Here is a 144,179-nt window from a genome sequence, read left to right as displayed (position 1 = left end):
CACATTGCTTCCAGAATACCTTTTCTCTTCTACAAATTGAGGACATTACTAACAGAAATACCTTTTCTCCTCTACAAAATAAGGACATTTCCAACAGATATATGCTTTTCTGACAGATTTTAGAAAAATTTCACAGGAATATCAATACTTATACCAGAAAGAAAAAGGTCTCTCTTAGGTATCACTCTTTACCCTTGCAAAAATATGGTTTTCTTACCAAAATAATGTTTTTCATCTCTACAAACAGCATTTTCTAAACATAAAGGTGGTTTTCATCACCAAAAGAAATGGATTTCTCTACAAAATTAGCGTTTGTAGCCAAATAGGACACATTGTTTCCAGAATAACTCTTTTCATCTAAAAAAGAATGACATTTCCAACAGAAATATCCATTTCTGACAGATTTTAGAAGTAGGTCACATGAATATCAATACTTATCCCAGAAATGAAAAGTACACTCTTAGGTAGCACTCTTCATCCTTGCAAAACTATGGATTTCTTCCCCACCTAACGCTTTTCATCCCTACAAATAGCAATTTCTCCCTAAATTACTGGTTTTCATCCCCAAAAGAAGACACATTCTCTTTAAAATGATGCTTTGTAACAAATTATGACTCACTGATTCCAGAATATCTGTCTTCCCCTACAAAATAATGACATTAACATAAGAATTATCCATTTCAGACAAATTTCCCATGTATTTCACACTAAGATCAAGACTTACACCAGAAAAAAATGTCTTCTCTCTTAGGTATCACTCTTGAACCTTGCAAAAAATTCATTTTCTCACCAATACAAAGCTTTTCATCATTACAAGTAGCATTTTCTACCCAAAAAAGTGGTTTTCATCCCCAATAGAATTCCTTTTCTCTACATATGGTCCCTTGTAGCAACATATGAAACACTGGTATTGGAATACCTCTTTCCCCCTTCAAAATAAGGACACCTCTAACAGAAATATCGATTTCTGACAAATTTTAGAAGAATGTCACACAAATATCAGTACCTATCCCAGAAATAGAAAGTTCTCTCCTAAGAATCATTCTTTATCCTTGCAAAGACATGGTGTTCTCACCAAAATTATGCTTGTTATCCCTTTAAAAGAGCGTTGTTTCCCAGAAATACTGGTTTTCATCCCCAGAAGAAGACATTTTCTCTACAGAATGAAGCTTTGTAGCCAAATATGACACATTGCTTCCAGAATACCTTTTCTCTTCTACAAATTGAGGACATTACTAACAGAAATACCTTTTCTCCTCTACAAAATAAGGACATTTCCAACAGATATATACCTTTTCTGACAGATTTTAGAAAAATTTCACAGGAATATCAATACTTATACCAGAAAGAAAAAGGTCTCTCTTAGGTATCACTCTTTACCCTTGCAAAAATACGGTTTTCTTACCAAAATAATGTTTTTCATCTCTACAAACAGCATTTTCTAAACTTAAAGGTGGTTTTCATCACCAAAAGAAATGGATTTCTCTACAAAATTAGCGTTTGTAGCCAAATAGGACACATTGTTTCCAGAATAACTCTTTTCATCTAAAAAAGAATGACATTTCCAACAGAAATATCCATTTCTGACAGATTTTAGAAGTAGGTCACATGAATATCAATACTTATCCCAGAAATGAAAAGTACACTCTTAGGTAGCACTCTTCATCCTTGCAAAACTATGGTTTTCTTCCCCACCTAACGCTTTTCATCCCTACAAATAGCAATTTCTCCCTAAATTACTGGTTTTCATCCCCAAAAGAAGACACATTCTCTTTAAAATGATGCTCTGTAACAAATTATGACTCACTGATTCCAGAATATCTGTCTTCCCCTACAAAATAATGACATTAACATAAGAATTATCCATATCAGACAAATTTCCCATGTATTTCACACTAATATCAAGACTTACACCAGAAAAAAATGTCTTCTCTCTTAGGTATCACTCTTGAATCTTGCAAAAAATTCATTTTCTCACCAATACAAAGCTTTTCATCATTACAAGTAGCATTTTCTACCCAAAAAAGTGGTTTTCATCCCCAGTAGAAATCCTTTTCTCTACAAATGGTCCCTTGTAGCAACATATGAAACACTGGTATTGGAATACCTCTTTCCCCCTTCAAAATAAGGACACCTCTAACAGAAATATCGATTTCTGACAAATTTTAGAAGAATGTCACACAAATATCAGTACCTATCCCAGAAATAAAAAGTTCTCTCCTAAGAATCATTCTTTATCCTTGCAAAAACATGGTGTTCTCACCAAAATTATGCTTGTTATCCCTTTAAAATAGCATTGTTTCCCAGAAATACTGGTTTTCATCCCCAGAAGAAGACATTTTCTCTACAAAATGAAGCTTTGTAGCCAAATATGACACATTGCTTCCAGAATACCTTTTCTCTTCTACAAATTGAGGACATTACTAACAGAAATACCTTTTCTCCTCTACGAAATAAGGACATTTCCAACAGATATATACCTTTTCTGACAGATTTGAGAAAAATTTCACAGGAATATCAATACTTATACCAGAAATAAAAAGGTCTCTCTTAGGTATCACTCTTTACCTTTGCAAAAATACGGTTTTCTTACCAAAATAATGTTTTTCATCTCTACAAACAGCATTTTCTAAACATAAAGGTGGTTTTCATCACCAAAAGAAATGGATTTCTCTACAAAATTAGCGTTTGTAGCCAAATAGGACACATTGTTTCCAGAATCACTCTTTCCATCTAAAAAAGAATGACATTTCCAAGAGAAATATCCATTTCTGACAGATTTTAGAAGTAGGTCACATGAATATCAATACTTATCCCAGAAATGAAAAGTACACTCTTAGGTAGCACTCTTCATCCTTGCAAAACTATGGTTTTCTTCCCCACCTAACGCTTTTCATCCCTACAAATAGCAATTTATCCCTAAATTACTGGTTTTCATCCCCAAAAGAAGACACATTCTCTTTAAAATGATGCTTTGTAACAAATTATGACTCACTGATTCCAGAATATCTGTCTTCCCCTACAAAATAATGACATTAACATAAGAATTATCCATTTCAGACAAATTTCCCATGTATTTCACACTAAGATCAAGACTTACACCAGAAAAAAATGTCTTCTCTCTTAGGTATCACTCTTGAATCTTGCAAAAAATTCATTTTCTCACCAATACAAAGCTTTTCATCATTACAAGTAGCATTTTCTACCCAAAAAAGTGGTTTTCATCCCCAGTAGAAATCCTTTTCTCTACAAATGGTCCCTTGTAGCAACATATGAAACACTGGTATTGGAATACCTCTTTCCCCCTTCAAAATAAGGACACCTCTAACAGAAATATCGATTTCTGACAAATTTTAGAAGAATGTCACACAAATATCAGTACCTATCCCAGAAATAAAAAGTTCTCTCCTAAGAATCATTCTTTATCCTTGCAAAAACATGGTGTTCTCACCAAAATTATGCTTGTTATCCCTTTAAAATAGCATTGTTTCCCAGAAATACTGGTTTTCATCCCCAGAAGAAGACATTTTCTCTACAAAATGAAGCTTTGTAGCCAAATATGACACATTGCTTCCAGAATTCCTTTTCTCTTCTACAAATTGAGGACATTACTAACAGAAATACCTTTTCTCCTCTACAAAATAAGGACATTTCCAACAGATATATACCTTTCTGACAGATTTTAGAAAAATTTCACAGGAATATCAATACTTATACCAGAAATAAAAAGGTCTCTCTTAGGTATCACTCTTTACCCTTGCAAAAATATGGTTTTCTTACAAAAATAATGTTTTTCATCTCTACAAACAGCATTTTCTAAACATAAAGGTGGTTTTCATCACCAAAAGAAATGGATTTCTCTACAAAATTAGCGTTTGTAGCCAAATAGGACACATTGTTTCCAGAATCACTCTTTTCATCTAAAAAAGAATGACATTTCCAACAGAAATATCCATTTCTGACAGATTTTAGAAGTAGGCCACATGAATATCAATACTTATCCCAGAAATGAAAAGTACACTCTTAGGTAGCACTCTTCATCCTTGCAAAACTATGGTTTTCTTCCCCACCTAACGCTTTTCATCCCTACAAATAGCACTTTCTCCCTAAATTACTGGTTTTCATCCCCAAAAGAAGACACATTCTCTTTAAAATGATGCTTTGTAACAAATTATGACTCACTGATTCCAGAATATCTGTCTTACCCTACAAAATAATGACATTAACATAAGAATTATCCATTTCAGACAAATTTCCCATGTATTTCACACTAAGATCAAGACTTACACCAGAAAAAAATGTCTTCTCTCTTAGGTATCACTCTCGAATCTTGCAAAAAATTCATTTTCTCACCAATACAAAGCTTTTCATCATTACAAGTAGCATTTTCTACCCAAAAAAGTGGTTTTCATCCCCAATAGAAATCCTTTTCTCTACAAATGGTCCCTTGTAGCAACATATGAAACACAGTTCTTGGAATACCTCTTTCCCTCTTCAAAATAAGGACACCTCTAACAGAAATATCGATTTCTGACAAATTTTAGAAGAATGTCACACAAATATCAGTACCTATCCCAGAAATAGAAAGTTCTCTCCTAAGAATCATTCTTTATCCTTGCAAAAACATGGTGTTCTCACCAAAATTATGCTTGTTATCCCTTTAAAAGAGCGTTGTTTCCCAGAAATACTGGTTTTCATCCCCAGAAGAAGACATTTTCTCTACAAAATGAAGCTTTGTAGCCAAATATGACACATTGCTTCCAGAATACCTTTTCTCTTCTACAAATTGAGGACATTACTAACAGAAATACCTTTTCTCCTCTACGAAATAAGGGCATTTCCAACAGATATATACCTTTTCTGACAGATTTGAGAAAAATTTCACAGGAATATCAATACTTATACCAGAAAGAAAAAGGTCTCTCTTAGGTATCACTCTTTACCTTTGCAAAAATATGGTTTTCTTACCAAAATAATGTTTTTCATCTCTACAAACAGCATTTTCTAAACATAAAGGTGGTTTTCATCACCAAAAGAAATGGATTTCTCTACAAAATTAGCGTTTGTAGCCAAATAGGACACATTGTTTCCAGAATCACTCTTTCCATCTAAAAAAGAATGACATTTCCAAGAGAAATATCCATTTCTGACAGATTTTAGAAGTAGGTCACATGAATATCAATACTTATCCCAGAAATGAAAAGTACACTCTTAGGTAGCACTCTTCATCCTTGCAAAACTATGGTTTTCTTCCCCACCTAACGCTTTTCATCCCTACAAATAGCACTTTCTCCCTAAATTACTGGTTTTCATCCCCAAAAGAAGACACATTCTCTTTAAAATGATGCTTTGTAACAAATTATGACTCACTGATTCCAGAATATCTGTCTTCCCCTACAAAATAATGACATTAACATAAGAATTATCCATTTCAGACAAATTTCCCATGTATTTCACACTAAGATCAAGACTTACACCAGAAAAAAAATGTCTTCTCTCTTAGGTATCACTCTTGAATCTTGCAAAAAATTCATTTTCTCACCAATACAAAGCTTTTCATCATTACAAGTAGCATTTTCTACCCAAAAAAGTGGTTTTCATCCCCAGTAGAAATCCTTTTCTCTACAAATGGTCCCTTGTAGCAACATATGAAACACTGGTATTGGAATACCTCTTTCCCCCTTCAAAATAAGGACACCTCTAACAGAAATATCGATTTCTGACAAATTTTAGAAGAATGTCACACAAATATCAGTACCTATCCCAGAAATAAAAAGTTCTCTCCTAAGAATCATTCTTTATCCTTGCAAAAACATGGTGTTCTCACCAAAATAATGCTTGTTATCCCTTTAAAATAGCATTGTTTCCCAGAAATACTGGTTTTCATCCCCAGAAGAAGACATTTTCTCTACAAAATGAAGCTTTGTAGCCAAATATGACACATTGCTTCCAGAATTCCTTTTCTCTTCTACAAATTGAGGACATTACTAACAGAAATACCTTTTCTCCTCTACAAAATAAGGACATTTCCAACAGATATATACCTTTCTGACAGATTTTAGAAAAATTTCACAGGAATATCAATACTTATACCAGAAATAAAAAGGTCTCTCTTAGGTATCACTCTTTACCCTTGCAAAAATACGGTTTTCTTACCAAAATAATGTTTTTCATCTCTACAAACAGCATTTTCTAAACATAAAGGTGGTTTTCATCACCAAAAGAAATGGATTTCTCTACAAAATTAGCGTTTGTAGCCAAATAGGACACATTGTTTCCAGAATCACTCTTTCCATCTAAAAAAGAATGACATTTCCAACAGAAATATCCATTTCTGACAGATTTTAGAAGTAGGTCACATGAATATCAATACTTATCCCAGAAATGAAAAGTACACTCTTAGGTAGCACTCTTCATCCTTGCAAAACTATGGTTTTCTTCCCCACCTAACGCTTTTCATCCCTACAAATAGCAATTTCTCCCTAAATTACTGGTTTTCATCCCCAAAAGAAGACACATTCTCTTTAAAATGATGCTTTGTAACAAATTATGACTCACTGATTCCAGAATATCTGTCTTCCCCTACAAAATAATGACATTAACATAAGAATTATCCATTTCAGACAAATTTCCCATGTATTTCACACTAAGATCAAGACTTACACCAGAAAAAAATGTCTTCTCTCTTAGGTATCACTCTTGAATCTTGCAAAAAATTCATTTTCTCACCAATACAAAGCTTTTCATCATTACAAGTAGCATTTTCTACCCAAAAAAGTGGTTTTCATCCCCAGTAGAAATCCTTTTCTCTACAAATGGTCCCTTGTAGCAACATATGAAACACCGGTATTGGAATACCTCTTTCCCTCTTCAACATAAGGACATTTCCAACAGAAATATCGATTTCTGACAAATTTTAGAAGAATGTCACACAGATATCTGTACCTATCCCAGAAATTAAAAATTCTCTCCTAAGAATCATTCTTTATCCTTGCAAAAACATGGATTTCTCACCAAAATAATGCTTTTTATCCCTTTAAAAGAGCGTTGTTTCCCAGAAATACTGGTTTTCATCCCCAGAAGAAGACATTTTCTCTACAAAATGAAGCTTTGTAGCCAAATATGACACATTGTTTCCAGAATACCTTTTCTCTTCTACAAATTGAGGACATTACTAACAGAAATACCTTTGCTCCTCTACAAAATAAGGACATTTCCAACAGATATATACCTTTCTGACAGATTTGAGAAAAATTTCACAGGAATATCAACACTTACACCAGAAATAAAAAAGTCTCTCTTAGGTACCACTCTTTACCCTTGCAAAAATATGGTTTTCTTACCAAAATAATGTTTTTCATCTCTACAAACAGCATTTTCTAAACATAAAGGTGGTTTTCATCACCAAAAGAAATGGATTTCTCTACAAAATTAGCGTTTGTAGCCAAATAGGACACATTGTTTCCAGAATAACTCTTTCCATCTAAAAAAGAAGGACATTTCCAACAGAAATATCCATTTCTGACAGATTTTAGAAGTAGGTCATGTGAATATCAATACTTATCCCACAAATGAAAAGTACACTCTTAGGTATCACTCTTCATCCTTGCAAAACTATGGTTTTCTTCCCAAACTAACGCTTTTCATCCCTACAAATAGCACTTTCTCCCTAAATTACTGGTTTTCACCCCAAAAGAATCACAGAATCACAGAATTACCCGGGTTGGAAGGGACCTCAAGGATCATATAGTTCCAACCCCCTTGCCTAGCAGGGCCACCAAACATACAGATTTACTAGATCAGTGTTGCCCCGGGCCCTGTCCAACCTGGTCTTGAACACCTCCAAGGACGGGGCATCCACAACCTCCCTGGGCAGCCTGTTCCAGGACCTAACCACCCTTCTAGTAAAGAACTTTCCCCTAACATCCAACCTAAATCTTCCCTCCTTCAACTTAAAACCATTTTCCCTAGTCCTGCTATTATCAGCCCTTTCGAAGAGTTTACTCCCCTCCTGGGAGTAAGTTCCCTTCAGGTACTGAAAGGCTGCAATGAGGTCACCCCGCAACCTTCTCTTCTCCAGGCTGAACAAACCCAACTCCCTCAGCCTGTCCTCATAGGGGAGGTGCTCCAGCCCCTGATCATCTTTGTGGCCCTCCTCTGGACCCTTTCCAAAATCTCCATATCTTTTTTGTACTGAGGGCTCCACACCTGGACACAGTACTCCAGATGGGGCCTCACAAGAGCAGAGTAGAGAGGGACGATCACCTCCCTATCCCTGCTGACCACCCCTCTCCTGATGGAGCCCAGGATCCCATTTGCTTTCCGGGCTGCCAGAGCGCACTGCTGGCTCATGTTAAGTTTCTCATCTATCAGGACCCCTAGGTCTTTTTCAGCCGAGCTGCTCTCAAGGACAACTCCTCCCAGCCTGTACAGGTGCCTGGGGTTCTTCTGGCCCAAGTGCAAAACCTTGCACTTTGCCGTGTTGAACCTCATTAGGTTCACCCAAGCCCAGCTTTCCAGCCTGTCAAGGTCCTTCTGAATGGCATCTGTTCCCTCCACCGTATCGACTGCACCACTCAGCTTGGTGTCATCAGCAAACTTGCTGAGGGTGCACTCCATTCCCTCATCGATGTCATTAATAAAGATGTTAAAGAGCACCGGTCCCAAGACAGACCCTTGAGGGACGCCGCTCGTTACCGGCCTCCACCTGGACATAGAGCCATTGACCACCACCCTCTGTCTGTGGCCTTTCAACCAATTGCTTATCCATCTAGTTGTCCACCCATCAAATCCACCTCCCTCCAATTTGGAGATGAGGATGTGATGGGGGACCATGTCAAAGGCGTTGCTCAGGTCCAAGTAAATGACATCGGTCGCCTTCCCTTCATCCACCAACGCCGTCACTCCATCATAGAAGGCCACAAGATTAGTTAAGCATGACCTTCCCCTGGTGAAGCCATGCTGGCTGTCTCGGATCACATGCTTGTTCTTTATGCGATCAAGCATGTTGTCCAGGAGGATCTGTTCCATAATCTTCCCAGGCACAGAGGTGAGACTCACCAGCCTGTAGTTACCCGGGTCGTCCCTGCTCCCCTTCTTGTAAATGGGAGTGACGTGACCCTTCCTCCAATCATCCGGGACCTCACCTGACAGCCACGACTTCTCAAATATGATGGAGAGTGGCTCAGCAACCACCTCAGCCAGCTCCTTCAGGACCCTGGGATGCACGCCATCTGGCCCCATAGACATATACTCATTCAGTCTAAGGAGGCACTCTTGGACTTGCTCTACCCTTACAGTGGGGAGGGATTTACCTCCTTGGTCCCCACATGGAGGTATGGGGGTGCAAGACTTAGGGACGTGAAAAAGACTAGAATCCTGGCCACCAGCGAAGACCGAGGTGAAGAACTCATTCAGCACCTCAGCTTTCTCTTCATCTGTTGAAGCCATTTCTCCTTTTAAATTTACCGGAGTAGGTACGCCCATTTTGGCCTGTCTCTTCTGGTCAATGTACCTGTAGAAGGTTTTCTTATTGTTTTTCACATCCCTCGCCAAGTTCAGTTCTGCCTGCGCCTTGGCTTTCCTGATCCCACATCTGCAAGTTCGGACGGCATCCCTGTATTCTTCCCAGGTGACACAGCCTTGTTTCCAGAGCTTGTACACCCCTTTCTTCACCCTCAGTTCTCTTAGCAGGTCCTTGCTGAGCCATGCCGGTTTTCTACCTCTCCTGCCCACTTTCTTAATCAGGGGAATGGAGACCTCTTGTGCTGCCAGGAGGGCATCCTTGAACAGTAGCCAGCTCTCCTCAATGTCCTTATCTTTGAGGGCAGCGCGCCAGGGGATGTTGGCCAGCATTCCATTGAGTAGCTTGAAGTCTGCTCTTCTAAAGTTGAGCATCCTGGTCCTGCTCTTTGCCAGGCCCACATTGCTTGAGATCACAAACTCAACCAGGGCATGGTCGCTGGAGCCCAGGCAGCCTCCAACCTTGACGCCTTTGATGATCTCCTCAGCGTTGGTGAGCAGCAGGTCCAGCAACGCTTGACCTCTGGTCGGTCTGTCCAATACCTGAACCAGAAAGCTATCATCAATGGATTCCAAGAGCCTTCTGGAGCTCTTGCAGCTCGCCGTGTGGTTTTCCCAACAGATGTCAGAATGGTTGAAGTCCCCCACCAGGACAAGAGCCCGTGAGCCAGATGCCTCACGCATCTGGAGCAAGAAAGCCTCATCAGCAGCCTCCCCTTGATCAGGTGGCCTGTAGTATACCCCTAATACCAGCTGACCTTTATTAGTCCCATCTCTAATCCTAACCCACAGGCTCTCAACCTGTTCTTGACTGTTTCTCATGGGGAGCTCCTCACAGTTTATCCAATCTCTGACATAAAGGGCAACTCCCCCACCCTTACTACCTCGCCTATCTCTCCTAAAGAGCCTATAGCCATCGATGGTAGTATCCCAATTGTGGGAGTCATCCCACCATGTTTCTGTGATAGCAACAATGTCATAATTTTCAGAGTGCATCACAGTTTCCAGTTCCTCCTGCTTGTTACTCAGGCTCCGTGCATTAGTATAAAGGCACTTCAGCCGGGCTGTCCGTCTCACCACCTTCATAAGCGATCCAGGATCCGCTAGAACAGCGGCATCCCCAGCATCCCCCTGCCCTACTCCCTCCTTTTGCACTCTGCAATCTTTGCCCACAGAGTTTGGTACAATCCCTCAAATGCACCGTTCAACCCCAGTAGCCCTTATTTTGCCCCCTTCCCCCTTCGTTCCTAGTTTAAAGACCTATCAATGAGTCCCGCTAATTCTTCAGCTAATACCCTCTTACCCCTCAGGGACAGGCTGCTTGCATCAGCAGCCATCATTCGAGGTGCAGTGTAGATTGCCCCATGGTCAAAATAGCCGAAATTCTTGTGTCTGCACCAGCTCTTAAGCCATCTGTTTAAGAGATGGGTTTTTTGGATCCTCCCTGTATCTTTTCCTAACACCATGGGCATAGAAGAAAAGATCACCTGCACCCCAGCTCCTTCAAGTATTCGCCCCATTCCCCTGAAGTCTTTCTTGATGGACCTCAGGCTTTGCTTGCCAACTTCCTCACTGCCAGCCTGAATTATTAAAAGTGGGTAGTAGTCTGAAGGATGAGTCAATCTAGAAATTTTCTTTGAAATGTCCCTGACCCGTGCCCCAGGAAGGCAGCACACTTCTCTGCGGGTAGGGTCAGGCCGGCATATAGGGCCTTCTGTTCCTTGCAGAAGGGAGTCACCTACAACAATCACCCTTCTGTCCTTACGTGTAGAAACAGTCTTGAGGCTTCGGGGTGACCGCTTCACCTGAGGCAACCTCATGGGTGCACCTGTTTCCACATTCTCACTAGTCCCCCCCTCAAGTTCCAGGGCTTCAAACCGGTTTTGCAGAGGCACCTGGGGAGCCGGGGATGGTCGTGATGGAGGATGCCCCTTCCGTCGAGCAGGTACCCGTTTCCACTTCTCCTCCCTTCTCAAATTACTGCTGGGGGGAAGAGAGGACAGGGGGCCGGCTGCAGTGTTGCCAGCTGGCTGGTTACCCTTTACCACCTGTTTGTGAGGTGGCAGGGGCTGACATGCTCCATTAGGAGCCTCGACTGTGTGCTGAGAACTTGAGGCTGAGAGGGACTGACACCACCAGTCAATCTCCCTCTCACACTCTTTTATAGTCCTCAGCCTCTCCACTTCCTCCTTCATGTCAACTACGAGGCTGAGCAAGTAGTTCACCTGGTCGCAGTGAACACAATCACTGCCTCCCTCACCCAGCACTGCAAGGGCCAGGCTCTGGCACTCAGTACAGCCAGAGACCTGCACACCAGCATCTTGGGATGGGGGCTCAGTCTGAGTTTCCTCAGACATTTTGGCAGCAGCCTTCCTATAAGGCATGTGCAGGACGTCAGTCTGGGTCTCTGCAGTCTTCTTGGTTGCTGCCTCCTGTTTCTGTGAGATCGGGACCCTTAGCTTGGCCTCCTCAGTATTTCTGGCAGCAGCCTTTCTCCGGGGAGTACCCATGTCCGAGCAGAATACTTACCAGAGCTGAAACAGGAAGTCAAGAGGTGAACGAGCCCCGCCTCCTCCTGACCGTTTCTGGTGGGCAGCGACTCCTTGTGCCCGTTTAAATCTCCCTCCGTAGGCAGGGAACGCCCACACGCTGCGTCAGCGGCTGCGTCAGCTGCTCCCTGAGAGCTGCCGGGCTTCTCCTCTACCCGGGGGTTCCCTGCTTGAAGGAACCGCCCGAGACCACGCAGCTTGAAGGAACTGCCTTGACCACTCAGTCAGCCGCTGCTGATCGGTCCGGGACGGCTCCACGTCAGGCGACTTCGGCGATCAGAAAGGATTCTGCCGAGCAATGTGCCCGTTTAAATCTCCCTCCGTAGGCAGGGAACGCCCAAACGCTGCGTCAGCTGCTCCCTGAGAGCTGCCGGGCTTCTCCTCTGCCCGGGGGTTCCCTGCTTGAAGGAACCGCCCGAGACCACGCAGCTTGAAGGAACTGCCTTGACCACGCAGTCAGCCGCTGCTGATCGGTCCGGGACGGCTCCACGTCAGGCGACTTCGGCGATCAGAAAGGATTCTGCCGAGCAATGTGCCCGTTTAAATCTCCCTCCGTAGGCAGGGAACCCCCACACGCTGCGTCAGCGTGACAGCACTAGTGAAACACTGGTATTGGAATATTATAAGTAGCATTTTCTACCCAAAAAATTGGTTTTCATCCCCAATAGAAATCCTTTTCTCTACAAATGGTCCCTTGTAGCAACATATGAAATACTGGTATTGGAATACCTCTTTCCCTCTTCAAAATAAGGACATTTCCAACAGAAATATGGATTTCTGACAGATTTTAGAAGAATGTCACACAAATATCAGTACCTATCCCAGAAAAAAAAAGTTCTCTCCTAAGAATCATTCTTTATCCTTGCAAAAACATGGTTTTCTCACCAAAATTATGCTTGTTATCCCTTTAAAATAGCGTTGTTTCCCAGAAATACTGGTTTTCATCCCCACAAGAAGACATTTTCTCTACAAAATGAAGCTTTGTAGCCAAATATGACACACTGCTTCCAAAATACCTTTTCTCTTCTACAAATTGAGGACATTACTAACAGAAATACCTTTTCTCCTCTACAAAATAAGGACATTTCTAACAGATATATCCTTTTCTGACAGATTTTAGAAAAATTTCACAGGAATATCAATACTTATACCAGAAACAAAAAGGTCTCTCTTAGGTATCACTCTTTACCCTTGCAAAAATATGGTTTTCTTACCAAAATAATGTTTTTCATCTCTACAAACAGCATTTTCTAAACGTAAAGGTGGTTTTCATCACCAAAAGAAATGGATTTCTCTACAAAATTAGCGTTTGTAGCCAAATAGGACACATTGTTTCCAGAATAACTCTTTCCATCTAAAAAAGAATGACATTTCCAACAGAAATATCCATTTCTGACATATTTTAGAAGTAGGTCACATGAATATCAATACTTATCCCAGAAATGAAAAGTACACTCTTAGGTATCACTCTTCATCCTTGCAAAACTATGGTTTTCTTCCCAAACTAATGCTCTTCATCCCTATAAATAGCAATTTCTCCCTAAATTACTGGTTTTCATCCCCAAAAGAAGACACATTCTCTTTAAAATGATGCTTTGTAACAAATTATGACTCACTGATTCCAGGATATCTGTCTTCCCCTACAAAATAATGACATTAACATAAGAATTATCCATTTCAGACAAATTTCCCATGTATTTCACACTAAGATCAAGACTTACACCAGAAAAAAATGTCTTCTCTCTTAGGTATCACTCTTGAATCTTGCAAAAAATTCATTTTCTCACCAATACAAAGCTTTTCATCATTACAAGTAGCATTTTCTACCCAAAAAATTGGTTTTCATCACCAATAGAAATCCTTTTCTCTACAAATGGTCCCTTGTAGCAACATATGAAACACTGGTATTGGAATACCTCTTTCCCTCTTCAAAATAAGGACACCTCTAACAGAAATATCGATTTCTGACAAATTTTAGAAGAATGTCACACAAATATCAGTACCTATTCCAGAAATAAAAAGTTCTCTCCTAAGAATCATTCTTTATCCTTGAAAAACATGGTTTTCTCACCAAAATTATGCTTGTTATCCCTTTAAAAGAGCGTTGTTTCCCAGAAATACTGGTTTTCATTCCCACAAGAAGACATTTTCTCTTCAATACGAAGCTTTGTAGCCAAATATGACACATTGTTTCCAGAATACCTTTTCTCTTCTACAAATTGAGGACATTACTAACAGAAATACCTTTGCTCCTCTACAAAATAAGGACATTTCCAACAGATATATACCTTTCTGACAGATCTGAGAAAAATTTCACAGGAATATCAATACTTACACCAGAAATAAAAAGGTCTCTCTTAGGTACCACTCTTTACCCTTGCAAAAATATGGTTTTCTTACCAAAATAATGTTTTTCATCTCTACAAACAGCATTTTCTAGACGTAAAGGTGGTTTTCATAACCAAAAGAAATGGATTTCTCTACAAAATTAGCGTTTGTAGCCAAATAGGACACATTGTTTCCAGAATCACTCTTTCCATCTAAAAAAGAATGACATTTCCAACAGAAATATCCATTTCTGACATATTTTAGAAGTAGGTCACATGAATATCAATACTTATCCCAGAAATGAAAAGTACACTCTTAGGTAGCACTCTTCATCCTTGCAAAACTATGGTTTTCTTCCCCACCTAACGCTTTTCATCCCTACAAATAGCACTTTCTCCCTAAATTACTGGTTTTCATCCCCAAAAGAAGACACATTCTCTTTAAAATGATGCTTTGTAACAAATTATGACTCACTGATTCCAGAATATCTGTCTTCCCCTACAAAATAATGACATTAACATAAGAATTATCCATTTCAGACAAATTTCCCATGTATTTCACACTAAGATCAAGACTTACACCAGAAAAAAATGTCTTCTCTCTTAGGTATCACTCTTGAACCTTGCAAAAAATTCATTTTCTCACCAATACAAAGCTTTTCGTCATTACAAGTAGCATTTTCTACCCAAAAAAGTGGTTTTCATCCCCAGTAGAAATCCTTTTCTCTACAAATGGTCCCTTGTAGCAACATATGAAACACTGTTATTGGAATACCTCTTTCCCTCTTCAACATAAGGACATTTCCAACAGAAATATCGATTTCTGACAAATTTTAGAAGAATGTCACACAAATATCAGTACCTATCCCAGAAATGGAAAGTTCTCTCCTAAGAATCATTCTTTATCCTTGCAAAAACATGGATTTCTCACCAAAATAATGCTTTTTATCCCTTTAAAAGAGCGTTGTTTCCCAGAAATACTGGTTTTCATCCCCAGAAGAAGACATTTTCTCTACAAAATGAAGCTTTTTAGCCAAATATGACACATTGTTTCCAGAATACCTTTTCTCTTCTACAAATTGAGGACATTACTAACAGAAATACCTTTGCTCCTCTACAAAATAAGGACATTTCCAACAGATATATACCTTTCTGACAGATTTCAGAAAAATTTCACAGGAATATCAATACTTATACCAGAAATAAAAAGGTCTCTCTTAGGTACCACTCTTTACCCTTGCAAAAATATGGTTTTCTTACCAAAATAATGTTTTTCATCTCTACAAACAGCATTTTCTAAACGTAAAGGTGGTTTTCATCACCAAAAGAAATGGATTTCTCTACAAAATTAGCGTTTGTAGCCAAATAGGACACATTGTTTCCAGAATAACTCTTTCCATCTAAAAAAGAATGACATTTCCAACAGAAATATCCATTTCTGACAGATTTTAGAAGTAGGTCATGTGAATATCAATACTTATCCCACAAATGAAAAGTACACTCTTAGGTATCACTCTTCATCCTTGCAAAACTATGGTTTTCTTCCCAAACTAACGCTTTTCATCCCTACAAATAGCACTTTCTCCCTAAATTACTGGTTTTCACCCCAAAAGAATCACAGAATCACAGAATTACCTGGGTTGGAAGGGACCTCAAGGATCATATAGTTCCAACCCCCTTGCCTAGCAGGGCCACCAAACATACAGATTTACTAGATCAGTGTTGCCCCGGGCCCTGTCCAACCTGGTCTTGAACACCTCCAAGGACGGGGCATCCACAACCTCCCTGGGCAGCCTGTTCCAGGACCTAACCACCCTTCTAGTAAAGAACTTTCCCCTAACATCCAACCTAAATCTTCCCTCCTTCAACTTAAAACCATTTTCCCTAGTCCTGCTATTATCAGCCCTTTCGAAGAGTTTACTCCCCTCCTGGGAGTAAGTTCCCTTCAGGTACTGAAAGGCTGCAATGAGGTCACCCCGCAACCTTCTCTTCTCCAGGCTGAACAAACCCAACTCCCTCAGCCTGTCCTCATAGGGGAGGTGCTCCAGCCCCTGATCATCTTTGTGGCCCTCCTCTGGACCCTTTCCAAAATCTCCATATCTTTTTTGTACTGAGGGCTCCACACCTGGACACAGTACTCCAGATGGGGCCTCACAAGAGCAGAGTAGAGAGGGACGATCACCTCCCTATCCCTGCTGACCACCCCTCTCCTGATGGAGCCCAGGATCCCATTTGCTTTCCGGGCTGCCAGAGCGCACTGCTGGCTCATGTTAAGTTTCTCATCTATCAGGACCCCTAGGTCTTTTTCAGCCGAGCTGCTCTCAAGGACAACTCCTCCCAGCCTGTACAGGTGCCTGGGGTTCTTCTGGCCCAAGTGCAAAACCTTGCACTTTGCCGTGTTGAACCTCATTAGGTTCACCCAAGCCCAGCTTTCCAGCCTGTCAAGGTCCTTCTGAATGGCATCTGTTCCCTCCACCGTATCGACTGCACCACTCAGCTTGGTGTCATCAGCAAACTTGCTGAGGGTGCACTCCATTCCCTCATCGATGTCATTAATAAAGATGTTAAAGAGCACCGGTCCCAAGACAGACCCTTGAGGGACGCCGCTCGTTACCGGCCTCCACCTGGACATAGAGCCATTGACCACCACCCTCTGTCTGTGGCCTTTCAACCAATTGCTTATCCATCTAGTTGTCCACCCATCAAATCCACCTCCCTCCAATTTGGAGATGAGGATGTGATGGGGGACCATGTCAAAGGCGTTGCTCAGGTCCAAGTAAATGACATCGGTCGCCTTCCCTTCATCCACCAACGCCGTCACTCCATCATAGAAGGCCACAAGATTAGTTAAGCATGACCTTCCCCTGGTGAAGCCATGCTGGCTGTCTCGGATCACATGCTTGTTCTTTATGCGATCAAGCATGTTGTCCAGGAGGATCTGTTCCATAATCTTCCCAGGCACAGAGGTGAGACTCACCAGCCTGTAGTTACCCGGGTCGTCCCTGCTCCCCTTCTTGTAAATGGGAGTGACGTGACCCTTCCTCCAATCATCCGGGACCTCACCTGACAGCCACGACTTCTCAAATATGATGGAGAGTGGCTCAGCAACCACCTCAGCCAGCTCCTTCAGGACCCTGGGATGCACGCCATCTGGCCCCATAGACATATACTCATTCAGTCTAAGGAGGCACTCTTGGACTTGCTCTACCCTTACAGTGGGGAGGGATTTACCTCCTTGGTCCCCACATGGAGGTATGGGGGTGCAAGACTTAGGGACGTGAAAAAGACTAGAATCCTGGCCACCAGCGAAGACCGAGGTGAAGAACTCATTCAGCACCTCAGCTTTCTCTTCATCTGTTGAAGCCATTTCTCCTTTTAAATTTACCGGAGTAGGTACGCCCATTTTGGCCTGTCTCTTCTGGTCAATGTACCTGTAGAAGGTTTTCTTATTGTTTTTCACATCCCTCGCCAAGTTCAGTTCTGCCTGCGCCTTGGCTTTCCTGATCCCACATCTGCAAGTTCGGACGGCATCCCTGTATTCTTCCCGGGTGACACAGCCTTGTTTCCAGAGCTTGTACACCCCTTTCTTCACCCTCAGTTCTCTTAGCAGGTCCTTGCTGAGCCATGCCGGTTTTCTACCTCTCCTGCCCACTTTCTTAATCAGGGGAATGGAGACCTCTTGTGCTGCCAGGAGGGCATCCTTGAACAGTAGCCAGCTCTCCTCAATGTCCTTATCTTTGAGGGCAGCGCGCCAGGGGATGTTGGCCAGCATTCCATTGAGTAGCTTGAAGTCTGCTCTTCTAAAGTTGAGCATCCTGGTCCTGCTCTTTGCCAGGCCCACATTGTTTGAGATCACAAACTCAACCAGGGCATGGTCGCTGGAGCCCAGGCAGCCTCCAACCTTGACGCCTTTGATGATCTCCTCAGCGTTGGTGAGCAGCAGGTCCAGCAACGCTTGACCTCTGGTCGGTCTGTCCAATACCTGAACCAGAAAGCTATCATCAATGGATTCCAAGAGCCTTCTGGAGCTCTTGCAGCTCGCCGTGTGGTTTTCCCAACAGATGTCAGAATGGTTGAAGTCCCCCACCAGGACAAGAGCCCGTGAGCCAGACGCCTCACGCATCTGGAGCAAGAAAGCCTCATCAGCAGCCTCCCCTTGATCAGGTGGCCTGTAGTATACCCCTAATACCAGCTGACCTTTATTAGTCCCATCTCTAATCCTAACCCACAGGCTCTCAACCTGTTCTTGACTGTTTCTCATGGGGAGCTCCTCACAGTTTATCCAATCTCTGACATAAAGGGCAACTCCCCCACCCTTACTACCTCGCCTATCTCTCCTAAAGAGCCTATAGCCATCGATGGTAGTATCCCAATTGTGGGAGTCATCCCACCATGTTTCTGTGATAGCAACAATGTCATAATTTTCAGAGTGCATCACAGTTTCCAGTTCCTCCTGCTTGTTACTCAGGCTCCGTGCATTAGTATAAAGGCACTTCAGCCGGGCTGTCCGTCTCACCACCTTCATAAGCGATCCAGGATCCGCTAGAACAGCGGCATCCCCAGCATCCCCCTGCCCTACTCCCTCCTTTTGCACTCTGCAATCTTTGCCCACAGAGTTTGGTACAATCCCTCAAAATGCACCGTTCAACCCCAGTAGCCCTTATTTTGCCCCCTTCCCCCTTCGTTCCTAGTTTAAAGACCTATCAATGAGTCCCGCTAATTCTTCAGCTAATACCCTCTTACCCCTCAGGGACAGGCTGCTTGCATCAGCAGCCATCATTCGAGGTGCAGTGTAGATTGCCCCATGGTCAAAATAGCCGAAATTCTTGTGTCTGCACCAGCTCTTAAGCCATCTGTTTAAGAGATGGGTTTTTTGGATCCTCCCTGTATCTTTTCCTAACACCACGGGCATAGAAGAAAAGATCACCTGCACCCCAGCTCCTTCAAGTATTCGCCCCATTCCCCTGAAGTCTTTCTTGATGGACCTCAGGCTTTGCTTGCCAACTTCCTCACTGCCAGCCTGAATTATTAAAAGTGGGTAGTAGTCTGAAGGATGAGTCAATCTAGAAATTTTCTTTGAAATGTCCCTGACCCGTGCCCCAGGAAGGCAGCACACTTCTCTGCGGGTAGGGTCAGGCCGGCATATAGGGCCTTCTGTTCCTTGCAGAAGGGAGTCACCTACAACAATCACCCTTCTGTCCTTACGTGTAGAAGCAGTCTTGAGGCTTCGGGGTGACCGCTTCACCTGAGGCAACCTCATGGGTGCACCTGTTTCCACACTCTCACTAGTCCCCCCCTCAAGTTCCAGGGCTTCAAACCGGTTTTGCAGAGGCACCTGGGGAGCCGGGGATGGTCGTGATGGAGGATGCCCCTTCCATCGAGCAGGTACCCGTTTCCACTTCTCCTCCCTTCTCAAATTACTGCTGGGGGGAAGAGAGGACAGGGGGCCGGCTGCAGTGTTGCCAGCTGGCTGGTTACCCTTTACCACCTGTTTGTGAGGTGGCAGGGGCTGACATGCTCCATTAGGAGCCTCGACTGTGTGCTGAGAACTTGAGGCTGAGAGGGACTGACACCACCAGTCAATCTCCCTCTCACACTCTTTTATAGTCCTCAGCCTCTCCACTTCCTCCTTCATGTCAACTATGAGGCTGAGCAAGTAGTTCACCTGGTCGCAGTGAACACAATCACTGCCTCCCTCACCCAGCACTGCAAGGGCCAGGCTCTGGCACTCAGTACAGCCAGAGACCTGCACACCAGCATCTTGGGATGGGGGCTCAGTCTGAGTTTCCTCAGACATTTTGGCAGCAGCCTTCCTATAAGGCATGTGCAGGACGTCAGTCTGGGTCTCTGCAGTCTTCTTGGTTGCTGCCTCCTGTTTCTGTGAGATCGGGACCCTTAGCTTGGCCTCCTCAGTATTTCTGGCAGCAGCCTTTCTCCGGGGAGTACCCATGTCCGAGCAGAATACTTACCAGAGCTGAAACAGGAAGTCAAGAGGTGAACGAGCCCCGCCTCCTCCTGACCGTTTCTGGTGGGCAGCGACTCCTTGTGCCCGTTTAAATCTCCCTCCGTAGGCAGGGAACGCCCACACGCTGCGTCAGCGGCTGCGTCAGCTGCTCCCTGAGAGCTGCCGGGCTTCTCCTCTACCCGGGGGTTCCCTGCTTGAAGGAACCGCCCGAGACCACGCAGCTTGAAGGAACTGCCTTGACCACTCAGTCAGCCGCTGCTGATCGGTCCGGGACGGCTCCACGTCAGGCGACTTCGGCGATCAGAAAGGATTCTGCCGAGCAATGTGCCCGTTTAAATCTCCCTCCGTAGGCAGGAAACGCCCACACGCTGCGTCAGCGGCTGCGTCAGCTGCTCCCTGAGAGCTGCCGGGCTTCTCCTCTGCCCGGGGGTTCCCTGCTTGAAGGAACCGCCCGAGACCACGCAGCTTGAAGGAACTGCCTTGACCACGCAGTCAGCCGCTGCTGATCGGTCCGGGACGGCTCCACGTCAGGCGACTTCGGCGATCAGAAAGGATTCTGCCGAGCAATGTGCCCGTTTAAATCTCCCTCCGTAGGCAGGGAACGCCCACACGCTGCGTCAGCGTGACAGCACTAGTGAAACACTGGTATTGGAATATTATAAGTAGCATTTTCTACCCAAAAAATTGTTTTCCTCCCCAATAGAAATCCTTTTCTCTACAAATGGTCCCTTGTAGCAACATATGAAACACTGGTATTGGAATACCTCTTTCCCTCTTCAAAATAAGGACATTTCCAACAGAAATATGGATTTCTGACAGATTTTAGAAGAATGTCACACAAATATCAGTACCTATCCCAGAAAAAAAAAGTTCTCTCCTAAGAATCATTCTTTATCCTTGCAAAAACATGGTTTTCTCACCAAAATTATGCTTGTTATCCCTTTAAAATAGCGTTGTTTCCCAGAAATACTGGTTTTCATCCCCCCAAGAAGACATTTTCTCTACAAAATGAAGCTTTGTAGCCAAATATGACACATTGCTTCCAGAATTCCTTTTCTCTTCTACAAATTGAGGACATTACTAACAGAAATACCTTTTCTCCTCTACAAAATAAGGACATTTCCAACAGATATATACCTTTCTGACAGATCTGAGAAAAATTTCACAGGAATATCAATACTTACACCAGAAATAAAAAGGTCTCTCTTAGGTACCACTCTTTACCCTTGCAAAAATATGGTTTTCTTACCAAAATAATGTTTTTCATCTCTACAAACAGCATTTTCTAGACGTAAAGGTGGTTTTCATCACCAAAAGAAATGGATTTCTCTACAAAATTAGCATTTGTAGCCAAATAGGACACATTGTTTCCAGAATCACTCTTTCCATCTAAAAAAGAATGACATTTCCAACAGAAATATCCATTTCTGACAGATTTTAGAAGTAGGTCACATGAATATCAATACTTATCCCAGAAATGAAAAGTACACTCTTAGGTATCACTCTTCATCCTTGCAAAACTATGGTTTTCTTCCCCACCTAACGCTTTTCATCCCTACAAATAGCAATTTCTCCCTAAATTACTGGTTTTCATCCCCAAAAGAAGACACATTCTCTTTAAAATGATGCTTTGTAACAAATTATGACTCACTGATTCCAGAATATCTGTCTTCCCCTACAAAATAATGACATTAACATAAGAATTATCCATTTCAGACAAATTTCCCATGTATTTCACACTAAGATCAAGACTTACACCAGAAAAAAATGTCTTCTCTCTTAGGTATCACTCTTGAATCTTGCAAAAAATTCATTTTCTCACCAATACAAAGCTTTTCATCATTACAAGTAGCATTTTCTACCCAAAAAATTGGTTTTCATCACCAATAGAAATCCTTTTCTCTACAAATGGTCCCTTGTAGCAACATATGAAACACTGCTATTGGAATACCTCTTTCCCTCTTCAAAATAAGGACACCTCTAACAGAAATATCGATTTCTGACAAATTTTAGAAGAATGTCACACAAATATCAGTACCTATCCCAGAAATAAAAAGTTCTCTCCTAAGAATCATTCTTTATCCTTGTAAAACATGGTTTTCTCACCAAAATTATGCTTGTTATCCCTTTAAAAGAGCGTTGTTTCCCAGAAATACTGGTTTTCATCCCCAGAAGAAGACATTTTCTCTACAAAATGAAGCTTTGTAGCCAAATATGACACACTGCTTCCAGAATTCCTCTTCTCTTCTACAAATTGAGGACATTACTAACAGAAATACCTTTTCTCCTCTACAAAATAAGGACATTTCCAACAGATACATCCTTTTCTTACAGATCTGAGAAAAATTTCACAGGAATATCAATACTTATACCAGAAAGAAAAAGGTCTCTCTTAGGTATCACTCTTTACCCTTGCAAAAATATGGTTTTCTTACAAAAATAATGTTTTTCATCTCTAGAAACAGCATTTTCTAAACATAAAGGTGGTTTTCATCACCAAAAGAAATGGATTTCTCTACAAAATTAGCGTTTGTAGCCAAATAGGACACATTGTTTCCAGAGTCACTCTTTCCATCTAAAAAAGAAGGACATTTCCAACAGAAATATCCATTTCTGACAGATTTTAGAAGTAGGTCACATGAATATCAATACTTATCCCAGAAATGAAAAGTACACTCTTAGGTATCACTCTTCATCCTTGCAAAACTATGGTTTTCATCCCAAACTAATGCTCTTCATCCCTATAAATAGCAATTTCTCCCTAAATTACTGGTTTTCATCCCCAAATGAAGACACATTCTCTTTAAAATGATGCTTTGTAACAAATTATGACTCACTGATTCCAGGATATCTGTCTTCCCCTACAAAATAATGACATTAACATAAGAATTATCCATTTCAGACAAATTTCCGATGTATTTCACACTAATATCAAGACTTACACCAGAAAAAAATGTCTTCTCTCTTAGGTATCACTCTTGAATCTTGCAAAAAATTCATTTTCTCACCAATACAAAGATTTTCATCATTACAAGTAGCATTTTCTATCCAAAAAATTGGTTTTCATCACCAATAGAAATCCTTTTCTCTACAAATGGTCCCTTGTAGCAACATATGAAACACTGTTATTGGAATACCTCCTTCCCTCTTCAACATAAGGACATTTCCAACAGAAATAGCGATTTCTGACAAATTTTAGAAGAATGTCACACAAATATCAGTACCTATCCCAGAAATAAAAAGTTCTCTCCTAAGAATCATTCTTTATCCTTGCAAAAACATGGTTTTCTCACCAAAATTATGCTTGTTATCCCTTTAAAAGAGCGTTGTTTCCCAGAAATACTGGTTTTCATCCCCAGAAGAAGACATTTTCTCTACAAAATGAAGCTTTGTAGCCAAATATGACACATTGTTTCCAGAATACCTTTTCTCTTCTACAAATTGAGGACATTACTAACAGAAATACCTTTTCTCCTCTACAAAATAAGGACATTTCCAACAGATACATCCTTTTCTGACAGATTTTAGAAAAATTTCACAGGAATATCAATACTTATACCAGAAAGAAAAAGGTCTCTCTTAGGTATCACTCTTTACCCTTGCAAAAATATGGTTTTCTTACCAAAATAATGTTTTTCATCTCTACAAACAGCATTTTCTAAACATAAAGGTGGTTTTCATCACCAAAAGAAATGGATTTCTCTACAAAATTAGCGTTTGTAGCCAAATAGGACACATTGTTTCCAGAATCACTCTTTCCATCTAAAAAAGGATGCCATTTCCAACAGAAATATCCATTTCTGACAGATTTTAGAAGTAGGTCACATGAATATCAATACTTATCCCAGAAATGAAAAGTACACTCTTAGGTATCACTCTTCATCCTTGCAAAACTATGGTTTTCTTCCCCACCTAACGCTTTTCATCCCTACAAATAGCACTTTCTCCCTAAATTACTGGTTTTCATCCCCAAAAGAAGACACATTCTCTTTAAAATGATGCTTTGTAACAAATTATGACTCACTGATTCCAGAATATCTGTCTTCCCCTACAAAATAATGACATTAACATAAGAATTATCCATTTCAGACAAATTTCCGATGTATTTCACACTAATATCAAGACTTACACCAGAAAAAAATGTGTTCTCTCTTAGGTATCACTCTTAAATCTTGCAAAAAATTCATTTTCTCACCAATACAAAGCTTTGCAGCATTACAAGTAGCATTTTCTACCCAAAAAATTGGTTTTCATCACCAATAGAAATCCTTTTCTCTACAAATGGTCCCTTGTAGCAACATATGAAACACTGGTATTGGAATACCTCTTTCCCTCTTCAAAATAAGGACACCTCTAACAGAAATATCGATTTCTGACAAATTTTAGAAGAATGTCACACAAATATCAGTACCTATCCCAGAAATAAAAAGTTCTCTCCTAATAATCATTCTTTATCCTTGCAAAAACATGGTTTTCTCACCAAAATTATGCTTGTTATCCCTTTAAAAGAGCGTTGTTTCCCAGAAATACTGGTTTTCATCCCCAGAAGAAGACATTTTCTCTACAAAATGAAGCTTTGTAGCCAAATATGACACATTGTTTCCAGAATTCCTTTTCTCTTCTACAAATTGAGGACATTACTAACAGAAATACCTTTTCTCCTCTACAAAATAAGGACATTTCCAACAGATACATCCTTTTCTTACAGATTTTAGAAAAATTTCGCAGGAATATCAATACTTATACCAGAAAGAAAAAGGTCTCCCTTAGGTATCACTCTTTACCCTTGCAAAAATATGGTTTTCTTACCAAAATAATGTTTTTCATCTCTACAAACAGCATTTTCTAAACATAAAGGTGGTTTTCATCACCAAAAGAAATGGATTTCTCTACAAAATTATCATTTGTAGCCAAATAGGACACAGTGTTTCCAGAATAACTCTTTCCATCTAAAAAAGAAGGACATTTCCAACAGAAAATTCTTACAGATTTTAGAAGTAGGTCACATGAATATCAATACTTATCGCAGAAATGAAAAGTACACTCTTAGGTATCACTCTTCATCCTTGCAAAACTATGGTTTTTTTCCCCACCTAACGCTTTTCATCCCTACAAATAGCAATTTCTCCCTAAATTACTGGTTTTCATCCCCAAAAGAAGACACATTCTCTTTAAAATGATGCTTTGTAACAAATTATGACTCACTGATTCCAGGATATCTGTCTTCACCTACAAAATAATGACATTAACATAAGAATTATCCATTTCAGACAAATTTCCCATGTATTTCACACTAATATCAAGACTTACACCAGAAAAATTGTCTTCTCACTTAGGTATCACTCTTGAATCTTGCAAAAAATTCATTTTCTCACCAATACAAAGCTTTTCATCATTACAAGTAGCATTTTCTACCCAAAAAATTGGTTTTCATCCCCAATAGAAATCCTATTCTCTACAAATGGTCCCTTGTAGCAACATATGAAACACTGTTATTGGAATCCCTCTTTCCCTCTTCAAAATAAGGACACCTCTAACAGAAATATCGATTTCTGACAAATTTTAGAAGAATGTCACACAAATATCAGTACCTATCCCAGAAATAAAAAGTTCTCTCCTAAGAATCATTCTTTATCCTTGTAAAACATGGTTTTCTCACCAAAATTATGCTTGTTATCCCTTTAAAAGAGCGTTGTTTCCCAGAAATACTGGTTTTCATCCCCAGAAGAAGACATTTTCTCTACAAAATGAAGCTTTGTAGCCAAATATGACACACTGCTTCCAGAATTCCTCTTCTCTTCTACAAATTGAGGACATTACTAACAGAAATACCTTTTCTCCTCTACAAAATAAGGACATTTCCAACAGATACATCCTTTTCTTACAGATCTGAGTAAAATTTCACAGGAATATCAATACTTATACCAGAAAGAAAAAGGTCTCTCTTAGGTATCACTCTTTACCCTTGCAAAAATATGGTTTTCTTACAAAAATAATGTTTTTCATCTCTAGAAACAGCATTTTCTAAACATAAAGGTGGTTTTCATCACCAAAAGAAATGGATTTCTCTACAAAATTAGCGTTTGTAGCCAAATAGGACACATTGTTTCCAGAGTCACTCTTTCCATCTAAAAAAGAAGGACATTTCCAACAGAAATATCCATTTCTGACAGATTTTAGAAGTAGGTCACATGAATATCAATACTTATCCCAGAAATGAAAAGTACACTCTTAGGTATCACTCGTCATCCTTGCAAAACTATGGTTTTCATCCCAAACTAATGCTCTTCATCCCTATAAATAGCAATTTCTCCCTAAATTACTGGTTTTCATCCCCAAAAGAAGACACATTCTCTTTAAAATGATGCTTTGTAACAAATTATGACTCACTGATTCCAGGATATCTGTCTTCCCCTACAAAATAATGACATTAACATAAGAATTATCCATTTCAGACAAATTTCCGATGTATTTCACACTAATATCAAGACTTACACCAGAAAAAAATGTGTTCTCTCTTAGGTATCACTCTTAAATCTTGCAAAAAATTCATTTTCTCACCAATACAAAGCTTTGCAGCATTACAAGTAGCATTTTCTACCCAAAAAATTGGTTTTCATCACCAATAGAAATCCTTTTCTCTACAAATGGTCCCTTGTAGCAACATATGAAACACTGGTATTGGAATACCTCTTTCCCTCTTCAAAATAAGGACACCTCTAACAGAAATATCGATTTCTGACAAATTTTAGAAGAATGTCACACAAATATCAGTACCTATCCCAGAAATAAAAAGTTCTCTCCTAAGAATCATTCTTTATCCTTGCAAAAACATGGTGTTCTCACCAAAATTATGCTTGTTATCCCTTTAAAAGAGCGTTGTTTCCCAGAAATACTGGTTTTCATCCCCAGAAGAAGACATTTTCTCTACAAAATGAAGCTTTGTAGCCAAATATGACACATTGTTTCCAGAATTCCTTTTCTCTTCTACAAATTGAGGACATTACTAACAGAAATACCTTTTCTCCTCTACAAAATAAGGACATTTCCAACAGATACATCCTTTTCTTACAGATTTTAGAAAAATTTCGCAGGAATATCAATACTTATACCAGAAAGAAAAAGGTCTCCCTTAGGTATCACTCTTTACCCTTGCAAAAATATGGTTTTCTTACCAAAATAATGTTTTTCATCTCTACAAACAGCATTTTCTAAACATAAAGGTGGTTTTCATCACCAAAAGAAATGGATTTCTCTACAAAATTATCATTTGTAGCCAAATAGGACACAGTGTTTCCAGAATAACTCTTTCCATCTAAAAAAGAAGGACATTTCCAACAGAAAATTCTTACAGATTTTAGAAGTAGGTCACATGAATATCAATACTTATCGCAGAAATGAAAAGTACACTCTTAGGTATCACTCTTCATCCTTGCAAAACTATGGTTTTTTTCCCCACCTAACGCTTTTCATCCCTACAAATAGCAATTTCTCCCTAAATTACTGGTTTTCATCCCCAAAAGAAGACACATTCTCTTTAAAATGATGCTTTGTAACAAATTATGACTCACTGATTCCAGGATATCTGTCTTCACCTACAAAATAATGACATTAACATAAGAATTATCCATTTCAGACAAATTTCCCATGTATTTCACACTAATATCAAGACTTACACCAGAAAAATTGTCTTCTCACTTAGGTATCACTCTTGAATCTTGCAAAAAATTCATTTTCTCACCAATACAAAGCTTTTCATCATTACAAGTAGCATTTTCTACCCAAAAAATTGGTTTTCATCCCCAATAGAAATCCTATTCTCTACAAATGGTCCCTTGTAGCAACATATGAAACACTGTTATTGGAATCCCTCTTTCCCTCTTCAAAATAAGGACACCTCTAACAGAAATATCGATTTCTGACAAATTTTAGAAGAATGTCACACAAATATCAGTACCTATCCCAGAAATAAAAAGTTCTCTCCTAAGAATCATTCTTTATCCTTGTAAAACATGGTTTTCTCACCAAAATTATGCTTGTTATCCCTTTAAAAGAGCGTTGTTTCCCAGAAATACTGGTTTTCATCCCCAGAAGAAGACATTTTCTCTACAAAATGAAGCTTTGTAGCCAAATATGACACACTGCTTCCAGAATTCCTCTTCTCTTCTACAAATTGAGGACATTACTAACAGAAATACCTTTTCTCCTCTACAAAATAAGGACATTTCCAACAGATACATCCTTTTCTTACAGATCTGAGTAAAATTTCACAGGAATATCAATACTTATACCAGAAAGAAAAAGGTCTCTCTTAGGTATCACTCTTTACCCTTGCAAAAATATGGTTTTCTTACAAAAATAATGTTTTTCATCTCTAGAAACAGCATTTTCTAAACATAAAGGTGGTTTTCATCACCAAAAGAAATGGATTTCTCTACAAAATTAGCGTTTGTAGCCAAATAGGACACATTGTTTCCAGAGTCACTCTTTCCATCTAAAAAAGAAGGACATTTCCAACAGAAATATCCATTTCTGACAGATTTTAGAAGTAGGTCACATGAATATCAATACTTATCCCAGAAATGAAAAGTACACTCTTAGGTATCACTCGTCATCCTTGCAAAACTATGGTTTTCATCCCAAACTAATGCTCTTCATCCCTATAAATAGCAATTTCTCCCTAAATTACTGGTTTTCATCCCCAAAAGAAGACACATTCTCTTTAAAATGATGCTTTGTAACAAATTATGACTCACTGATTCCAGGATATCTGTCTTCCCCTACAAAATAATGACATTAACATAAGAATTATCCATTTCAGACAAATTTCCGATGTATTTCACACTAATATCAAGACTTACACCAGAAAAAAATGTCTTCTCTCTTAGGTATCACTCTTGAATCTTGCAAAAAATTCATTTTCTCACCAATACAAAGATTTTCATCATTACAAGTAGCATTTTCTATCCAAAAAATTGGTTTTCATCACCAATAGAAATCCTTTTCACTACAAATGGTTCCTTGTAGCAACATATGAAACACTGTTATTGGAATACCTCCTTCCCTCTTCAACATAAGGACATTTCCAACAGAAATAGCGATTTCTGACAAATTTTAGAAGAATGTCACACAAATATCAGTACCTATCCCAGAAATAAAAAGTTCTCTCCTAAGAATCATTCTTTATCCTTGCAAAAACATGGTGTTCTCACCAAAATTATGATTGTTATCCCTTTAAAATAGCGTTGTTTCCCAGAAATACAGGTTTTCATCCCCAGAAGAAGACATTTTCCCTACAAAATGAAGCTTTGTATCCAAATATGACACATTGTTTCCAGAATACCTTTTCTCTTCTACAAATTGAGGACATTACTAACAGAAATACCTTTTCTCCTCTACAAAATAAGGACATTTCTAACAGATATATACCTTTCTGACAGATTTGAGAAAAATTTCACAGGAATATCAATACTTACACCAGAAATAAAAAGGTCTCTCTTACGTAACACTCTTTACCCTTGCAAAAATATGGTTTTCTTACAAAAATAATGTTTTTCATCTCTACAAACAGCATTTTCTAAACATAAAGGTGGTTTTCATCACCAAAAGAAATGGATTTCTCTACAAAATTAGCGTTTGTAGCCAAATAGGACTTGTTTCCAGAATAACTCTTTGCATCTAAAAAAGAAGGACATTTCCAACAGAAATATCCATTTCTGACAAATTTTAGAAGTAGGTCACGTGAATATCAATACTTATCCCAGAAATGAAAAGTACACTCTTAGGTATCACTCTTCATCCTTGCAAAACTATGGTTTTCTTCCCCACCTAACGCTTTTCATCCCTACAAATAGCACTTTCTCCCTAAATTACTGGTTTTCATCCCCAAAAGAAGACACATTCTCTTTAAAATGATGCTTTGTAACAAATTATGACTCACTGATTCCAGAATATCTGTCTTCCCCTACAAAATAATGACATTAACATAAGAATTATCCATTTCAGACAAATTTCCCATGTATTTCACACTAATATCAAGACTTACACCAGAAAAAAATGTCTTCTCTCTTAGGTATCACTCTTGAATCTTGCAAAAAATTCATTTTCTCACCAATACAAAGCTTTTCATCATTACAAGTAGCATTTTCTACCCAAAAAAGTGGTTTTCATCCCCAGTAGAAATCCTTTTCTCTACAAATGGTCCCTTGTAGCAACATATGAAACACTGGTATTGGAATCCCTCTTTCCCTCTTCAAAATAAGGACACCTCTAACAGAAATATCGATTTCTGACAAATTTTAGAAGAATGTCACACAAATATCAGTACCTATCCCAGAAATAGAAAGTTCTCTCCTAAGAATCATTCTTTATCCTTGCAAAAACATGGTTTTCTCACCAAAATTATGCTTGTTATCCCTTTAAAAGAGCGTTGTTTCCCAGAAATACTGGTTTTCATCTCCAGAAGAATACATTTTCTTTACAAAATGAAGCTTTTTAGCCAAATATGACACATTGCTTCCAGAATACCTGTTCTCTTCTACAAATTGAGGACATTACTAACAGAAATACCTTTTCTCCTCTACAAAATAAGGACATTTCCAACAGATATATACCTTTCTGACAGATCTGAGAAAAATTTCACAGGAATATCAATACTTATACCAGAAAGAAAAAGGTCTCTCTTAGGTATCACTCTTTACCCTTGCAAAAATATGGTTTTCTTACCAAAATAATGTTTTTCATCTCTACAAACAGCATTTTCTAAACATAAAGGTGGTTTTCATAACCAAAAGAAATGGATTTCTCTACAAAATTAGCGTTTGTAGCCAAATAGGACACATTGTTTCCAGAATAACTCTTTTCATCTAAAAAAGAATGACATTTCCAACAGAAATATCCATTTCTGACAGAATTTAGAAGTAGGTCACATGAATATCAATACTTATCCCAGAAATGAAAAGTACACTCTTAGGTAGCACTCTTCATCCTTGCAAAACTATGGTTTTCTTCCCCACCTAATGCTTTTCATCCCTACAAATAGCACTTTCTCCCTAAATTACTGGTTTTCATCCCCAAAAGAAGACACATTCTCTTTAAAATGATGCTTTGTAACAAATTATGACTCACTGATTCCAGAATATCTGTCTTCCCCTACAAAATAATGACATTAACATAAGAATTATCCATTTCAGACAAATTTCCCATGTATTTCACACTAATATCAAGACTTACACCAGAAAAAAATGTCTTCTCTCTTAGGTATCACTCTTGAATCTTGCAAAAAATTCATTTTCTCACCAATACAAAGCTTTTCATCATTACAAGTAGCATTTTCTACCCAAAAAAGTGGTTTTCATCCCCAGTAGAAATCCTTTTCTCTACAAATGGTCCCTTGTAGCAACATATGAAACACTGGTATTGGAATCCCTCTTTCCCTCTTCAAAATAAGGACACCTCTAACAGAAATATCGATTTCTGACAAATTTTAGAAGAATGTCACACAGATATCAGTACCTATACAAAAAATGAAAAATTCCATCCTAAGAATCATTCTTTATCCTGGCAAAAACATGGATTTCTCACCAAAATAATGCTTTTTATCCCTTTAAAATAGCGTTGTTTGCCAGAAATACCGGTTTTCATCCCCAGAAGAAGACATTTTCTCTACAAAATGAAGCTTTGTAGCCAAATATGACACATTGTTTCCAGAATACCTTTTCTCTTCTACAAATTGAGGACATTACTAACAGAAATACCTTTTCTCCTCTACAAAATAAGGACATTTCTAACAGATATATACCTTTCTGACAGATTTGAGAAAAATTTCACAGGAATATCAATACTTATACCAGAAATAAAAAGGTCTCTCTTAGGTACCACTCTTTACCCTTGCAAAAATATGGTTTTCTTACCAAAATAATGTTTTTCATCTCTACAAACAGCATTTTCTAAACATAAAGGTGGTTTTAATCACCAAAAGAAATGGATTTCTCTACAAAATTAGCGTTTGTAGCCAAATAGGACACATTGTTTCCAGAATAACTCTTTCCATCTAAAAAAGAAGGACATTTCCAACAGAAATATCCATTTCTGACAAATTTTAGAAGTAGGTCACGTGAATATCAATACTTACCCAGAAATGTAAAGTACACTCTTAGGTATCACTCTTCATCCTTGCAAAACTATGGTTTTCTTCCCAAACTAATGCTTTTCATCCCTACAAATAGCACTTTCTCCCTAAATTACTGGTTTTCATCCCCAAAAGAAGACACATTCTCTTTAAAATGATGCTTTGTAACAAATTATGACTCACTGATTCCAGAATATCTGTCTTCCCCTACAAAATAATGACATTAACATAAGAATTATCCATTTCAGACAGATTTCCCATGTATTTCGCACTAATATCAAGACTTACACCAGAAAAAAACGTCTTCTCTCTTAGGTATCACTCTTGAATCTTGCAAAAAATTCATTTTCTTCCCAATAAAAAGCTTTTCAGCATTACAAGTAGCATTTTCTACCCAAAAAAGTGGTTTTCATCCCCAGTAGAAATCCTTTTCTCTACAAATGGTCCCTTGTAGCAACATATGAAACACTGTTATTGGAATCCCTCTTTCCCTCTTCAAAATAAGAACATTTCCAACAGAAATATCGATTTCTGACAAATTTTAGAAGAATGTCACACAGATATCAGTACCTATCCCAGAAATAAAAACTTCTCTCCTAAGAATCATTCTTTATCCTGGCAAAAACATGGATTTCTCACCAAAATAATGCTTTTTATCCCTTTAAAATAGCGTTGTTTCCCAGAAATACTGGTTTTCATCCCCAGAAGAAGACATTTTCTCTACAAAATGAAGCTTTGTAGCCAAATATGACACATTGCTTCCAGAATACCTTTTCTCTTCTACAAATTGAGGACATTACTAACAGAAATACCATTTCTCCTCTACAAAATAAGGACATTTCCAACAGATATATCCTTTTCTGACAGATTTTAGAAAAATTTCACAGGAATATCAATACTTATACCAGAAATAAAAAGGTCTCTCTTAGGTATCACTCTTTACCCTTGCAAAAATATGGTTTTCTTACCAAAATAATGTTTTTCATCTCTACAAACAGCATTTTCTAAACATAAAGGTGGTTTTCATAACCAAAAGAAATGGATTTCTCTACAAAATTAGCGTTTGTAGCCAAATAGGACACATTGTTTCCAGAATAACTCTTTTCATCTAAAAAAGAATGACATTTCCAACAGAAATATCCATTTCTGACAGATTTTAGAAGTAGGTCACATGAATATCAATACTTATCCCAGAAATGAAAAGTACACTCTTAGGTAGCACTCTTCATCCTTGCAAAACTATGGTTTTCTTCCCCACCTAATGCTTTTCATCCCTACAAATAGCACTTTCTCCCTAAATTACTGGTTTTCATCCCCAAAAGAAGACACATTCTCTTTAAAATGATGCTTTGTAACAAATTATGACTCACTGATTCCAGAATATCTGTCTTCCCCTACAAAATAATGACATTAACATAAGAATTATCCATTTCAGACAAATTTCCCATGTATTTCACACTAATATCAAGACTTACACCAGAAAAAAATGTCTTCTCTCTTAGGTATCACTCTTGAATCTTGCAAAAAATTCATTTTCTCACCAATACAAAGCTTTTCATCATTACAAGTAGCATTTTCTACCCAAAAAAGTGGTTTTCATCCCCAGTAGAAATCCTTTTCTCTACAAATGGTCCCTTGTAGCAACATATGAAACACTGGTATTGGAATCCCTCTTTCCCTCTTCAAAATAAGGACACCTCTAACAGAAATATCGATTTCTGACAAATTTTAGAAGAATGTCACACAGATATCAGTACCTATACAAAAAATGAAAAATTCCATCCTAAGAATCATTCTTTATCCTGGCAAAAACATGGATTTCTCACCAAAATAATGCTTTTTATCCCTTTAAAATAGCGTTGTTTGCCAGAAATACCGGTTTTCATCCCCAGAAGAAGACATTTTCTCTACAAAATGAAGCTTTGTAGCCAAATATGACACATTGTTTCCAGAATACCTTTTCTCTTCTACAAATTGAGGACATTACTAACAGAAATACCTTTTCTCCTCTACAAAATAAGGACATTTCTAACAGATATATACCTTTCTGACAGATTTGAGAAAAATTTCACAGGAATATCAATACTTATACCAGAAAGAAAAAGGTCTCTCTTAGGTATCACTCTTTACCCTTGCAAAAATATGGTTTTCTTACCAAAATAAAGTTTTTCATCTCTACAAACAGCATTTTCTAAACATAAAGGTGGTTTTCATCACCAAAAGAAATGGATTTCTCTACAAAATTATCGTCTGTAGCCAAATAGGACACATTGTTTCCAGAATAACTCTTTGCATCTAAAAAAGAAGGACATTTCCAACAGAAATATCCATTTCTGACAGATTTTAGAAGTAGGTCACGTGAATATCAATACTTATCCCAGAAATGTAAACTACACTCTTAGGTATCACTCTTCATCCTTGCAAAACTATGGTTTTCTTCCCCACCTAACGCTTTTCATCCCTACAAATAGCACTTTCTCCCTAAATTACTGGTTTTCATCCCCAAAAGAAGACACATTCTCTTTAAAATGATGCTTTGTAACAAATTATGACTCATTGATTCCAGAATATCTCTCTTCCCCTACAAAATATTGACATTAACATAAGAATTATCCATTTCAGACAAATTTCCGATGTATTTCACACTAATATCAAGACTTACACCAGAAAAAATCGTCTTCTCTCTTAGGTATCACTCTTGAATCTTGCAAAAAATTCATTTTCTTACCAATACAAAGCTTTTCAGCATTACAAGTAGCATTTTCTACCCAAAAAAGTGGTTTTCATCCCCAATAGAAATCCTATTCTCTACAAACGGTCACTTGTAGCAACATATGATACACTGTTATTGGAATCCCTCTTTCCCTCTTCAAAATAAGGACATTTCCAACAGAAATATCGATTTCTGACAAATTTTAGAAGAATGTCACACAGATATCAGTACCTATCCCAGAAATAAAAAGTTCTCTCCTAAGAATCATTCTTTATCCTGGCAAAAACATGGATTTCTCACCAAAATTATGCTTGTTATCCCTTTAAAATAGCGTTGTTTCCCAGAAATACTGGTTTTCATCCCCACAAGAAAACATTTTCTCTAGAAAATTATTGTTTGTAGCCAAATAGGACACATTGTTTCCAGAATAACTCTTTCCATCTAAAAAAGAAGGACATTTCCAACAGAAATATCCATTTCTGACAGATTTTAGAAGTAGGTCACATGAATATCAATACTTATCCCAGAAATGAAAAGTACACTCTTAGGTATCACTCTTCATCCTTGCAAAACTATGGTTTTCTTCCCCACCTAATGCTTTTCATCCCTACAAATAGCACTTTCTCCCTAAATTACTGGTTTTCATCCCCAAAAGAAGACACATTCTCTTTAAAATGATGCTTTGTAACAAATTATGACTCACTGATTCCAGAATATCTGTCTTCCCCTACAAAATAATGACATTAACATAAGAATTATCCATTTCAGACAAATTTCCCATGTATTTCACACTAATATCAAGACTTACACCAGAAAAAATGTCTTCTCTCTTAGGTATCACTCTTGAATCTTGCAAAAAATTCATTTTCTCACCAATACAAAGCTTTTCATCATTACAAGTAGCATTTTCTACCCAAAAAAGTGGTTTTCATCCCCAGTAGAAATCCTTTTCTCTACAAATGGTCCCTTGTAGCAACATATGAAACATTGGTATTGGAATACCTCTTTCCCTCTTCAAAATAAGAACATTTCCAACAGAAATATCGATTTCTGACAAATTTTAGAAGAATGTCACACAGATATCAGTACCTATCCAAAAAATGAAAACTTCCCTCCTAAGAATCATTCTTTATCCTGGCAAAAACATGGATTTCTCACCAAAATAATGCTTTTTATTCCTTTAAAATAGCGTTGTTTCCCAGAAATACTGGTTTTCATCCCCAGAAGAAGACATTTTCTCTACAAAATGAAGCTTTGTAGCCAAATATGACACATTGTTTCCAGAATACCTTTTCTCTTCTACAAATTGAGGACATTACTAACAGAAATACCTTTGCTCCTCTACAAAATAAGGACATTTCTAACAGATATATACCTTTCTGACAGATTTGAGAAAAATTTCACAGGAATATCAATACTTATACCAGAAAGAAAAAGGTCTCTCTTAGGTACCACTCTTTACCCTTGCAAAAATATGGTTTTCTTACCAAAATAATGTTTTTCATCTCTACAAACAGCATTTTCTAAACATAAAGGTGGTTTTCATCACCAAAAGAAATGGATTTCTCTACAAAATTAGCGTTTGTAGCCAAATAGGACACATTGTTTCCAGAATAACTCTTTGCATCTAAAAAAGAAGGACATTTCCAACAGAAATATTCATTTCTGACAAATTTTAGAAGTAGGTCACGTAAATATCAATACTTATCCCAGAAATGTAAAGTACACTCTTAGGTATCACTCTTCATCCTTGCAAAACTATGGTTTTCTTCCCAAACTAACGCTTTTCATCCCTACAAATAGCACTTTCTCCCTAAATTACTGGTTTTCATCCCCAAAAGAAGACGCATTCTCTTTAAAATGATGCTTTGTAACAAATTATGACTCACTGATTCCAGAATATCTCTCTTCCCCTACAAAATATTGACATTAACATAAGAATTATCCATTTCAGACAAATTTCCCATGTATTTCGCACTAATATCAAGACTTACACCAGAAAAAAACGTCTTCTCTCTTAGGTATCACTCTTGAATCTTGCAAAAAATTCATTTTCTTCCCAATACAAAGCTTTTCAGCATTACAAGTAGCATTTTCTACCCAAAAAAGAGGTTTTCATCCCCAATAGATATCCTATTCTCTACAAACGGTCACTTGTAGCAACATATGATACACTGTTATTGGAATCCCTCTTTCCCTCTTCAAAATAAGGACATTTCCAACAGAAATATCGATTTCTGACAAATTTTAGAAGAATGTCACACAGATATCAGTACCTATCCCAGAAATAAAAAGTTCTCTCCTAAGAATCATTCTTTATCCTGGCAAAAACATGGATTTCTCACCAAAATTATGCTTGTTATCCCTTTAAAATAGCGTTGTTTCCCAGAAATACTGGTTTTCATCCCCACAAGAAGACATTTTCTCTACAAAATTATTGTTTGTAGCCAAATAGGACACATTGTTTCCAGAATAACTCTTTCCATCTAAAAAAGAAGGACATTTCCAACAGAAATATCCATTTCTGACAAATTTTAGAAGTAGGTCACGTGAATATCAATACTTATCCCAGAAATGAAAAGTACACTCTTAGGTATCACTCTTCATCCTTGTAAAACTATGGTTTTCTTCCCAAACTAACGCTTTTCATCCCTACAAATAGCACTTTCTCCCTAAATTACTGGTTTTCATCCCCAAAAGAAGACACATTCTCTTTAAAATGATGCTTTGTAACAAATTATGACTCATTGATTCCAGAATATCTCTCTTCCCCTACAAAATAATGACATTAACATAAGAATTATCGATTTCAGACAAATTTCCCATGTATTTCACACTAATATCAAGACTTACTCCAGAAAAAAACGTCTTCTCTCTTAGGAATCATTCTTGAATCTTGCAAAAATTTTATTTTCTTACCAATACAAAGCTTTTCATCATTACAAGTAGCATTTTCTACCCAAAAAAGTGGTTTTCATCCCCAGTAGAAATTCTTTTCTCTCCAAATGGTCCCTTGTAGAAACATATGAAACACTGGTATTGGAATACCTCATTCCCTCTTCAACATAAGGACATTTCCAACAGAAATATCGATTTCTGACAAATTTTAGAAGAATGTCACACAGATATCAGTACCTATCCAAAAAATGAAAACTTCCCTCCTAAGAATCATTCTTTATCCTGGCAAAAACATGGATTTCTCACCAAAATAATGCTTTTTATCCCTTTAAAAGAGCGTTGTTTCCCAGAAATACTGGTTTTCATCTCCACAAGAAGACATTTTCTCTACAAAATTATTGTTTGTAGCCAAATAGGACACATTGTTTCCAGAATGACTCTTTACATCCAAAAAAGATTGACATTTCCAACAGAAATATACATTTCTGACAAATTTTAGAAGTAGGTCACGTGAATATCAATACTTATCCCAGAAATAAAAAGTACACTCTTAGGTATCACTCTTCATCCTTGCAAAACTATGGTTTTCTTCCCAAACTAATGCTTTTCATCCCTACAAATAGCACTTTCTCCCTAAATTACTGGTTTTCATCCCCAAAAGAATACAAATTCTCTTTAAAATGATGCTTTGTAAAAAATTATGACTCATTGATTCCAGAATATCTCTCTTCCCCTACAAAATATTGACATTAACATAAGAATTATCCATTTCAGACAAATTTCCGATGTATTTCACACTAATATCAAGACTTACACCAGAAAAAACGTCTTCTCTCTTAGGAATCACTCTTGAATCTTGCAAAAAATTCATTTTCTTACCAATACAAAGCTTTTCAGCATTACAAGTAGCATTTTCTACCCAAAAAAGTGGTTTTCATCCCTAATAGAAATACTTTTCTCTACAAATGGTCCCTTGTAGCAACATATGAAACACTGTTATTGGAATACCTCTTTCCCTCTTCAAAATAAGAACATGTCCAACAGAAATATCGATTTCTGACAAATTTTAGAAGAATGTCACACAGATATCAGTACCTATCCAGAAAATGAAAAGTTCTCTCCTAAGAATCATTCTTTATCCTTGCAAAAACATGGATTTCTCACCAAAATTATGCTTGTTATCCCTTTAAAATAGCGTTGTTTCCCAGAAATACTGGTTTTCATCCCCAGAAGAAGACATTTTCTCTACAAAATGAAGCTTTGTAGCCAAATATGACACATTGTTTCCAGAATACCTTTTCTCTTCTACAAATTGAGGACATTACTAACAGAAATACCTTTGCTCCTCTACAAAATAAGGACATTTCTAACAGATATATACCTTTCTGACAGATTTGAGAAAAATTTCACAGGAATATCAATACTTATACCAGAAAGAAAAAGGTCTCTCTTAGGTACCACTCTTTACCCTTGCAAAAATATGGTTTTCTTACCAAAATAATGTTTTTCATCTCTACAAACAGCATTTTCTAAACATAAAGGTGGTTTTCATCACCAAAAGAAATGGATTTCTCTACAAAATTAGCGTTTGTAGCCAAATAGGACACATTGTTTCCAGAATAACTCTTTCCATCTAAAAAAGAAGGACATTTCCAACAGAAATATTCATTTCTGACAAATTTTAGAAGTAGGTCACGTGAATATCAATACTTATCCCAGAAATGTAAAGTACACTCTTAGGTATCACTCTTCATCCTTGCAAAACTATGGTTTTCTTCCCAAACTAATGCTTTTCATCCCTACAAATAGCACTTTCTCCCTAAATTACTGGTTTTCATCCCCAAAAGAAGACACATTCTCTTTAAAATGATGCTTTGTAACAAATTATGACTCATTGATTCCAGAATATCTCTCTTCCCCTACAAAATATTGACATTAACATAAGAATTATCGATTTCAGACAAATTTCCCATGTATTTCACACTAATATCAAGACTTACTCCAGAAAAAAACGTCTTCTCTCTAAGGAATCATTCTTGAATCTTGCAAAAATTTTATTTTCTTACCAATACAAAGCTTTTCATCATTACAAGTAGCATTTTCTACCCAAAAAAGTGGTTTTCATCCCCAGTAGAAATCCTTTTCTCTCCAAATGGTCCCTTGTAGAAACATATGAAACACTGGTATTGGAATACCTCATTCCCTCTTCAACATAAGGACATTTCCAACAGAAATATCGATTTCTGACAAATTTTAGAAGAATGTCACACAGATATCAGTACCTATCCAAAAAATGAAAACTTCCCTCCTAAGAATCATTCTTTATCCTGGCAAAAACATGGATTTCTCAACAAAATAATGCTTTTTATCCCTTTAAAATAGCGTTGTTTCCCAGAAATACTGGTTTTCATCTCCACAAGAAGACATTTTCTCTACAAAATTATTGTTTGTAGCCAAATAGGACACATTGTTTCCAGAATAACTCTTTACATCTGAAAAAGAATGACATTTCCAACAGAAATATACATTTCTGACAAATTTTAGAAGTAGGTCACGTGAATATCAATACTTATCCCAGAAATAAAAAGTACACTCTTAGGTATCACTCTTCATCCTTGCAAAACTATGGTTTTCTTCCCAAACTAATGCTTTTCATCCCTACAAATAGCACTTTCTCCCTAAATTACTGGTTTTCATCCCCAAAAGAATACAAATTCTCTTTAAAATGATGCTTTGTAAAAAATTATGACTCATTGATTCCAGAATATCTCTCTTCCCCTACAAAATATTGACATTAACATAAGAATTATCCATTTCAGACAAATTTCCGATGTATTTCACACTAATATCAAGACTTACACCAGAAAAAACGTCTTCTCTCTTAGGAATCACTCTTGAATCTTGCAAAAAATTCATTTTCTTACCAATACAAAGCTTTTCAGCATTACAAGTAGCATTTTCTACCCAAAAAAGTGGTTTTCATCCCTAATAGAAATACTTTTCTCTACAAATGGTCCCTTGTAGCAACATATGAAACACTGTTATTGGAATACCTCTTTCCCTCTTCAAAATAAGAACATGTCCAACAGAAATATCGATTTCTGACAAATTTTAGAAGAATGTCACACAGATATCAGTACCTATCCAGAAAATGAAAAGTTCTCTCCTAAGAATCATTCTTTATCCTTGCAAAAACATGGATTTCTCACCAAAATTATGCTTGTTATCCCTTTAAAATAGCGTTGTTTCCCAGAAATACTGGTTTTCATCCCCAGAAGAAGACATTTTCTCTACAATATGAAGCTTTGTAGCCAAATATGACACATTGTTTCCAGAATACCTTTTCTCTTCTACAAATTGAGGACATTACTAACAGAAATACCTTTGCTCCTCTACAAAATAAGGACATTTCCAACAGATATATACCTTTCTGACAGATTTGAGAAAAATTTCACAGGAATATCAATACTTATACCAGAAAGAAAAAGGTCTCTCTTAGGTACCACTCTTTACCCTTGCAAAAATATGGTTTTCTTACCAAAATAATGTTTTTCATCTCTACAAACAGCATTTTCTAAACATAAAGGTGGTTTTCATCACCAAAAGAAATGGATTTCTCTACAAAATTAGCGTTTGTAGCCAAATAGGACACATTGTTTCCAGAATAACTCTTTCCATCTAAAAAAGAAGGACATTTCCAACAGAAATATCCATTTCTGACAAATTTTAGAAGTAGGTCACGTGAATATCAATACTTATCCCAGAAATGAAAAGTACACTCTTAGGTATCACTCTTCATCCTTGCAAAACTATGGTTTTCTTCCCAAACTAACGCTTTTCATCCCTACAAATAGCACTTTCTCCCTAAATTACTGGTTTTCATCCCCAAAAGAAGACACATTGTCTTTAAAATGATGCTTTGTAACAAATTATGACTCATTGATTCCAGAATATCTCTCTTCCCCTACAAAATAATGACATTAACATAAGAATTATTCATTTCAGACAAATTTCCGATGTATTTCACACTAATATCAAGACTTACACCAGAAAAAAATGTGTTCTCTCTTAGGTATCACTCTTGAATCTTGCAAAAAATTCATTTTCTTACCAATACAAAGATTTTCATCATTACAAGTAGCATTTTCTACCCAAAAAAGTGGTTTTCATCCCCAATAGAAATCCTATTCTCTACAAATGGTCACTTGAATCAACATATGAAACACTGTTATTGGTATACCTCTTTCCCTCTTCAACATAAGGACATTTCCAACAGAAATATCGATTTCTGACAAATTTTAGAAGAATGTCACACAGATATCAGTACCTATCCCAGAAATAAAAAGTTCTCTCCTAAGAATCATTCTTTATCCTGGCAAAAACATGGATTTCTCACCAAAATAATGCTTTTTATCCCTTTAAAAGAGCGTTGTTTCCCAGAAATACTGGTTTTCATCCCCAGAAGAAGACATTTTCTCTACAAAATGAAGCTTTGTAGCCAAATATGACACATTGTTTCCAGAATACCTTTTCTCTTCTACAAATTGAGGACATTACTAACAGAAATACCTTTGCTCCTCTACAAAATAAGGACATTTCTAACAGATATATACCTTTCTGACAGATTTGAGAAAAATTTCACAGGAATATCAATACTTATACCAGAAAGAAAAAGGTCTCTCTTAGGTACCACTCTTTACCCTTGCAAAAATATGGTTTTCTTACCAAAATAATGTTTTTCATCTCTACAAACAGCATTTTCTAAACATAAAGGTGGTTTTCATCACCAAAAGAAATGGATTTCTCTACAAAATTAGCGTTTGTAGCCAAATAGGACACATTGTTTCCAGAATAACTCTTTGAATCTAAAAAAGAAGGACATTTCCAACAGAAATATTCATTTCTGACAAATTTTAGAAGTAGGTCACGTGAATATCAATACTTATCCCAGAAATGAAAAGTACACTCTTAGGTATCACTCTTCATCCTTGCAAAACTATGGTTTTCTTCCCAAACTAATGCTTTTCATCCCTACAAATAGCACTTTCTCCCTAAATTACTGGTTTTCATCCCCAAAAGAAGACACATTCTCTTTAAAATGATGCTTTGTAACAAATTATGACTCACTGATTCCAGAATATCTCTCTTCCCCTACAAAATATTGACATTAACATAAGAATTATCCATTTCAGACAAATTTCCCATGTATTTCGCACTAATATCAAGACTTACACCAGAAAAAAACGTCTTCTCTCTTAGGTATCACTCTTGAATCTTGCAAAAAATTCATTTTCTTCCCAATACAAAGCTTTTCAGCATTACAAGTAGCATTTTCTACCCAAAAAAGTGGTTTTCATCCCCAATATTAATCCTTTTCTCTACAAATGGTCCCTTGTAGCCACATATGAAACACTGTTATTGGAATCCCTCTTTCCCTCTTCAAAATAAGAACATTTCCAACAGAAATATCGATTTCTGACAAATTTTAGAAGAATGTCACACAGATATCAGTACCTATCCCAGGAATAAAAACTTCTCTCCTAAGAATCATTCTTTATCCTGGCAAAAACATGGATTTCTCACCAAAATAATGCTTTTTATCCCTTTAAAATAGCGTTGTTTCCCAGAAATACTGGTTTTCATCTCCAGAAGAATACATTTTCTCTACAAAATGAAGCTTTTTAGCCAAATATGACACATTGTTTCCAGAATACCTTTTCTCTTCTACAAATTGAGGACATTACTAACAGAAATACCTTTTCTCCTCTACAAAATAAGGACATTTCCAACAGATATATCCTTTTCTGACAGATTTTAGAAAAATTTCACAGGAATATCAATACTTATACCAGAAAGAAAAAGGTCTCTCTTAGGTACCACTCTTTACCCTTGCAAAAATATGGTTTTCTTACCAAAATAATGTTTTTCATCTCTACAAACAGCATTTTCTAAACATAAAGGTGGTTTTCATCACCAAAAGAAATGGATTTCTCTACAAAATTAGCGTTTGTAGCCAAATAGGACACATTGTTTCCAGAATAACTCTTTGCATCTAAAAAAGAAGGACATTTCCAACAGAAATATACATTTCTGACAAATTTTAGAAGTAGGTCACGTGAATATCAATACTTATCCCAGAAATGTAAACTACACTCTTAGGTATCACTCTTCATCCTTGCAAAACTATGGTTTTCTTCCCAAACTAACGCTTTTCATCCTTACAAATAGCAATTTCTCCCTAAATTACTGGTTTTCATCCCCAAAATAAGACGCATTCTCTTTAAAATGATGCTTTGTAACAAATTATGACTCATTGATTCCAGAATATCTCTCTTCCCCTACAAAATATTGACATTAACATAAGAATTATCCATTTCAGACAAATTTCCGATGTATTTCACACTAATATCAAGACTTACACCAGAAAAAATCGTCTTCTCTCTTAGGTATCACTCTTGAATCTTGCAAAAAATTCATTTTCTTACCAATACAAAGCTTTTCAGCATTACAAGTAGCATTTTCTACCCAAAAAAGTGGTTTTCATCCCCAATAGAAATCCTATTCTCTACAAACGGTCACTTGTAGCAACATATGATACACTGTTATTGGAATCCCTCTTTCCCTCTTCAAAATAAGGACATTTCCAACAGAAATATCGATTTCTGACAAATTTTAGAAGAATGTCACACAGATATCAGTACCTATCCCAGAAATAAAAAGTTCTCTCCTAAGAATCATTCTTTATCCTTGCAAAAACATGGATTTCTCACCAAAATTATGCTTGTTATCCCTTTAAAATAGCGTTGTTTCCCAGAAATACTGGTTTTCATCCCCACAAGAAGACATTTTCTCTACAAAATTATTGTTTGTAGCCAAATAGGACACATTGTTTCCAGAATAACTCTTTCCATCTAAAAAAGAAGGACATTTCCAACAGAAATATCCATTTCTGACAAATTTTAGAAGTAGGTCACGTGAATATCAATACTTATCCCAGAAATGAAAAGTACACTCTTAGGTATCACTCTTCATCCTTGTAAAACTATGGTTTTCTTCCCAAACTAACGCTTTTCATCCCTACAAATAGCACTTTCTCCCTAAATTACTGGTTTTCATCCCCAAAAGAAGACATATTCTCTTTAAAATGATGCTTTGTAACAAATTATGACTCATTGATTCCAGAATATCTCTCTTCCCCTACAAAATAATGACATTAACATAAGAATTATCAATTTCAGACAAATTTCCCATGTATTTCACACTAATATCAAGACTTACTCCAGAAAAAAACGTCTTCTCTCTTAGGAATCATTCTTGAATCTTGCAAAAATTTTATTTTCTTACCAATACAAAGCTTTTCATCATTACAAGTAGCATTTTCTACCCAAAAAACTGGTTTTCATCCCCAGTAGAAATCCTTTTCTCTCCAAATGGTCCCTTGTAGAAACATATGAAACACTGGTATTGGAATACCTCATTCCCTCTTCAACATAAGGACATTTCCAACAGAAATATCGATTTCTGACAAATTTTAGAAGAATGTCACACAGATAACAGTACCTATCTAAAAAATGAAAACTTCCCTCCTAAGAATCATTCTTTATCCTGGCAAAAACATGGATTTCTCACCAAAATAATGCTTTTTATCCCTTTAAAATAGCGTTGTTTACCAGAAACACTGGTTTTCATCCCCAGAAGAAGAAATTTTCTCTACAAAATTATTGTTTGTAGCCAAATAGGAAACATTGTTTCCAGAATAACTCTATTCATCTAAAAAAGAATGACATTTCCAACAGAAATATCCATTTCTGACAAATTTTAGAAGTAGGTCACGTGAATATCAATCCTTATCCCAGAAATAAAAAGTACACTCTTAGGTATCACTCTTCATCCTTGCAAAACTATGGTTTTCTTCCCAAACTAATGCTTTTCATCCCTACAAATAGCACTTTCTCCCTAAATTACTGGTTTTCATCCCCAAAAGAATACAAATTCTCTTTAAAATGATGCTTTGTAAAAAATTATGACTCATTGATTCCAGAATATCTCTCTTCCCCTACAAAATATTGACATTAACATAAGAATTATCCATTTCAGACAAATTTCCGATGTATTTCACACTAATATCAAGACTTACACCAGAAAAAACGTCTTCTCTCTTAGGAATCACTCTTGAATCTTGCAAAAAATTCATTTTCTTACCAATACAAAGCTTTTCAGCATTACAAGTAGCATTTTCTACCCAAAAAAGTGGTTTTCATCCCTAATAGAAATACTTTTCTCTACAAATGGTCCCTTGTAGCAACATATGAAACACTGTTATTGGAATACCTCTTTCCCTCTTCAAAATAAGAACATGTCCAACAGAAATATCGATTTCTGACAAATTTTAGAAGAATGTCACACAGATATCAGTACCTATCCAGAAAATGAAAAGTTCTCTCCTAAGAATCATTCTTTATCCTTGCAAAAACATGGATTTCTCACCAAAATTATGCTTGTTATCCCTTTAAAATAGCGTTGTTTCCCAGAAATACTGGTTTTCATCCCCAGAAGAAGACATTTTCTCTACAATATGAAGCTTTGTAGCCAAATATGACACATTGTTTCCAGAATACCTTTTCTCTTCTACAAATTGAGGACATTACTAACAGAAATACCTTTGCTCCTCTACAAAATAAGGACATTTCCAACAGATATATACCTTTCTGACAGATTTGAGAAAAATTTCACAGGAATATCAATACTTATACCAGAAAGAAAAAGGTCTCTCTTAGGTACCACTCTTTACCCTTGCAAAAATATGGTTTTCTTACCAAAATAATGTTTTTCATCTCTACAAACAGCATTTTCTAAACATAAAGGTGGTTTTCATCACCAAAAGAAATGGATTTCTCTACAAAATTAGCGTTTGTAGCCAAATAGGACACATTGTTTCCAGAATAACTCTTTCCATCTAAAAAAGAAGGACATTTCCAACAGAAATATCCATTTCTGACAAATTTTAGAAGTAGGTCACGTGAATATCAATACTTATCCCAGAAATGAAAAGTACACTCTTAGGTATCACTCTTCATCCTTGCAAAACTATGGTTTTCTTCCCAAACTAACGCTTTTCATCCCTACAAATAGCACTTTCTCCCTAAATTACTGGTTTTCATCCCCAAAAGAAGACACATTGTCTTTAAAATGATGCTTTGTAACAAATTATGACTCATTGATTCCAGAATATCTCTCTTCCCCTACAAAATAATGACATTAACATAAGAATTATTCATTTCAGACAAATTTCCGATGTATTTCACACTAATATCAAGACTTACACCAGAAAAAAATGTGTTCTCTCTTAGGTATCACTCTTGAATCTTGCAAAAAATTCATTTTCTTACCAATACAAAGATTTTCATCATTACAAGTAGCATTTTCTACCCAAAAAAGTGGTTTTCATCCCCAATAGAAATCCTATTCTCTACAAATGGTCACTTGAATCAACATATGAAACACTGTTATTGGTATACCTCTTTCCCTCTTCAACATAAGGACATTTCCAACAGAAATATCGATTTCTGACAAATTTTAGAAGAATGTCACACAGATATCAGTACCTATCCCAGAAATAAAAAGTTCTCTCCTAAGAATCATTCTTTATCCTGGCAAAAACATGGATTTCTCACCAAAATAATGCTTTTTATCCCTTTAAAAGAGCGTTGTTTCCCAGAAATACTGGTTTTCATCCCCAGAAGAAGACATTTTCTCTACAAAATGAAGCTTTGTAGCCAAATATGACACATTGTTTCCAGAATACCTTTTCTCTTCTACAAATTGAGGACATTACTAACAGAAATACCTTTGCTCCTCTACAAAATAAGGACATTTCTAACAGATATATACCTTTCTGACAGATTTGAGAAAAATTTCACAGGAATATCAATACTTATACCAGAAAGAAAAAGGTCTCTCTTAGGTACCACTCTTTACCCTTGCAAAAATATGGTTTTCTTACCAAAATAATGTTTTTCATCTCTACAAACAGCATTTTCTAAACATAAAGGTGGTTTTCATCACCAAAAGAAATGGATTTCTCTACAAAATTAGCGTTTGTAGCCAAATAGGACACATTGTTTCCAGAATAACTCTTTGAATCTAAAAAAGAAGGACATTTCCAACAGAAATATTCATTTCTGACAAATTTTAGAAGTAGGTCACGTGAATATCAATACTTATCCCAGAAATGTAAAGTACACTCTTAGGTATCACTCTTCATCCTTGCAAAACTATGGTTTTCTTCCCAAACTAACGCTTTTCATCCCTACAAATAGCACTTTCTCCCTAAATTACTGGTTTTCATCCCCAAAATAAGACGCATTCTCTTTAAAATGATGCTTTGTAACAAATTATGACTCACTGATTCCAGAATATCTCTCTTCCCCTACAAAATATTGACATTAACATAAGAATTATCCATTTCAGACAAATTTCCCATGTATTTCGCACTAATATCAAGACTTACACCAGAAAAAAACGTCTTCTCTCTTAGGTATCACTCTTGAATCTTGCAAAAAATTCATTTTCTTCCCAATACAAAGCTTTTCAGCATTACAAGTAGCATTTTCTACCCAAAAAAGTGGTTTTCATCCCCAATATTAATCCTTTTCTCTACAAATGGTCCCTTGTAGCCACATATGAAACACTGTTATTGGAATCCCTCTTTCCCTCTTCAAAATAAGAACATTTCCAACAGAAATATCGATTTCTGACAAATTTTAGAAGAATGTCACACAGATATCAGTACCTATCCCAGGAATAAAAACTTCTCTCCTAAGAATCATTCTTTATCCTGGCAAAAACATGGATTTCTCACCAAAATAATGCTTTTTATCCCTTTAAAATAGCGTTGTTTCCCAGAAATACTGGTTTTCATCTCCAGAAGAATACATTTTCTCTACAAAATGAAGCTTTTTAGCCAAATATGACACATTGTTTCCAGAATACCTTTTCTCTTCTACAAATTGAGGACATTACTAACAGAAATACCTTTTCTCCTCTACAAAATAAGGACATTTCCAACAGATATATCCTTTTCTGACAGATTTTAGAAAAATTTCACAGGAATATCAATACTTATACCAGAAAGAAAAAGGTCTCTTTTAGGTACCACTCTTTACCCTTGCAAAAATATGGTTTTCTTACCAAAATAATGTTTTTCATCTCTACAAACAGCATTTTCTAAACATAAAGGTGGTTTTCATCACCAAAAGAAATGGATTTCTCTACAAAATTAGCGTTTGTAGCCAAATAGGACACATTGTTTCCAGAATAACTCTTTGCATCTAAAAAAGAAGGACATTTCCAACAGAAATATACATTTCTGACAAATTTTAGAAGTAGGTCACGTGAATATCAATACTTATCCCAGAAATGTAAACTACACTCTTAGGTATCACTCTTCATCCTTGCAAAACTATGGTTTTCTTCCCAAACTAACGCTTTTCATCCCTACAAATAGCAATTTCTCCCTAAATTACTGGTTTTCATCCCCAAAATAAGACGCATTCTCTTTAAAATGATGCTTTGTAACAAATTATGACTCATTGATTCCAGAATATCTCTCTTCCCCTACAAAATATTGACATTAACATAAGAATTATCCATTTCAGACAAATTTCCGATGTATTTCACACTAATATCAAGACTTACACCAGAAAAAATCGTCTTCTCTCTTAGGTATCACTCTTGAATCTTGCAAAAAATTCATTTTCTTACCAATACAAAGCTTTTCAGCATTACAAGTAGCATTTTCTACCCAAAAAAGTGGTTTTCATCCCCAATAGAAATCCTATTCTCTACAAACGGTCACTTGTAGCAACATATGATACACTGTTATTGGAATCCCTCTTTCCCTCTTCAAAATAAGGACATTTCCAACAGAAATATCGATTTCTGACAAATTTTAGAAGAATGTCACACAGATATCAGTACCTATCCCAGAAATAAAAAGTTCTCTCCTAAGAATCATTCTTTATCCTTGCAAAAACATGGATTTCTCACCAAAATTATGCTTGTTATCCCTTTAAAATAGCGTTGTTTCCCAGAAATACTGGTTTTCATCCCCACAAGAAGACATTTTCTCTACAAAATTATTGTTTGTAGCCAAATAGGACACATTGTTTCCAGAATAACTCTTTCCATCTAAAAAAGAAGGACATTTCCAACAGAAATATCCATTTCTGACAAATTTTAGAAGTAGGTCACGTGAATATCAATACTTATCCCAGAAATGAAAAGTACACTCTTAGGTATCACTCTTCATCCTTGTAAAACTATGGTTTTCTTCCCAAACTAACGCTTTTCATCCCTACAAATAGCACTTTCTCCCTAAATTACTGGTTTTCATCCCCAAAAGAAGACATATTCTCTTTAAAATGATGCTTTGTAACAAATTATGACTCATTGATTCCAGAATATCTCTCTTCCCCTACAAAATAATGACATTAACATAAGAATTATCGATTTCAGACAAATTTCCCATGTATTTCACACTAATATCAAGACTTACTCCAGAAAAAAACGTCTTCTCTCTTAGGAATCATTCTTGAATCTTGCAAAAATTTTATTTTCTTACCAATACAAAGCTTTTCATCATTACAAGTAGCATTTTCTACCCAAAAAAGTGGTTTTCATCCCCAGTAGAAATCCTTTTCTCTCCAAATGGTCCCTTGTAGAAACATATGAAACACTGGTATTGGAATACCTCATTCCCTCTTCAACATAAGGACATTTCCAACAGAAATATCGATTTCTGACAAATTTTAGAAGAATGTCACACAGATAACAGTACCTATCCAAAAAATGAAAACTTCCCTCCTAAGAATCATTCTTTATCCTGGCAAAAACATGGATTTCTCACCAAAATAATGCTTTTTATCCCTTTAAAATAGCGTTGTTTACCAGAAACACTGGTTTTCATCCCCAGAAGAAGAAATTTTCTCTACAAAATTATTGTTTGTAGCCAAATAGGAAACATTGTTTCCAGAATAACTCTATTCATCTAAAAAAGAATGACATTTCCAACAGAAATATCCATTTCTGACAAATTTTAGAAGTAGGTCACGTGAATATCAATCCTTATCCCAGAAATAAAAAGTACATTCTCAGGTATCACTCTTCATCCTTGCAAAACTATGGTTTTCTTCCCAAACTAATGCTTTTCATCCCTACAAATAGCACTTTCTCCCTAAATTACTGGTTTTCATCCCCAAAAGAATACAAATTCTCTTTAAAATGATGCTTTGTAAAAAATTATGACTCATTGATTCCAGAATATCTCTCTTCCCCTACAAAATATTGACATTAACATAAGAATTATCCATTTCAGACAAATTTCCGATGTATTTCACACTAATATCAAGACTTACACCAGAAAAAACGTCTTCTCTCTTAGGAATCACTCTTGAATCTTGCAAAAAATTCATTTTCTTACCAATACAAAGCTTTTCAGCATTACAAGTAGCATTTTCTACCCAAAAAAGTGGTTTTCATCCCTAATAGAAATACTTTTCTCTACAAATGGTCCCTTGTAGCAACATATGAAACACTGTTATTGGAATACCTCTTTCCCTCTTCAAAATAAGAACATGTCCAACAGAAATATCGATTTCTGACAAATTTTAGAAGAATGTCACACAGATATCAGTACCTATCCAGAAAATGAAAAGTTCTCTCCTAAGAATCATTCTTTATCCTTGCAAAAACATGGATTTCTCACCAAAATAATGCTTTTTATCCCTTTAAAATAGCGTTGTTTGCCAGAAATACCGGTTTTCATCCCCAGAAGAAGACATTTTCTCTAAAAAATGAAGCTTTGTAGCCAAATTTGACACATTGTTTCCAGAATACCTTTTCTCTTCTACAAATTGAGGACATTACTAACAGAAATACCTTTGCTCCTCTACAAAATAAGGACATTTCCAACAGATATATACCTTTCTGACAGATTTGAGAAAAATTTCACAGGAATATCAATACTTACACCAGAAATAAAAAGGTCTCTCTTAGGTACCACTCTTTACCCTTGCAAAACTATGGTTTTCTTACCAAAATAATGTTTTTCATCTCTACAAACAGCATTTTCTAAACATAAAGGTGGTTTTCATCACCAAAAGAAATGGATTTCTCTACAAAATTAGCGTTTGTAGCCAAATAGGACACATTGTTTCCAGAATAACTCTTTTCATCTAGAAAAGAAGGACATTTCCAACAGAAATATCCATTTCTGACAAATTTTAGAAGTAGGTCACGTGAATATCAATACTTATCCCAGAAATGAAAAGTACACACTTTGTATCACTCTTCATCCTTGCAAAACTATGGTTTTCATCCCAAACTAACGCTTTTCATCCCTACAAATAGCATTTTCTCCCTAAATTACTTGTTTTCATCCCCAAAAGAAGACACATTCTCTTTAAAATGATGCTTTGTAACAAATTATGACTCATTGATTCCAGAATATCTCTCTTCCCCTACAAAATAATGACATTAACATAAGAATTATCCATTTCAGACAAATTTCCCATGTATTTCACACTAATATCAAGACTTACACCAGAAAAAAATGTCTTCTCTCTTAGGTATCACTCTTGAATCTTGCAAAAAATTAATTTTCTTACCAATACAAAGCTTTTCATCATTACAAGTAGCATTTTCTACCCAAAAAAAGTGGTTTTCATCCCCAATAGAAATCCTTTTCTCTACAAAGGTCCCTTGTAGGAACATACGAAACACAGGTATTGGAATACCTCTTTCCCTCTTCAACATAAGGACATTTCCAACAGAAATATCGATTTCTGACAAATTTTAGAAGAATGTCACACAAATATCAGTACCTATCCCAGAAATAAAAAGTTCGCTCCTAAGAATCATTCTTTATCCTTGCAAAAACATGGATTTCTCACCAAAATAATGCTTTTTATCCCTTTAAAATAGCGTTGTTTCCCAGAAATACTGGTTTTCATCCCCAGAAGAAGACATTTTCTCTACAAAATGAAGCTTTGTATCCAAATATGACACACTGTTTCCAGAATACCTTTTCTCTTCTACAAATTGAGGACATTACTAACAGAAATACCTTTGCTCCTCTAAAAAATAAGGACATTTCCAGCAGATATATCCTTTTCTGACAGATTTTAGAAAAATTTCACAGGAATATCAATACTTATACCAGAAATAAAAAGGTCTCTCTTAGGTATCACTCTTTACCCTTGCAAAAATATGGTTTTCTTACCAAAATAATGTTTTTCATCTCTACAAACAGCATTTTCTAAACATAAAGGTGGTTTTCATCACCAAAAGAAATGGATTTCTCTACAAAATTAGCGTTTGTAGCCAAATAAGACACATTGTTTCCAGAATAACTCTTTCCATCTAAAAAAGAAGGACATTTCCAACAGAAATATCCATTTCTGACAAATTTTAGAAGTAGGTCACGTGAATATCAATACTTATCCCAGAAATGAAAAGTACACTCTTAGGTATCTCTCTTCATCCTTGCAAAACTATGGTTTTCATCCCAAACTAACGCTTTTCATCCCTACAAATAGCACTTTCTCCCTAAATTACTGGTTTTCATCCCCAAAAGAAGACACATTCTCTTTAAAATGATGCTTTGTAACAGATTATGACTCACTGATTCCAGAATATCTGTCTTCCCCTACAAAATAATGACATTAACATAAGAATTATCCATTTCAGACAAATTTCCCATGTATTTCGCACTAATATAAAGACTTACACCAGAAGAAAATGTCTTCTCTCTTAGGTATCACTCTTGAATCTTGCAAAAAATTCATTTTCTTACCAATACAAAGCTTTTCATCATTACAAGTAGCATTTTCTACACAAAAAAGTGGTTTTCATCCCCAATAGAAATCCTTTTCTCTACAAATGGTCCCTTCTAGCAACATATGAAACACTGTTATTGGAATACCTCTTTCCCTCTTCAACATAAGGACATTTCCAACAGAAATATCGATTTCTGACAAATTTTAGAAGAATGTCACACAGATATCAGTACCTATCCAGAAAATGAAAAGTTCTCTCCTAAGAATCATTCTTTATCCTTGCAAAAACATGGATTTCTCAACAAAATAATGCTTTTTATCCCTTTAAAATAGCGTTGTTTCCCAGAAATACAGGTTTTCATCCCCAGAAGAAGACATTTCCTCTACAAAATGAAGCTTTGTAGCCAAATATGACACATTGTTTCCAGAATACCTTTTCTCTTCTACAAATTGAGGACATTACTAACAGAAATACCTTTGCTCCTCTACAAAATAAGGACATTTCCAACAGATATATACCTTTCTGACAGATTTGAGAAAAATTTCACAGGAATATCAATACTTATACCAGAAAGAAAAAGGTCTCTCTTAGGTACCACTCTTTACCCTTGCAAAAATATGGTTTTCTTACCAAAATAATGTTTTTCATCTCTACAAACAGCATTTTCTAAACATAAAGGTGGTTTTCACCACCAAAAGAAATGGATTTCTCTACAAAATTAGCGTTTGTAGCCAAATAGGACACATTGTTTCCAGAATAACTCTTTTCATCTAGAAAAGAAGGACATTTCCAACAGAAATATCCATTTCTGACAAATTTTAGAAGTAGGTCACGTGAATATCAATACTTATCCCAGAAATGAAAAGTACACTCTTAGGTATCACTCTTCATCCTTGCAAAACTATGGTTTTCTTCCCCACCTAACGCTTTTCATCCCTACAAATAGCACTTTCTCCCTAAATTACTTGTTTTCATCCCCAAAAGAAGACACATTCTCTTTAAAATGATGCTTTGTAACAAATTATGACTCATTGATTCCAGAATATCGCTCTTCCCCTACAAAATAATGACATTAACATAAGAATTATCCATTTCAGACAAATTTCCGATGTATTTCACACTAATATCAAGACTTACACCAGAAAAAAATGTGTTCTCTCTTAGGTATCACTCTTGAATCTTGCAAAAAATTCATTTTCTTCCCAATACAAAGCTTTTCATCATTACAAGTAGCATTTTCTACCCAAAAAAGTGGTTTTCATCCCCAATAGAAATCCTTTTCTCTACAAATGGTCACTTGAAGCAACATATGAAACACTGTTATTGGAATACCTCTTTCCCTCTTCAACATAAGGACATTTCCAACAGAAATATCGATTTCTGACAAATTTTAGAAGAATGTCACACAAATATCAGTACCTATCCCAGAAATAAAAAGTTCTCTCCTAAGAATCATTCTTTATCCTTGCAAAAACGTGGATTTCTCACCAAAATAATGCTTTTTATCCCTTTAAAATAGCGTTGTTTCCCAGAAATACTGGTTTTCATCCCCAGAAGAAGACATTTTCTCTACAAAATGAAGCTTTTTTGCCTAATATGACACATTGTTTCCAGAATAGCTTTTCTCTTCTACAAATTGAGGACATTACTAACAGAAATACCTTTGCTCCTCTACAAAATAAGGACATTTCCAACAGATATATACCTTTCTGACAGATTTGAGAAAAATTTCACAGGAATATCAATACTTACACCAGAAATAAAAAGGTCTCTCTTAGGTACCACTCTTTACCCTTGCAAAACTATGGTTTTCTTACCAAAATAATGTTTTTCATCTCTACAAACAGCATTTTCTAAACATAAAGGTGGTTTTCATCACCAAAAGAAATGGATTTCTCTACAAAATTAGCGTTTGTAGCCAAATAGGACACATTGTTTCCAGAATAACTCTTTTCATCTAGAAAAGAAGGACATTTCCAACAGAAATATCCATTTCTGACAAATTTTAGAAGTAGGTCACGTGAATATCAATACTTATCCCAGAAATGAAAAGTACACTCTTAGGTATCACTCTTCATCCTTGCAAAACTATGGTTTTCATCCCAAACTAACGCTTTTCATCCCTACAAATAGCACTTTCTCCCTAAATAACTGGTTTTCATCCCCAAAAGAAGACACATTCTCTTTAAAATGATGCTTTGTAACATATTATGACTCACTGATTCCAGAATATCTGTCTTCCCCTACAAAATAATGACATTAACATAAGAATTATCCATTTCAGACAAATTTCCCATGTATTTCGCACTAATATAAAGACTTACACCAGAAGAAAATGTCTTCTCTCTTAGGTATCACTCTTGAATCTTGCAAAAAATTCATTTTCTTCCCAAGACAAAGCTTTTCATCATTACAAGTAGCATTTTCTACCCAAAAAAAGTGGTTTTCATCCCCAATAGAAATCCTTTTCTCTACAAATGGTCCCTTGTAGCAACATATGAAACACTGTTATTGGAATACCTCTTTCCCTCTTCAAAATAAGGACATTTCCAACAGAAATATCGATTTCTGACAAATTTTAGAAGAATGTCACACAAATATCAGTACCTATCCAGAAAATGAAAAGTTCTCTCCTAAGAATCATTCTTTATCCTTGCAAAAACATGGATTTCTCAACAAAATAATGCTTTTTATCCCTTTAAAATAGCGTTGTTTCCCAGAAATACTCGTTTTCATCCCCAGAAGAAGACATTTTCTCTACAAAATGAAGCTTTGTAGCCAAATATGACACATTGTTTCCAGAATACCTTTTCTCTTCTACAAATTGAGGACATTACTAACAGAAATACCTTTGCTCCTCTACAAAATAAGGACATTTCCAACAGATATATACCTTTCTGACAGATTTCAGAAAAATTTCACAGGAATATCAATACTTACACCAGAAATAAAAAGGTCTCTCTTAGGTACCACTCTTTACCCTTGCAAAACTATGGTTTTCTTACCAAAATAATGTTTTTCATCTCTACAAACAGCATTTTCTAAACATAAAGGTGGTTTTCATCACCAAAAGAAATGGATTTCTCTACAAAATTAGCGTTTGTAGCCAAATAGGACACATTGTTTCCAGAATAACTCTTTTCATCTAGAAAAGAAGGACATTTCCAACAGAAATATCCATTTCTGACAAATTTTAGAAGTAGGTCACGTGAATATCAATACTTATCCCAGAAATGAAAAGTACACACTTTGTATCACTCTTCATCCTTGCAAAACTATGGTTTTCATCCCAAACTAACGCTTTTCATCCCTACAAATAGCATTTTCTCCCTAAATTACTTGTTTTCATCCCCAAAAGAAGACACATTCTCTTTAAAATGATGCTTTGTAACAAATTATGACTCATTGATTCCAGAATATCTGTCTTCCCCTACAAAATAATGACATTAACATAAGAATTATCCATTTCAGACAAATTTCCGATGTATTTCACACTAATATCAAGACTTACACCAGAAAAAAATGTCTTCTCTCTTAGGTATCACTCTTGAATCTTGCAAAAAATTAATTTTCTTACCAATACAAAGCTTTTCATCATTACAAGTAGCATTTTCTACCCAAAAAAAGTGGTTTTCATCCCCAATAGAAATCCTTTTCTCTACAAATGGTCCCTTGTAGGAACATACGAAACACTGGTATTGGAATACCTCTTTCCCTCTTCAACATAAGGACATTTCCAACAGAAATATCGATTTCTGACAAATTTTAGAAGAATGTGACACAAATATCAGTACCTATCCCAGAAATAAAAAGTTCTCTCCTAAGAATCATTCTTTATCCTTGCAAAAACATGGATTTCTCACCAAAATAATGCTTTTTATCCCTTTAAAATAGCGTTGTTTCCCAGAAATACTGGTTTTCATCCCCAGAAGAAGACATTTTCTCTACAAAATGAAGCTTTGTATCCAAATATGACACATTGTTTCCAGAATACCTTTTCTCTTCTAGAAATTGAGGACATTACTAACAGAAATACCTTTGCTCCTCTACAAAATAAGGACATTTCCAACAGATATATACCTTTCTGACAGATTTGAGAAAAATTTCACAGGAATATCAATACTTACACCAGAAATAAAAAGGTCTCTCTTAGGTACCACTCTTTACCCTTGCAAAAATATGGTTTTCTAACCAAAATAATGTTTTTCATCTCTACAAACAGCATTTTCTAAACATAAAGGTGGTTTTCATCACCAAAAGAAATGGATTTCTCTACAAAATTAGCGTTTGTAGCCAAATAGGACACATTGTTTCCAGAATAACTCTTTTCATCTAAAAAAGAATGACATTTCCAACAGAAATATCCATTTCTGACAAATTTTAGAAGTAGGTCACGTGAATATTAATACTTATCCCAGAAATGAAAAGTACACTCTTAGGTATCACTCTTCATCCTTGCAAAACTATGGTTTTCTTACCAAAATAATGTTTTTCATCTCTACAAACAGCATTTTCTAAACATAAATGTGGTTTTCATCACCAAAAGAAATGGATTTCTCTACAAAATTAGCGTTTGTAGCCAAATAGGACACATTGTTTCCAGAATAACTCTTTTCATCTGGAAAAGAAGGACATTTCCAACAGAAATATCCATTTCTGACAAATTTTAGAAGTAGGTCACGTGAATATCAATACTTATCCCAGAAATGAAAAGTACACTCTTTGTATCACTCTTCATCCTTGCAAAACTATGGTTTTCATCCCAAACTAACGCTTTTCATCCCTACAAATAGCATTTTCTCCCTAAATTACTTGTTTTCATCCCCAAAAGAAGACACATTCTCTTTAAAATGATGCTTTGTAACAAATTATGACTCATTGATTCCAGAATATCTCTCTTCCCCTACAAAATAATGACATTAACATAAGAATTATCCATTTCAGACAAATTTCCGATGTATTTCACACTAATATCAAGACTTACACCAGAAAAAAATGTCTTCTCTCTTAGGTATCACTCTTGAATCTTGCAAAAAATTCATTTTCTTCCCAATACAAAGCTTTTCATCATTACAAGTAGCATTTTCTACCCAAAAAAAGTGGTTTTCATCCCCAATAGAAATCCTTTTCTCTACAAAGGTCCCTTGTAGGAACATACGAAACACTGTTATTGGAATACCTCTTTCCCTCTTCAACATAAGGACATTTCCAACAGAAATATCGATTTCTGACAAATTTTAGAAGAATGTCACACAAATATCAGTACCTATCCCAGAAATAAAAAGTTCTCTCCTAAGAATCATTCTTTATCCTTGCAAAAACATGGATTTCTCACCAAAATAATGCTTTTTATCCCTTTAAAATAGCGTTGTTTCCCAGAAATACTGGTTTTCATCCCCAGAAGAAGACATTTTCTCTACAAAATGAAGCTTTGTATCCAAATATGACACATTGTTTCCAGAATACCTTTTCTCTTCTAGAAATTGAGGACATTACTAACAGAAATACCTTTGCTCCTCTACAAAATAAGGACATTTCCAACAGATATATACCTTTCTGACAGATTTGAGAAAAATTTCACAGGAATATCAATACTTACACCAGAAATAAAAAGGTCTCTCTTAGGTACCACTCTTTACCCTTGCAAAAATATGGTTTTCTTACCAAAATAATGTTTTTCATCTCTACAAACAGCATTTTCTAAACATAAAGGTGGTTTTCATCACCAAAACAAATGGATTTCTCTACAAAATTAGCGTTTGTAGCCAAATAGGACACATTGTTTCCAGAATAACTCTTTTCATCTAAAAAAGAATGACATTTCCAACAGAAATATCCATTTCTGACAAATTTTAGAAGTAGGTCACGTGAATATTAATACTTATCCCAGAAATGAAAAGTACACTCTTAGGTATCACTCTTCATCCTTGTAAAACTATGGTTTTCTTCCCAAACTAACGCTTTTCATCCCTACAAATAGCACTTTCTCCCTAAATTACTGGTTTTCATCCCCAAAAGAAGACACATTCTCTTTAAAATGATGCTTTGTAACAAATTATGACTCATTGATTCCAGAATATCTCTCTTCCCCTACAAAATAATGACATTAACATAAGAATTATCCATTTCAGACAAATTTCCCATGTATTTCACACTAATATCAAGAATTACACCAGAAAAAAAATGTGTTCTCTCTTAGGTATCACTCTTGAATCTTGCAAAAAATTCATTTTCTTACCAAGACAAAGCTTTTCATCATTACAAGTAGCATTTTCTACCCAAAAAAGTGGTTTTCATCCCGAATAGAAATCCTTTTCTCTACAAATGGTCCCTTGTAGCAACATATGAAACACTGTTATTGGAATACCTCTTTCCCTCTTCAACATAAGGACATTTCCAACAGAAATAGCGATTTCTGACAAATTTTAGAAGAATGTCACACAAATATCAGTACCTATCCCAGAAATAAAAAGTTCTCTCCTAAGAATCATTCTTTATCCTTGCAAAAACATGGATTTCTCAACAAAATAATGCTTTTTATCCCTTTTAAAATAGCGTTGTTTCCCAGAAATACTGGTTTTCATCCCCAGAAGAAGACATTTTCTCTACAAAATGAAGCTTTGTAGCCAAATATGACACATTGTTTCCAGAATACCTATTCTCTTCTACAAATTGAGGACATTACTAACAGAAATACTGTTGCTCCTCTACAAAATAAGGACATTTCCAACAGATATATACCTTTCTGACAGATTTGAGAAAAATTTCACAGGAATATCAATACTTACACCAGAAATAAAAAGGTCTCTCTTAGGTACCACTCTTTACCCTTGCAAAAATATGGTTTTCTTACCAAAATAATGTTTTTCATCTCTACAAACAGCATTTTCTAAACATAAAGGTGGTTTTCATCACCAAAAGAAATGGATTTCTCTACAAAATTAGCGTTTGTAGCCAAATAGGACACATTGTTTCCAGAATAACTCTTTTCATCTAAAAAAGAATGATATTTTCAACAGAAATATCCATTTCTGACAAATTTTAGAAGTAGGTCACGTGAATATCAATACTTATCCCAGAAATGAAAAGTACACTCTTAGGTATCACTCTTCATCCTTGCAAAACTATGGTTTTCTTCCCCACCTAACGCTTTTCATCCCTACAAATAGCACTTTCTCCCTAAATTACTGGTTTTCATCCCCAAAAGAAGACACATTCTCTTTAAAATGATGCTTTGTAACAAATTATGACTCATTGATTCCAGAATATCTGTCTTCCCCTACAAAATAATGACATTAACATAAGAATTATCCATTTCAGACAAATTTCCCATGTATTTCGCACTAATATCAAGAATTACACCAGAAAAATTGTCTTCTCTCTTAGGTATCACTCTTGAATCTTGCAAAAAATTCATTTTCTTCCCAATACAAAGATTTTCATCATTACAAGTAGCATTTTCTACCCAAAAAAGTGGTTTTCATCCCCAATAGAAATCCTTTTCTCTACAAAGGTCCCTTGTAGCAACATATGAAACACTGTTATTGGAATACCTCTTTCCCTCTTCAACATAAGGACATTTCCAACAGAAATATCGATTTCTGACAAATTTTAGAAGAATGTCACACAGATATCAGTACCTATCCCAGAAATAAAAAGTTCTCTCCTAAGAATCATTCTTTATCCTTGCAAAAACATGGATTTCTCACCAAAATAATGCTTTTTATCCCTTTAAAATAGCGTTGTTTCCCAGAAATACTGGTTTTCATCCCCAGAAGAAGACATTTTCTCTACAAAATGAAGCTTTGTAGCCAAATATGACACATTGTTTCCAGAATACCTTTTCTCTTCTACAAATTGAGGACATTACTAACAGAAATACCTTTGCTCCTCTACAAAATAAGGACATTTCCAACAGATATATACCTTTCTGACAGATTTGAGAAAAATTTCACAGGAATATCAATACTTACACCAGAAATATAAAGGTCTCTCTTAGGTACCACTCTTTACCCTTGCAAAAATATTGTTTTCTTACCAAAATAATGTTTTTCATCTCTACAAACAGCATTTTCTAAACATAAAGGTGGTTTTCATCACCAAAAGAAATGGATTTCTCTACAAAATTAGCGTTTGTAGCCAAATAGGACACATTGTTTCCAGAATAACTCTTTCCATCTAAAAAAGAAGGACATTTCCAACAGAAATATCCATTTCTGACAAATTTTAGAAGTAGGTCACGTGAATATCAATACTTATCCCAGAAATGAAAAGTACACTCTTAGGTATCACTCTTCATCCTTGCAAAACTATGGTTTTCTTCCCCACCTAACGCTTTTCATCCCTACAAATAGCACTTTCTCCCTAAATTACTGGTTTTCATCCCCAAAAGAAGACACATTCTCTTTAAAATGATGCTTTGTAACAAATTCTGACTCATTGATTTCAGAATATCTCTCTTCCCCTACAAAATAATGACATTAACATAAGAATTATCCATTTCAGACAAATTTCCCATGTATTTCACACTAATATCAAGACTTACACCAGAAAAAAAGGTCTTCTCTCTTAGGTATCACTCTTGAATCTTGCAAAAAATTCATTTTCTTCCCAATACAAAGATTTTCATCATTACAAGTAGCATTTTCTACCCAAAAAAGTGGTTTTCATCCCCAATAGAAATCCTTTTCTCTACAAATGGTCACTTGTAGCAACATATGAAACACTGGTATTGGAATACCTCTTTCCCTCTTCAACATAAGGACATTTCCAACAGAAATATCGATTTCTGACAAATTTTAGAAGAATGTCACACAAATATCAGTACCTATCCCAGAAATAAAAAGTTCTCTCCTAAGAATCATTCTTTATCCTGGCAAAAACATGGATTTCTCACCAAAATAATGCTTTTTATCCCTTTAAAATAGCGTTGTTTCCCAGAAATACTGGTTTTCATCCCCAGAAGAAGACATTTTCTCTACAAAATGAAGCTTTGTAGCCAAATATGACACATTGTTTCAAGAATACCTTTTCTCTTCTACAAATTGAGGACATTACTAACAGAAATACCTTTGCTCCTCTACAAAATAAGGACATTTCCAACAGATATATACCTTTCTGACAGATTTGAGAAAAATTTCACAGGAATATCAATACTTACACCAGAAATATAAAGGTCTCTCTTAGGTACCACTCTTTACCCTTGCAAAAATATGGTTTTCTTACCAAAATAATGTTTTTCATCTCTACAAACAGCATTTTCTAAACATAAAGGTGGTTTTCATCACCAAAAGAAATGGATTTCTCTACAAAATTAGCGTTTGTAGCCAAATAGGACACATTGTTTCCAGAATAACTCTTTTCATCTAAAAAAGAATGACATTTCCAATAGAAATATCCATTTCTGACAAATTTTAGAAGTAGGTCACGTGAAGATCAATACTTATCCCAGAAATGAAAAGTACACTCTTAGGTATCACTCTTCATCCTTGCAAAACTATGGTTTTCTTCCCCACCTAACGCTTTTCATCCCTACAAATAGCACTTTCTCCCTAAATTACTGGTTTTCATCCCCAAAAGAAGACACATTCTCTTTAAAATGATGCTTTGTAACAAATTATGACTCACTGATTCCAGAATATCTCTCTTCCCCTACAAAATATTGACATTAACATAAGAATTATCCATTTCAGACAAATTTCCCATGTATTTCACACTAATATCAAGACTTACACCAGAAAAATTGTCTTCTCTCTTAGTTATCACTCTTGAATCTTGCAAAAAATTCATTTTCTCACCAATACAAAGCTTTTCATCATTACAAGTAGCATTTTCTACCCAAAAAAGTGGTTTTCATCCCCAATAGAAATCCTTTTCTCTACAAAGGTCCCTTGTAGGAACATATGAAACACTGTTATTGGAATACCTCTTTCCCTCTTCAACATAAGGACATTTCCAACAGAAATAGCGATTTCTGACAAATTTTAGAAGAATGTCACACAAATATCAGTACCTATCCCAGAAATAAAAAGTTCTCTCCTAAGAATCATTCTTTATCCTTGCGAAAACATGGATTTCTCACCAAAATAATGCTTTTTATCCCTTTAAAATAGCGTTGTTTCCCAGAAATACTGGTTTTCATCCCCAGAAGAAGACATTTTCTCTACAAAATGAAGCTTTGTAGCCAAATATGACACATTGTTTCAAGAATACCTTTTCTCTTCTAGAAATTGAGGACATTACTAACAGAAATACCTTTGCTCCTCTACAAAATAAGGACATTTCCAACAGATATATACCTTTCTGACAGATTTGAGAAAAATTTCACAGGAATATCAATACTTACACCAGAAATATAAAGGTCTCTCTTAGGTACCACTCTTTACCCTTGCAAAAATATGGTTTTCTTACCAAAATAATGTTTTTCATCTCTACAAACAGCATTTTCTAAACATAAAGGTGGTTTTCATCACCAAAAGAAATGGATTTCTCTACAAAATTAGCGTTTGTAGCCAAATAGGACACATTGTTTCCAGAATAACTCTTTTCATCTAAAAAAGAATGACATTTCCAATAGAAATATCCATTTCTGACAAATTTTAGAAGTAGGTCACGTGAAGATCAATACTTATCCCAGAAATGAAAAGTACACTCTTCGGTATCACTCTTCATCCTTGCAAAACTATGGTTTTCTTCCCCACCTAACGCTTTTCATCCCTACAAATAGCACTTTCTCCCTAAATTACTGGTTTTCATCCCCAAAAGAAGACACATTCTCTTTAAAATGATGCTTTGTAACAAATTATGACTCACTGATTCCAGAATATCTCTCTTCCCCTACAAAATATTGACATTAACATAAGAATTATCCATTTCAGACAAATTTCCCATGTATTTCACACTAATATCAAGACTTACACCAGAAAAATTGTCTTCTCTCTTAGGTATCACTCTTGAATCTTGCAAAAAATTCATTTTCTCACCAATACAAAGCTTTTCATCATTACAAGTAGCATTTTCTACCCAAAAAAGTGGTTTTCATCCCCAATAGAAATCCTTTTCTCTACAAAGGTCCCTTGTAGGAACATATGAAACACTGTTATTGGAATACCTCTTTCCCTCTTCAACATAAGGACATTTCCAACAGAAATAGCGATTTCTGACAAATTTTAGAAGAATGTCACACAAATATCAGTACCTATCCCAGAAATAAAAAGTTCTCTCCTAAGAATCATTCTTTATCCTTGCAAAAACATGGATTTCTCACCAAAATAATGCTTTTTATCCCTTTAAAATAGCGTTGTTTCCCAGAAATACTGGTTTTCATCCCCAGAAGAAGACATTTTCTCTACAAAATGAAGCTTTGTAGCCAAATAGGACACATTGTTTCCAGAATAACTCTTTTCATCTAAAAAAGAATGACATTTCCAATAGAAATATCCGTTTCTGACAAATTTTAGAAGTAGGTCACGTGAAGATCAATACTTATCCCAGAAATGAAAAGTACACTCTTCGGTATCACTCTTCATCCTTGCAAAACTATGGTTTTCTTCCCCACCTAACGCTTTTCATCCCTACAAATAGCACTTTCTCCCTAAATTACTGGTTTTCATCCCCAAAATAAGACACATTCTCTTTAAAATGATGCTTTGTAACAAATTATGACTCACTGATTCCAGAATATCTCTCTTCCCCTACAAAATATTGACATTAACATAAGAATTATCCATTTCAGACAAATTTCCGATGTATTTCACACTAATATCAAGACTTACACCAGAAAAATTGTCTTCTCTCTTAGGTATCACTCTTGAATCTTGCAAAAAATTCATTTTCTCACCAATACAAAGCTTTTCATCATTACAAGTAGCATTTTCTACCCAAAAAAGTGGTTTTCATCCCCAATAGAAATCCTTTTCTCTACAAAGGTCCCTTGTAGGAACATATGAAACACTGTTATTGGAATACCTCTTTCCCTCTTCAACATAAGGACATTTCCAACAGAAATATCGATTTCTGACAAGTTTTAGAAGAATGTCACACAAATATCAGTACCTATCCCAGAAATAAAAAGTTCTCTCCTAAGAATCATTCTTTATCCTTGCAAAAACATGGATTTCTCACCAAAATAATGCTTTTTATCCCTTTAAAATAGCGTTGTTTCCCAGAAATACTGGTTTTCATCCCCAGAAGAAGACATTTTCTCTACAAAATGAAGCTTTGTAGCCAAATATGACACATTGTTTCCAGAATACCTTTTCTCTTCTACAAATTGAGGACATTACTAACAGAAATACCTTTGCTCCTCTACAAAATAAAAACATTTCCAACAGATATATACCTTTCTGACAGATTTGAGAAAAATTTCACAGGAATATCAATACTTACACCAGAAATATAAAGGTCTCTCTTAGGTACCACTCTTTACCCTTGCAAAAATATGGTTTTCTTACCAAAATAATGTTTTTCATCTCTACAAACAGCATTTTCTAAACATAAAGGTGGTTTTCATCACCAAAAGAAATGGATTTCTCTACAAAATTAGCGTTTGTAGCCAAATAGGACACATTGTTTCCAGAATAACTCTTTCCATCTAAAAAAGAAGGACATTTCCAACAGAAATATCCATTTCTGACAAATTTTAGAAGTAGGTCACGTGAATATCAATACTTATCCCAGAAATGAAAAGTACACTCTTAGGTATCACTCTTCATCCTTGCAAAAATATGGTTTTCTTACCAAAATAATGTTTTTCATCTCTACAAACAGCATTTTCTAAACATAAAGGTGGTTTTCATCACCAAAAGAAATGGATTTCTCTACAAAATTAGCGTTTGTAGCCAAATAGGACACATTGTTTCCAGAATAACTCTTTCCATCTAAAAAAGAAGGACATTTCCAACAGAAATATCCATTTCTGACAAATTTTAGAAGTAGGTCACGTGAATATCAATACTTATCCCAGAAATGAAAAGTACACTCTTAGGTATCACTCTTCATCCTTTGAAAAATATGGTTTTCTTACCAAAATAATGTTTTTCATCTCTACAAACAGCATTTTCTAAACATAAAGGTGGTTTTCATCACCAAAAGAAATGGATTTCTCTACAAAATTAGCGTTTGTAGCCAAATAGGACACATTGTTTCCAGAATAACTCTTTCCATCTAAAAAAGAAGGACATTTCCAACAGAAATATCCATTTCTGACAAATTTTAGAAGTAGGTCACGTGAATATCAATACTTATCCCAGAAATGAAAAGTACACTCTTAGGTATCACTCTTCATCCTTGCAAAACTATGGTTTTCTTCCCCACCTAACGCTTTTCATCCCTACAAATAGCACTTTCTCCCTAAATTACTGGTTTTCATCCCCAAAAGAAGACACATTCTCTTTAAAATGATGCTTTGTAACAAATTATGACTCATTGATTCCAGAATATCTCTCTTCCCCTACAAAATAATGACATTAACATAAGAATTATCCATTTCAGACAAATTTCCCATGTATTTCACACTAATATCAAGACTTACACCAGAAAAAAATGTCTTCTCTCTTAGGTATCACTCTTGAATCTTGCAAAAAATTCATTTTCTTCCCAATACAAAGATTTTCATCATTACAAGTAGCATTTTCTACCCAAAAAAGTGTTTTTCATCCCCCATAGGAATCCTTTTCTCTACAAAGGTCCCTTGTAGGAACATACGAAACACTGTTATTGGAATACCTCTTTCCCTCTTCAACATAAGGACATTTCCAACAGAAATATCGATTTCTGACAAATTTTAGAAGAATGTCACACAAATATCAGTACCTATCCCAGAAATAAAAAGTTCTCTCCTAAGAATCATTCTTTATCCTTGCAAAAACATGGATTTCTCACCAAAATAATGCTTTTTATCCCTTTAAAATAGCGTTGTTTCCCAGAAATACTGGTTTTCATCCCCAGAAGAAGACATTTTCTCTACAAAATGAAGCTTTGTAGCCAAATATGACACATTGTTTCCAGAATACCTTTTCTCTTCTACAAATTGAGGACATTACTAACAGAAATACCTTTGCTCCTCTACAAAATAAGGACATTTCCAACACATATATACCTTTCTGACAGATTTGAGAAAAATTTCACAGGAATATCAACACTTACACCAGAAATAAAAAGGTCTCTCTTAGGTACCACTCTTTACCCTTGCAAAAATATGGTTTTCTTACCAAAATAATGTTTTTCATCTCTACAAACAGCATTTTCTAAACATAAAGGTGGTTTTCATCACCAAAAGAAATGGATTTCTCTACAAAATTAGCGTTTGTAGCCAAATAGGACACATTGTTTCCAGAATAACTCTTTCCATCTAAAAAAGAAGGACATTTCCAACAGAAATATCCATTTCTGACAAATTTTAGAAGTAGGTCACGTGAATATCAATACTTATCCCAGAAATGAAAAGTACACTCTTAGGTAGCACTCTTCATCCTTGCAAAACTATGGTTTTCTTCCCCACCTAATGCTTTTCATCCCTACAAATAGCACTTTCTCCCTAAATTACTGGTTTTCATCCCCAAAAGAAGACACATCCTCTTTAAAATGATGCTTTGTAACAAATTATGACTCATTGATTCCAGAATATCTGTCTTCCCCTACAAAATAATGACATTAACATAAGAATTATCCATTTCAGACAAATTTCCCATGTATTTCACACTAATATCAAGACTTACACCAGAAAAAAATGTCTTCTCTCTTAGGTATCACTCTTGAATCTTGCAAAAAATTCATTTTCTTCCCAATACAAACATTTTCATCATTACAAGTAGCATTTTCTACCCAAAAAAGTGGTTTTCATCCCCAATAGAAATCCTTTTCTCTACAAAGGTCCCTTGTAGGAACATATGAAACACTGTTATTGGAATACCTCTTTCCCTCTTCAACATAAGGACATTTCCAACAGAAATATCGATTTCTGACAAATTTTAGAAGAATGTCACACAAATATCAGTACCTATCCCAGAAATAAAAAGTTCTCTCCTAAGAATCATTCTTTATCCTTGCAAAAACATGGATTTCTCACCAAAATAATGCTTTTTATCCCTTTAAAATAGCGTTGTTTCCCAGAAATACTGGTTTTCATCCCCAGAAGAAGACATTTTCTCTACAAAATGAAGCTTTGTAGCCAAATATGACACATTGTTTCCAGACTACCTTTTCTCTTCTACAAATTGAGGACATTACTAACAGAAATACCTTTGCTCCTCTACAAAATAAGGACATTTCCAACAGATATATACCTTTCTGACAGATTTGAGAAAAATTTCACAGGAATATCAATACTTACACCAGAAATAAAAAGGTCTCTCTTAGGTACCACTCTTTACCCTTGCAAAAATATGGTTTTCTTACCAAAATAATGTTTTTCATCTCTACAAACAGCATTTTCTAAACATAAAGGTGGTTTTCATCACCAAAAGAAATGGATTTCTCTACAAAATTAGCGTTTGTAGCCAAAAAGGACACATTGTTTCCAGAATAACTCTTTCCATCTAAAAATGAAGGACATTTCCAACAGAAATATACATTTCTGACAAATTTTAGAAGTAGGTCACGTGAATATCAATACTTATCCCAGAAATGAAAAGTACACTCTTAGGTATCACTCTTCATCCTTGCAAAACTATGGTTTTCTTCCCCACCTAACGCTTTTCATCCCTACAAATAGCACTTTCTCCCTAAATTACTGGTTTTCATCCCCAAAAGAAGACACATTCTCTTTAAAATGATGCTTTGTAACAAATTATGACTCACTGATTCCAGAATATCTCTCTTCCCCTACAAAATAATGACATTAACATAAGAATTATCCATTTCAGACAAATTTCCCATGTATTTCACACTAATATCAAGACTTACACCAGAAAAAAATGTCTTCTCTCTTAGGTATCACTCTTGAATCTTGCAAAAAATTCATTTTCTTACCAATACAAAGCTTTTCATCATTACAAGTAGCATTTTCTACCCAAAAAAGTGGTTTTCATCCCCCATAGGAATCCTTTTCTATACAAAGGTCCCTTGTAGGAACATACGAAACACTGTTATTGGAATACCTCTTTCCCTCTTCAACATAAGGACATTTCCAACAGAAATATCGATTTCTGACAAATTTTAGAAGAATGTCACACAAATATCAGTACCTATCCCAGAAATAAAAAGTTCTCTCCTAAGAATCATTCTTTATCCTTGCAAAAACATGGATTTCTCACCAAAATAATGCTTTTTATCCCTTTAAAATAGCGTTGTTTCCCAGAAATACTGGTTTTCATCCCCAGAAGAAGACATTTTCTCTACAAAATGAAGCTTTGTAGCCAAATATGACACATTGTTTCCAGACTACCTTTTCTCTTCTACAAATTGAGGACATTACTAACAGAAATACCTTTGCTCCTCTACAAAATAAGGACATTTCCAACAGATATATACCTTTCTGACAGATTTGAGAAAAATTTCACAGGAATATCAACACTTACACCAGAAATAAAAAGGTCTCTCTTAGGTACCACTCTTTACCCTTGCAAAAATATGGTTTTCTTACCAAAATAATGTTTTTCATCTCTACAAACAGCATTTTCTAAACATAAAGGTGGTTTTCATCACCAAAAGAAATGGATTTCTCTACAAAATTAGCGTTTGTAGCCAAATAGGACACATTGTTTCCAGAATAACTCTTTCCATCTAAAAAAGAAGGACATTTCCAACAGAAATATCCATTTCTGACAAATTTTAGAAGTAGGTCACGTGAATATCAATACTTATCCCAGAAATGAAAAGTACACTCTTAGGTATCACTCTTCATCCTTGCAAAACTATGGTTTTCTTCCCCACCTAACGCTTTTCATCCCTACAAATAGCACTTTCTCCCTAAATTACTGGTTTTCATCCCCAAAAGAAGACACATTCTCTTTAAAATGATGCTTTGTAACAAATTATGACTCATTGATTCCAGAATATCTCTCTTCCCCTACAAAATAATGACATTAACATAAGAATTATCCATTTCAGACAAATTTCCCATGTATTTCACACTAATATCAAGACTTACACCAGAAAAAAATGTCTTCTCTCTTAGGTATCACTCTTGAATCTTGCAAAAAATTCATTTTCTTCCCAATACAAAGATTTTCATCATTACAAGTAGCATTTTCTACCCAAAAAAGTGGTTTTCATCCCCCATAGGAATCCTTTTCTCTACAAAGGTCCCTTGTAGGAACATACGAAACACTGTTATTGGAATACCTCTTTCCCTCTTCAACATAAGGACATTTCCAACAGAAATATCGATTTCTGACAAATTTTAGAAGAATGTCACACAAATATCAGTACCTATCCCAGAAATAAAAAGTTCTCTCCTAAGAATCATTCTTTATCCTTGCAAAAACATGGATTTCTCACCAAAATAATGCTTTTTATCCCTTTAAAATAGCGTTGTTTCCCAGAAATACTGGTTTTCATCCCCAGAAGAAGACATTTTCTCTACAAAATGAAGCTTTGTAGCCAAATATGACACATTGTTTCCAGAATACCTTTTCTCTTCTACAAATTGAGGACATTACTAACAGAAATACCTTTGCTCCTCTACAAAATAAGGACATTTCCAACAGATATATACCTTTCTGACAGATTTGAGAAAAATTTCACAGGAATATCAACACTTACACCAGAAATAAAAAGGTCTCTCTTAGGTACCACTCTTTACCCTTGCAAAAATATGGTTTTCTTACCAAAATAATGTTTTTCATCTCTACAAACAGCATTTTCTAAACATAAAGGTGGTTTTCATCACCAAAAGAAATGGATTTCTCTACAAAATTAGCGTTTGTAGCCAAAAAGGACACATTGTTTCCAGAATAACTCTTTCCATCTAAAAATGAAGGACATTTCCAACAGAAATATCCATTTCTGACAAATTTTAGAAGTAGGTCACGTGAATATCAATACTTATCCCAGAAATGAAAAGTACACTCTTAGGTATCACTCTTCATCCTTGCAAAACTATGGTTTTCTTCCCCACCTAACGCTTTTCATCCCTACAAATAGCACTTTCTCCCTAAATTACTGGTTTTCATCCCCAAAAGAAGACACATTCTCTTTAAAATGATGCTTTGTAACAAATTATGACTCACTGATTCCAGAATATCTCTCTTCCCCTACAAAATAATGACATTAACATAAGAATTATCCATTTCAGACAAATTTCCCATGTATTTCACACTAATATCAAGACTTACACCAGAAAAATTGTCTTCTCTCTTAGGTATCACTCTTGAATCTTGCAAAAAATTCATTTTCTTACCAATACAAAGCTTTTCATCATTACAAGTAGCATTTTCTACCCAAAAAAGTGGTTTTCATCCCCCATAGGAATCCTTTTCTATACAAAGGTCCCTTGTAGGAACATACGAAACACTGTTATTGGAATACCTCTTTCCCTCTTCAACATAAGGACATTTCCAACAGAAATATCGATTTCTGACAAATTTTAGAAGAATGTCACACAAATATCAGTACCTATCCCAGAAATAAAAAGTTCTCTCCTAAGAATCATTCTTTATCCTTGCAAAAACATGGATTTCTCACCAAAATAATGCTTTTTATCCCTTTAAAATAGCGTTGTTTCCCAGAAATACTGGTTTTCATCCCCAGAAGAAGACATTTTCTCTACAAAATGAAGCTTTGTAGCCAAATATGACACATTGTTTCCAGACTACCTTTTCTCTTCTACAAATTGAGGACATTACTAACAGAAATACCTTTGCTCCTCTACAAAATAAGGACATTTCCAACAGATATATACCTTTCTGACAGATTTGAGAAAAATTTCACAGGAATATCAACACTTACACCAGAAATAAAAAGGTCTCTCTTAGGTACCACTCTTTACCCTTGCAAAAATATGGTTTTCTTACCAAAATAATGTTTTTCATCTCTACAAACAGCATTTTCTAAACATAAAGGTGGTTTTCATCACCAAAAGAAATGGATTTCTCTACAAAATTAGCGTTTGTAGCCAAATAGGACACATTGTTTCCAGAATAACTCTTTCCATCTAAAAAAGAAGGACATTTCCAACAGAAATATCCATTTCTGACAAATTTTAGAAGTAGGTCACGTGAATATCAATACTTATCCCAGAAATGAAAAGTACACTCTTAGGTAGCACTCTTCATCCTTGCAAAACTATGGTTTTCTTCCCCACCTAACGCTTTTCATCCCTACAAATAGCACTTTCTCCCTAAATTACTGGTTTTCATCCCCAAAAGAAGACACATTCTCTTTAAAATGATGCTTTGTAACAAATTATGACTCATTGATTCCAGAATATCTCTCTTCCCCTACAAAATAATGACATTAACATAAGAATTATCCATTTCAGACAAATTTCCCATGTATTTCACACTAATATCAAGACTTACACCAGAAAAATTGTCTTCTCTCTTAGGTATCACTCTTGAATCTTGCAAAAAATTCATTTTCTTACCAATACAAAGCTTTTCATCATTACAAGTAGCATTTTCTACCCAAAAAAGTGGTTTTCATCCCCCATAGGAATCCTTTTCTATACAAAGGTCCCTTGTAGGAACATACGAAACACTGTTATTGGAATACCTCTTTCCCTCTTCAACATAAGGACATTTCCAACAGAAATATCGATTTCTGACAAATTTTAGAAGAATGTCACACAAATATCAGTACCTATCCCAGAAATAAAAAGTTCTCTCCTAAGAATCATTCTTTATCCTTGCAAAAACATGGATTTCTCACCAAAATAATGCTTTTTATCCCTTTAAAATAGCGTTGTTTCCCAGAAATACTGGTTTTCATCCCCAGAAGAAGACATTTTCTCTACAAAATGAAGCTTTGTAGCCAACTATGACACATTGTTTCCAGACTACCTTTTCTCTTCTACAAATTGAGGACATTACTAACAGAAATACCTTTGCTCCTCTACAAAATAAGGACATTTCCAACAGATATATACCTTTCTGACAGATTTGAGAAAAATTTCACAGGAATATCAACACTTACACCAGAAATAAAAAGGTCTCTCTTAGGTACCACTCTTTACCCTTGCAAAAATATGGTTTTCTTACCAAAATAATGTTTTTCATCTCTACAAACAGCATTTTCTAAACATAAAGGTGGTTTTCATCACCAAAAGAAATGGATTTCTCTACAAAATTAGCGTTTGTAGCCAAATAGGACACATTGTTTCCAGAATAACTCTTTCCATCTAAAAAAGAAGGACATTTCCAACAGAAATATCCATTTCTGACAAATTTTAGAAGTAGGTCACGTGAATATCAATACTTATCCCAGAAATGAAAAGTACACTCTTAGGTAGCACTCTTCATCCTTGCAAAACTATGGTTTTCTTCCCCACCTAACGCTTTTCATCCCTACAAATAGCACTTTCTCCCTAAATTACTGGTTTTCATCCCCAAAAGAAGACACATTCTCTTTAAAATGATGCTTTGTAACAAATTATGACTCATTGATTCCAGAATATCTCTCTTCCCCTACAAAATAATGACATTAACATAAGAATTATCCATTTCAGACAAATTTCCCATGTATTTCACACTAATATCAAGACTTACACCAGAAAAAAATGTCTTCTCTCTTAGGTATCACTCTTGAATCTTGCAAAAAATTCATTTTCTTCCCAATACAAAGATTTTCATCATTACAAGTAGCATTTTCTACCCAAAAAAGTGGTTTTCATCCCCAATAGAAATCCTTTTCTCTACAAAGGTCCCTTGTAGGAACATATGAAACACTGTTATTGGAATACCTCTTTCCCTCTTCAACATAAGGACATTTCCAACAGAAATATCGATTTCTGACAAATTTTAGAAGAATGTCACACAAATATCAGTACCTATCCCAGAAATAAAAAGTTCTCTCCTAAGAATCATTCTTTATCCTTGCAAAAACATGGATTTCTCACCAAAATAATGCTTTTTATCCCTTTAAAATAGCGTTGTTTCCCAGAAATACTGGTTTTCATCCCCAGAAGAAGACATTTTCTCTACAAAATGAAGCTTTGTAGCCAAATATGACACATTGTTTCCAGAATACCTTTTCTCTTCTACAAATTGAGGACATTACTAACAGAAATACCTTTGCTCCTCTACAAAATAAGGACATTTCCAACAGATATATACCTTTCTGACAGATTTGAGAAAAATTTCACAGGAATATCAACACTTACACCAGAAATAAAAAGGTCGCTCTTAGGTACCACTCTTTACCCTTGCAAAAATATGGTTTTCTTACCAAAATAATGTTTTTCATCTCTACAAACAGCATTTTCTAAACATAAAGGTGGTTTTCATCACCAAAAGAAATGGATTTCTCTACAAAATTAGCGTTTGTAGCCAAATAGGACACATTGTTTCCAGAATAACTCTTTCCATCTAAAAAAGAAGGACATTTCCAACAGAAATATCCATTTCTGACAAATTTTAGAAGTAGGTCACGTGAATATCAATACTTATCCCAGAAATGAAAAGTACACTCTTAGGTAGCACTCTTCATCCTTGCAAAACTATGGTTTTCTTCCCCACCTAATGCTTTTCATCCCTACAAATAGCACTTTCTCCCTAAATTACTGGTTTTCATCCCCAAAAGAAGACACATCCTCTTTAAAATGATGCTTTGTAACAAATTATGACTCATTGATTCCAGAATATCTCTCTTCCCCTACAAAATAATGACATTAACATAAGAATTATCCATTTCAGACAAATTTCCCATGTATTTCACACTAATATCAAGACTTACACCAGAAAAAAATGTCTTCTCTCTTAGGTATCACTCTTGAATCTTGCAAAAAATTCATTTTCTTCCCAATACAAAGATTTTCATCATTACAAGTAGCATTTTCTACCCAAAAAAGTGGTTTTCATCCCCAATAGAAATCCTTTTCTCTACAAAGGTCCCTTGTAGGAACATATGAAACACTGTTATTGGAATACCTCTTCCCCTCTTCAACATAAGGACATTTCCAACAGAAATATCGATTTCTGACAAATTTTAGAAGAATGTCACACAAATATCAGTACCTATCCCAGAAATAAAAAGTTCTCTCCTAAGAATCATTCTTTATCCTTGCAAAAACATGGATTTCTCACCAAAATAATGCTTTTTATCCCTTTAAAATAGCGTTGTTTCCCAGAAATACTGGTTTTCATCCCCAGAAGAAGACATTTTCTCTACAAAATGAAGCTTTGTAGCCAAATATGACACATTGTTTCCAGAATACCTTTTCTCTTCTACAAATTGAGGACATTACTAACAGAAATACCTTTGCTCCTCTACAAAATAAGGACATTTCCAACAGATATATACCTTTCTGACAGATTTGAGAAAAATTTCACAGGAATATCAACACTTACACCAGAAATAAAAAGGTTGCTCTTAGGTACCACTCTTTACCCTTGCAAAAATATGGTTTTCTTACCAAAATAATGTTTTTCATCTCTACAAACAGCATTTTCTAAACATAAAGGTGGTTTTCATCACCAAAAGAAATGGATTTCTCTACAAAATTAGCGTTTGTAGCCAAATAGGACACATTGTTTCCAGAATAACTCTTTCCATCTAAAAAAGAAGGACATTTCCAACAGAAATATCCATTTCTGACAAATTTTAGAAGTAGGTCACGTGAATATCAATACTTATCCCAGAAATGAAAAGTACACTCTTAGGTAGCACTCTTTATCCTTGCAAAACTATGGTTTTCTTCCCCACCTAATGCTTTTCATCCCTACAAATAGCACTTTCTCCCTAAATTACTGGTTTTCATCCCCAAAAGAAGACACATCCTCTTTAAAATGATGCTTTGTAACAAATTATGACTCATTGATTCCAGAATATCTCTCTTCCCCTACAAAATAATGACATTAACATAAGAATTATCCATTTCAGACAAATTTCCCATGTATTTCACACTAATATCAAGACTTACACCAGAAAAAAATGTCTTCTCTCTTAGGTATCACTCTTGAATCTTGCAAAAAATTCATTTTCTTCCCAATACAAAGATTTTCATCATTACAAGTAGCATTTTCTACCCAAAAAAGTGGTTTTCATCCCCAATAGAAATCCTTTTCTCTACAAAGGTCCCTTGTAGGAACATATGAAACACTGTTATTGGAATACCTCTTCCCCTCTTCAACATAAGGACATTTCCAACAGAAATATCGATTTCTGACAAATTTTAGAAGAATGTTACACAAATATCAGTACCTATCCCAGAAATAAAAAGTTCTCTTTTAAGAATCATTCTTTATCCTTGCAAAAACATGGATTTCTCACCAAAATAATGCTTTTTATCCCTTTAAAATAGCCTTGTTTCCCAGAAATACTGGTTTTCATCCCCAGAAGAAGACATTTTCTCTACAAAATGAAGCTTTGTAGCCAAATATGACACATTGTTTCCAGAATACCTTTTCTCTTCTACAAATTGAGGACATTACTAACAGAAATACCTTTGCTCCTCTACAAAATAAGGACATTTCCAACAGATATATACCTTTCTGACAGATTTGAGAAAAATTTCACAGGAATATCAACACTTACACCAGAAATAAAAAGGTCTCTCTTAGGTACCACTCTTTACCCTTGCAAAAATATGGTTTTCTTACCAAAATAATGTTTTTCATCTCTACAAACAGCATTTTCTAAACATAAAGGTGGTTTTCATCACCAAAAGAAATGGATTTCTCTACAAAATTAGCGTTTGTAGCCAAATAGGACACATTGTTTCCAGAATAACTCTTTCCATCTAAAAAAGAAGGACATTTCCAACAGAAATATCCATTTCTGACAAATTTTAGAAGTAGGTCACGTGAATATCAATACTTATCCCAGAAATGTAAAGTACACTCTTAGGTATCACTCTTCATCCTTGCAAAACTATGGTTTTCTTCCCCACCTAACGCTTTTCATCCCTACAAATAGCACTTTCTCCCTAAATTACTGGTTTTCATCCCCAAAAGAAGACACATTCTCTTTAAAATGATGCTTTGTAACAAATTATGACTCACTGATTCCAGAATATCTCTCTTCCCCTACAAAATAATGACATTAACATAAGAATTATCCATTTCAGACAAATTTCCCATGTATTTCACACTAATATCAAGACTTACACCAGAATAAAATGTCTTCTCTCTTAGGTATCACTCTTGAATCTTGCAAAAAATTCATTTTCTTACCAATACAAAGCTTTTCATCATTACAAGTAGCATTTTCTACCCAAAAAAGTGGTTTTCATCCCCCATAGGAATCCTTTTCTATACAAAGGTCCCTTGTAGGAACATACGAAACACTGTTATTGGAATACCTCTTTCCCTCTTCAACATAAGGACATTTCCAACAGAAATATCGATTTCTGACAAATTTTAGAAGAATGTCACACAAATATCAGTACCTATCCCAGAAATAAAAAGTTCTCTCCTAAGAATCATTCTTTATCCTTGCAAAAACATGGATTTCTCACCAAAATAATGCTTTTTATCCCTTTAAAATAGCGTTGTTTCCCAGAAATACTCGTTTTCATCCCCAGAAGAAGACATTTTCTCTACAAAATGAAGCTTTGTAGCCAAATATGACACATTGTTTCCAGAATACCTTTTCTCTTCTACAAATTGAGGACATTACTAACAGAAATACCTTTGCTCCTCTACAAAATAAGGACATTTCCAACAGATATATACCTTTCTGACAGATTTGAGAAAAATTTCACAGGAATATCAACACTTACACCAGAAATAAAAAGGTCGCTCTTAGGTACCACTCTTTACCCTTGCAAAAATATGGTTTTCTTACCAAAATAATGTTTTTCATCTCTACAAACAGCATTTTCTAAACATAAAGGTGGTTTTCATCACCAAAAGAAATGGATTTCTCTACAAAATTAGCGTTTGTAGCCAAATAGGACACATTGTTTCCAGAATAACTCTTTCCATCTAAAAAAGAAGGACATTTCCAACAGAAATATCCATTTCTGACAAATTTTAGAAGTAGGTCACGTGAATATCAATACTTATCCCAGAAATGAAAAGTACACTCTTAGGTATCACTCTTCATCCTTGCAAAACTATGGTTTTCTTCCCCACCTAACGCTTTTCATCCCTACAAATAGCACTTTCTCCCTAAATTACTGGTTTTCATCCCCAAAAGAAGACACATTCTCTTTAAAATGATGCTTTGTAACAAATTATGACTCATTGATTCCAGAATATCTCTCTTCCCCTACAAAATAATGACATTAACATAAGAATTATCCATTTCAGACAAATTTCCCATGTATTTCACACTAATATCAAGACTTACACCAGAAAAAAATGTCTTCTCTCTTAGGTATCACTCTTGAATCTTGCAAAAAATTCATTTTCTTCCCAAGACAAAGCTTTTCATCATTACAAGTAGCATTTTCTACCCAAAAAAGTGGTTTTCATCCCCAATAGAAATCCTTTTCTCTACAAAGGTCCCTTGTAGGAACATACGAAACACTGTTATTGGAATACCTCTTTCCCTCTTCAACATAAGGACATTTCCAACAGAAATATCGATTTCTGACAAATTTTAGAAGAATGTCACACAAATATCAGTACCTATCCCAGAAATAAAAAGTTCTCTCCTAAGAATCATTCTTTATCCTTGCAAAAACATGGATTTCTCACCAAAATAATGCTTTTTATCCCTTTAAAATAGCGTTGTTTCCCAGAAATACTGGTTTTCATCCCCAGAAGAAGACATTTTCTCTACAAAATGAAGCTTTGTAGCCAAATATGACACATTGTTTCCAGAATACCTTTTCTCTTCTACAAATTGAGGACATTACTAACAGAAATACCTTTGCTCCTCTACAAAATAAGGACATTTCCAACAGATATATACCTTTCTGACAGATTTGAGAAAAATTTCACAGGAATATCAGCACTTACACCAGAAATAAAAAGGTCTCTCTTAGGTACCACTCTTTACCCTTGCAAAAATATGGTTTTCTTACCAAAATAATGTTTTTCATCTCTACAAACAGCATTTTCTAAACATAAAGGTGGTTTTCATCACCAAAAGAAATGGATTTCTCTACAAAATTAGCGTTTGTAGCCAAATAGGACACATTGTTTCCAGAATAACTCTTTCCATCTAAAAAAGAATGACATTTCCAACAGAAATATCCATTTCTGACAAATTTTAGAAGTAGGTCACGTGAATATCAATACTTATCCCAGAAATGAAAAGTACACTCTTAGGTAGCACTCTTCATCCTTGCAAAACTATGGTTTTCTTCCCCACCTAATGCTTTTCATCCCTACAAATAGCACTTTCTCCCTAAATTACTGGTTTTCATCCCCAAAAGAAGACACATCCTCTTTAAAATGATGCTTTGTAACAAATTATGACTCATTGATTCCAGAATATCTGTCTTCCCCTACAAAATAATGACATTAACATAAGAATTATCCATTTCAGACAAATTTCCCATGTATTTCACACTAATATCAAGACTTACACCAGAAAAAAATGTCTTCTCTCTTAGGTATCACTCTTGAATCTTGCAAAAAATTCATTTTCTTCCCAATACAAAGATTTTCATCATTACAAGTAGCATTTTCTACCCAAAAAAGTGGTTTTCGTCCCCAATAGAAATCCTTTTCTCTACAAAGGTCCCTTGTAGGAACATACGAAACACTGTTATTGGAATACCTCTTTCCCTCTTCAACATAAGGACATTTCCAACAGAAATATCGATTTCTGACAAATTTTAGGTGAATGTCACACAAATATCAGTACCTATCCCAGAAATAAAAAGTTCTCTCCTAAGAATCATTCTTTATCCTGGCAAAAACATGGATTTCTCACCAAAATAATGCTTTTTATCCCTTTAAAATAGCGTTGTTTCCCAGAAATACTGGTTTTCATCCCCAGAAGAAGACATTTTCTCTACAAAATGAAGCTTTGTAGCCAAATATGACACATTGTTTCCAGAATACCTTTTCTCTTCTACAAATTGAGGACATTACTAACAGAAATACCTTTGCTCCTCTACAAAATAAGGACATTTCCAACAGATATATACCTTTCTGACAGATTTGAGAAAAATTTCACAGGAATATCAACACTTACACCAGAAATAAAAAGGTCTCTCTTAGGTACCACTCTTTACCCTTGCAAAAATATGGTTTTCTTACCAAAATAATGTTTTTCATCTCTACAAACAGCATTTTCTAAACATAAAGGTGGTTTTCATCACCAAAAGAAATGGATTTCTCTACAAAATTAGCGTTTGTAGCCAAATAGGACACATTGTTTCCAGAATAACTCTTTCCATCTAAAAACGAAGGACATTTCCAACAGAAATATCCATTTCTGACAAATTTTAGAAGTAGGTCACGTGAATATCAATACTTATCCCAGAAATGAAAAGTACACTCTTAGGTAGCACTCTTCATCCTTGCAAAACTATGGTTTTCTTCCCCACCTAATGCTTTTCATCCCTACAAATAGCACTTTCTCCCTAAATTACTGGTTTTCATCCCCAAAAGAAGACACATCCTCTTTAAAATGATGCTTTGTAACAAATTATGACTCATTGATTCCAGAATATCTGTCTTCCCCTACAAAATAATGACATTAACATAAGAATTATCCATTTCAGACAAATTTCCCATGTATTTCACACTAATATCAAGACTTACACCAGAAAAAAATGTCTTCTCTCTTAGGTATCACTCTTGAATCTTGCAAAAAATTCATTTTCTTACCAATACAAAGCTTTTCATCATTACAAGTAGCATTTTCTACCCAAAAAAGTGGTTTTCATCCCCAATAGAAATCCTTTTCTCTACAAAGGTCCCTTGTAGGAACATACGAAACACTGTTATTGGAATACCTCTTTCCCTCTTCAACATAAGGACATTTCCAACAGAAATATCGATTTCTGACAAATTTTAGGTGAATGTCACACAAATATCAGTACCTATCCCAGAAATAAAAAGTTCTCTCCTAAGAATCATTCTTTATCCTGGCAAAAACATGGATTTCTCACCAAAATAATGCTTTTTATCCCTTTAAAATAGCGTTGTTTCCCAGAAATACTGGTTTTCATCCCCAGAAGAAGACATTTTCTCTACAAAATGAAGCTTTGTAGCCAAATATGACACATTGTTTCCAGAATACCTTTTCTCTTCTACAAATTGAGGACATTACTAACAGAAATACCTTTGCTCCTCTACAAAATAAGGACATTTCCAACAGATATATACCTTTCTGACAGATTTGAGAAAAATTTCACAGGAATATCAACACTTACACCAGAAATAAAAAGGTCTCTCTTAGGTACCACTCTTTACCCTTGCAAAAATATGGTTTTCTTACCAAAATAATGTTTTTCATCTCTACAAACAGCATTTTCTAAACATAAAGGTGGTTTTCATCACCAAAAGAAATGGATTTCTCTACAAAATTAGCGTTTGTAGCCAAATAGGACACATTGTTTCCAGAATAACTCTTTCCATCTAAAAACGAAGGACATTTCCAACAGAAATATCCATTTCTGACAAATTTTAGAAGTAGGTCACGTGAATATCAATACTTATCCCAGAAATGAAAAGTACACTCTTAGGTAGCACTCTTCATCCTTGCAAAACTATGGTTTTCTTCCCCACCTAATGCTTTTCATCCCTACAAATAGCACTTTCTCCCTAAATTACTGGTTTTCATCCCCAAAAGAAGACACATCCTCTTTAAAATGATGCTTTGTAACAAATTATGACTCATTGATTCCAGAATATCTGTCTTCCCCTACAAAATAATGACATTAACATAAGAATTATCCATTTCAGACAAATTTCCCATGTATTTCACACTAATATCAAGACTTACACCAGAAAAAAATGTCTTCTCTCTTAGGTATCACTCTTGAATCTTGCAAAAAATTCATTTTCTTACCAATACAAAGCTTTTCATCATTACAAGTAGCATTTTCTACCCAAAAAAGTGGTTTTCATCCCCAATAGAAATCCTTTTCTCTACAAAGGTCCCTTGTAGGAACATACGAAACACTGTTATTGGAATACCTCTTTCCCTCTTCAACATAAGGACATTTCCAACAGAAATATCGATTTCTGACAAATTTTAGAAGAATGTCACACAAATATCAGTACCTATCCCAGAAATAAAAAGTTCTCTCCTAAGAATCATTCTTTATCCTTGCAAAAACATGGATTTCTCACCAAAATAATGCTTTTTATCCCTTTAAAATAGCGTTGTTTCCCAGAAATACTGGTTTTCATCCCCAGAAGAAGACATTTTCTCTACAAAATGAAGCTTTGTAGCCAAATATGACACATTGATTCCAGAATACCTTTTCTCTTCTACAAATTGAGGACATTACTAACAGAAATACCTTTGCTCCTCTACAAAATAAGGACATTTCCAACAGATATATACCTTTCTGACAGATTTGAGAAAAATTTCACAGGAATATCAACACTTACACCAGAAATAAAAAGGTCTCTCTTAGGTACCACTCTTTACCCTTGCAAAAATATGGTTTTCTTACCAAAATAATGTTTTTCATCTCTACAAACAGCATTTTCTAAACATAAAGGTGGTTTTCATCACCAAAAGAAATGGATTTCTCTACAAAATTAGCGTTTGTAGCCAAATAGGACACATTGTTTCCAGAATAACTCTTTCCATCTAAAAACGAAGGACATTTCCAACAGAAATATCCATTTCTGACAAATTTTAGAAGTAGGTCACGTGAATATCAATACTTATCCCAGAAATGAAAAGTACACTCTTAGGTATCACTCTTCATCCTTGCTAAACTATGGTTTTCTTCCCCACCTAACGCTTTTCATCCCTACAAATAGCACTTTCTCCCTAAATTACTGGTTTTCATCCCCAAAAGAAGACACATTCTCTTTAAAATGATGCTTTGTAACAAATTCTGACTCATTGATTCCAGAATATCTCTCTTCCCCTACAAAATAATGACATTAACATAAGAATTATCCATTTCAGACAAATTTCCCATGTATTTCACACTAATATCAAGACTTACACCAGAAAAAAATGTCTTCTCTCTTAGGTATCACTCTTGAATCTTGCAAAAAATTCATTTTCTTACCAATACAAAGCTTTTCATCATTACAAGTAGCATTTTCTACCCAAAAAAGTGGTTTTCATCCCCAATAGAAATCCTTTTCTCTACAAAGGTCCCTTGTAGGAACATACGAAACACTGTTATTGGAATACCTCTTTCCCTCTTCAACATAAGGACATTTCCAACAGAAATATCGATTTCTGACAAATTTTAGAAGAATGTCACACAAATATCAGTACCTATCCCAGAAATAAAAAGTTCTCTCCTAAGAATCATTCTTTATCCTTGCAAAAACATGGATTTCTCACCAAAATAATGCTTTTTATCCCTTTAAAATAGCGTTGTTTCCCAGAAATACTGGTTTTCATCCCCAGAAGAAGACATTTTCTCTACAAAATGAAGCTTTGTAGCCAAGTATGACACATTGATTCCAGAATACCTTTTCTCTTCTACAAATTGAGGACATTACTAACAGAAATACCTTTGCTCCTCTACAAAATAAGGACATTTCCAACAGATATATACCTTTCTGACAGATTTGAGAAAAATTTCACAGGAATATCAACACTTACACCAGAAATAAAAAGGTCTCTCTTAGGTACCACTCTTTACCCTTGCAAAAATATGGTTTTCTTACCAAAATAATGTTTTTCATCTCTACAAACAGCATTTTCTAAACATAAAGGTGGTTTTCATCACCAAAAGAAATGGATTTCTCTACAAAATTAGCGTTTGTAGCCAAATAGGACACATTGTTTCCAGAATAACTCTTTCCATCTAAAAAAGAAGGACATTTCCAACAGAAATATCCATTTCTGACAAATTTTAGAAGTAGGTCACGTGAATATCAATACTTATCCCAGAAATGAAAAGTACACTCTTAGGTAGCACTCTTCATCCTTGCAAAACTATGGTTTTCTTCCCCACCTAATGCTTTTCATCCCTACAAATAGCACTTTCTCCCTAAATTACTGGTTTTCATCCCCAAAAGAATACACATCCTCTTTAAAATGATGCTTTGTAACAAATTATGACTCATTGATTCCAGAATATCTGTCTTCCCCTACAAAATAATGACATTAACATAAGAATTATCCATTTCAGACAAATTTCCCATGTATTTCACACTAATATCAAGACTTACACCAGAAAAAAATGTCTTCTCTCTTAGGTATCACTCTTGAATCTTGCAAAAAATTCATTTTCTTCCCAATACAAAGCTTTTCATCATTACAAGTAGCATTTTCTACCCAAAAAAGTGGTTTTCATCCCCAATAGAAATCCTTTTCTCTACAAAGGTCCCTTGTAGGAACATACGAAACACTGTTATTGGAATACCTCTTTCCCTCTTCAACATAAGGACATTTCCAACAGAAATATCGATTTCTGACAAATTTTAGAAGAATGTCACACAAATATCAGTACCTATCCCAGAAATAAAAAGTTCTCTCCTAAGAATCATTCTTTATCCTTGCAAAAACATGGATTTCTCACCAAAATAATGCTTTTTATCCCTTTAAAATAGCGTTGTTTCCCAGAAATACTGGTTTTCATCCCCAGAAGAAGACATTTTCTCTACAAAATGAAGCTTTGTAGCCAAATATGACACATTGTTTCCAGAATACCTTTTCTCTTCTACAAATTGAGGACATTACTAACAGAAATACCTTTGCTCCTCTACAAAATAAGGACATTTCCAACAGATATATACCTTTCTGACAGATTTGAGAAAAATTTAACAGGAATATCAACACTTACACCAGAAATAAAAAGGTCTCTCTTAGGTACCACTCTTTACCCTTGCAAAAATATGGTTTTCTTACCAAAATAATGTTTTTCATCTCTACAAACAGCATTTTCTAAACATAAAGGTGGTTTTCATCACCAAAAGAAATGGATTTCTCTACAAAATTAGCGTTTGTAGCCAAATAGGACACATTGTTTCCAGAATAACTCTTTCCATCTAAAAACGAAGGACATTTCCAACAGAAATATCCATTTCTGACAAATTTTAGAAGTAGGTCACGTGAATATCAATACATATCCCAGAAATGAAAAGTACACTCTTAGGTAGCACTCTTCATCCTTGCAAAACTATGGTTTTCTTCCCCACCTAATGCTTTTCATCCCTACAAATAGCACTTTCTCCCTAAATTACTGGTTTTCATCCCCAAAAGAAGACACATCCTCTTTAAAATGATGCTTTGTAACAAATTATGACTCATTGATTCCAGAATATCTGTCTTCCCCTACAAAATAATGACATTAACATAAGAATTATCCATTTCAGACAAATTTCCCATGTATTTCACACTAATATCAAGACTTACACCAGAAAAAAATGTCTTCTCTCTTAGGTATCACTCTTGAATCTTGCAAAAAATTCATTTTCTTACCAATACAAAGCTTTTCATCATTACAAGTAGCATTTTCTACCCAAAAAAGTGGTTTTCATCCCCAATAGAAATCCTTTTCTCTACAAAGGTCCCTTGTAGGAACATACGAAACACTGTTATTGGAATACCTCTTTCCCTCTTCAACATAAGGACATTTCCAACAGAAATATCGATTTCTGACAAATTTTAGAAGAATGTCACACAAATATCAGTACCTATCCCAGAAATAAAAAGTTCTCTCCTAAGAATCATTCTTTATCCTTGCAAAAACATGGATTTCTCACCAAAATAATGCTTTTTATCCCTTTAAAATAGCGTTGTTTCCCAGAAATACTGGTTTTCATCCCCAGAAGAAGACATTTTCTCTACAAAATGAAGCTTTGTAGCCAAATATGACACATTGATTCCAGAATACCTTTTCTCTTCTAGAAATTGAGGACATTACTAACAGAAATACCTTTGCTCCTCTACAAAATAAGGACATTTCCAACAGATATATACCTTTCTGACAGATTTGAGAAAAATTTCACAGGAATATCAACACTTACACCAGAAATAAAAAGGTCTCTCTTAGGTACCACTCTTTACCCTTGCAAAAATATGGTTTTCTTACCAAAATAATGTTTTTCATCTCTACAAACAGCATTTTCTAAACATAAAGGTGGTTTTCATCACCAAAAGAAATGGATTTCTCTACAAAATTAGCGTTTGTAGCCAAATAGGACACATTGTTTCCAGAATAACTCTTTCCATCTAAAAAAGAAGGACATTTCCAACAGAAATATCCATTTCTGACAAATTTTAGAAGTAGGTCACGTGAATATCAATACTTATCCCAGAAATGAAAAGTACACTCTTAGGTAGCACTCTTCATCCTTGCAAAACTATGGTTTTCTTCCCCACCTAATGCTTTTCATCCCTACAAATAGCACTTTCTCCCTAAATTACTGGTTTTCATCCCCAAAAGAATACACATCCTCTTTAAAATGATGCTTTGTAACAAATTATGACTCATTGATTCCAGAATATCTGTCTTCCCCTACAAAATAATGACATTAACATAAGAATTATCCATTTCAGACAAATTTCCCATGTATTTCACACTAATATCAAGACTTACACCAGAAAAAAATGTCTTCTCTCTTAGGTATCACTCTTGAATCTTGCAAAAAATTCATTTTCTTCCCAATACAAAGATTTTCATCATTACAAGTAGCATTTTCTACCCAAAAAAGTGGTTTTCATCCCCAATAGAAATCCTTTTCTCTACAAAGGTCCCTTGTAGGAACATACGAAACACTGTTATTGGAATACCTCTTTCCCTCTTCAACATAAGGACATTTCCAACAGAAATATCGATTTCTGACAAATTTTAGAAGAATGTCACACAAATATCAGTACCTATCCCAGAAATAAAAAGTTCTCTCCTAAGAATCATTCTTTATCCTTGCAAAAACATGGATATCTCACCAAAATAATGCTTTTTATCCCTTTAAAATAGCGTTGTTTCCCAGAAATACTGGTTTTCATCCCCAGAAGAAGACATTTTCTCTACAAAATGAAGCTTTGTAGCCAAATATGACACATTGATTCCAGAATACCTTTTCTCTTCTACAAATTGAGGACATTACTAACAGAAATACCTTTGCTCCTCTACAAAATAAGGACATTTCCAACAGATATATACCTTTCTGACAGATTTGAGAAAAATTTAACAGGAATATCAACACTTACACCAGAAATAAAAAGGTCTCTCTTAGGTACCACTCTTTACCCTTGCAAAAATATGGTTTTCTTACCAAAATAATGTTTTTCATCTCTACAAACAGCATTTTCTAAACATAAAGGTGGTTTTCATCACCAAAAGAAATGGATTTCTCTACAAAATTAGCGTTTGTAGCCAAATAGGACACATTGTTTCCAGAATAACTCTTTCCATCTAAAAACGAAGGACATTTCCAACAGAAATATCCATTTCTGACAAATTTTAGAAGTAGGTCACGTGAATATCAATACTTATCCCAGAAATGAAAAGTACACTCTTAGGTATCACTCTTCATCCTTGCAAAAATATGGTTTTCTTACCAAAATAATGTTTTTCATCTCTACAAACAGCATTTTCTAAACATAAAGGTGGTTTTCATCACCAAAAGAAATGGATTTCTCTACAAAATTAGCGTTTGTAGCCAAATAGGACACATTGTTTCCAGAATAACTCTTTCCATCTAAAAACGAAGGACATTTCCAACAGAAATATCCATTTCTGACAAATTTTAGAAGTAGGTCACGTGAATATCAATACTTATCCCAGAAATGAAAAGTACACTCTTAGGTATCACTCTTCATCCTTGCAAAAATATGGTTTTCTTACCAAAATAATGTTTTTCATCTCTACATACAGCATTTTCTAAACATAAAGGTGGTTTTCATCACCAAAAGAAATGGATTTCTCTACAAAATTAGCGTTTGTAGCCAAATAGGACACATTGTTTCCAGAATAACTCTTTCCATCTAAAAAAGAAGGACATTTCCAACAGAAATATCCATTTCTGACAAATTTTAGAAGTAGGTCACGTGAATATCAATACTTATCCCAGAAATGAAAAGTACACTCTTAGGTATCACTCTTCATCCTTGCTAAACTATGGTTTTCTTCCCCACCTAACGCTTTTCATCCCTACAAATAGCACTTTCTCCCTAAATTACTGGTTTTCATCCCCAAAAGAAGACACATTCTCTTTAAAATGATGCTTTGTAACAAATTATGACTCATTGATTCCAGAATATCTCTCTTCCCCTACAAAATAATGACATTAACATAAGAATTATCCATTTCAGACAAATTTCCCATGTATTTCACACTAATATCAAGACTTACACCAGAAAAAAATGTCTTCTCTCTTAGGTATCACTCTTGAATCTTGCAAAAAATTCATTTTCTTACCAATACAAAGCTTTTCATCATTACAAGTAGCATTTTCTACCCAAAAAAGTGGTTTTCATCCCCCATAGGAATCCTTTTCTATACAAAGGTCCCTTGTAGGAACATACGAAACACTGTTATTGGAATACCTCTTTCCCTCTTCAACATAAGGACATTTCCAACAGAAATATCGATTTCTGACAAATTTTAGAAGAATGTCACACAAATATCAGTACCTATCCCAGAAATAAAAAGTTCTCTCCTAAGAATCATTCTTTATCCTTGCAAAAACATGGATTTCTCACCAAAATAATGCTTTTTATCCCTTTAAAATAGCGTTGTTTCCCAGAAATACTGGTTTTCATCCCCAGAAGAAGACATTTTCTCTACAAAATGAAGCTTTGTAGCCAAATATGACACATTGTTTCCAGAATACCTTTTCTCTTCTACAAATTGAGGACATTACTAACAGAAATACCTTTGCTCCTCTACAAAATAAGGACATTTCCAACAGATATATACCTTTCTGACAGATTTGAGAAAAATTTCACAGGAATATCAGCACTTACACCAGAAATAAAAAGGTCTCTCTTAGGTACCACTCTTTACCCTTGCAAAAATATGGTTTTCTTACCAAAATAATGTTTTTCATCTCTACAAACAGCATTTTCTAAACATAAAGGTGGTTTTCATCACCAAAAGAAATGGATTTCTCTACAAAATTAGCGTTTGTAGCCAAATAGGACACATTGTTTCCAGAATAACTCTTTCCATCTAAAAAAGAAGGACATTTCCAACAGAAATATCCATTTCTGACAAATTTTAGAAGTAGGTCACGTGAATATCAATACTTATCCCAGAAATGAAAAGTACACTCTTAGGTAGCACTCTTCATCCTTGCAAAACTATGGTTTTCTTCCCCACCTAACGCTTTTCATCCCTACAAATAGCACTTTCTCCCTAAATTACTGGTTTTCATCCCCAAAAGAAGACACATCCTCTTTAAAATGATGCTTTGTAACAAATTATGACTCATTGATTCCAGAATATCTCTCTTCCCCTACAAAATAATGACATTAACATAAGAATTATCCATTTCAGACAAATTTCCCATGTATTTCACACTAATATCAAGACTTACACCAGAAAAAAATGTCTTCTCTCTTAGGTATCACTCTTGAATCTTGCAAAAAATTCATTTTCTTACCAATACAAAGCTTTTCATCATTACAAGTAGCATTTTCTACCCAAAAAAGTGGTTTTCATCCCCCATAGGAATCCTTTCTATACAAAGGTCCCTTGTAGGAACATACGAAACACTGTTATTGGAATACCTCTTTCCCTCTTCAACATAAGGACATTTCCAACAGAAATATCGATTTCTGACAAATTTTAGAAGAATGTCACACAAATATCAGTACCTATCCCAGAAATAAAAAGTTCTCTCCTAAGAATCATTCTTTATCCTTGCAAAAACATGGATTTCTCACCAAAATAATGCTTTTTATCCCTTTAAAATAGCGTTGTTTCCCAGAAATACTGGTTTTCATCCCCAGAAGAAGACATTTTCTCTACAAAATGAAGCTTTGTAGCCAAATATGACACATTGTTTCCAGAATACCTTTTCTCTTCTACAAATTGAGGACATTACTAACAGAAATACCTTTGCTCCTCTACAAAATAAGGACATTTCCAACAGATATATACCTTTCTGACAGATTTGAGAAAAATTTCACAGGAATATCAGCACTTACACCAGAAATAAAAAGGTCTCTCTTAGGTACCACTCTTTACCCTTGCAAAAATATGGTTTTCTTACCAAAATAATGTTTTTCATCTCTACAAACAGCATTTTCTAAACATAAAGGTGGTTTTCATCACCAAAAGAAATGGATTTCTCTACAAAATTAGCGTTTGTAGCCAAATAGGACACATTGTTTCCAGAATAACTCTTTCCATCTAAAAAAGAAGGACATTTCCAACAGAAATATCCATTTCTGACAAATTTTAGAAGTAGGTCACGTGAATATCAATACTTATCCCAGAAATGAAAAGTACACTCTTAGGTAGCACTCTTCATCCTTGCAAAACTATGGTTTTCTTCCCCACCTAACGCTTTTCATCCCTACAAATAGCACTTTCTCCCTAAATTACTGGTTTTCATCCCCAAAAGAAGACACATCCTCTTTAAAATGATGCTTTGTAACAAATTATGACTCATTGATTCCAGAATATCTCTCTTCCCCTACAAAATAATGACATTAACATAAGAATTATCCATTTCAGACAAATTTCCCATGTATTTCACACTAATATCAAGACTTACACCAGAAAAAAATGTCTTCTCTCTTAGGTATCACTCTTGAATCTTGCAAAAAATTCATTTTCTTCCCAATACAAACATTTTCATCATTACAAGTAGCATTTTCTACCCAAAAAAGTGGTTTTCATCCCCAATAGAAATCCTTTTCTCTACAAAGGTCCCTTGTAGGAACATATGAAACACTGTTATTGGAATACCTCTTTCCCTCTTCAACATAAGGACATTTCCAACAGAAATATCGATTTCTGACAAATTTTAGAAGAATGTCACACAAATATCAGTACCTATCCCAGAAATAAAAAGTTCTCTCCTAAGAATCATTCTTTATCCTTGCAAAAACATGGATTTCTCACCAAAATAATGCTTTTTATCCCTTTAAAATAGCGTTGTTTCCCAGAAATACTGGTTTTCATCCCCAGAAGAAGACATTTTCTCTACAAAATGAAGCTTTGTAGCCAAATATGACACATTGTTTCCAGAATACCTTTTCTCTTCTACAAATTGAGGACATTACTAACAGAAATACCTTTGCTCCTCTACAAAATAAGGACATTTCCAACAGATATATACCTTTCTGACAGATTTGAGAAAAATTTCACAGGAATATCAACACTTACACCAGAAATAAAAAGGTCTCTCTTAGGTACCACTCTTTACCCTTGCAAAAATATGGTTTTCTTACCAAAATAATGTTTTTCATCTCTACAAACAGCATTTTCTAAACATAAAGGTGGTTTTCATCACCAAAAGAAATGGATTTCTCTACAAAATTAGCGTTTGTAGCCAAATAGGACACATTGTTTCCAGAATAACTCTTTCCATCTAAAAAAGAAGGACATTTCCAACAGAAATATCCATTTCTGACAAATTTTAGAAGTAGGTCACGTGAATATCAATACTTATCCCAGAAATGAAAAGTACACTCTTAGGTAGCACTCTTCATCCTTGCAAAACTATGGTTTTCTTCCCCACCTAACGCTTTTCATCCCTACAAATAGCACTTTCTCCCTAAATTACTGGTTTTCATCCCCAAAAGAAGACACATTCTCTTTAAAATGATGCTTTGTAACAAATTATGACTCATTGATTCCAGAATATCTCTCTTCCCCTACAAAATAATGACATTAACATAAGAATTATCCATTTCAGACAAATTTCCCATGTATTTCACACTAATATCAAGACTTACACCAGAAAAAAATGTCTTCTCTCTTAGGTATCACTCTTGAATCTTGCAAAAAATTCATTTTCTTCCCAAGACAAAGCTTTTCATCATTACAAGTAGCATTTTCTACCCAAAAAAGTGGTTTTCATCCCCAATAGAAATCCTTTTCTCTACAAAGGTCCCTTGTAGGAACATACGAAACACTGTTATTGGAATACCTCTTTCCCTCTTCAACATAAGGACATTTCCAACAGAAATATCGATTTCTGAAAAATTTTAGAAGAATGTCACACAAATATCAGTACCTATCCCAGAAATAAAAAGTTCTCTCCTAAGAATCATTCTTTATCCTTGCAAAAACATGGATTTCTCACCAAAATAATGCTTTTTATCCCTTTAAAATAGCGTTGTTTCCCAGAAATACTGGTTTTCATCCCCAGAAGAAGACATTTTCTCTACAAAATGAAGCTTTGTAGCCAAATATGACACATTGTTTCCAGAATACCTTTTCTCTTCTACAAATTGAGGACATTACTAACAGAAATACCTTTGCTCCTCTACAAAATAAGGACATTTCCAACAGATATATACCTTTCTGACAGATTTGAGAAAAATTTCACAGGAATATCAACACTTACACCAGAAATAAAAAGGTCGCTCTTAGGTACCACTCTTTACCCTTGCAAAAATATGGTTTTCTTACCAAAATAATGTTTTTCATCTCTACAAACAGCATTTTCTAAACATAAAGGTGGTTTTCATCACCAAAAGAAATGGATTTCTCTACAAAATTAGCGTTTGTAGCCAAATAGGACACATTGTTTCCAGAATAACTCTTTCCATCTAAAAAAGAAGGACATTTCCAACAGAAATATCCATTTCTGACAAATTTTAGAAGTAGGTCACGTGAATATCAATACTTATCCCAGAAATGAAAAGTACACTCTTAGGTATCACTCTTCATCCTTGCAAAACTATGGTTTTCTTCCCCACCTAACGCTTTTCATCCCTACAAATAGCACTTTCTCCCTAAATTACTGGTTTTCATCCCCAAAAGAAGACACATCCTCTTTAAAATGATGCTTTGTAACAAATTATGACTCATTGATTCCAGAATATCTGTCTTCCCCTACAAAATAATGACATTAACATAAGAATTATCCATTTCAGACAAATTTCCCATGTATTTCACACTAATATCAAGACTTACACCAGAAAAAAATGTCTTCTCTCTTAGGTATCACTCTTGAATCTTGCAAAAAATTCATTTTCTTACCAATACAAAGCTTTTCATCATTACAAGTAGCATTTTCTACCCAAAAAAGTGGTTTTCATCCCCAATAGAAATCCTTTTCTCTACAAAGGTCCCTTGTAGGAACATATGAAACACTGTTATTGGAATACCTCTTTCCCTCTTCAACATAAGGACATTTCCAACAGAAATATCGATTTCTGACAAATTTTAGAAGAATGTCACACAAATATCAGTACCTATCCCAGAAATAAAAAGTTCTCTCCTAAGAATCATTCTTTATCCTTGCAAAAACATGGATTTCTCACCAAAATAATGCTTTTTATCCCTTTAAAATAGCGTTGTTTCCCAGAAATACTGGTTTTCATCCCCAGAAGAAGACATTTTCTCTACAAAATGAAGCTTTGTAGCCAAATATGACACATTGTTTCCAGAATACCTTTTCTCTTCTACAAATTGAGGACATTACTAACAGAAATACCTTTGCTCCTCTACAAAATAAGGACATTTCCAACAGATATATACCTTTCTGACAGATTTGAGAAAAATTTCACAGGAATATCAACACTTACACCAGAAATAAAAAGGTCTCTCTTAGGTACCACTCTTTACCATTGCAAAAATATGGTTTTCTTACCAAAATAATGTTTTTCATCTCTACAAACAGCATTTTCTAAACATAAAGGTGGTTTTCATCACCAAAAGAAATGGATTTCTCTACAAAATTAGCGTTTGTAGCCAAATAGGACACATTGTTTCCAGAATAACTCTTTCCATCTAAAAAAGAAGGACATTTCCAACAGAAATATCCATTTCTGACAAATTTTAGAAGTAGGTCACGTGAATATCAATACTTATCCCAGAAATGAAAAGTACACTCTTAGGTATCACTCTTCATCCTTGCAAAAATATGGTTTTCTTACCAAAATAATGTTTTTCATCTCTACAAACAGCATTTTCTAAACATAAAGGTGGTTTTCATCACCAAAAGAAATGGATTTCTCTACAAAATTAGCGTTTGTAGCCAAATAGGACACATTGTTTCCAGAATAACTCTTTCCATCTAAAAAAGAAGGACATTTCCAACAGAAATATCCATTTCTGACAAATTTTAGAAGTAGGTCACGTGAATATCAATACTTATCCCAGAAATGAAAAGTACACTCTTAGGTATCACTCTTCATCCTTGCAAAACTATGGTTTTCTTCCCCACCTAACGCTTTTCATCCCTACAAATAGCACTTTCTCCCTAAATTACTGGTTTTCATCCCCAAAAGAAGACACATCCTCTTTAAAATGATGCTTTGTAACAAATTATGACTCATTGATTCCAGAATATCTCTCTTCCCCTACAAAATAATGACATTAACATAAGAATTATCCATTTCAGACAAATTTCCCATGTATTTCACACTAATATCAAGACTTACACCAGAAAAAAATGTCTTCTCTCTTAGGTATCACTCTTGAATCTGGCAAAAAATTCATTTTCTTACCAATACAAAGCTTTTCATCATTACAAGTAGCATTTTCTACCCAAAAAAGTGGTTTTCATCCCCCATAGGAATCCTTTTCTATACAAAGGTCCCTTGTAGGAACATACGAAACACTGTTATTGGAATACCTCTTTCCCTCTTCAACATAAGGACATTTCCAACAGAAATATCGATTTCTGACAAATTTTAGAAGAATGTCACACAAATATCAGTACCTATCCCAGAAATAAAAAGTTCTCTCCTAAGAATCATTCTTTATCCTTGCAAAAACATGGATTTCTCACCAAAATAATGCTTTTTATCCCTTTAAAATAGCGTTGTTTCCCAGAAATACTCGTTTTCATCCCCAGAAGAAGACATTTTCTCTACAAAATGAAGCTTTGTAGCCAAATATGACACATTGTTTCCAGAATACCTTTTCTCTTCTACAAATTGAGGACATTACTAACAGAAATACCTTTGCTCCTCTACAAAATAAGGACATTTCCAACAGATATATACCTTTCTGACAGATTTGAGAAAAATTTCACAGGAATATCAGCACTTACACCAGAAATAAAAAGGTCTCTCTTAGGTACCACTCTTTACCCTTGCAAAAATATGGTTTTCTTACCAAAATAATGTTTTTCATCTCTACAAACAGCATTTTCTAAACATAAAGGTGGTTTTCATCACCAAAAGAAATGGATTTCTCTACAAAATTAGCGTTTGTAGCCAAATAGGACACATTGTTTCCAGAATAACTCTTTCCATCTAAAAAAGAAGGACATTTCCAACAGAAATATCCATTTCTGACAAATTTTAGAAGTAGGTCACGTGAATATCAATACTTATCCCAGAAATGAAAAGTACACTCTTAGGTATCACTCTTCATCCTTGCAAAAATATGGTTTTCTTACCAAAATAATGTTTTTCATCTCTACAAACAGCATTTTCTAAACATAAAGGTGGTTTTCATCACCAAAAGAAATGGATTTCTCTACAAAATTAGCGTTTGTAGCCAAATAGGACACATTGTTTCCAGAATAACTCTTTCCATCTAAAAAAGAAGGACATTTCCAACAGAAATATCCATTTCTGACAAATTTTAGAAGTAGGTCACGTGAATATCAATACTTATCCCAGAAATGAAAAGTACACTCTTAGGTATCACTCTTCATCCTTGCAAAACTATGGTTTTCTTCCCCACCTAACGCTTTTCATCCCTACAAATAGCACTTTCTCCCTAAATTACTGGTTTTCATCCCCAAAAGAAGACACATCCTCTTTAAAATGATGCTTTGTAACAAATTATGACTCATTGATTCCAGAATATCTCTCTTCCCCTACAAAATAATGACATTAACATAAGAATTATCCATTTCAGACAAATTTCCCATGTATTTCACACTAATATCAAGACTTACACCAGAAAAAAATGTCTTCTCTCTTAGGTATCACTCTTGAATCTGGCAAAAAATTCATTTTCTTACCAATACAAAGCTTTTCATCATTACAAGTAGCATTTTCTACCCAAAAAAGTGGTTTTCATCCCCCATAGGAATCCTTTTCTATACAAAGGTCCCTTGTAGGAACATACGAAACACTGTTATTGGAATACCTCTTTCCCTCTTCAACATAAGGACATTTCCAACAGAAATATCGATTTCTGACAAATTTTAGAAGAATGTCACACAAATATCAGTACCTATCCCAGAAATAAAAAGTTCTCTCCTAAGAATCATTCTTTATCCTTGCAAAAACATGGATTTCTCACCAAAATAATGCTTTTTATCCCTTTAAAATAGCGTTGTTTCCCAGAAATACTGGTTTTCATCCCCAGAAGAAGACATTTTCTCTACAAAATGAAGCTTTGTAGCCAAATATGACACATTGTTTCCAGAATACCTTTTCTCTTCTACAAATTGAGGACATTACTAACAGAAATACCTTTGCTCCTCTACAAAATAAGGACATTTCCAACAGATATATACCTTTCTGACAGATTTGAGAAAAATTTCACAGGAATATCAGCACTTACACCAGAAATAAAAAGGTCTCTCTTAGGTACCACTCTTTACCCTTGCAAAAATATGGTTTTCTTACCAAAATAATGTTTTTCATCTCTACAAACAGCATTTTCTAAACATAAAGGTGGTTTTCATCACCAAAAGAAATGGATTTCTCTACAAAATTAGCGTTTGTAGCCAAATAGGACACATTGTTTCCAGAATAACTCTTTCCATCTAAAAAAGAAGGACATTTCCAACAGAAATATCCATTTCTGACAAATTTTAGAAGTAGGTCACGTGAATATCAATACTTATCCCAGAAATGAAAAGTACACTCTTAGGTAGCACTCTTCATCCTTGCAAAACTATGGTTTTCTTCCCCACCTAATGCTTTTCATCCCTACAAATAGCACTTTCTCCCTAAATTACTGGTTTTCATCCCCAAAAGAAGACACATTCTCTTTAAAATGATGCTTTGTAACAAATTATGACTCATTGATTCCAGAATATCTCTCTTCCCCTACAAAATAATGACATTAACATAAGAATTATCCATTTCAGACAAATTTCCCATGTATTTCACACTAATATCAAGACTTACACCAGAAAAAAATGTCTTCTCTCTTAGGTATCACTCTTGAATCTTGCAAAAAATTCATTTTCTTACCAATACAAAGCTTTTCATCATTACAAGTAGCATTTTCTACCCAAAAAAGTGGTTTTCATCCCCCATAGGAATCCTTTTCTATACAAAGGTCCCTTGTAGGAACATACGAAACACTGTTATTGGAATACCTCTTTCCCTCTTCAACATAAGGACATTTCCAACAGAAATATCGATTTCTGACAAATTTTAGAAGAATGTCACACAAATATCAGTACCTATCCCAGAAATAAAAAGTTCTCTCCTAAGAATCATTCTTTATCCTTGCAAAAACATGGATTTCTCACCAAAATAATGCTTTTTATCCCTTTAAAATAGCGTTGTTTCCCAGAAATACTGGTTTTCATCCCCAGAAGAAGACATTTTCTCTACAAAATGAAGCTTTGTAGCCAAATATGACACATTGTTTCCAGAATACCTTTTCTCTTCTACAAATTGAGGACATTACTAACAGAAATACCTTTGCTCCTCTACAAAATAAGGACATTTCCAACAGATATATACCTTTCTGACAGATTTGAGAAAAAATTCACAGGAATATCAGCACTTACACCAGAAATAAAAAGGTCTCTCTTAGGTACCACTCTTTACCCTTGCAAAAATATGGTTTTCTTACCAAAATAATGTTTTTCATCTCTACAAACAGCATTTTCTAAACATAAAGGTGGTTTTCATCACCAAAAGAAATGGATTTCTCTACAAAATTAGCGTTTGTAGCCAAATAGGACACATTGTTTCCAGAATAACTCTTTCCATCTAAAAAAGAAGGACATTTCCAACAGAAATATCCATTTCTGACAAATTTTAGAAGTAGGTCACGTGAATATCAATACTTATCCCAGAAATGAAAAGTACACTCTTAGGTAGCACTCTTCATCCTTGCAAAACTATGGTTTTCTTCCCCACCTAACGCTTTTCATCCCTACAAATAGCACTTTCTCCCTAAATTACTGGTTTTCATCCCCAAAAGAAGACACATCCTCTTTAAAATGATGCTTTGTAACAAATTATGACTCATTGATTCCAGAATATCTCTCTTCCCCTACAAAATAATGACATTAACATAAGAATTATCCATTTCAGACAAATTTCCCATGTATTTCACACTAATATCAAGACTTACACCAGAAAAAAATGTCTTCTCTCTTAGGTATCACTCTTGAATCTGGCAAAAAATTCATTTTCTTACCAATACAAAGCTTTTCATCATTACAAGTAGCATTTTCTACCCAAAAAAGTTGTTTTCATCCCCCATAGGAATCCTTTTCTATACAAAGGTCCCTTGTAGGAACATACGAAACACTGTTATTGGAATACCTCTTTCCCTCTTCAACATAAGGACATTTCCAACAGAAATATCGATTTCTGACAAATTTTAGAAGAATGTCACACAAATATCAGTACCTATCCCAGAAATAAAAAGTTCTCTCCTAAGAATCATTCTTTATCCTTGCAAAAACATGGATTTCTCACCAAAATAATGCTTTTTATCCCTTTAAAATAGCGTTGTTTCCCAGAAATACTCGTTTTCATCCCCAGAAGAAGACATTTTCTCTACAAAATGAAGCTTTGTAGCCAAATATGACACATTGTTTCCAGAATACCTTTTCTCTTCTACAAATTGAGGACATTACTAACAGAAATACCTTTGCTCCTCTACAAAATAAGGACATTTCCAACAGATATATACCTTTCTGACAGATTTGAGAAAAATTTCACAGGAATATCAGCACTTACACCAGAAATAAAAAGGTCTCTCTTAGGTACCACTCTTTACCCTTGCAAAAATATGGTTTTCTTACCAAAATAATGTTTTTCATCTCTACAAACAGCATTTTCTAAACATAAAGGTGGTTTTCATCACCAAAAGAAATGGATTTCTCTACAAAATTAGCGTTTGTAGCCAAATAGGACACATTGTTTCCAGAATAACTCTTTCCATCTAAAAAAGAAGGACATTTCCAACAGAAATATCCATTTCTGACAAATTTTAGAAGTAGGTCACGTGAATATCAATACTTATCCCAGAAATGAAAAGTACACTCTTAGGTAGCACTCTTCATCCTTGCAAAACTATGGTTTTCTTCCCCACCTAATGCTTTTCATCCCTACAAATAGCACTTTCTCCCTAAATTACTGGTTTTCATCCCCAAAAGAAGACACATTCTCTTTAAAATGATGCTTTGTAACAAATTATGACTCATTGATTCCAGAATATCTGTCTTCCCCTACAAAATAATGACATTAACATAAGAATTATCCATTTCAGACAAATTTCCCATGTATTTCACACTAATATCAAGACTTACACCAGAAAAAAATGTCTTCTCTCTTAGGTATCACTCTTGAATCTTGCAAAAAATTCATTTTCTTCCCAATACAAACATTTTCATCATTACAAGTAGCATTTTCTACCCAAAAAAGTGGTTTTCATCCCCAATAGAAATCCTTTTCTCTACAAAGGTCCCTTGTAGGAACATATGAAACACTGTTATTGGAATACCTCTTTCCCTCTTCAACATAAGGACATTTCCAACAGAAATATCGATTTCTGACAAATTTTAGAAGAATGTCACACAAATATCAGTACCTATCCCAGAAATAAAAAGTTCTCTCCTAAGAATCATTCTTTATCCTTGCAAAAACATGGATTTCTCACCAAAATAATGCTTTTTATCCCTTTAAAATAGCGTTGTTTCCCAGAAATACTCGTTTTCATCCCCAGAAGAAGACATTTTCTCTACAAAATGAAGCTTTGTAGCCAAATATGACACATTGTTTCCAGAATACCTTTTCTCTTCTACAAATTGAGGACATTACTAACAGAAATACCTTTGCTCCTCTACAAAATAAGGACATTTCCAACAGATATATACCTTTCTGACAGATTTGAGAAAAATTTCACAGGAATATCAACACTTACACCAGAAATAAAAAGGTCTCTCTTAGGTACCACTCTTTACCCTTGCAAAAATATGGTTTTCTTACCAAAATAATGTTTTTCATCTCTACAAACAGCATTTTCTAAACATAAAGGTGGTTTTCATCACCAAAAGAAATGGATTTCTCTACAAAATTAGCGTTTGTAGCCAAATAGGACACATTGTTTCCAGAATAACTCTTTCCATCTAAAAAAGAAGGACATTTCCAACAGAAATATCCATTTCTGACAAATTTTAGAAGTAGGTCACGTGAATATCAATACTTATCCCAGAAATGAAAAGTACACTCTTAGGTATCACTCTTCATCCTTGCAAAACTATGGTTTTCTTCCCCACCTAACGCTTTTCATCCCTACAAATAGCACTTTCTCCCTAAATTACTGGTTTTCATCCCCAAAAGAAGACACATTCTCTTTAAAATGATGCTTTGTAACAAATTATGACTCATTGATTCCAGAATATCTCTCTTCCCCTACAAAATAATGACATTAACATAAGAATTATCCATTTCAGACAAATTTCCGATGTATTTCACACTAATATCAAGACTTACACCAGAAAAAAATGTCTTCTCTCTTAGGTATCACTCTTGAATCTTGCAAAAAATTCATTTTCTTCCCAATACAAACATTTTCATCATTACAAGTAGCATTTTCTACCCAAAAAAGTGGTTTTCATCCCCAATAGAAATCCTTTTCTCTACAAAGGTCCCTTGTAGGAACATACGAAACACTGTTATTGGAATACCTCTTTCCCTCTTCAACATAAGGACATTTCCAACAGAAATAGCGATTTCTGACAAATTTTAGAAGAATGTCACACAAATATCAGTACCTATCCCAGAAATAAAAAGTTCTCTCCTAAGAATCATTCTTTATCCTTGCAAAAACATGGATTTCTCACCAAAATAATGCTTTTTATCCCTTTAAAATAGCGTTGTTTCCCAGAAATACTCGTTTTCATCCCCAGAAGAAGACATTTTCTCTACAAAATGAAGCTTTGTAGCCAAATATGACACATTGTTTCCAGAATACCTTTTCTCTTCTACAAATTGAGGACATTACTAACAGAAATACCTTTTCTCCTCTACAAAATAAGGACATTTCCAACAGATATATACCTTTCTGACAGATTTGAGAAAAATTTCACAGGAATATCAACACTTACACCAGAAATAAAAAGGTCGCTCTTAGGTACCACTCTTTACCCTTGCAAAAATATGGTTTTCTTACCAAAATAATGTTTTTCATCTCTACAAACAGCATTTTCTAAACATAAAGGTGGTTTTCATCACCAAAAGAAATGGATTTCTCTACAAAATTAGCGTTTGTAGCCAAATAGGACACATTGTTTCCAGAATAACTCTTTCCATCTAAAAAAGAAGGACATTTCCAACAGAAATATCCATTTCTGACAAATTTTAGAAGTAGGTCACGTGAATATCAATACTTATCCCAGAAATGAAAAGTACACTCTTAGGTATCACTCTTCATCCTTGCAAAACTATGGTTTTCTTCCCCACCTAACGCTTTTCATCCCTACAAATAGCACTTTCTCCCTAAATTACTGGTTTTCATCCCCAAAAGAAGACACATTCTCTTTAAAATGATGCTTTGTAACAAATTATGACTCATTGATTCCAGAATATCTGTCTTCCCCTACAAAATAATGACATTAACATAAGAATTATCCATTTCAGACAAATTTCCCATGTATTTCACACTAATATCAAGACTTACACCAGAAAAAAATGTCTTCTCTCTTAGGTATCACTCTTGAATCTTGCAAAAAATTCATTTTCTTCCCAATACAAACATTTTCATCATTACAAGTAGCATTTTCTACCCAAAAAAGTGGTTTTCATCCCCAATAGAAATCCTTTTCTCTACAAAGGTCCCTTGTAGGAACATACGAAACACTGTTATTGGAATACCTCTTTCCCTCTTCAACATAAGGACATTTCCAACAGAAATATCGATTTCTGACAAATTTTAGAAGAATGTCACACAAATATCAGTACCTATCCCAGAAATAAAAAGTTCTCTCCTAAGAATCATTCTTTATCCTTGCAAAAACATGGATTTCTCACCAAAATAATGCTTTTTATCCCTTTAAAATAGCGTTGTTTCCCAGAAATACTCGTTTTCATCCCCAGAAGAAGACATTTTCTCTACAAAATGAAGCTTTGTAGCCAAATATGACACATTGTTTCCAGAATACCTTTTCTCTTCTACAAATTGAGGACATTACTAACAGAAATACCTTTGCTCCTCTACAAAATAAGGACATTTCCAACAGATATATACCTTTCTGACAGATTTGAGAAAAATTTCACAGGAATATCAACACTTACACCAGAAATAAAAAGGTCTCTCTTAGGTACCACTCTTTACCCTTGCAAAAATATGGTTTTCTTACCAAAATAATGTTTTTCATCTCTACAAACAGCATTTTCTAAACATAAAGGTGGTTTTCATCACCAAAAGAAATGGATTTCTCTACAAAATTAGCGTTTGTAGCCAAATAGGACACATTGTTTCCAGAATAACTCTTTCCATCTAAAAAAGAAGGACATTTCCAACAGAAATATCCATTTCTGACAAATTTTAGAAGTAGGTCACGTGAATATCAATACTTATCCCAGAAATGAAAAGTACACTCTTAGGTATCACTCTTCATCCTTGCAAAACTATGGTTTTCTTCCCCACCTAACGCTTTTCATGCCTACAAATAGCACTTTCTCCCTAAATTACTGGTTTTCATCCCCAAAAGAAGACACATTCTCTTTAAAATGATGCTTTGTAACAAATTATGACTCATTGATTCAAGAATATCTCTCTTCCCCTACAAAATAATGACATTAACATAAGAATTATCCATTTCAGACAAATTTCCCATGTATTTCACACTAATATCAAGACTTACACCAGAAAAAAATGTCTTCTCTCTTAGGTATCACTCTTGAATCTTGCAAAAAATTCATTTTCTTCCCAATACAAAGCTTTTCATCATTACAAGTAGCATTTTCTACCCAAAAAAGTGGTTTTCATCCCCAATAGAAATCCTTTTCTCTACAAAGGTCCCTTGTAGGAACATACGAAACACTGTTATTGGAATACCTCTTTCCCTCTTCAACATAAGGACATTTCCAACAGAAATATCGATTTCTGACAAATTTTAGAAGAATGTCACACAAATATCAGTACCTATCCCAGAAATAAAAAGTTCTCTCCTAAGAATCATTCTTTATCCTTGCAAAAACATGGATTTCTCACCAAAATAATGCTTTTTATCCCTTTAAAATAGCGTTGTTTCCCAGAAATACTGGTTTTCATCCCCAGAAGAAGACATTTTCTCTACAAAATGAAGCTTTGTAGCCAAATATGACACATTGTTTCCAGAATACCTTTTCTCTTCTACAAATTGAGGACATTACTAACAGAAATACCTTTGCTCCTCTACAAAATAAGGACATTTCCAACAGATATATACCTTTCTGACAGATTTGAGAAAAATTTCACAGGAATATCAACACTTACACCAGAAATAAAAAGGTCTCTCTTAGGTACCACTCTTTACCCTTGCAAAAATATGGTTTTCTTACCAAAATAATGTTTTTCATCTCTACAAACAGCATTTTCTAAACATAAAGGTGGTTTTCATCACCAAAAGAAATGGATTTCTCTACAAAATTAGCGTTTGTAGCCAAATAGGACACATTGTTTCCAGAATAACCCTTTCCATCTAAAAAAGAAGGACATTTCCAACAGAAATATCCATTTCTGACAAATTTTAGAAGTAGGTCACGTGAATATCAATACTTATCCCAGAAATGAAAAGTACACTCTTAGGTATCACTCTTCATCCTTGCAAAACTATGGTTTTCTTCCCCACCTAACGCTTTTCATCCCTACAAATAGCACTTTCTCCCTAAATTACTGGTTTTCATCCCCAAAAGAAGAAACATCCTCTTTAAAATGATGCTTTGTAAAAAATTATGACTCATTGATTCCAGAATATCTCTCTTCCCCTACAAAATAATGACATTAACATAAGAATTATCCATTTCAGACAAATTTCCCACGTATTTCACACTAATATCAAGACTTACACCAGAAAAATTGTCTTCTCTCTTAGGTATCACTCTTGAATCTTGCAAAAAATTCATTTTCTTCCCAATACAAAGATTTTCATCATTACAAGTAGCATTTTCTACCCAAAAAAGTGGTTTTCATCCCCAATAGAAATCCTTTTCTCTACAAAGGTCCCTTGTAGGAACATATGAAACACTGTTATTGGAATACCTCTTTCCCTCTTCAACATAAGGACATTTCCAACAGAAATATCGATTTCTGACAAATTTTAGAAGAATGTCACACAAATATCAGTACCTATCCCAGAAATAAAAAGTTCTCTCCTAAGAATCATTCTTTATCCTTGCAAAAACATGGATTTCTCACCAAAATAATGCTTTTTATCCCTTTAAAATAGCGTTGTTTCCCAGAAATACTGGTTTTCATCCCCAGAAGAAGACATTTTCTCTACAAAATGAAGCTTTGTAGCCAAATATGACACATTGTTTCCAGAATACCTTTTCTCTTCTACAAATTGAGGACATTACTAACAGAAATACCTTTGCTCCTCTACAAAATAAGGACATTTCCAACAGATATATACCTTTCTGACAGATTTGAGAAAAATTTCACAGGAATATCAACACTTACACCAGAAATAAAAAGGTCTCTCTTAGGTACCACTCTTTACCCTTGCAAAAATATGGTTTTCTTACCAAAATAATGTTTTTCATCTCTACAAACAGCATTTTCTAAACATAAAGGTGGTTTTCATCACCAAAAGAAATGGATTTCTCTACAAAATTAGCGTTTGTAGCCAAATAGGACACATTGTTTCCAGAATAACTCTTTCCATCTAAAAAAGAAGGACATTTCCAACAGAAATATCCATTTCTGACAAATTTTAGAAGTAGGTCACGTGAATATCAATACTTATCCCAGAAATGAAAAGTACACTCTTAGGTATCACTCTTCATCCTTGCAAAACTATGGTTTTCTTCCCCACCTAACGCTTTTCATCCCTACAAATAGCACTTTCTCCCTAAATTACTGGTTTTCATCCCCAAAAGAAGACACATTCTCTTTAAAATGATGCTTTGTAACAAATTATGACTCATTGATTCCAGAATATCTGTCTTCCCCTACAAAATAATGACATTAACATAAGAATTATCCATTTCAGACAAATTTCCCATGTATTTCACACTAATATCAAGACTTACACCAGAAAAAAATGTCTTCTCTCTTAGGTATCACTCTTGAATCTTGCAAAAAATTCATTTTCTTCCCAATACAAACATTTTCATCATTACAAGTAGCATTTTCTACCCAAAAAAGTGGTTTTCATCCCCAATAGAAATCCTTTTCTCTACAAAGGTCCCTTGTAGGAACATACGAAACACTGTTATTGGAATACCTCTTTCCCTCTTCAACATAAGGACATTTCCAACAGAAATATCGATTTCTGACAAATTTTAGAAGAATGTCACACAAATATCAGTACCTATCCCAGAAATAAAAAGTTCTCTCCTAAGAATCATTCTTTATCCTTGCAAAAACATGGATTTCTCACCAAAATAATGCTTTTTATCCCTTTAAAATAGCGTTGTTTCCCAGAAATACTGGTTTTCATCCCCAGAAGAAGACATTTTCTCTACAAAATGAAGCTTTGTAGCCAAATATGACACATTGTTTCCAGAATACCTTTTCTCTTCTACAAATTGAGGACATTACTAACAGAAATACCTTTGCTCCTCTACAAAATAAGGACATTTCCAACAGATATATACCTTTCTGACAGATTTGAGAAAAATTTCACAGGAATATCAACACTTACACCAGAAATAAAAAGGTCTCTCTTAGGTACCACTCTTTACCCTTGCAAAAATATGGTTTTCTTACCAAAATAATGTTTTTCATCTCTACAAACAGCATTTTCTAAACATAAAGGTGGTTTTCATCACCAAAAGAAATGGATTTCTCTACAAAATTAGCGTTTGTAGCCAAATAGGACACATTGTTTCCAGAATAACTCTTTCCATCTAAAAAAGAAGGACATTTCCAACAGAAATATCCATTTCTGACAAATTTTAGAAGTAGGTCACGTGAATATCAATACTTATCCCAGAAATGAAAAGTACACTCTTAGGTATCACTCTTCATCCTTGCAAAACTATGGTTTTCTTCCCCACCTAACGCTTTTCATCCCTACAAATAGCACTTTCTCCCTAAATTACTGGTTTTCATCCCCAAAAGAAGACACATTCTCTTTAAAATGATGCTTTGTAACAAATTATGACTCATTGATTCCAGAATATCTGTCTTCCCCTACAAAATAATGACATTAACATAAGAATTATCCATTTCAGACAAATTTCCCATGTATTTCACACTAATATCAAGACTTACACCAGAAAAAAATGTCTTCTCTCTTAGGTATCACTCTTGAATCTTGCAAAAAATTCATTTTCTTCCCAATACAAACATTTTCATCATTACAAGTAGCATTTTCTACCCAAAAAAGTGGTTTTCATCCCCAATAGAAATCCTTTTCTCTACAAAGGTCCCTTGTAGGAACATACGAAACACTGTTATTGGAATACCTCTTTCCCTCTTCAACATAAGGACATTTCCAACAGAAATATCGATTTCTGACAAATTTTAGAAGAATGTCACACAAATATCAGTACCTATCCCAGAAATAAAAAGTTCTCTCCTAAGAATCATTCTTTATCCTTGCAAAAACATGGATTTCTCACCAAAATAATGCTTTTTATCCCTTTAAAATAGCGTTGTTTCCCAGAAATACTGGTTTTCATCCCCAGAAGAAGACATTTTCTCTACAAAATGAAGCTTTGTAGCCAAATATGACACATTGTTTCCAGAATACCTTTTCTCTTCTACAAATTGAGGACATTACTAACAGAAATACCTTTGCTCCTCTACAAAATAAGGACATTTCCAACAGATATATACCTTTCTGACAGATTTGAGAAAAATTTCACAGGAATATCAACACTTACACCAGAAATAAAAAGGTCTCTCTTAGGTACCACTCTTTACCCTTGCAAAAATATGGTTTTCTTACCAAAATAATGTTTTTCATCTCTACAAACAGCATTTTCTAAACATAAAGGTGGTTTTCATCACCAAAAGAAATGGATTTCTCTACAAAATTAGCGTTTGTAGCCAAATAGGACACATTGTTTCCAGAATAACCCTTTCCATCTAAAAAAGAAGGACATTTCCAACAGAAATATCCATTTCTGACAAATTTTAGAAGTAGGTCACGTGAATATCAATACTTATCCCAGAAATGAAAAGTACACTCTTAGGTATCACTCTTCATCCTTGCAAAACTATGGTTTTCTTCCCCACCTAACGCTTTTCATCCCTACAAATAGCACTTTCTCCCTAAATTACTGGTTTTCATCCCCAAAAGAAGAAACATCCTCTTTAAAATGATGCTTTGTAAAAAATTATGACTCATTGATTCCAGAATATCTCTCTTCCCCTACAAAATAATGACATTAACATAAGAATTATCCATTTCAGACAAATTTCCCACGTATTTCACACTAATATCAAGACTTACACCAGAAAAATTGTCTTCTCTCTTAGGTATCACTCTTGAATCTTGCAAAAAATTCATTTTCTTCCCAATACAAAGATTTTCATCATTACAAGTAGCATTTTCTACCCAAAAAAGTGGTTTTCATCCCCAATAGAAATCCTTTTCTCTACAAAGGTCCCTTGTAGGAACATATGAAACACTGTTATTGGAATACCTCTTCCCCTCTTCAACATAAGGACATTTCCAACAGAAATATCGATTTCTGACAAATTTTAGAAGAATGTCACACAAATATCAGTACCTATCCCAGAAATAAAAAGTTCTCTCCTAAGAATCATTCTTTATCCTTGCAAAAACATGGATTTCTCACCAAAATAATGCTTTTTATCCCTTTAAAATAGCGTTGTTTCCCAGAAATACTGGTTTTCATCCCCAGAAGAAGACATTTTCTCTACAAAATGAAGCTTTGTAGCCAAATATGACACATTGTTTCCAGAATACCTTTTCTCTTCTACAAATTGAGGACATTACTAACAGAAATACCTTTGCTCCTCTACAAAATAAGGACATTTCCAACAGATATATACCTTTCTGACAGATTTGAGAAAAATTTCACAGGAATATCAACACTTACACCAGAAATAAAAAGGTCTCTCTTAGGTACCACTCTTTACCCTTGCAAAAATATGGTTTTCTTACCAAAATAATGTTTTTCATCTCTACAAACAGCATTTTCTAAACATAAAGGTGGTTTTCATCACCAAAAGAAATGGATTTCTCTACAAAATTAGCGTTTGTAGCCAAATAGGACACATTGTTTCCAGAATAACTCTTTCCATCTAAAAAAGAAGGACATTTCCAACAGAAATATCCATTTCTGACAAATTTTAGAAGTAGGTCACGTGAATATCAATACTTATCCCAGAAATGAAAAGTACACTCTTAGGTATCACTCTTCATCCTTGCAAAACTATGGTTTTCTTCCCCACCTAATGCTTTTCATCCCTACAAATAGCAATTTCTCCCTAAATTACTGGTTTTCATCCCCAAAAGAAGACACATTCTCTTTAAAATGATGCTTTGTAACAAATTATGACTCACTGATTCCAGAATATCTGTCTTCCCCTACAAAATAATGACATTAACATAAGAATTATCCATTTCAGACAAATTTCCGATGTATTTCACACTAATATCAAGACTTACACCAGAAAAAAATGTCTTCTCTCTTAGGTATCACTCTTGAATCTTGCAAAAAATTCATTTTCTTCCCAATACAAACATTTTCATCATTACAAGTAGCATTTTCTACCCAAAAAAGTGGTTTTCATCCCCAATAGAAATCCTTTTCTCTTCAAAGGTCCCTTGTAGGAACATATGAAACACTGTTATTGGAATACCTCTTTCCCTCTTCAACATAAGGACATTTCCAACAGAAATATCGATTTCTGACATATTTTAGAAGAATGTCACACAAATACCAGTACCTATCCCAGAAATAAAAAGTTCTCTCCTAAGAATCATTCTTTATCCTTGCAAAAACATGGATTTCTCACCAAAATAATGCTTTTTATCCCTTTAAAATAGCGTTGTTTCCCAGAAATACTGGTTTTCATCCCCAGAAGAAGACATTTTCTCTACAAAATGAAGCTTTGTAGCCAAATATGACACATTGTTTCCAGAATACCTTTTCTCTTCTACAAATTGAGGACATTACTAACAGAAATACCTTTGCTCCTCTACAAAATAAGGACATTTCCAACAGATATATACCTTTCTGACAGATTTGAGAAAAATTTCACAGGAATATCAACACTTACACCAGAAATAAAAAGGTCTCTCTTAGGTACCACTCTTTACCCTTGCAAAAATATGGTTTTCTTACCAAAATAATGTTTTTCATCTCTACAAACAGCATTTTCTAAACATAAAGGTGGTTTTCATCACCAAAAGAAATGGATTTCTCTACAAAATTAGCGTTTGTAGCCAAATAGGACACATTGTTTCCAGAATAACTCTTTCCATCTAAAAAAGAAGGACATTTCCAACAGAAATATCCATTTCTGACAAATTTTAGAAGTAGGTCACGTGAATATCAATACTTATCCCAGAAATGAAAAGTACACTCTTAGGTATCACTCTTCATCCTTGCAAAACTATGGTTTTCTTCCCCACCTAATGCTTTTCATCCCTACAAATAGCAATTTCTCCCTAAATTACTGGTTTTCATCCCCAAAAGAAGACACATTCTCTTTAAAATGATGCTTTGTAACAAATTATGACTCACTGATTCCAGAATATCTGTCTTCCCCTACAAAATAATGACATTAACATAAGAATTATCCATTTCAGACAAATTTCCGATGTATTTCACACTAATATCAAGACTTACACCAGAAAAAAATGTCTTCTCTCTTAGGTATCACTCTTGAATCTTGCAAAAAATTCATTTTCTTCCCAATACAAAGATTTTCATCATTACAAGTAGCATTTTCTACCCAAAAAAGTGGTTTTCATCCCCAATAGAAATCCTTTTCTCTTCAAAGGTCCCTTGTAGGAACATATGAAACACTGTTATTGGAATACCTCTTTCCCTCTTCAACATAAGGACATTTCCAACAGAAATATCGATTTCTGACATATTTTAGAAGAATGTCACACAAATACCAGTACCTATCCCAGAAATAAAAAGTTCTCTCCTAAGAATCATTCTTTATCCTTGCAAAAACATGGATTTCTCACCAAAATAATGCTTTTTATCCCTTTAAAATAGCGTTGTTTCCCAGAAATACTGGTTTTCATCCCCAGAAGAAGACATTTTCTCTACAAAATGAAGCTTTGTAGCCAAATATGACACATTGTTTCCAGAATACCTTTTCTCTTCTACAAATTGAGGACATTACTAACAGAAATACCTTTGCTCCTCTACAAAATAAGGACATTTCCAACAGATATATACCTTTCTGACAGATTTGAGAAAAATTTCACAGGAATATCAACACTTACACCAGAAATAAAAAGGTCTCTCTTAGGTACCACTCTTTACCCTTGCAAGAATATGGTTTTCTTACCAAAATAATGTTTTTCATCTCTACAAACAGCATTTTCTAAACATAAAGGTGGTTTTCATCACCAAAAGAAATGGATTTCTCTACAAAATTAGCGTTTGTAGCCAAATAGGACACATTGTTTCCAGAATAACAATTTCCATCTAAAAAAGAATGACATTTCCAACAGAAATATCCATTTCTGACAAATTTTAGAAGTAGGTCACGTGAATATCAATACTTATCCCAGAAATGAAAAGTACACTCTTAGGTATCACTCTTCATCCTTGCAAAACTATGGTTTTCTTCCCCACCTAACGCTTTTCATGCCTACAAATAGCACTTTCTCCCTAAATTACTGGTTTTCATCCCCAAAAGAAGACACATTCTCTTTAAAATGATGCTTTGTAACAAATTATGACTCATTGATTCAAGAATATCTCTCTTCCCCTACAAAATAATGACATTAACATAAGAATTATCCATTTCAGACAAATTTCCGATGTATTTCACACTAATATCAAGACTTACACCAGAACAAAATGTGTTCTCTCTTAGGTATCACTCTTGAATCTTGCAAAAAATTCATTTTCTTACCAATACAAAGCTTTTCATCATTACAAGTAGCATTTTCTACCCAAAAAAGTGGTTTTCATCCCCAATAGAAATCCTTTTCTCTACAAAGGTCCCTTGTAGGAACATATGAAACACTGTTATTGGAATACCTCTTTCCCTCTTCAACATAAGGACATTTCCAACAGAAATATCTATTTCTGACAAATTTTAGAAGAATGTTACACAAATATCAGTACCTATCCCAGAAATAAAAAGTTCTCTCCTAAGAATCATTCTTTATCCTTGCAAAAACATGGATTTCTCACCAAAATAATGCTTTTTATCCCTTTAAAATAGCGTTGTTTCCCAGAAATACTGGTTTTCATCCCCAGAAGAAGACATTTTCTCTACAAAATGAAGCTTTGTAGCCAAATATGACACATTATTTCCAGAATACCTTTTCTCTTCTACAAATTGAGGACATTACTAACAGAAATACCTTTGCTCCTCTACAAAATAAGGACATTTCCAACAGATATATACCTTTCTGACAGATTTGAGAAAAATTTCACAGGAATATCAACACTTACACCAGAAATAAAAAGGTCTCTCTTAGGTACCACTCTTTACCCTTGCAAAAATATGGTTTTCTTACCAAAATAATGTTTTTCATCTCTACAAACAGCATTTTCTAAACATAAAGGTGGTTTTCATCACCAAAAGAAATGGATTTCTCTACAAAATTAGCGTTTGTAGCCAAATAGGACACATTGTTTCCAGAATAACACTTTCATCTAAAAAAGAAGGACATTTCCAACAGAAATATCCATTTCTGACAAATTTTAGAAGTAGGTCACGTGAATATCAATACTTATCCCAGAAATGAAAAGTACACTCTTAGGTATCACTCTTCATCCTTGCAAAACTATGGTTTTCTTCCCCACCTAATGCTTTTCATCCCTACAAATAGCAATTTCTCCCTAAATTACTGGTTTTCATCCCCAAAAGAAGACACATTCTCTTTAAAATGATGCTTTGTAACAAATTATGACTCACTGATTCCAGAATATCTGTCTTCCCCTACAAAATAATGACATTAACATAAGAATTATCCATTTCAGACAAATTTCCCATGTATTTCACACTAATATCAAGACTTACACCAGAAAAATTGTCTTCTCTCTTAGGTATCACTCTTGAATCTTGCAAAAAATTCATTTTCTTCCCAATACAAAGATTTTCATCATTACAAGTAGCATTTTCTACCCAAAAAAGTGGTTTTCATCCCCAATAGAAATCCTTTTCTCTACAAAGGTCCCTTGTAGGAACATACGAAACACTGTTATTGGAATACCTCTTTCCCTCTTCAACATAAGGACATTTCCAACAGAAATATCGATTTCTGACATATTTTAGAAGAATGTCACACAAATACCAGTACCTATCCCAGAAATAAAAAGTTCTCTCCTAAGAATCATTCTTTATCCTGGCAAAAACATGGATTTCTCACCAAAATAATGCTTTTTATCCCTTTAAAATAGCGTTGTTTCCCAGAAATACTGGTTTTCATCCCCAGAAGAAGACATTTTCTCTACAAAATGAAGCTTTGTAGCCAAATATGACACATTGTTTCCAGAATACCTTTTCTCTTCTACAAATTGAGGACATTACTAACAGAAATACCTTTGCTCCTCTACAAAATAAGGACATTTCCAACAGATATATACCTTTCTGACAGATTTGAGAAAAATTTCACAGGAATATCAACACTTACACCAGAAATAAAAAGGTCTCTCTTAGGTACCACTCTTTACCCTTGCAAAAATATGGTTTTCTTACCAAAATAATGTTTTTCATCTCTACAAACAGCATTTTCTAAACATAAAGGTGGTTTTCATCACCAAAAGAAATGGATTTCTCTACAAAATTAGCGTTTGTAGCCAAATAGGACACATTGTTTCCAGAATAACTCTTTCCATGTAAAAAAGAATGACATTTCCAACAGAAATATCCATTTCTGACAAATTTTAGAAGTAGGTCACGTGAATATCAATACTTATCCCAGAAATGAAAAGTACACTCTTAGGTATCACTCTTCATCCTTGCAAAACTATGGTTTTCTTCCCCACCTAACGCTTTTCATGCCTACAAATAGCACTTTCTCCCTAAATTACTGGTTTTCATCCCCAAAAGAAGACACATTCTCTTTAAAATGATGCTTTGTAACAAATTATGACTCATTGATTCAAGAATATCTCTCTTCCCCTACAAAATAATGACATTAACATAAGAATTATCCATTTCAGACAAATTTCCGATGTATTTCACACTAATATCAAGACTTACACCAGAACAAAATGTGTTCTCTCTTAGGTATCACTCTTGAATCTTGCAAAAAATTCATTTTCTTACCAATACAAAGCTTTTCATCATTACAAGTAGCATTTTCTACCCAAAAAAGTGGTTTTCATCCCCAATAGAAATCCTTTTCTCTACAAAGGTCCCTTGTAGGAACATATGAAACACTGTTATTGGAATACCTCTTTCCCTCTTCAACATAAGGACATTTCCAACAGAAATATCGATTTCTGACAAATTTTAGAAGAATGTCACACAAATATCAGTACCTATCCCAGAAATAAAAAGTTCTCTCCTAAGAATCATTCTTTATCCTTGCAAAAACATTGATTTCTCACCAAAATAATGCATTTTATCCCTTTAAAATAGCGTTGTTTCCCAGAAATACAGGTTTTCATCCCCAGAAGAAGACATTTTCTCTACAAAATGAAGCTTTTTAGCCAAATACGACACATTGTTTCCAGAATACCTTTTCTCTTCTACAAATTGAGGACATTACTAACAGAAATACCTTTGCTCCTCTACAAAATAAGGACATTTCCAACAGATATATACCTTTCTGACAGATTTGAGAAAAATTTCACAGGAATATCAACACTTACACCAGAAATAAAAAGGTCTCTCTTAGGTACCACTCTTTACCCTTGCAAAAATATGGTTTTCTTACCAAAATAATGTTTTTCATCTCTACAAACAGCATTTTCTAAACATAAAGGTGGTTTTCATCACCAAAAGAAATGGATTTCTCTACAAAATTAGCGTTTGTAGCCAAATAGGACACATTGTTTCCAGAATAACACTTTCATCTAAAAAAGAAGGACATTTCCAACAGAAATATCCATTTCTGACAAATTTTAGAAGTAGGTCACGTGAATATCAATACTTATCCCAGAAATGAAAAGTACACTCTTAGGTATCACTCTTCATCCTTGCAAAACTATGGTTTTCTTCCCCACCTAATGCTTTTCATCCCTACAAATAGCACTTTCTCCCTAAATTACTGGTTTTCATCCCCAAAAGAAGACACATCCTCTTTAAAATGATGCTTTGTAACAAATTATGACTCATTGATTCCAGAATATCTGTCTTCCCCTACAAAATAATGACATTAACATAAGAATTATCCATTTCAGACAAATTTCCCATGTATTTCACACTAATATCAAGACTTACACCAGAAAAAAATGTCTTCTCTCTTAGGTATCACTCTTGAATCTTGCAAAAAATTCATTTTCTTCCCAATACAAACATTTTCATCATTACAAGTAGCATTTTCTACCCAAAAAAGTGGTTTTCATCCCCAATAGAAATCCTTTTCTCTACAAAGGTCCCTTGTAGGAACATATGAAACACTGTTATTGGAATACCTCTTTCCCTCTTCAACATAAGGACATTTCCAACAGAAATATCGATTTCTGACAAATTTTAGAAGAATGTCACACAAATATCAGTACCTATCCCAGAAATAAAAAGTTCTCTCCTAAGAATCATTCTTTATCCTGGCAAAAACATGGATTTCTCACCAAAATAATGCTTTTTATCCCTTTAAAATAGCGTTGTTTCCCAGAAATACTCGTTTTCATCCCCAGAAGAAGACATTTTCTCTACAAAATGAAGCTTTGTAGCCAAATATGACACATTGTTTCCAGAATACCTTTTCTCTTCTACAAATTGAGGACATTACTAACAGAAATACCTTTGCTCCTCTACAAAATAAGGACATTTCCAACAGATATATACCTTTCTGACAGATTTGAGAAAAATTTCACAGGAATATCAACACTTACACCAGAAATAAAAAGGTCTCTCTTAGGTACCACTCTTTACCCTTGCAAAAATATGGTTTTCTTACCAAAATAATGTTTTTCATCTCTACAAACAGCATTTTCTAAACATAAAGGTGGTTTTCATCACCAAAAGAAATGGATTTCTCTACAAAATTAGCGTTTGTAGCCAAATAGGACACATTGTTTCCAGAATAACTCTTTCCATCTAAAAAAGAAGGACATTTCCAACAGAAATATCCATTTCTGACAAATTTTAGAAGTAGGTCACGTGAATATCAATACTTATCCCAGAAATGAAAAGTACACTCTTAGGTATCACTCTTCATCCTTGCAAAACTATGGTTTTCTTCCCCACCTAACGCTTTTCATCCCTACAAATAGCACTTTCTCCCTAAATTACTGGTTTTCATCCCCAAAAGAAGACACATTCTCTTTAAAATGATGCTTTGTAACAAATTATGACTCATTGATTCCAGAATATCTCTCTTCCCCTACAAAATAATGACATTAACATAAGAATTATCCATTTCAGACAAATTTCCGATGTATTTCACACTAATATCAAGACTTACACCAGAAAAAAATGTCTTCTCTCTTAGGTATCACTCTTGAATCTTGCAAAAAATTCATTTTCTTCCCAATACAAACATTTTCATCATTACAAGTAGCATTTTCTACCCAAAAAAGTGGTTTTCATCCCCAATATAAATCCTTTTCTCTACAAAGGTCCCTTGTAGGAACATACGAAACACTGTTATTGGAATACCTCTTTCCCTCTTCAACATAAGGACATTTCCAACAGAAATATCGATTTCTGACAAATTTTAGAAGAATGTCACACAAATATCAGTACCTATCCCAGAAATAAAAAGTTCTCTCCTAAGAATCATTCTTTATCCTTGCGAAAACATGGATTTCTCACCAAAATAATGCTTTTTATCCCTTTAAAATAGCGTTGTTTCCCAGAAATACTGGTTTTCATCCCCAGAAGAAGACATTTTCTCTACAAAATGAAGCTTTGTAGCCAAATATGACACATTGTTTCCAGAATACCTTTTCTCTTCTACAAATTGAGGACATTACTAACAGAAATACCTTTGCTCCTCTACAAAATAAGGACATTTCCAACAGATATATACCTTTCTGACAGATTTGAGAAAAATTTCACAGGAATATCAACACTTACACCAGAAATAAAAAGGTCGCTCTTAGGTACCACTCTTTACCCTTGCAAAAATATGGTTTTCTTACCAAAATAATGTTTTTCATCTCTACAAACAGCATTTTCTAAACATAAAGGTGGTTTTCATCACCAAAAGAAATGGATTTCTCTACAAAATTAGCGTTTGTAGCCAAATAGGACACATTGTTTCCAGAATAACTCTTTCCATCTAAAAAAGAAGGACATTTCCAACAGAAATATCCATTTCTGACAAATTTTAGAAGTAGGTCACGTGAATATCAATACTTATCCCAGAAATGAAAAGTACACTCTTAGGTATCACTCTTCATCCTTGCAAAACTATGGTTTTCTTCCCCACCTAACGCTTTTCATCCCTACAAATAGCACTTTCTCCCTAAATTACTGGTTTTCATCCCCAAAAGAAGACACATTCTCTTTAAAATGATGCTTTGTAACAAATTATGACTCATTGATTCCAGAATATCTGTCTTCCCCTACAAAATAATGACATTAACATAAGAAATATCCATTTCAGACAAATTTCCCATGTATTTCACACTAATATCAAGACTTACACCAGAAAAAAATGTCTTCTCTCTTAGGTATCACTCTTGAATCTTGCAAAAAATTCATTTTCTTCCCAATACAAACATTTTCATCATTACAAGTAGCATTTTCTACCCAAAAAAGTGGTTTTCATCCCCAATAGAAATCCTTTTCTCTACAAAGGTCCCTTGTAGGAACATACGAAACACTGTTATTGGAATACCTCTTTCCCTCTTCAACATAAGGACATTTCCAACAGAAATATCGATTTCTGACAAATTTTAGAAGAATGTCACACAAATACCAGTACCTATCCCAGAAATAAAAAGTTCTCTCCTAAGAATCATTCTTTATCCTGGCAAAAACATGGATTTCTCACCAAAATAATGCTTTTTATCCCTTTAAAATAGCGTTGTTTCCCAGAAATACTGGTTTTCATCCCCAGAAGAAGACATTTTCTCTACAAAATGAAGCTTTGTAGCCAAATATGACACATTGTTTCCAGAATACCTTTTCTCTTCTACAAATTGAGGACATTACTAACAGAAATACCTTTGCTCCTCTACAAAATAAGGACATTTCCAACAGATATATACCTTTCTGACAGATTTGAGAAAAATTTCACAGGAATATCAACACTTACACCAGAAATAAAAAGGTCTCTCTTAGGTACCACTCTTTACCCTTGCAAAAATATGGTTTTCTTACCAAAATAATGTTTTTCATCTCTACAAACAGCATTTTCTAAACATAAAGGTGGTTTTCATCACCAAAAGAAATGGATTTCTCTACAAAATTAGCGTTTGTAGCCAAATAGGACACATTGTTTCCACAATAACCCTTTCCATCTAAAAAAGAAGGACATTTCCAACAGAAATATCCATTTCTGACAAATTTTAGAAGTAGGTCACGTGAATATCAATACTTATCCCAGAAATGAAAAGTACACTCTTAGGTATCACTCTTCATCCTTGCAAAACTATGGTTTTCTTCCCCACCTAACGCTTTTCATCCCTACAAATAGCACTTTCTCCCTAAATTACTGGTTTTCATCCCCAAAAGAAGACACATTCTCTTTAAAATGATGCTTTGTAACAAATTATGACTCATTGATTCCAGAATATCTCTCTTCCCCTACAAAATAATGACATTAACATAAGAATTATCCATTTCAGACAAATTTCCGATGTATTTCACACTAATATCAAGACTTACACCAGAAAAAAATGTCTTCTCTCTTAGGTATCACTCTTGAATCTTGCAAAAAATTCATTTTCTTCCCAATACAAACATTTTCATCATTACAAGTAGCATTTTCTACCCAAAAAAGTGGTTTTCATCCCCAATATAAATCCTTTTCTCTACAAAGGTCCCTTGTAGGAACATACGAAACACTGTTATTGGAATACCTCTTTCCCTCTTCAACATAAGGACATTTCCAACAGAAATATCGATTTCTGACAAATTTTAGAAGAATGTCACACAAATATCAGTACCTATCCCAGAAATAAAAAGTTCTCTCCTAAGAATCATTCTTTATCCTTGCAAAAACATTGATTTCTCACCAAAATAATGCATTTTATCCCTTTAAAATAGCGTTGTTTCCCAGAAATACAGGTTTTCATCCCCAGAAGAAGACATTTTCTCTACAAAATGAAGCTTTTTAGCCAAATACGACACATTGTTTCCAGAATACCTTTTCTCTTCTACAAATTGAGGACATTACTAACAGAAATACCTTTGCTCCTCTACAAAATAAGGACATTTCCAACAGATATATACCTTTCTGACAGATTTGAGAAAAATTTCACAGGAATATCAACACTTACACCAGAAATAAAAAGGTCTCTCTTAGGTACCACTCTTTACCCTTGCAAAAATATGGTTTTCTTACCAAAATAATGTTTTTCATCTCTACAAACAGCATTTTCTAAACATAAAGGTGGTTTTCATCACCAAAAGAAATGGATTTCTCTACAAAATTAGCGTTTGTAGCCAAATAGGACACATTGTTTCCAGAATAACACTTTCATCTAAAAAAGAAGGACATTTCCAACAGAAATATCCATTTCTGACAAATTTTAGAAGTAGGTCACGTGAATATCAATACTTATCCCAGAAATGAAAAGTACACTCTTAGGTATCACTCTTCATCCTTGCAAAACTATGGTTTTCTTCCCCACCTAATGCTTTTCATCCCTACAAATAGCACTTTCTCCCTAAATTACTGGTTTTCATCCCCAAAAGAAGACACATCCTCTTTAAAATGATGCTTTGTAACAAATTATGACTCATTGATTCCAGAATATCTGTCTTCCCCTACAAAATAATGACATTAACATAAGAATTATCCATTTCAGACAAATTTCCCATGTATTTCACACTAATATCAAGACTTACACCAGAAAAAAATGTCTTCTCTCTTAGGTATCACTCTTGAATCTTGCAAAAAATTCATTTTCTTCCCAATACAAACATTTTCATCATTACAAGTAGCATTTTCTACCCAAAAAAGTGGTTTTCATCCCCAATAGAAATCCTTTTCTCTACAAAGGTCCCTTGTAGGAACATATGAAACACTGTTATTGGAATACCTCTTTCCCTCTTCAACATAAGGACATTTCCAACAGAAATATCGATTTCTGACAAATTTTAGAAGAATGTCACACAAATATCAGTACCTATCCCAGAAATAAAAAGTTCTCTCCTAAGAATCATTCTTTATCCTGGCAAAAACATGGATTTCTCACCAAAATAATGCTTTTTATCCCTTTAAAATAGCGTTGTTTCCCAGAAATACTCGTTTTCATCCCCAGAAGAAGACATTTTCTCTACAAAATGAAGCTTTGTAGCCAAATATGACACATTGTTTCCAGAATACCTTTTCTCTTCTACAAATTGAGGACATTACTAACAGAAATACCTTTGCTCCTCTACAAAATAAGGACATTTCCAACAGATATATACCTTTCTGACAGATTTGAGAAAAATTTCACAGGAATATCAACACTTACACCAGAAATAAAAAGGTCTCTCTTAGGTACCACTCTTTACCCTTGCAAAAATATGGTTTTCTTACCAAAATAATGTTTTTCATCTCTACAAACAGCATTTTCTAAACATAAAGGTGGTTTTCATCACCAAAAGAAATGGATTTCTCTACAAAATTAGCGTTTGTAGCCAAATAGGACACATTGTTTCCAGAATAACTCTTTCCATCTAAAAAAGAAGGACATTTCCAACAGAAATATCCATTTCTGACAAATTTTAGAAGTAGGTCACGTGAATATCAATACTTATCCCAGAAATGAAAAGTACACTCTTAGGTATCACTCTTCATCCTTGCAAAACTATGGTTTTCTTCCCCACCTAACGCTTTTCATCCCTACAAATAGCACTTTCTCCCTAAATTACTGGTTTTCATCCCCAAAAGAAGACACATTCTCTTTAAAATGATGCTTTGTAACAAATTATGACTCATTGATTCCAGAATATCTCTCTTCCCCTACAAAATAATGACATTAACATAAGAATTATCCATTTCAGACAAATTTCCGATGTATTTCACACTAATATCAAGACTTACACCAGAAAAAAATGTCTTCTCTCTTAGGTATCACTCTTGAATCTTGCAAAAAATTCATTTTCTTCCCAATACAAACATTTTCATCATTACAAGTAGCATTTTCTACCCAAAAAAGTGGTTTTCATCCCCAATATAAATCCTTTTCTCTACAAAGGTCCCTTGTAGGAACATACGAAACACTGTTATTGGAATACCTCTTTCCCTCTTCAACATAAGGACATTTCCAACAGAAATATCGATTTCTGACAAATTTTAGAAGAATGTCACACAAATATCAGTACCTATCCCAGAAATAAAAAGTTCTCTCCTAAGAATCATTCTTTATCCTTGCGAAAACATGGATTTCTCACCAAAATAATGCTTTTTATCCCTTTAAAATAGCGTTGTTTCCCAGAAATACTGGTTTTCATCCCCAGAAGAAGACATTTTCTCTACAAAATGAAGCTTTGTAGCCAAATATGACACATTGTTTCCAGAATACCTTTTCTCTTCTACAAATTGAGGACATTACTAACAGAAATACCTTTGCTCCTCTACAAAATAAGGACATTTCCAACAGATATATACCTTTCTGACAGATTTGAGAAAAATTTCACAGGAATATCAACACTTACACCAGAAATAAAAAGGTCGCTCTTAGGTACCACTCTTTACCCTTGCAAAAATATGGTTTTCTTACCAAAATAATGTTTTTCATCTCTACAAACAGCATTTTCTAAACATAAAGGTGGTTTTCATCACCAAAAGAAATGGATTTCTCTACAAAATTAGCGTTTGTAGCCAAATAGGACACATTGTTTCCAGAATAACTCTTTCCATCTAAAAAAGAAGGACATTTCCAACAGAAATATCCATTTCTGACAAATTTTAGAAGTAGGTCACGTGAATATCAATACTTATCCCAGAAATGAAAAGTACACTCTTAGGTATCACTCTTCATCCTTGCAAAACTATGGTTTTCTTCCCCACCTAACGCTTTTCATCCCTACAAATAGCACTTTCTCCCTAAATTACTGGTTTTCATCCCCAAAAGAAGACACATTCTCTTTAAAATGATGCTTTGTAACAAATTATGACTCATTGATTCCAGAATATCTGTCTTCCCCTACAAAATAATGACATTAACATAAGAAATATCCATTTCAGACAAATTTCCCATGTATTTCACACTAATATCAAGACTTACACCAGAAAAAAATGTCTTCTCTCTTAGGTATCACTCTTGAATCTTGCAAAAAATTCATTTTCTTCCCAATACAAACATTTTCATCATTACAAGTAGCATTTTCTACCCAAAAAAGTGGTTTTCATCCCCAATAGAAATCCTTTTCTCTACAAAGGTCCCTTGTAGGAACATACGAAACACTGTTATTGGAATACCTCTTTCCCTCTTCAACATAAGGACATTTCCAACAGAAATATCGATTTCTGACAAATTTTAGAAGAATGTCACACAAATACCAGTACCTATCCCAGAAATAAAAAGTTCTCTCCTAAGAATCATTCTTTATCCTGGCAAAAACATGGATTTCTCACCAAAATAATGCTTTTTATCCCTTTAAAATAGCGTTGTTTCCCAGAAATACTGGTTTTCATCCCCAGAAGAAGACATTTTCTCTACAAAATGAAGCTTTGTAGCCAAATATGACACATTGTTTCCAGAATACCTTTTCTCTTCTACAAATTGAGGACATTACTAACAGAAATACCTTTGCTCCTCTACAAAATAAGGACATTTCCAACAGATATATACCTTTCTGACAGATTTGAGAAAAATTTCACAGGAATATCAACACTTACACCAGAAATAAAAAGGTCTCTCTTAGGTACCACTCTTTACCCTTGCAAAAATATGGTTTTCTTACCAAAATAATGTTTTTCATCTCTACAAACAGCATTTTCTAAACATAAAGGTGGTTTTCATCACCAAAAGAAATGGATTTCTCTACAAAATTAGCGTTTGTAGCCAAATAGGACACATTGTTTCCACAATAACCCTTTCCATCTAAAAAAGAAGGACATTTCCAACAGAAATATCCATTTCTGACAAATTTTAGAAGTAGGTCACGTGAATATCAATACTTATCCCAGAAATGAAAAGTACACTCTTAGGTATCACTCTTCATCCTTGCAAAACTATGGTTTTCTTCCCCACCTAACGCTTTTCATCCCTACAAATAGCACTTTCTCCCTAAATTACTGGTTTTCATCCCCAAAAGAAGACACATTCTCTTTAAAATGATGCTTTGTAACAAATTATGACTCATTGATTCCAGAATATCTCTCTTCCCCTACAAAATAATGACATTAACATAAGAATTATCCATTTCAGACAAATTTCCGATGTATTTCACACTAATATCAAGACTTACACCAGAAAAAAATGTCTTCTCTCTTAGGTATCACTCTTGAATCTTGCAAAAAATTCATTTTCTTCCCAATACAAACATTTTCATCATTACAAGTAGCATTTTCTACCCAAAAAAGTGGTTTTCATCCCCAATATAAATCCTTTTCTCTACAAAGGTCCCTTGTAGGAACATACGAAACACTGTTATTGGAATACCTCTTTCCCTCTTCAACATAAGGACATTTCCAACAGAAATATCGATTTCTGACAAATTTTAGAAGAATGTCACACAAATATCAGTACCTATCCCAGAAATAAAAAGTTCTCTCCTAAGAATCATTCTTTATCCTTGCGAAAACATGGATTTCTCACCAAAATAATGCTTTTTATCCCTTTAAAATAGCGTTGTTTCCCAGAAATACTGGTTTTCATCCCCAGAAGAAGACATTTTCTCTACAAAATGAAGCTTTGTAGCCAAATATGACACATTGTTTCCAGAATACCTTTTCTCTTCTACAAATTGAGGACATTACTAACAGAAATACCTTTGCTCCTCTACAAAATAAGGACATTTCCAACAGATATATACCTTTCTGACAGATTTGAGAAAAATTTCACAGGAATATCAACACTTACACCAGAAATAAAAAGGTCGCTCTTAGGTACCACTCTTTACCCTTGCAAAAATATGGTTTTCTTACCAAAATAATGTTTTTCATCTCTACAAACAGCATTTTCTAAACATAAAGGTGGTTTTCATCACCAAAAGAAATGGATTTCTCTACAAAATTAGCGTTTGTAGCCAAATAGGACACATTGTTTCCAGAATAACTCTTTCCATCTAAAAAAGAAGGACATTTCCAACAGAAATATCCATTTCTGACAAATTTTAGAAGTAGGTCACGTGAATATCAATACTTATCCCAGAAATGAAAAGTACACTCTTAGGTATCACTCTTCATCCTTGCAAAACTATGGTTTTCTTCCCCACCTAACGCTTTTCATCCCTACAAATAGCACTTTCTCCCTAAATTACTGGTTTTCATCCCCAAAAGAAGACACATTCTCTTTAAAATGATGCTTTGTAACAAATTATGACTCATTGATTCCAGAATATCTGTCTTCCCCTACAAAATAATGACATTAACATAAGAAATATCCATTTCAGACAAATTTCCCATGTATTTCACACTAATATCAAGACTTACACCAGAAAAAAATGTCTTCTCTCTTAGGTATCACTCTTGAATCTTGCAAAAAATTCATTTTCTTCCCAATACAAACATTTTCATCATTACAAGTAGCATTTTCTACCCAAAAAAGTGGTTTTCATCCCCAATAGAAATCCTTTTCTCTACAAAGGTCCCTTGTAGGAACATACGAAACACTGTTATTGGAATACCTCTTTCCCTCTTCAACATAAGGACATTTCCAACAGAAATATCGATTTCTGACAAATTTTAGAAGAATGTCACACAAATACCAGTACCTATCCCAGAAATAAAAAGTTCTCTCCTAAGAATCATTCTTTATCCTGGCAAAAACATGGATTTCTCACCAAAATAATGCTTTTTATCCCTTTAAAATAGCGTTGTTTCCCAGAAATACTGGTTTTCATCCCCAGAAGAAGACATTTTCTCTACAAAATGAAGCTTTGTAGCCAAATATGACACATTGTTTCCAGAATACCTTTTCTCTTCTACAAATTGAGGACATTACTAACAGAAATACCTTTGCTCCTCTACAAAATAAGGACATTTCCAACAGATATATACCTTTCTGACAGATTTGAGAAAAATTTCACAGGAATATCAACACTTACACCAGAAATAAAAAGGTCGCTCTTAGGTACCACTCTTTACCCTTGCAAAAATATGGTTTTCTTACCAAAATAATGTTTTTCATCTCTACAAACAGCATTTTCTAAACATAAAGGTGGTTTTCATCACCAAAAGAAATGGATTTCTCTACAAAATTAGCGTTTGTAGCCAAATAGGACACATTGTTTCCAGAATAACTCTTTCCATCTAAAAAAGAAGGACATTTCCAACAGAAATATCCATTTCTGACAAATTTTAGAAGTAGGTCACGTGAATATCAATACTTATCCCAGAAATGAAAAGTACACTCTTAGGTATCACTCTTCATCCTTGCAAAACTATGGTTTTCTTCCCCACCTAACGCTTTTCATCCCTTCAAATAGCACTTTCTCCCTAAATTACTGGTTTTCATCCCCAAAAGAAGACACATTCTCTTTAAAATGATGCTTTGTAACAAATTATGACTCATTGATTCCAGAATATCTGTCTTCCCCTACAAAATAATGACATTAACATAAGAATTATCCATTTCAGACAAATTTCCCATGTATTTCACACTAATATCAAGACTTACACCAGAAAAAAATGTCTTCTCTCTTAGGTATCACTCTTGAATCTTGCAAAAAATTCATTTTCTTCCCAATACAAACATTTTCATCATTACAAGTAGCATTTTCTACCCAAAAAAGTGGTTTTCATCCCCAATAGAAATCCTTTTCTCTACAAAGGTCCCTTGTAGGAACATATGAAACACTGTTATTGGAATACCTCTTTCCCTCTTCAACATAAGGACATTTCCAACAGAAATATCGATTTCTGACAAATTTTAGAAGAATGTCACACAAATATCAGTACCTATCCCAGAAATAAAAAGTTCTCTCCTAAGAATCATTCTTTATCCTGGCAAAAACATGGATTTCTCACCAAAATAATGCTTTTTATCCCTTTAAAATAGCGTTGTTTCCCAGAAATACTCGTTTTCATCCCCAGAAGAAGACATTTTCTCTACAAAATGAAGCTTTGTAGCCAAATATGACACATTGTTTCCAGAATACCTTTTCTCTTCTACAAATTGAGGACATTACTAACAGAAATACCTTTGCTCCTCTACAAAATAAGGACATTTCCAACAGATATATACCTTTCTGACAGATTTGAGAAAAATTTCACAGGAATATCAACACTTACACCAGAAATAAAAAGGTCTCTCTTAGGTACCACTCTTTACCCTTGCAAAAATATGGTTTTCTTACCAAAATAATGTTTTTCATCTCTACAAACAGCATTTTCTAAACATAAAGGTGGTTTTCATCACCAAAAGAAATGGATTTCTCTACAAAATTAGCGTTTGTAGCCAAATAGGACACATTGTTTCCAGAATAACCCTTTCCATCTAAAAAAGAAGGACATTTCCAACAGAAATATCCATTTCTGACAAATTTTAGAAGTAGGTCACGTGAATATCAATACTTATCCCAGAAATGAAAAGTACACTCTTAGGTATCACTCTTCATCCTTGCAAAACTATGGTTTTCTTCCCCACCTAACGCTTTTCATCCCTACAAATAGCACTTTCTCCCTAAATTACTGGTTTTCATCCCCAAAAGAAGAAACATCCTCTTTAAAATGATGCTTTGTAAAAAATTATGACTCATTGATTCCAGAATATCTCTCTTCCCCTACAAAATAATGACATTAACATAAGAATTATCCATTTCAGACAAATTTCCCACGTATTTCACACTAATATCAAGACTTACACCAGAAAAATTGTCTTCTCTCTTAGGTATCACTCTTGAATCTTGCAAAAAATTCATTTTCTTCCCAATACAAAGATTTTCATCATTACAAGTAGCATTTTCTACCCAAAAAAGTGGTTTTCATCCCCAATAGAAATCCTTTTCTCTACAAAGGTCCCTTGTAGGAACATATGAAACACTGTTATTGGAATACCTCTTCCCCTCTTCAACATAAGGACATTTCCAACAGAAATATCGATTTCTGACAAATTTTAGAAGAATGTCACACAAATATCAGTACCTATCCCAGAAATAAAAAGTTCTCTCCTAAGAATCATTCTTTATCCTTGCAAAAACATGGATTTCTCACCAAAATAATGCTTTTTATCCCTTTAAAATAGCGTTGTTTCCCAGAAATACTCGTTTTCATCCCCAGAAGAAGACATTTTCTCTACAAAATGAAGCTTTGTAGCCAAATATGACACATTGTTTCCAGAATACCTTTTCTCTTCTACAAATTGAGGACATTACTAACAGAAATACCTTTGCTCCTCTACAAAATAAGGACATTTCCAACAGATATATACCTTTCTGACAGATTTGAGAAAAATTTCACAGGAATATCAACACTTACACCAGAAATAAAAAGGTCTCTCTTAGGTACCACTCTTTACCCTTGCAAAAATATGGTTTTCTTACCAAAATAATGTTTTTCATCTCTACAAACAGCATTTTCTAAACATAAAGGTGGTTTTCATCACCAAAAGAAATGGATTTCTCTACAAAATTAGCGTTTGTAGCCAAATAGGACACATTGTTTCCAGAATAACTCTTTCCATCTAAAAAAGAAGGACATTTCCAACAGAAATATCCATTTCTGACAAATTTTAGAAGTAGGTCACGTGAATATCAATACTTATCCCAGAAATGAAAAGTACACTCTTAGGTATCACTCTTCATCCTTGCAAAACTATGGTTTTCTTCCCCACCTAACGCTTTTCATCCCTACAAATAGCACTTTCTCCCTAAATTACTGGTTTTCATCCCCAAAAGAAGAAACATCCTCTTTAAAATGATGCTTTGTAAAAAATTATGACTCATTGATTCCAGAATATCTCTCTTCCCCTACAAAATAATGACATTAACATAAGAATTATCCATTTCAGACAAATTTCCCACGTATTTCACACTAATATCAAGACTTACACCAGAAAAATTGTCTTCTCTCTTAGGTATCACTCTTGAATCTTGCAAAAAATTCATTTTCTTCCCAATACAAAGATTTTCATCATTACAAGTAGCATTTTCTACCCAAAAAAGTGGTTTTCATCCCCAATAGAAATCCTTTTCTCTACAAAGGTCCCTTGTAGGAACATATGAAACACTGTTATTGGAATACCTCTTTCCCTCTTCAACATAAGGACATTTCCAACAGAAATATCGATTTCTGACAAATTTTAGAAGAATGTCACACAAATACCAGTACCTATCCCAGAAATAAAAAGTTCTCTCCTAAGAATCATTCTTTATCCTTGCAAAAACATGGATTTCTCACCAAAATAATGCTTTTTATCCCTTTAAAATAGCGTTGTTTCCCAGAAATACTCGTTTTCATCCCCAGAAGAAGACATTTTCTCTACAAAATGAAGCTTTGTAGCCAAATATGACACATTGTTTCCAGAATACCTTTTCTCTTCTACAAATTGAGGACATTACTAACAGAAATACCTTTGCTCCTCTACAAAATAAGGACATTTCCAACAGATATATACCTTTCTGACAGATTTGAGAAAAATTTCACAGGAATATCAACACTTACACCAGAAATAAAAAGGTCGCTCTTAGGTACCACTCTTTACCCTTGCAAAAATGTGGTTTTCTTACCAAAATAATGTTTTTCATCTCTACAAACAGCATTTTCTAAACATAAAGGTGGTTTTCATCACCAAAAGAAATGGATTTCTCTACAAAATTAGCGTTTGTAGCCAAATAGGACACATTGTTTCCAGAATAACTCTTTCCATCTAAAAAAGAAGGAAATTTCCAACAGAAATATCCATTTCTGACAAATTTTAGAAGTAGGTCACGTGAATATCAATACTTATCCCAGAAATGAAAAGTACACTCTTAGGTATCACTCTTCATCCTTGCAAAACTATGGTTTTCTTCCCCACCTAACGCTTTTCATCCCTACAAATAGCACTTTCTCCCTAAATTACTGGTTTTCATCCCCAAAAGAAGACACATTCTCTTTAAAATGATGCTTTGTAACAAATTATGACACATTGATTCCAGAATATCTGTCTTCCCCTACAAAATAATGACATTAACATAAGAATTATCCATTTCAGACAAATTTCCCATGTATTTCACACTAATATCAAGACTTACACCAGAAAAAAATGTCTTCTCTCTTAGGTATCACTCTTGAATCTTGCAAAAAATTCATTTTCTTCCCAATACAAACATTTTCATCATTACAAGTAGCATTTTCTACCCAAAAAAGTGGTTTTCATCCCCAATAGAAATCCTTTTCTCTACAAAGGTCCCTTGTAGGAACATACGAAACACTGTTATTGGAATACCTCTTTCCCTCTTCAACATAAGGACATTTCCAACAGAAATATCGATTTCTGACAAATTTTAGAAGAATGTCACACAAATATCAGTACCTATCCCAGAAATAAAAAGTTCTCTCCTAAGAATCATTCTTTATCCTTGCAAAAACATGGATTTCTCACCAAAATAATGCTTTTTATCCCTTTAAAATAGCGTTGTTTCCCAGAAATACTCGTTTTCATCCCCAGAAGAAGACATTTTCTCTACAAAATGAAGCTTTGTAGCCAAATATGACACATTGTTTCCAGAATACCTTTTCTCTTCTACAAATTGAGGACATTACTAACAGAAATACCTTTGCTCCTCTACAAAATAAGGACATTTCCAACAGATATATACCTTTCTGACAGATTTGAGAAAAATTTCACAGGAATATCAACACTTACACCAGAAATAAAAAGGTCTCTCTTAGGTACCACTCTTTACCCTTGCAAAAATATGGTTTTCTTACCAAAATAATGTTTTTCATCTCTACAAACAGCATTTTCTAAACATAAAGGTGGTTTTCATCACCAAAAGAAATGGATTTCTCTACAAAATTAGCGTTTGTAGCCAAATAGGACACATTGTTTCCAGAATAACCCTTTCCATCTAAAAAAGAAGGACATTTCCAACAGAAATATCCATTTCTGACAAATTTTAGAAGTAGGTCACGTGAATATCAATACTTATCCCAGAAATGAAAAGTACACTCTTAGGTATCACTCTTCATCCTTGCAAAACTATGGTTTTCTTCCCCACCTAACGCTTTTCATCCCTACAAATAGCACTTTCTCCCTAAATTACTGGTTTTCATCCCCAAAAGAAGAAACATCCTCTTTAAAATGATGCTTTGTAAAAAATTATGACTCATTGATTCCAGAATATCTCTCTTCCCCTACAAAATAATGACATTAACATAAGAATTATCCATTTCAGACAAATTTCCCAAGTATTTCACACTAATATCAAGACTTACACCAGAAAAATTGTCTTCTCTCTTAGGTATCACTCTTGAATCTTGCAAAAAATTCATTTTCTTCCCAATACAAAGATTTTCATCATTACAAGTAGCATTTTCTACCCAAAAAAGTGGTTTTCATCCCCAATAGAAATCCTTTTCTCTACAAAGGTCCCTTGTAGGAACATATGAAACACTGTTATTGGAATACCTCTTCCCCTCTTCAACATAAGGACATTTCCAACAGAAATATCGATTTCTGACAAATTTTAGAAGAATGTCACACAAATATCAGTACCTATCCCAGAAATAAAAAGTTCTCTCCTAAGAATCATTCTTTATCCTTGCAAAAACATGGATTTCTCACCAAAATAATGCTTTTTATCCCTTTAAAATAGCGTTGTTTCCCAGAAATACTGGTTTTCATCCCCAGAAGAAGACATTTTCTCTACAAAATGAAGCTTTGTAGCCAAATATGACACATTGTTTCCAGAATACCTTTTCTCTTCTACAAATTGAGGACATTACTAACAGAAATACCTTTGCTCCTCTACAAAATAAGGACATTTCCAACAGATATATACCTTTCTGACAGATTTGAGAAAAATTTCACAGGAATATCAACACTTACACCAGAAATAAAAAGGTCTCTCTTAGGTACCACTCTTTACCCTTGCAAAAATATGGTTTTCTTACCAAAATAATGTTTTTCATCTCTACAAACAGCATTTTCTAAACATAAAGGTGGTTTTCATCACCAAAAGAAATGGATTTCTCTACAAAATTAGCGTTTGTAGCCAAATAGGACACATTGTTTCCAGAATAACTCTTTCCATCTAAAAAAGAAGGACATTTCCAACAGAAATATCCATTTCTGACAAATTTTAGAAGTAGGTCACGTGAATATCAATACTTATCCCAGAAATGAAAAGTACACTCTTAGGTATCACTCTTCATCCTTGCAAAACTATGGTTTTCTTCCCCACCTAATGCTTTTCATCCCTACAAATAGCAATTTCTCCCTAAATTACTGGTTTTCATCCCCAAAAGAAGACACATTCTCTTTAAAATGATGCTTTGTAACAAATTATGACTCACTGATTCCAGAATATCTGTCTTCCCCTACAAAATAATGACATTAACATAAGAATTATCCATTTCAGACAAATTTCCGATGTATTTCACACTAATATCAAGACTTACACCAGAACAAAATGTCTTCTCTCTTAGGTATCACTCTTGAATCTTGCAAAAAATTCATTTTCTTACCAATACAAAGATTTTCATCATTACAAGTAGCATTTTCTACACAAAAAAGTGGTTTTCATCCCCAATAGAAATCCTTTTCTCTTCAAAGGTCCCTTGTAGGAACATATGAAACACTGTTATTGGAATACCTCTTTCCCTCTTCAACATAAGGACATTTCCAACAGAAATATCGATTTCTGACATATTTTAGAAGAATGTCACACAAATACCAGTACCTATCCCAGAAATAAAAAGTTCTCTCCTAAGAATCATTCTTTATCCTTGCAAAAACATGGATTTCTCACCAAAATAATGCTTTTTATCCCTTTAAAATAGCGTTGTTTCCCAGAAATACTGGTTTTCATCCCCAGAAGAAGACATTTTCTCTACAAAATGAAGCTTTGTAGCCAAATATGACACATTGTTTCCAGAATACCTTTTCTCTTCTACAAATTGAGGACATTACTAACAGAAATACCTTTGCTCCTCTACAAAATAAGGACATTTCCAACAGATATATACCTTTCTGACAGATTTGAGAAAAATTTCACAGGAATATCAACACTTACACCAGAAATAAAAAGGTCTCTCTTAGGTACCACTCTTTACCCTTGCAAAAATATGGTTTTCTTACCAAAATAATGTTTTTCATCTCTACAAACAGCATTTTCTAAACATAAAGGTGGTTTTCATCACCAAAAGAAATGGATTTCTCTACAAAATTAGTGTTTGTAGCCAAATAGGACACATTGTTTCCAGAATAACTCTTTCCATCTAAAAAAGAATGACATTTCCAACAGAAATATCCATTTCTGACAAATTTTAGAAGTAGGTCACGTGAATATCAATACTTATCCCAGAAATGAAAAGTACACTCTTAGGTATCACTCTTCATCCTTGCAAAACTATGGTTTTCTTCCCCACCTAACGCTTTTCATGCCTACAAATAGCACTTTCTCCCTAAATTACTGGTTTTCATCCCCAAAAGAAGACACATTCTCTTTAAAATGATGCTTTGTAACAAATTATGACTCATTGATTCAAGAATATCTCTCTTCCCCTACAAAATAATGACATTAACATAAGAATTATCCATTTCAGACAAATTTCCGATGTATTTCACACTAATATCAAGACTTACACCAGAACAAAATGTGTTCTCTCTTAGGTATCACTCTTGAATCTTGCAAAAAATTCATTTTCTTACCAATACAAAGCTTTTCATCATTACAAGTAGCATTTTCTACCCAAAAAAGTGGTTTTCATCCCCAATAGAAATCCTTTTCTCTACAAAGGTCCCTTGTAGGAACATATGAAACACTGTTATTGGAATACCTCTTTCCCTCTTCAACATAAGGACATTTCCAACAGAAATATCTATTTCTGACAAATTTTAGAAGAATGTTACACAAATATCAGTACCTATCCCAGAAATAAAAAGTTCTCTCCTAAGAATCATTCTTTATCCTTGCAAAAACATGGATTTCTCACCAAAATAATGCTTTTTATCCCTTTAAAATAGCGTTGTTTCCCAGAAATACTGGTTTTCATCCCCAGAAGAAGACATTTTCTCTACAAAATGAAGCTTTGTAGCCAAATATGACACATTATTTCCAGAATACCTTTTCTCTTCTACAAATTGAGGACATTACTAACAGAAATACCTTTGCTCCTCTACAAAATAAGGACATTTCCAACAGATATATACCTTTCTGACAGATTTGAGAAAAATTTCACAGGAATATCAACACTTACACCAGAAATAAAAAGGTCTCTCTTAGGTACCACTCTTTACCCTTGCAAAAATATGGTTTTCTTACCAAAATAATGTTTTTCATCTCTACAAACAGCATTTTCTAAACATAAAGGTGGTTTTCATCACCAAAAGAAATGGATTTCTCTACAAAATTAGCGTTTGTAGCCAAATAGGACACATTGTTTCCAGAATAACACTTTCATCTAAAAAAGAAGGACATTTCCAACAGAAATATCCATTTCTGACAAATTTTAGAAGTAGGTCACGTGAATATCAATACTTATCCCAGAAATGAAAAGTACACTCTTAGGTATCACTCTTCATCCTTGCAAAACTATGGTTTTCTTCCCCACCTAATGCTTTTCATCCCTACAAATAGCAATTTCTCCCTAAATTACTGGTTTTCATCCCCAAAAGAAGACACATTCTCTTTAAAATGATGCTTTGTAACAAATTATGACTCACTGATTCCAGAATATCTGTCTTCCCCTACAAAATAATGACATTAACATAAGAATTATCCATTTCAGACAAATTTCCCATGTATTTCACACTAATATCAAGACTTACACCAGAAAAATTGTCTTCTCTCTTAGGTATCACTCTTGAATCTTGCAAAAAATTCATTTTCTTCCCAATACAAAGATTTTCATCATTACAAGTAGCATTTTCTACCCAAAAAAGTGGTTTTCATCCCCAATAGAAATCCTTTTCTCTACAAAGGTCCCTTGTAGGAACATACGAAACACTGTTATTGGAATACCTCTTTCCCTCTTCAACATAAGGACATTTCCAACAGAAATATCGATTTCTGACATATTTTAGAAGAATGTCACACAAATACCAGTACCTATCCCAGAAATAAATCGTTCTCTCCTAAGAATCATTCTTTATCCTTGCAAAAACATGGATTTCTCACCAAAATAATGCTTTTTATCCCTTTAAAATAGCGTTGTTTCCCAGAAATACTGGTTTTCATCCCCAGAAGAAGACATTTTCTCTACAAAATGAAGCTTTGTAGCCAAATATGACACATTGTTTCCAGAATACCTTTTCTCTTCTACAAATTGAGGACATTACTAACAGAAATACCTTTGCTCCTCTACAAAATAAGGACATTTCCAACAGATATATACCTTTCTGACAGATTTGAGAAAAATTTCACAGGAATATCAACACTTACACCAGAAATAAAAAGGTCTCTCTTAGGTACCACTCTTTACCCTTGCAAAAATATGGTTTTCTTACCAAAATAATGTTTTTCATCTCTACAAACAGCATTTTCTAAACATAAAGGTGGTTTTCATCACCAAAAGAAATGGATTTCTCTACAAAATTAGCGTTTGTAGCCAAATAGGACACATTGTTTCCAGAATAACTCTTTCCATCTAAAAAAGAATGACATTTCCAACAGAAATATCCATTTCTGACAAATTTTAGAAGTAGGTCACGTGAATATCAATACTTATCCCAGAAATGAAAAGTACACTCTTAGGTATCACTCTTCATCCTTGCAAAACTATGGTTTTCTTCCCCACCTAACGCTTTTCATCCCTACAAATAGCACTTTCTCCCTAAATTACTGGTTTTCATCCCCAAAAGAAGAAACATCCTCTTTAAAATGATGCTTTGTAACAAATTATGACTCATTGATTCAAGAATATCTCTCTTCCCCTACAAAATAATGACATTAACATAAGAATTATCCATTTCAGACAAATTTCCCATGTATTTCACACTAATATCAAGACTTACACCAGAAAAATTGTCTTCTCTCTTAGGTATCACTCTTGAATCTTGCAAAAAATTCATTTTCTTCCCAATACAAAGATTTTCATCATTACAAGTAGCATTTTCTACCCAAAAAAGTGGTTTTCATCCCCAATAGAAATCCTTTTCTCTACAAAGGTCCCTTGTAGGAACATATGAAACACTGTTATTGGAATACCTCTTCCCCTCTTCAACATAAGGACATTTCCAACAGAAATATCGATTTCTGACAAATTTTAGAAGAATGTCACACAAATATCAGTACCTATCCCAGAAATAAAAAGTTCTCTCCTAAGAATCATTCTTTATCCTGGCAAAAACATGGATTTCTCACCAAAATAATGCTTTTTATCCCTTTAAAATAGCGTTGTTTCCCAGAAATACTGGTTTTCATCCCCAGAAGAAGACATTTTCTCTACAAAATGAAGCTTTGTAGCCAAATATGACACATTGTTTCCAGAATACCTTTTCTCTTCTACAAATTGAGGACATTACTAACAGAAATACCTTTGCTCCTCTACAAAATAAGGACATTTCCAACAGATATATACCTTTCTGACAGATTTGAGAAAAATTTCACAGGAATATCAACACTTACACCAGAAATAAAAAGGTCTCTCTTAGGTACCACTCTTTACCCTTGCAAAAATATGGTTTTCTTACCAAAATAATGTTTTTCATCTCTACAAACAGCATTTTCTAAACATAAAGGTGGTTTTCATCACCAAAAGAAATGGATTTCTCTACAAAATTAGCGTTTGTAGCCAAATAGGACACATTGTTTCCAGAATAACACTTTCATCTAAAAAAGAAGGACATTTCCAACAGAAATATCCATTTCTGACAAATTTTAGAAGTAGGTCACGTGAATATCAATACTTATCCCAGAAATGAAAAGTACACTCTTAGGTAGCACTCTTCATCCTTGCAAAACTATGGTTTTCTTCCCCACCTAATGCTTTTCATCCCTACAAATAGCAATTTCTCCCTAAATTCCTGGTTTTCATCCCCAAAAGAAGACACATTCTCTTTAAAATGATGCTTTGTAACAAATTATGACTCACTGATTCCAGAATATCTGTCTTCCCCTACAAAATAATGACATTAACATAAGAATTATCCATTTCAGACAAATTTCCCATGTATTTCACACTAATATCAAGACTTACACCAGAAAAATTGTCTTCTCTCTTAGGTATCACTCTTGAATCTTGCAAAAAATTCATTTTCTTCCCAATACAAAGATTTTCATCATTACAAGTAGCATTTTCTACCCAAAAAAGTGGTTTTCATCCCCAATAGAAATCCTTTTCTCTACAAAGGTCCCTTGTAGGAACATACGAAACACTGTTATTGGAATACCTCTTTCCCTCTTCAACATAAGGACATTTCCAACAGAAATATCGATTTCTGACAAATTTTAGAAGAATGTCACACAAATATCAGTACCTATCCCAGAAATAAAAAGTTCTCTCCTAAGAATCATTCTTTATCCTTGCGAAAACATGGATTTCTCACCAAAATAATGCTTTTTATCCCTTTAAAATAGCGTTGTTTCCCAGAAATACTGGTTTTCATCCCCAGAAGAAGACATTTTCTCTACAAAATGAAGCTTTGTAGCCAAATATGACACATTGTTTCCAGAATACCTTTTCTCTTCTACAAATTGAGGACATTACTAACAGAAATACCTTTGCTCCTCTACAAAATAAGGACATTTCCAACAGATATATACCTTTCTGACAGATTTGAGAAAAATTTCACAGGAATATCAACACTTACACCAGAAATAAAAAGGTCTCTCTTAGGTACCACTCTTTACCCTTGCAAAAATATGGTTTTCTTACCAAAATAATGTTTTTCATCTCTACAAACAGCATTTTCTAAACATAAAGGTGGTTTTCATCACCAAAATAAATGGATTTCTCTACAAAATTAGCGTTTGTAGCCAAATAGGACACATTGTTTCCAGAATAACTCTTTCATCTAAAAAAGAAGGACATTTCCAACAGAAATATCCATTTCTGACAAATTTTAGAAGTAGGTCACGTGAATATCAATACTTATCCCAGAAATGAAAAGTACACTCTTAGGTATCACTCTTCATCCTTGCAAAACTATGGTTTTCTTCCCCACCTAACGCTTTTCATCCCTACAAATAGCACTTTCTCCCTAAATTACTGGTTTTCATCCCCAAAAGAAGAAACATCCTCTTTAAAATGATGCTTTGTAACAAATTATGACTCATTGATTCAAGAATATCTCTCTTCCCCTACAAAATAATGACATTAACATAAGAATTATCCATTTCAGACAAATTTCCCATGTATTTCACACTAATATCAAGACTTACACCAGAAAAATTGTCTTCTCTCTTAGGTATCACTCTTGAATCTTGCAAAAAATTCATTTTCTTCCCAATACAAAGATTTTCATCATTACAAGTAGCATTTTCTACCCAAAAAAGTGGTTTTCATCCCCAATAGAAATCCTTTTCTCTACAAAGGTCCCTTGTAGGAACATATGAAACACTGTTATTGGAATACCTCTTCCCCTCTTCAACATAAGGACATTTCCAACAGAAATATCGATTTCTGACAAATTTTAGAAGAATGTCACACAAATATCAGTACCTATCCCAGAAATAAAAAGTTCTCTCCTAAGAATCATTCTTTATCCTTGCAAAAACATGGATTTCTCACCAAAATAATGCTTTTTATCCCTTTAAAATAGCGTTGTTTCCCAGAAATACTGGTTTTCATCCCCAGAAGAAGACATTTTCTCTACAAAATGAAGCTTTGTAGCCAAATATGACACATTGTTTCCAGAATACCTTTTCTCTTCTACAAATTGAGGACATTACTAACAGAAATACCTTTGCTCCTCTACAAAATAAGGACATTTCCAACAGATATATACCTTTCTGACAGATTTGAGAAAAATTTCACAGGAATATCAACACTTACACCAGAAATAAAAAGGTCTCTCTTAGGTACCACTCTTTACCCTTGCAAAAATATGGTTTTCTTACCAAAATAATGTTTTTCATCTCTACAAACAGCATTTTCTAAACATAAAGGTGGTTTTCATCACCAAAAGAAATGGATTTCTCTACAAAATTAGCGTTTGTAGCCAAATAGGACACATTGTTTCCAGAATAACACTTTCATCTAAAAAAGAAGGACATTTCCAACAGAAATATCCATTTCTGACAAATTTTAGAAGTAGGTCACGTGAATATCAATACTTATCCCAGAAATGAAAAGTACACTCTTAGGTAGCACTCTTCATCCTTGCAAAACTATGGTTTTCTTCCCCACCTAATGCGTTTCATCCCTACAAATAGCAATTTCTCCCTAAATTACTGGTTTTCATCCCCAAAAGAAGACACATTCTCTTTAAAATGATGCTTTGTAACAAATTATGACTCACTGATTCCAGAATATCTGTCTTCCCCTACAAAATAATGACATTAACATAAGAATTATCCATTTCAGACAAATTTCCCATGTATTTCACACTAATATCAAGACTTACACCAGAAAAATTGTCTTCTCTCTTAGGTATCACTCTTGAATCTTGCAAAAAATTCATTTTCTTCCCAATACAAAGATTTTCATCATTACAAGTAGCATTTTCTACCCAAAAAAGTGGTTTTCATCCCCAATAGAAATCCTTTTCTCTACAAAGGTCCCTTGTAGGAACATATGAAACACTGTTATTGGAATACCTCTTTCCCTCTTCAACATAAGGACATTTCCAACAGAAATATCGATTTCTGACAAATTTTAGAAGAATGTCACACAAATACCAGTACTTATCCCAGAAATAAAAAGTTCTCTCCTAAGAATCATTCTTTATCCTGGCAAAAACATGGATTTCTCACCAAAATAATGCTTTTTATCCCTTTAAAATAGCGTTGTTTCCCAGAAATACTGGTTTTCATCCCCAGAAGAAGACATTTTCTCTACAAAATGAAGCTTTGTAGCCAAATATGACACATTGTTTCCAGAATACCTTTTCTCTTCTACAAATTGAGGACATTACTAACAGAAATACCTTTGCTCCTCTACAAAATAAGGACATTTCCAACAGATATATACCTTTCTGACAGATTTGAGAAAAATTTCACAGGAATATCAACACTTACACCAGAAATAAAAAGGTCTCTCTTAGGTACCACTCTTTACCCTTGCAAAAATATGGTTTTCTTACCAAAATAATGTTTTTCATCTCTACAAACAGCATTTTCTAAACATAAAGGTGGTTTTCATCACCAAAAGAAATTTAATTTCTCTACAAAATTAGCGTTTGTAGCCAAATAGGACACATTGTTTCCAGAATAACACTTTCATCTAAAAAAGAAGGACATTTCCAACAGAAATATCCATTTCTGACAAATTTTAGAAGTAGGTCACGTGAATATCAATACTTATCCCAGAAATGAAAAGTACACTCTTAGGTATCACTCTTCATCCTTGCAAAACTATGGTTTTCTTCCCCACCTAATGCTTTTCATCCCTACAAATAGCAATTTCTCCCTAAATTACTGGTTTTCATCCCCAAAAGAAGACACATTCTCTTTAAAATGATGCTTTGTAACAAATTATGACTCACTGATTCCAGAATATCTCTCTTCCCCTACAAAATAATGACATTAACATAAGAATTATCCATTTCAGACAAATTTCCCATGTATTTCACACTAATATCAAGACTTACACCAGAAAAATTGTCTTCTCTCTTAGGTATCACTCTTGAATCTTGCAAAAAATTCATTTTCTTCCCAATACAAAGATTTTCATCATTACAAGTAGCATTTTCTACCCAAAAAAGTGGTTTTCATCCCCAATAGAAATCCTTTTCTCTACAAAGGTCCCTTGTAGGAACATATGAAACACTGTTATTGGAATACCTCTTTCCCTCTTCAACATAAGGACATTTCCAACAGAAATATCGATTTCTGACAAATTTTAGAAGAATGTCACACAAATACCAGTACCTATCCCAGAAATAAAAAGTTCTCTCCTAAGAATCATTCTTTATCCTGGCAAAAACATGGATTTCTCACCAAAATAATGCTTTTTATCCCTTTAAAATAGCGTTGTTTCCCAGAAATACTGGTTTTCATCCCCAGAAGAAGACATTTTCTCTACAAAATGAAGCTTTGTAGCCAAATATGACACATTGTTTCCAGAATACCTTTTCTCTTCTACAAATTGAGGACATTACTAACAGAAATACCTTTGCTCCTCTACAAAATAAGGACATTTCCAACAGATATATACCTTTCTGACAGATTTGAGAAAAATTTCACAGGAATATCAACACTTACACCAGAAATAAAAAGGTCTCTCTTAGGTACCACTCTTTACCCTTGCAAAAATATGGTTTTCTTACCAAAATAATGTTTTTCATCTCTACAAACAGCATTTTCTAAACATAAAGGTGGTTTTCATCACCAAAAGAAATGGATTTCTCTACAAAATTAGCGTTTGTAGCCAAATAGGACACATTGTTTCCAGAATAACACTTTCATCTAAAAAAGAAGGACATTTCCAACAGAAATATCCATTTCTGACAAATTTTAGAAGTAGGTCACGTGAATATCAATACTTATCCCAGAAATGAAAAGTACACTCTTAGGTATCACTCTTCATCCTTGCAAAACTATGGTTTTCTTCCCCACCTAATGCTTTTCATCCCTACAAATAGCACTTTCTCCCTAAATTACTGGTTTTCATCCCCAAAAGAAGACACATTCTCTTTAAAATGATGCTTTGTAACAAATTATGACTCACTGATTCCAGAATATCTGTCTTCCCCTACAAAATAATGACATTAACATAAGAATTATCCATTTCAGACAAATTTCCCATGTATTTCACACTAATATCAAGACTTACACCAGAAAAATTGTCTTCTCTCTTAGGTATCACTCTTGAATCTTGCAAAAAATTCATTTTCTTCCCAATACAAAGATTTTCATCATTACAAGTAGCATTTTCTACCCAAAAAAGTGGTTTTCATCCCCAATAGAAATCCTTTTCTCTACAAAGGTCCCTTGTAGGAACATATGAAACACTGTTATTGGAATACCTCTTTCCCTCTTCAACATAAGGACATTTCCAACAGAAATATCGATTTCTGACAAATTTTAGAAGAATGTCACACAAATATCAGTACCTATCCCAGAAATAAAAAGTTCTCTCCTAAGAATCATTCTTTATCCTTGCAAAAACATGGATTTCTCACCAAAATAATGCTTTTTATCCCTTTAAAATAGCGTTGTTTCCCAGAAATACTGGTTTTCATCCCCAGAAGAAGACATTTTCTCTACAAAATGAAGCTTTGTAGCCAAATATGACACATTGTTTCCAGAATACCTTTTCTCTTCTACAAATTGAGGACATTACTAACAGAAATACCTTTGCTCCTCTACAAAATAAGGACATTTCCAACAGATATATACCTTTCTGACAGATTTGAGAAAAATTTCACAGGAATATCAACACTTACACCAGAAATAAAAAGGTCTCTCTTAGGTACCACTCTTTACCCTTGCAAAAATATGGTTTTCTTACCAAAATAATGTTTTTCATCTCTACAAACAGCATTTTCTAAACATAAAGGTGGTTTTCATCACCAAAAGAAATGGATTTCTCTACAAAATTAGCGTTTGTAGCCAAATAGGACACATTGTTTCCAGAATAACACTTTCATCTAAAAAAGAAGGACATTTCCAACAGAAATATCCATTTCTGACAAATTTTAGAAGTAGGTCACGTGAATATCAATACTTATCCCAGAAATGAAAAGTACACTCTTAGGTAGCACTCTTCATCCTTGCAAAACTATGGTTTTCTTCCCCACCTAATGCGTTTCATCCCTACAAATAGCAATTTCTCCCTAAATTACTGGTTTTCATCCCCAAAAGAAGACACATTCTCTTTAAAATGATGCTTTGTAACAAATTATGACTCACTGATTCCAGAATATCTGTCTTCCCCTACAAAATAATGACATTAACATAAGAATTATCCATTTCAGACAAATTTCCCATGTATTTCACACTAATATCAAGACTTACACCAGAAAAATTGTCTTCTCTCTTAGGTATCACTCTTGAATCTTGCAAAAAATTCATTTTCTTCCCAATACAAAGATTTTCATCATTACAAGTAGCATTTTCTACCCAAAAAAGTGGTTTTCATCCCCAATAGAAATCCTTTTCTCTACAAAGGTCCCTTGTAGGAACATATGAAACACTGTTATTGGAATACCTCTTTCCCTCTTCAACATAAGGACATTTCCAACAGAAATATCGATTTCTGACAAATTTTAGAAGAATGTCACACAAATACCAGTACCTATCCCAGAAATAAAAAGTTCTCTCCTAAGAATCATTCTTTATCCTGGCAAAAACATGGATTTCTCACCAAAATAATGCTTTTTATCCCTTTAAAATAGCGTTGTTTCCCAGAAATACTGGTTTTCATCCCCAGAAGAAGACATTTTCTCTACAAAATGAAGCTTTGTAGCCAAATATGACACATTGTTTCCAGAATACCTTTTCTCTTCTACAAATTGAGGACATTACTAACAGAAATACCTTTGCTCCTCTACAAAATAAGGACATTTCCAACAGATATATACCTTTCTGACAGATTTGAGAAAAATTTCACAGGAATATCAACACTTACACCAGAAATAAAAAGGTCTCTCTTAGGTACCACTCTTTACCCTTGCAAAAATATGGTTTTCTTACCAAAATAATGTTTTTCATCTCTACAAACAGCATTTTCTAAACATAAAGGTGGTTTTCATCACCAAAAGAAATGGATTTCTCTACAAAATTAGCGTTTGTAGCCAAATAGGACACATTGTTTCCAGAATAACACTTTCATCTAAAAAAGAAGGACATTTCCAACAGAAATATCCATTTCTGACAAATTTTAGA

The sequence above is a fragment of the Coturnix japonica genome, chromosome 3 (assembly GCF_054131305.1).
Source record: "Coturnix japonica strain WE chromosome 3, WE-NBRP24, whole genome shotgun sequence".
Classification (NCBI taxonomy): Eukaryota; Metazoa; Chordata; class Aves; order Galliformes; family Phasianidae; genus Coturnix; species Coturnix japonica.
The sequence above is the reverse complement of the archived record's forward strand: the minus strand, read 5'-3'. Positions refer to the sequence as shown.